This window comes from Mercenaria mercenaria, chromosome 4, assembly GCF_021730395.1.
Source record: "Mercenaria mercenaria strain notata chromosome 4, MADL_Memer_1, whole genome shotgun sequence".
Taxonomy (NCBI): domain Eukaryota; kingdom Metazoa; phylum Mollusca; class Bivalvia; order Venerida; family Veneridae; genus Mercenaria; species Mercenaria mercenaria.
In genome coordinates this window covers 60,565,290-60,685,175 of record NC_069364.1, presented here as the reverse complement: position 1 = coordinate 60,685,175, position 119,886 = coordinate 60,565,290, and the positions used below count along the sequence as shown (strand labels likewise).

At 32.9% G+C, this 119,886-nt stretch overlaps 2 protein-coding genes across 2 annotated transcripts; one reads left to right on the top strand and one right to left on the bottom strand.

Moving 5' to 3' along the window:
- Positions 1-32,998: 32,998 nt before the first annotated feature.
- On the bottom strand, positions 32,999-36,689 carry LOC123551888 (uncharacterized). Its single transcript, XM_045341152.2, has 2 exons — positions 36,078-36,689; positions 32,999-35,810 (listed from the first exon to the last, which is right to left on the bottom strand). The coding sequence occupies exons 1-2, from the start codon at positions 36,145-36,147 to the stop codon at positions 34,822-34,824; spliced, it is 1,059 nt and encodes a 352-aa protein (XP_045197087.2). The 5' UTR covers positions 36,148-36,689; the 3' UTR covers positions 32,999-34,821.
- Positions 36,690-45,173: 8,484 nt separating this feature from the next.
- Positions 45,174-119,627, top strand: LOC123552908 (calponin homology domain-containing protein DDB_G0272472-like). Its single transcript, XM_053542227.1, has 22 exons — positions 45,174-45,263; positions 46,172-46,336; positions 46,815-46,922; positions 56,129-56,203; positions 60,042-60,149; positions 62,756-62,864; positions 63,584-63,796; positions 64,918-65,022; positions 65,825-66,109; positions 69,960-69,974; positions 76,379-76,471; positions 77,114-77,263; positions 79,118-79,243; positions 91,557-91,612; positions 98,003-98,198; positions 99,923-100,246; positions 101,880-101,930; positions 103,361-103,431; positions 106,779-106,883; positions 114,497-114,591; positions 115,283-115,352; positions 115,730-119,627. Exons 1-22 carry the CDS (start codon positions 45,174-45,176, stop codon positions 115,958-115,960), a joined length of 2,841 nt encoding a protein of 946 aa, XP_053398202.1. The 3' UTR covers positions 115,961-119,627.
- Positions 119,628-119,886: the final 259 nt, after the last annotated feature.

Here is a 119,886-nt window from a genome sequence, read left to right as displayed (position 1 = left end):
ATAGACATGTGAAGTAAAGGAAACTATTATACATGTGATAGGTCTAGATTTAACAAAAACCAGGTCTTCCAGCTATAAACTGTAAGTAGAAGTTTATTTTTTGAAATATTTTTTGATAAAGTTCTTATACAGAATTTTTTTTATATCCTGTATGCATGTTATATCCATATGACTTGAACGTATGTTAAATACTTATATCTAATGCTGGCGGATGGCACTTGTGTTGAGTATTGAATTCTGTAAATAAAATAACTCAGTTTCTTGTTAATTCTAACATATTTTTGTCGGTAAAATACAGACAAAAATTATTTCATACATTTTACGCAAGTTTATGTCCAGAGGTTATATGTGCATTTTTTAGTTATTGTTATCAATTTGACGTTGATGGTTTAATCAACATTATGATTTTTTGTTTTTTACAGGATGCTGTTCAAGGGAGTAATAATGGGGTGCCTAGCACTGTGGTGCACAGGAAAAAATAAAAATAAAAAAGCTGCAACTTCAGTGAGAAAAGAAAACAAACAAACAGCACTTGGATATATAATGAGTAAATATACAGACAGTAATTCACTTCAGTAGGATTTAATTAGTGACTGAAATAAGAAAAATATTTAGATTTATAAAAGGCTGGAATCAATATTTTACATGTTGTAGTGATGAAATATTCTGTTATATTTCTTTATGAAAATTGCAAATAAACTTTAAATAAATATTAGATTTCTTTTTGTTAAATGTTAACAAAATCACAACTATTTGAAAATAAAACATGTATTAAACAATGCTAGTTTTAGCCTTCTTTCAATTTCGTTATCGTTGGGATAGCGTTGGCATCCATCTTTGGTCAACAAAGAAACATAGTTGGCCTAACGTTGGACCAACCGTAATAGACGAAAAAATGCTGTTGGCCCAATGGAGGGCCAACGATGAGTGTAGGATATCAGTTGATAGACCAATGGAGGGCCAACGATGAGTTTAGGATACCTGTCGTTGGGCCAACAGTGTACCAACCGTTGGGCCAACGTGGCGCCAATTAGCAAAATGGCGTTGGGCCAACGATGATAGACGAAATAATGCTGTTGGCCCAATGGAGGGCCAACGATGAGTGTAGGATATCAGTTGTTGGCCCAATGGAGGGCCAACGGTGAGTGTAGGATACCAGTCGTTGGGCCAACGGTGTACCAACCGTTGGGCCAACGTTGCGCCAATTAGCAAAATGGCGTTGGGCCAACGTCGTGAATCTTCGTTGGGCCAACGAAGAGTCTGTCGTTGGCCCAACGTTGGGCCAACGCATGTCTGCTATCTGGGTAGGTAGACAACGTAAAATATCAATATGTAAAATCGGTCTACCCGAGGTCTCATTATTTAGACTAACCTCTGTATGGTCTTTGAATCTGTTGAAGGAAGTGAGCACATATCTTGCATAGCTTGAAATTTTTACATGTCATATTAAAACATTAAATATTATGAGACTCACCGGTTTCCATTATAGTGTTATCCTTTAAACACTGATCCTTCAGTCAGTTGATACAAACTTCACTTATGCAGATAAGCAGACAGATGACAGACTCGGATGTCTGTCCACAGTTTAGACCCTTTTCTGCCAAACGTGGACTTGGTTTGAAGGGACACATTCAAGCATCACATGCCCATTTAGCATAAAATCTCTGACTGTCATTGTATCTATATAGTAAAAATCTGCAAAAACCGAGTAGAAATCTGAATTCAGCATAAACCAGGAAGTAAACTTAGATAAGCTCTTTGTCAAGGGAAGGTAATAAAAATAGGAAAAATGCCCTACATCATAAACTTTGGTCCAAAACTACAAGAATGTGTCTGAATGACTCACTACGTTTTATGTTTCTTTTCGAGATATCATCTTCCCTTTATACAAACAAATATACTTTTCTGCTGAGACCTGTGCACTTTTCAAGATGTAGAGCACAATATAAACATATGTTTTGCTCCAGAAATATATTTTTTCTTGCAGAAAAAATTCTAGATCATACAAGAATCAAATAAATATTTGGAAATATTAGTTTGGCATGAAACCTTGTTTATTTGCCTTTAGAATTTGCAAGTACGAAAATAAAGGACACTTTCTAGTACTTTGCAGATAACAAAATAGGATTGCACCCCTACTTTTTTGAAAATTAAACAAGTTGGGGATTTGCATCCTCGTTTTCATGGTAACCGGGACATAAATCGAAAAAAAAAATAATGAAAAACAGGATTTTCTTAAGTTTGCACCCTCTTCAAGAAAAAGTCGGTTTAAAGGAAATCTGTGACTATGAGTTTCCATCTCTTTTTGGTTCTAACAGGGAACTGGTCTTAAAAATGCACCGGAATCCTAAAGTCATCACATATGAAAAACCATACATTTAGTCGTCGTTTCATGTTTTTTATGCAAGAATATCGACAATGCATGTTTGTTTTGTGAATTAACTTCTGCAGAAGCCCTTGTGATATGCTTGTGACCTCGACCTTTGGTTTCGGTCACAAACAATCCTGCGGGCTTCGACACACGTTAATACACGAAAAAACGTGTATTATCCCTACGTTATAATTTCCTGATACATCCGATTACAGGAATAAATCTAAATACTAAATTAATCACAGTCATGCAATATCGTCTTTATTCATTTTTAGCAGGTACTTTATTTAGATACTGTTTGAGCATAAAATCGGCGTGATTGGCTGAAACCACACCCGGTGGTAATTGCGCATGCTCAGCAAATAAATGGAATTAATAAATCTGAGATTCGATTTGAAATTGTGACTTATTTCCAAACTCTCCAATGCACCATGAAAAATATAATTTTTTGACGTGCTGTTACCAATGGAAAACAAAAACAAAATAATATAAATATTCAACATATGTATAGGTTACATCATAAATATACTTTAACTTTGGAATTATTGTATGATCGCAACAGACACACTGACAGACGGAATGAATGACAGACAGACAGACAGACAGACAGATAAAGGGCAAACCAAAAGTCACCTCAGATGAAACACTGACAGAGAACACTACATGTACATGTAATTAAAGAATTATATGATGAAAAGGGCAAAGAAATTGAGCTCAAATTCGTCATTTATGTAAAATTATATTCATGGAAATTCCGTTACCATGGTAACGAGTCGTTTAATTTATTATAAATTGGATTATTCAAGTGGTAATGGAAAATAAAAGAAATATAAAACGGTTCAAACCACTCTACATGTCTTAATTTCGAAAAAAATATCAAAGAAAACTATGTTTTCCGTTACAGATAGATGACTTAAGTAAAGAAGAGTCATCTCCCTTAAAGACACTGATTCTGGTATGCCTGGTATGTGGCCTATGGAGACGATAAGGTCTGCGTATTGGCGATAAGGGCCAATACACAAGTCAGGACCATTGGTAGACTTGCTTCTGTTTATCATAATAAGCTACTGTATAGCTACTGTGCAGTAAATAAATTGCAGGTGATATTTCTCACCTTTATAGCAAATCAGTTCTCACCTTTATAACGAGTTTAGAAAGCTTGATTGAATTAGGGCTAAATAAACAAAGTGATAAGGTACAACAGTGTTTTATCATATTTTTAATAAAGTAAGTTTTTTAACAATTACATCCCATTATTGCTGTTTTTTATTATCAAAAATATAAAAAATGCATTCAGGCACATATCTTTTAGAAGTAATAAATTATTGTGTATTTTGAACAATGATATATCTTTATTACTGGATTTTATTATACATAAAAGAAAGTTAACATTATTTAGACAACACAAGAGGAATTAAGCATTTTTAATATATAACATCCTTCTGTCTATGTACCTTCTTTATCTATTAAAAATACAACTGAACGCTTCTTTAATTTCTAATAAAATCCAGCAATTATCTTTTTTTTTTTTTTTTTTTTTTTTTTTACTTTTGATAAAAAGGTCATAATCATTGAATAAACAAACTTGTAATTTCTCTTATTAAGTTTTGAATAATTATTTTATAGTGAGAAATGCTTTGCTATAAGAGTTATAATTTAATTGGCCAGGACATTACTCAACGCGACTGAGCAATCAAAATTAGTATCTTATCAATTAAAATAATTTTGTGTACATGCTGAAAAAAGACTAAAAAAACAACAGCATTTCAATTAATAAAATGCAAAACACAGGAAATAACCAATTTACCTGTAGGCAATAAAATTTATGATTCTCTGACAATAATTAGGCTACATGTCAAGTCTACAGGGGTTTTATGGACCCTTATCAGACTGGACCAGACAGGATCTTGTATATTGGGGATTAAAAAGTCTGGTATTTGGGGGGGGGGGGGGGGGGGGGGGGGGGGGTCACTTATATAGGAGATTTTCTTTGCCTTTAATTCTTGCACTTTTTCAAATATTATACGGCAGTTTTCTAATTTTATAAAGAATTGTACAATTAGTAATAATTATTTTATATCGTGAAAATTTTTAATTTAGGTTAGTAAAATCTCCAGTCATTTATTTTCTTTACGTATACCCCCTAATCAAGCAAATATTTACAAACACACAAACACGTACAGATAAATTATTATTTTAAGAATTTAATGGGGTTTTTGAGAAATTGGCAACTAAAATGATAAAGCACATACATTTGCCAAGTTAATGATACACATTTAAATAAAATTGGAATGGGGGCCCAAAACACCCTTTATCATGCATGATACTTTACGCACTTACAGTGTCTCCCTATTGGAGCAGCATATGACCCTTTGGCACTCGCAAACTTCTATTGCAATAACTGTAATTAATTAAGACGGGACGATTCTACTCCGTCTTGTCTCCAAAGGTAGTTTTATTTTCAATGAAATAGACTAGGCTACATGAAGCAAATAATTGAGCTGCACCATGAGAAAAACAACATAGTGCATTTGCGCATTCGCGCAGTCTGGTCAAGAATCCATGCTGTTCGCTTTCAAAGCCTATTGCAATTAAAGAAAACGTTGGCGAACAGCATTGATCCTGACCAGACTGCGCGGATGTGCAGGCAGGTCTGGATCAATGCTGGTCGCGAATGCACTATGTTGGGTTTTCCGTGGTGCGGCTCAATAAAACATTCGGTTACATGAATGTATCATTATCAACAAAAATAACAGAGAGAAGCAATTATTTGTTTTGCTCCGTAATGAATTATATGAAATAACTTTCCAGATTTGCCTTTAGAAAAGATAAAAGACATGTTTATTTTTCTTTTGCGTTTGCCATCTTCTCGATAAAGAGCAATTCATACATCGCACATTCATATTCCCATGTTTTCCTTTTACACCCAAAGCAATCATTTGTTTCTAAAATTAAGACCACGGGCGAATTCAAAGCGGGGTGCAATAATTGCGAACGCACCTCTTCTTCGGCAAAGTTTGCTTGTTTCCATTAACATACTGTTTAAATCACTTTTATATGTTCTTTTTTGTCTTTTTTCCGGCTCGTTTTGCTTGCAAACTTGCATACACGCAAAAACTATTTCTTTACAAAAGTCATCTATAGAAGTTTTCAATTTTGCGCATATAAGTGCACAATTGGCTAGAATATAGTTTGAATAGCCGAATTTTAGATATCACTCATTATATTCCAAATTTTCTGCTCGTTGCTCGCAAAAATTTATATCAATAGTAATTATAATTGCAATGATTATTGCTGAAGTGGTTGGGGGAGACATAGACCAAAAAGAAACCCCCTCCTGCACCAACCCCGAGTTAACTTCTTTCACGGCACGTATTCACGCACTTTCCAGAAAATGCTTGCTACGCCTATGAAAACTATCACAGTGATTTCAAAAGAGTGTATATAGTCTGTGTCAAATTGTAATCCTGCGATTTTTTCCCTATATTTTGAAAAGTTATGTTTTATGTGATACCTTTTAAGAATTCCATTGGTAACATTTTTTCAGCCATCAGTGTGGCGGCCATTTTGAATTTCAAAATGGCTGCTATATTTCAGTTAGTATGCCCTTATATATTCAATCTAGCCTTTAAATAAACCTGTTTTTCTTATTAAGAAATGGAAATTTATATTTCGAAATAGTTTGTATTAATTAAGATTGTATTAATTTTATAAGGTTTCTTTAAAGTTTTAATCAAGTATTGATTTTATATACATGAAAAACATAATTTTCAAATGAAATTATAGGTAGAAAATCGTCTTTTTTATACATCTAATTTTTAAATGGTAAAATGTGGTCATTCTGTAAAAGAAATAGTATATTTATCCAAATACATTCTAACTAACTATTATAGTCCCACACACCTACAAAATGTATATGAATTAGAAATTCATTGTTCTGCTATGGAAGGTATCAGTCAAACTGAATAAATACATGCAATAAAGGTAACTTAGTATTGCAATCACCCAATGAATTGAGTCCTTAAAAAGGCCTTATTATAACATTTTTTTTGAAGAAAAAATGCACTTTTGAGCGCTACCACTTACAATTTAATACATGTAAACATTTGTTCAACAAAGCAAGCTTAATGGCTTGCCAACTGTAGATAAGGCAATAACAGTGTTGGACCTTAGTAAGCTTGTAGAGGAATTAATCTTCAAATCTACTTCCTTTTTATATTGTATTTACCAGTTCGGTTTAACTATTACTTGAAATGTCGTCTATCTATTGAGATTAGAAAGAAAATACCGCAGACCAAAACTGAAGTGCATTTACTTCCTTGACCTCATGTGGTATTAAAAAATGGTAAGCAACCACATCTAAAAGATGTCTTTAGTATAGTATGAAATTCCTGAGATGGGGAAATGTTTTACTACACATGCTGATACGTATAATTATTTTCATTTCTAGTTAAGATTGACTCTGGCTGAGCATCACCGAGTTTTACATTGGTACTTTACTTTATTCTTCCAAATTCAACGCCTTTGGTCCTCTTTTGTAACTATATATCATTCATCTTGGTCCAGTTAATGTCGAACGTTTTCTACATTTAAAAGGATGTTATTGACATACAAATTGAATACCCAGTTATATGTAAATCATTTACTACATGTATTAAAAACCGGAAACCATTAATGCAAGAAAAGAAGGGAAATATCTTTCTACTTATGTAGAACCTTATTTTTTTTAAAGATAATCATAATTAACACATTGAATAACACAGTGCATTTTACAAAAATGTAAATAATGTTTTATTTTTAACAATCTAACTGGTCGTCTAGTACAGTTAGCAAGGTACCTCTATAGCCAAGTGGTGAAAGATGTCTATATCAAATCACTAGACCATAGTCTCTGAGGGTTCGAGCCCTGCTTTGGCCATCATATGAGTCATCCAGCCTGCTTGCTTACGGGCAGCGGTTCACCCAGGTGCCCACGTATGCCCGATATAATGCCAAGAAGGGCACTTAAGTCTTTATCAACAATTACAGATAATTGCAATTTATCCTGCACTGTGTCAATGTGATTTAAAACTAAACATACATAATGCTGTACAATATAAGAGTTGTCTGTTCAAGAAATGGGCCATGAAGTTTTGTTTATTTTTAGGGTTTATGTCCAACCAAAACAATTTAGGAATATGGCAATTTTTCAGCTCTGAATGGTAAAGGAAGGTCCAGGCGCCTGCCATTATAGGCATGGGCAGATACCTGGGTAGAACCAATAATCTTCGGTAAATAGCTGCATTGTTAACTTAACTGAAAGAATTTTACGTCACTTGAAGAATTTCAACCCAACATAAGTGGTGGCAAAGTGATTTGAAAGTCAATGTCCAGCTTTGAATGGTAAAGGAAGGTCATTTAAGCATTTAGTCATGTATTGCTCTGAGACAGCCGCCATTTAATAAAAGTATAACACCACAAAATTAACATTTGATAATAATAACAACAATTTATCTTAAAATTACTTCCCGGTATTTCCTATCTATTTTATTCAAGTTAAAAGTTTTATAATAAAACATTGTATATCATAACTGAAGTCCCAAAATGGAGAAAAATTGGTACAGTGTGAATGTTCTTTCTAAAATATCTGGATGTTATTTCTCACATTTTGTAATCATCTCCCTTTTAATTAAACCAAAATGATAAATACTGATAACAACACAAAACGTTTACCTTGACGACTTATTAAATGTAATCAATACAATCGCCTTGCTGATAATTGAATAATTTCAATAATATAGGATGCCAAGAAGAAAATAGACATTACTTTTTGTTTTTTTACCTCCCTTTACTTTGTCTTTATCATGTTATCACTATAATTCCACCAAATTGTGAAATGATATGAACAATTATTGGTAATTTTATGTTTGTAATAATAAGAGATAAAAAATCGGTTAAAAACCTTCAAGATGTGCTTTTGATAGTGTTGTTTATTTCCGGGGCCTGGATACGGATATTTAAAACATGTTTACTGTTTCCAAGAACAACAGGAATGGTAAATAAAAAATGTACCGGAATCGTCAAGTCATCACATATGAAAACAATTCGGTCTCGGTCACAAACAATCCCGCGGGCTTCTGCAGACGTTAATACACAAAAAACGTGTATTATCCCTACAATCGAACTGATGGTGTATGACCAGTGTCATAAATACGTGTCCAGTAATATCCCGGCATGACCGATAATACCCCCCTTTGAGCACCTCAATTTGATTGTATACGTAACAAGTCACATGACGTAATACCGACCAATCTATTTTTGAGAAATGGAAAGTACACATGCAGCTGTAAAATGAAAGTGTATTTATGAGTCTTGTTTATGGTAAGTCTTTTGAAACTTTATTTTTTACGAATTATGTCCGATAATACACCGATCGACGTTAAGTGACTTGCATCAATAAGTATTTAGATCTATACTCTTACCAAAATAGTGTAGATTGATGTTATAAAATAAATTAGTATGCTTTTCTTCGTCCAGTTTTCAGTGAAATAAATCGATTTTTGTATAGCGGACACAACTTGACCCCGATGGTTGACCTTTGCATTATAATACATAATGAGGCACAACCTATTATTGAAAAGGAGTGTACGTACGAGAAAAAGGAAATATAAATTTTTGTAAGTATAAATTAGTGTATTGAAAAGTTTTAAGGCCTATGCTATTTTGACAATGCAAACTGATATTGTCGTAACAACGCGAGAAATTACGGGGTCAAAGAGAAACTAATAATAATAAAAAAAATGTCTCTCCGAGTAAATTATAAAGTATAAAGCATGTCCCAACATTGCAAAAGAGGAAAATGCATAGGAATGTTCAGGGTAGGTATTTGGTACCTAAGTCTCTTATATCAATACAATATATATATTCATCAATCAAGGATAGATCTATGTCAGTGTAAATAAGCTGAGCTTTAATAGTTTTCTAAGAAAACGTCGTTAAACTGGGTTACACAAATCACACGTGCACAAAAGTATGTCCACCATGTTTTCTTCAGTGAACGAAGAAAAAAGAGTATTTTATCTTTGAATTCCTTATTTTATAGTGCGATTCACTTTCTAATCCAAATAAAGCATCACTTTTTTTATAACATCCCGCTGTCCGACCTTTACGATCACTCACAATTACAAAATGAAACCCGTGTGTCATCAAAATTATCACTTTACACGTCTTCTTGGACATGACGGTCTACTAACATTAAATTTGTAAACATACGCCAACCAAACAAATGATGAAAGATCGGGACCTTTTCAAAGATATGCTTTATTTCCAATAATTTTCTGATATTCTAACGTTTAAGCAACCGAATTGTATGCACAGAAATAATGATAGTTATGAAATATAGCTTTTACTTTAAGGTTTAGCAGTATATCACAAAATAACATTTTTTTTAGTAACTGAACAGCACCTTGACGCACAACTTATCTGTCCAATAGATCTTTACTGTTCTGTCCCACAGTGTTGGATACTTAAAATATTCTTAATGAGTTGCCCCCCTTTGAATAAGATTGTCATTTGTAAAGAAATAAATGTAAACAATTGTCAAAAACGATGTTTTACATAGTTATGTAAAGTTTAAACACTCGCACGATGTTGCAAATGCATCAAAACGAAGACATGTAACAGCTTTTTCAAAATGTTGAGTTTTTAAAGGTGCTGAACTGTCCAGAAGTGTGGCCCCTTCATGCAGTACCTTTCCGGAATTCAGTACATACATAAATAAATTGACAATGGTTTTGTACAATAATATAAATGTTTTATATGCTGTTAAATTTTCATGTAAAACAATGCTTTCTTTCTATGATTTGATGACGTTCAAACTTTTTCTACGAAACATGGACCTATACCTTAAATTCTGGACCTACCTTTTTCCAGCCCAACAACAGACATGTATGTGTCACAAATCCGGCTTGTCCTCGAAATCAGTGTCAAAGGTTACTATAACATAAATACAATAAATCAACAATCGCTTACTATGTTCCTGTATGTCCCATAAGATGAAATGGATCGTATATATACGTTCATATATATTCTGTATCGGGAACATCGACAATCACAGTTCGATCTTTTCCACGAACATGTAAAAATTACTTTTATTCCTTTATTTACATTTCAAGCATGAATTTTATATATATACGTTCAAGAATAATTTCGTGCTTTCCAACCCTCATGGTGTGTAAACTTTTGTAATTAAAAGTATGGTGTATTCGACAAACCATTTGTAATTTCTGGCAGTAAATATCATTGACAGTATCATTGATGTTATCGAATTTTTTTTTTAATATATAAGTTTAATACTTGCAAAAGAAAAACGTAGACATAATTGTTCACTTCACAGGAATGACAATCAGCGTGAGAATTTCATAATGGTAAATATTTCAAACGTTACTTCTATAGATGCCACCGACGTGGGATTGAAACTTCACTTTATGTGGAAAATTCTTCATGTCTGACTTTTTGAAGGTCTTTGTCTCTATCTAGGTACACTCAACTGAGCCCGTATAAAATGTATGGATGGGGCACCTGGAGGTTTTCCCCACCAACAAAACCTGGAAAAAGTTAATTATGTCGTTTCGATGTTACTCTAAACCCAACAAAATAAAATAGATAAACATTATTCCCGTTGTTGTTTGTTTGTTTGTTTGCTTGCTTGTTTTTATTTTTATAGAAATGAATATGCAATAGGGTATTTGTTTGTTTCAGGATAACGTCAAAATATAATGTTACAATTATACATTAACAGTGAACGCCACATGCATAATATTTTCATGAGGGGTTAATGCTTTGATGTTACATGAGTAGTATAAGAAAGGATGGTTCTGGAACAGTTTCACCTAATTTAACATTCAGTCCTCGGCCCGAACCAACTAATGCCGGACAATTTAAAATCCACAGGTTTTAAACCCAGTAAAACCTCTGATTTAACTAAAGATGATTTAATTAAAGATGATTTAAAATGAAGAAAACATATGTCTTTATTTAAAAATAGTTTCCACTTAAAAACTTTTAAATAATCTTTAAACACTACACCGGGAGACAAAATGTAGAATAAGTTTGGCCTAATATAACATACAGGAAGTAAAATATAATGTGGTTGAATTTAGACCACATTTATTTTTTGTTTAAATCATCTTTTACTTCCTTGTTTTGAAATTTCCTTCTACATAGATAAAACAATTGTTAAAGACATTAGAAATGACACAAAATGTACACATACCAAATAATACATTAATTTTTACCCATGAAACAAGAAAATTTCAAACTAAACATAAACACAGACCGGGAAAACCAATGCTAAATATAACAAATATAACAAGGTCAGGTTATTTACAAATCTATCCCCCTTTAATAATTGAAATCAAAAAAACAAGAAATTTATCTCCCTTTGATAACTGAAATTCATACAAATTTTTTTAATTAATATTGGAAGAATAAAATTATTTTAGGAGTTGTTATTATTTAAAAACAAAAAGTAATTGAATAAATTATAACACAAGAAAAATAAAAATTTGATAATTTAAAAAACCATAACACTATTATAATAAAGAATATACACTATATAAAACCGGTTTAAAACTTTTATATCATTGAGCCGTGTTGTGTTACGCTTAGTTCCTAATAATAGGCGTTTACATTGTAAACGTTACTAAAAAATAAATGTTACTAAATAGGCGTTTACATTGTAAACGTTACTAAAAATAGACGTTTACATTGTAAACGTTACTAAAAATAGACGTTTACATTGTAAAACGTTACTAAAAAATAAATTTTCCCTTTAAAAATAGGCGTTTACATTGTAACGTTACTAAAAATAGGCGTTTACTTTCAAAACGTTACTAAAATAGCGTTTACATTGTAAACTTTACTAAAAATAAATGTTACTTAAAATAGGCGTTTACATTGTAAACGTTACTAAAAATAGACGTTTACATTGTAAACGTTACTAAAAATAGACGTTTACATTGTAAACGTTACTAAAAATAGTTTTTACTTTATTTTCACGTAATTAATTAAAGTTTTAATTTAAAAGTTTTTAACTCAAAATTTTGTTTCTATCATAAAATGCATATTCACCCGATATGTAGAATCTAATGTAACTATCCGCCAAAAGCGAAAATATTACTTTTGTAGATGTTGAATCTTTTATAAGGATGAATGTCAAACACTGTCCCTTGTGTTAAATAAATTTTAATTTTTTTCTTATACATAGATATTAACTGATCAGTGTCAAAGTCCTCAGCTGTTTATATTACATTTTCAAATACCACCAAATAATCTAAAAAATGGATTATTAACCGCTCCAAATCATTCCGCCATCTAAATATAAAATGTGATATTGGACTTTTAATCGGCTGATGCGGTTCACCTATAGGCCTGGTCCCCGTTAATAAAATATTAATATCTATTATATAAATTCCATTTTTTTTCGACTAAAAACACACCCTTCAAAAGCACATCTGGTACAGTAGTTTATTATTCTTGGTCTATGTGTATAAAATCTTTAAAAATCTACAATAATTCCAGGTTTAATTCAAATGCATTTAAATAGTTAAAACCCGGTCATATCTTCATATGTTGAATATATCCAGGCACCCTGACGGTCAAAATACTTTGTCATTTTTACGTACTTTTATTAAAGTATTTTAAGAGAAACACTTCATGTTTTACTTTTTCTTTTTTTTTTTCCAATTCTTCTTTTATTTTTTTATCATTCTTTTTAAGTTAAGAATTATTTCAGCTAAATCTTTCAAGTCGTTTGTTGTAGCAACTTCAGAAGCAGATAAATTGTCAACAACGCCTTTTGTTTAGCTAATTGTGTTTCTTGTTTAGAAAAGCATTTTTTACTTTTGTAATTTCTTGGGTATTAGTGGTAATTTCTTCAACATTAGTGGTTATTGCTTTAGTATTAGCAGTAATTATTTGGGTATTAGCAGTGATTGATTCTCCTTGTTTAGCTGATATTTCAGCTACAGAGTCCAGATCATTTATTATTTTTTTAATTTTATCATTAAATTTATCTTTAAATTCATTAATATCTTTTTGTAAAAAACCCCTGTAAGTGTACTTAATTCCGCGTACTTTAAATTGTGGCGTGTGTCAACAGTACTAATCAAGTTCCGAAGTTTTTTTCTTAAATTTTTCTAGTGATCATTAATTGTGTTGATTGCTTTAGCATTAGCAGTGATGGATTCTCCTTGTTTAACTGATTTTTTAACTAAAAAGTCCAGTTCATTTTTATGTTTTCAACTTTAACATTAAATTCATTAATATCTTCTTGTAATTTTTTGAATATTATTTAAAGTCTGCATACTTTAATTATGACGGTTGTAAAACAGTACTAACCCAAAAACTGGAATTTTTTTTTTAAAAAACTCATCTATTTTAGAATTAATTTCTTTTTTAAGGTTATCTAATGTTTGTGTCATGATCATCCCCCCTTTGTGAAGCTGCCTTTTCCAATTCAGATTTATATTCTGCAAGTTTATTTGAAATTAATTCAAATTTAAATCTTTATGCTTTTTTTCAGTTTCAGTATTTAGTTTTTTTTATTTCTGTTCTGATTTCTAAACGATACATATTTTGTAAATTTTTTCTCAGTTTCAATAATCTTGTCTTTTAGTTCTTCATGTTTAATCTTTACTATCTTTTAATTCTTGAACTTGATTGTATAACTTTTCAAAATTGGTTCTTAATACTTTCTTTATGTTGTCATCTGTCAAATCAGATTTCTCTTCAAGTTCTTTAATAGAATAAACCCATAGCTTTCATTTCTTTTTCAATTTTATTTTGTAATTCAACTTTTAAATTTAATGAATTGTTTTTTAAGTCTTTTGTTAATTCTTCAGTATTCTTTACTTCTGTTTTCTAGTTTTTTGTTTTATAGATTTGATGTCTTCAGGATTATAGTTATCTATTACACTTTGAACTTTTTTAAAGATAAATCGTCTTGAAACTGCATCGTTGGGGTTTATCTGGATCTCTAGGTTTATAAGGTTATTACCTCCCATATCTAATGCTCTTTTCATTGTGTTATCAAGTTCTTTTTTTGTGAAGATACGATTCCGTTCCTTTTTAAGTTTTTTGAATTGTTTTTTAGTAGCATAATCACTTAAATCAATATCAAATTTAACTTTACTTATACTGCCAGGTTAAATTATTTGTTCTATATTATTAAAAACTCCCATTATATAATTATTATATATTCCCAGTAAATTTTTTTTTAAAAACTTCCTTGGTTTGTCAATATATAAGAAATCATATTTTTGATTTGTTGCATTTAGCAAAAGATTTAGGGTTAATATTTTGTTCATTACAAATCATTTCATTTTCTCGTTTACCTGGACTTTAAAATAAATATAATGTGAACAGTTAATTCGGATTATCTTTTGGTGTTTTTAGTAAGACTGACTTAAATAAAAAAACACAACAGTTTTTGTGACGTCCTTGAATAAAGTATTTTGTTATTTCATTTTGAACCTTTTATCTTCACATACAAAACCATCAAATATTACTACTTTTTTTTTGTTCTGATTCAAGGCTATCGCATGGTTCAATTTGGTTGGGATCAGCTGAAATTCAAGTATTTCATTTGGATTTATTTTATTTTTTTCTGCAATTCCATTAAAAGTTTAATTAAATCCTGATATTTTAGATTGTTCTGGTTTCTAGCATATAAGTAAATTTATCATAATATATAAGAGGTTTTCGAATATATGCATTAATGTATTTGTTTTTCCAGATCCAGAAGATCCACATATTAACATTCTAAAACATGAATCTGGCATAAAAGGATAAAATTGTGTAAAGTTATTGGATTTATCACTTTTTGTATCATAATTTGGAATTTCCATTTATATATAATAATAATACATTATCTTACATTTCTTGCATTATTTTACATTATCTTACGTTATTATATAAAATGCAATCAAAACTTAATGAAAAAAAGAATAAGAAAAAAAATTGTCGGACAAAAAGATGAGAGCTCTTAGAGAAGAAATAATGAGAGAAAAATTAAAAAGCTACAAATCGGGATATGTATACTGAATTTATAACCCAAAATTACTGAAGGAATGAAAGTCAAAAAGAACAATTATCAAGTCAGTTAAAAGCATTACCGGGATTAAAGAACAACTGGCATTAATTCCAGAACAGTTTGCTGATAAGATACAAGAAGCAGAAAATCAAAAAAGGGTTGGAAGAGCTATTCCAAGAACCAATACGATTATTACCGCCGAAAGATCATATGGGTTTGGATGATAAAGATGTTTGAGTTTGAAGACACTAGAGAATTTCCTGAAGAATCAGAAGAATTAGAAAGAAGAATTGGGAGCAAGCCCAAAAAGGGAATTTACAGTTAATTTTAATAAAGATATTGATTTAGATCTTTTAGATGAAAAACAATATTATACGCCGCAAAAAAGTGTTTGATTTTTTTCACAGCAAATCTAAAGATCCAGATGAAAAATGACTAGAGAAGAAGTAGAAAATATCATAGAAAAGGCATCAAGGATATAAAAAAAATTGGGTAATGAATCTGGTCAATAACTAGAAAAAAACAAAACAGATCTTGATCTAAAGCAAAAGGAAGCAATTATAGCTAAGTCGGAAAATTATAAAAAATTTAGAGACGTAATCATTGATATTTTAAAAAAAGGGAAAAAAAGTATATGGAAAAGGGAATTAAATTCATAACCTATATAAAGTTTCACCAAATGGACAATATGGTAATTTAATTATTAACTTAAATAAACCTTAGGGTAAACAACAAATTAATTGCAAAGGGATCAAAGAACCGGAAAAGAAGAAATTTAAATACTGAAGTAGATAATGATTTGATTGATTTGATTATAAAAGATATAACAATAAAAAAAAAACATTCAATTCATTCTAGAAAAATATTCAAAAATAACAGAAAAGTCAGGATTTCCTATCAAAAAAAGATCTATAAAATTTTAAAAAGTAATTAGGGGAAACAAGGTTATGACGTTTGTCCATGTAATCCAAAAGAATTGGTTAATGAGTTGGAGTTAATTTGTGGTTCAATTGATGCTGGAAAATAATAATGAAGAACTAAAAATGAAGGTATTAGAATAATTGATGAACTATTAAAAATGAATTCACTCTTACCAGAACAACATGAAATGTTATATAAAAATATTTTTCTTGAATTTTAAAATTTTTTAGTTATATATAAATGGAAAAAAAATTAGTATTAAGTTTGAAACAGTTAAAGAAAATTTAAAAATACTTCGAGTGATTTTACAATCAGATTTGTCGTTCTTTAATTTTAGATAAAATAAAAACTTATGTTGTTGGTTTGGATAGTATTAACACTATGACCTACTCTTGGCATAAAATTAGTGTTTGAATATGATAAAAAAAGAATTCGTTAAAATAATGGTAAGGATTGGAAAGATATCATATTTACAAATGGTTCTTACAGTTACACAGATATTATAATTATATTAGGGAAACTTTTAATAAGTAATGGTGATTTTGAATTTGATAATCAACAGTGCCCAAAAAGTTTGGAATTTGTTTTAAGTAGTTTTAAGATTTTGATTTCAATTAAAGATAATTTATGTTGGATTTAGGAATGTCAAATTTTCATACATTGCTTGGTTTTGAGAAAAAAATTAAACAATACTGAATGGGGAACTACAACACCAAATATAACTAACTCTGTGGATACAATTTACATTCATTGTGATCTTATTGATAATTCACTTGTTGATGGTAATTTCAGTGATATTATCTATGCTTTAAGTACTGCAGATTTAACAAGAGCTTATCCATTTACAAAAGAACCACAAAGAGTTGGATATTCTGAAATTAATAAATATATTATAAATTCAATTAGAATATATATTACAGATGTATTTGGTAGAATAATTAATTTTAATGAGGTTGAAACAAGTTTTACACTAATAATTAAAAGAAATATGAAATTATAAATTTTAGTTTTATATAATGTACAAAAAAGTTTATGACAAAAATAAAGGAATATTTATTTATGTTGATGCTCAGACTGAAGAAGAAATCATACAGGGAAAACAGGTATCTTTGACATTTTAAAACGAAATTGCTTTCAAGTGGAGTTGCATCTTCAATTAGCACAGCTGGAAAAAAAGCATTAGAAACAGCAGGAAAAGCGTATTAACAGATTAATTTATAAAAACTAAAGTTTTAACTTTAATAAAAAAAAAGTTTTAACTTTAATAAAAAATAAAATAATATAATATATACATGTTTAGAACAAAACAATATTGTGAAAGATATGAATTAACTCCTATTCAATTAGATACAGCTTTAATATCTGTCTTGGGAAATAATGTTAAGCAACAAAAAAACGGATATCACTTTACAATTAATGATAGAAGTTCATATTTTGATTGGTTTAATGGTTATTTTTGAAGTAAGTTTTAAAGTAAATAAGCTGCTAATGGTAATAATTATGCTGATTGGAGCCCAAATTGCTCTAATTAATAATGCAGCTTCATTAATTGATCAGTTAGTGGTTAAACAAAAGGGAAAAAAAATTTGTTTGATTGTAATAATTTATACAAAGTAATAAATGTAAAAAATTTAGTTGAATTACTAATGATTATGCAGAATCAACTGGAACAAATGAATTTATCTCTTTAGATACTACTGCTGTTGCTGAAAGTAGGATGACCAAGCTGAATATAAAAAAGGTTTTGCTACTAGGAAGTTATTAACCCAAGGTGGTAATGAGGTAAATGCTAAAATTCCATTAAATAATTATTCATTTTTCAGGGTTTAGAAACTAATATTATCCCTCCAAGTCAAATTAAAATAACACTACAGCTGAAAAGATGATGAGAATTAATTTTAGAGCTATGTGCTGATGCTGGTAGAGTAATTGTAACAAAATTAATTCTATGGGTTCCGCGTTTAATTTTCAATGAATTTGGATTAATTTAATTTCTAAAAGATTTACAAAAACAAGATGGTCATACCTTAGGGAAATGGTTGACGCAATCAACTGATACACAACAAAATAATATACCTTTAGAATAAGGGCGGTGAAACAAAACCACAACATGTATTTGTTTATTTACACGCCCTGACAAAAGTAATTAACAACAACATAACCCACACCTGTTGGATACATTTAAGGTAAATGCTAATAATTATAATTGTACATTGGATTTTTGTCGTCTTGAAGTTGGTAATGGTGTTTTTTTATCCAGAAACAGAATACACAAGTATATCAAGAATATATGATGATGTAATTAATTATTATTATAAACAAAATAATAAGACTACTGGAAGCCTGCTAATAGATCAAATTTTTCTAGATTATTTGGATTTATTATTTTAACTTGGAATATAAAAAGGGGAAATAATAACAGAAAGATCCTAAGCATATTACATTAACAGCTAAATTAAATATTCCACCAAACAGCTAATATTCGTGTTTACCCAATTGTATTATATGAGGAAACAGTTTGAAATAAATACTATTGGAAATGAACTTGTTTTGTTTAAATAAAATAAATATTAAATTTATATAATGTCATCAAATTAATTGAATATAAAGTTAACCTTACAGATGGACAAAAGAAAAATTAGCACAAGCTTATAATAATTTAAAAATTTCCCCATACTTTTAGATTAAAAAAATGAACAATTACATGGAAACTTCCCTTTATTATTAACAAAAACACAAATTAATCAAAAATTTAAAAAAACTGTTGCAAATAAAGGGATTAGAAAATTAAAATTTCCAAAAAAACAAATGACAGTCAAAGGGCAAAATGGTGGATTTTTATGAGCTTTGCTGGTTTGTTAGGAAAAACAATTCTTCCAATGGCAGCAAAAAAAGCTCCAAAAATATTAGCCCCTCTAGGGATTGGCGCTTGTCTGGGCTGGTCAGTACTGGTGTTAGTAAAATACTTGGGAATGGTATGATTTCAGTTGCTAATGATAAAAAGAAAAATGATATCACCATATCTTACACCTAATCAAAGAAAGCAACTAGTAGGATCTGGAGTGATTAAATTAACAAAAAAACAAAAAAAAAATGGCGGCTTTTTAGGTATGTTGGCTGCTAGTCTAGGATACCTTTGATTACATCTTTGTTAAGTGGTAAGGACATGGTCAGGGTGGAATTATAAATTCCCCAGGAACCAAAGGTTTTGGTCTACAGATTGATTCTCAGAAAAGACCTTATAGACGAATTCCTATAGTAAAAAGGAAAATAAAATTTATAAACAAACCAATTTCTAACTTTGAAATTGAACAATGGGTAAAACAATTAAAAATTAAAAACTTTAGGGGTGTATTTTGTAGAAATAATTTACTAAAAATTTAAAAATAAAGGACGAGTGTGGAATAATCAATTTAGATGACTCTGCTGGACCTGGAACACATTGGGTTTGTTACTTAAATAATGACTTCGATAAAACCAGAGGTTTTTGAGAAATGCTTTGTATTTCGATCCATTTGGCATTCCTCCGCCGAAGAAGTAATTAAGTATATACAAATGTAAAATACAACAATGTTCAATATCAAGACAAAACAAGTACACTCTGTGGTTATTATTGTTTATTTTCATAAAAAAAGTTACAAGATGGTATAAACATTTATGATTTATTGTATAAAATACTAAAAATTAATAATATAAAACAAAATGAACAAGCATTATAAATTATTTTAACCAATAAGGACATGTAAATTTTTCTTCCGGGTTTTAATTAAAACTTTTTAAAACTGTGTTTTTATTTAACTGGAATTTAAATTAAATATAATGGGAAAATTTAATAATATAAATGAAAAAGTAAATAAAATAGAAAAACAATTTAAAAAGAAAACCTCCATTGTTTTTAACATGTTATACCAAGATACCGATAGGGATTATTTCAATGGAAAACTGTAAATGCTAGTCCTGGTTTAGTTCAAAATGGTAATAATGTAAGAATTAATTTTTAAAATTTCATCTTAATTATTCTTGTTGAAAGCAATTAAATTAGATAAAGGAGAAGCTAAATTACAACTAAAAAATAAAGAAAATGTAATTCTTCAAAGTTACGATGTAAAAAATAAAGAAAAATGAATCTATTTCTATTAATTATGCTAATAAATTTAAAATAAATGATGTTATTTATATTAATTCTTTAAAACGTTAAAAATATTCAGTTAACAATTTATGGTTCTATAATTTAAGAGCTAATTTAAGATTAATTTAAGAATAAGCTAATGTATCAAATACCATTATCAAGAATATATTTTTATCGTCATAACATGATAAAGATGTTTTATTTATAAAATAACTGGAAAGATTGTGTTTATCAGAACGAATAACTTTAAAAGGGGTGATTAGTTTGGGTTGAATTAAACAAAGTATCTTTGTAATTTTTATTTGAACTATTGTTTTTTTTAACAAGTTTTTAATTCCTTTACATTTTTTAATATTAACTTCGTTTTCTAATAAATATGAATACATTTTACTTCTTAAACCGACAAATTCAACAACGGGATGCCGGCAGCTTCATCTTTAAATTTTCCAATTACTTTTTTATTATTGTCGAAATAAAATTTTGAGTTGTTATCGTAATCCTATTATCAAATAAATCTTTGTCCTTATAAAAATCCTCATATGCATCTTTGGTTTTTTTTTCATAACATTAATGAATCAGTGTCAGTGAATAGTAATTTACATTACCCTCGTACTTTTCCTTATGTAATTATAATGAAAAAACATACATTAAATATTTTGATAAATCTAAAATGCACATTCCAACATAACCAAGGTCTGTTTAATAACAAACTTTCTTTTTTTATGAATTCCAAACAAATTCTTGTTAAACATCGTTGAAACTAACAAATGAAGGTTTGGGTATATATTTTAATAAAAGGTTTACATCATGAGTTAATTTAATATTAAACCCCCCTGCGTAAATTCTCCAACGTCTTACCGAATACAGAATTGTTCATTAACTTGAAAAAAGTCTTTTTCAAATGAATTTTTTGCTTTAGATCTTTTTTGTGTATTAAAATCAATATACTTTTTTAACCAAGGACTTTCGTCAAAAGTTAATATTTTGTGTATTTTTGTTACTTTTAACCCTAATTGTGTATATAGTACAAGATTTTTTATAATGAACTACATAATTTTGTTTTTTCATTAAAGTTGGAACTTTTTTTTTACATTACTTTTTCCTATTTCAAATTTTGTTTTAATATTTTTACTATAATTGGAAAGCCATTCGTTGGGATTTTAATTTTTCTGCAGCTAAAGGATAACGTTGTGGGTTTTATGTAATTCTTTTGGTATTCAAGATCACATTCAACTATAAAAATTAGTTTTACCTTCTGCAATTAATTTCTTGATTGTTTTTCGGATATAAATTTAAAGTTTCCGAGGGGGAAAGGTTGACACATGGCCCAACCGTAAAGGTTATTGGCGTCGAGGGGACATAATGTATTTGCTGTCAAGTTTTGGATCATAATCTTTCATATATTTATTGTTTGCTTTACTGTATCTGTTTGAATATAACTTATTCCTCCCCTCAGTCCTTTTCAATAATAAGATACATATCAATTTTCAGTTATTAAATCTAACTTAATTCCAGTCATTTTAACATTGCATCCCAAGCTAAACCAGGGCTACTAAAAATAATGACAAGGATCTAATTTGTAGTACTCCAAACATAATTTTCTAAAATTTTTCGAATACATCAGCTAAAAGTAATACGTCAGTTTTAATATAGATCGTGTATTCTCCCATTGTTTTAATTTTATTTTTTTTCCAGATATTTTTAGATGCTCATATTCGTTGTCAGATATGTGTGTTTCATTTAAAATTGAATAAAATCTTCTTTAGAAGGTAATTTTGTTTCTTTGAATTTTTTAATGAATCCATGTAACATATGGATTAAACCCTTTTGTTTTTAATAATTTCTATGTAAACAAATTCTTGAGATAAGTATTTAAATTCTGGAATATTTTTTACTAAGTTATCCAATGGAGGATGGAGTTATGTTTCTTGCTGTACAGGGTCAACTTAGGATGGTGAACAAGTGTTGCAAGTTATAAAGCAAGCTTCGATAGTTTAGGATAAAAGCTGACCTAAACATAAAACTTAACCAAGAAAATGATTTTCTAAGTCCAAAAGGGGCAATAAATCTTGAAAAAAGCAAGATGGAGTTATGTTTCTTGCTATACAGGGTCAGCTTATGATGGTGAACAAGTATTCCAAGTTTCAAAGCAATAGCTTTGATAGTTTAGGAGAAAAGGTGACCTAAACATAAAACTTAACCAGGCAACGCCGACGCAGACGCCGACGCCGACGCCGACGCCGACGCCGACAACCGCTCAAGTGATGACAATAACTCATCATTTCTTTTCAAAAAATGAGATGAGCTAATAAAATGACCGTCATAACCTCTTAAATTATGAAAAATAACAGGAATTTTGCGTGTTAGTCTAAAATTAATATTACATTCTGAGTGAGCACTTCCTCTGAATTTTCCTGTTATATGACAATGATCCCGGACAAGATTTTCATTTTCCCTTTTATTCTTTTTCAAAAGATATGACAACATTTTTGTTTTTTAAATTCACTTTCATCTTTTTTGACATTCTCAAATCTTTATTAAAATGTTCTTTAAAAATTTCTTTTCAATATTCCTCTTCCTCAAGCATTTTTTCAATAAATTTATAAACTGCGTTAGGACCTCTATAAAATTGGGTTGGTTTAGTATAATGTTATAATAACAACAAACAACTTTATAGCCGTAACCACAATCTATATGATTTTGGGTATGGTTCAGTAAATGAAGATTTTAATTTTATGAAAGCAGTTAAAACTTTTTTAGTTATTGATTCAAATCAGCATAAATTACAAAAGGTACTGCTAAAACCCTTTTTGATAATTTTTAAATTGTACTTTACTTCCCTCTTTTGCATTTTTACACCTTGGGTACCATTAAAAAGCTAAACCCAAATTTGGTATGTGTTCATTTAATATTCTTTCTTGAGAAAAATGTTGCAGACAGCTTTTACAGAAGTGTTTTTTATTTGCATGTTTTGTTTTGTTAAACATTAATCTATTAAAGTCTTTTATCCAAACACAATGTTGGACTGGGGTCTCTGGTGATTTACAGTCATCATCAGTTATTTTATCATTTATTTTATCATTAGTAATTAGCAACATGTCACACCTTTCGGAATATTGATATTTTGACATGTACAATGGATAAATTCCCGTAAGTTCTTCATATCCAAATATATTAAAAGATATATCATTAAAACTTCAATTTTTTGGTATTTGATTTTAATGTAACAGGAAATTTAATTCCAGTTATAATCAAGATTGTTTATATGTTTTTTTTTAATTTGAAACTCTTTGAGGATTTTTTCAACAGGAAATTTGTAAGCTAATGACACCATCTAAAACATTATTATCATCATTCTTTATATTTATTAATCCTTTCTTCGGATTTTGTAATGGTTTTGGTTAATTCTAAATAACTTGAAGCAGCCAACGGGCTATACTTATATCTTTTATATAATGAGCATCAACTGATTCTATTCTCCAGCCGCTTCCTTCAGAAATCCAATTACCAATTCTATTTATTATTTCATCAAAAGCTTGATGTAAAGTTTTTTTTATTTCATTTGTGTTAATAATTTCTAAAGCCTTTGATTGAAATAAGCTTTATTTATATTTGTATCAGTTTTATCCATTTTTGCAAAAGTTATTTTAAAACAACGTTTATTTTTATACCTTTTAAAGTTTTAAGTTCAGATTTAAATATTTCAAAGAGTCGTTTATAGTTAAATTAATTGATTCTTTGGATCTTGTCTATATGTAATTTTAATTTCAAATTCTTATAATAATGTTTTGTAGATCTCTCGATTTCCATCTATATATTTATATTTAGAAATAAAATTCGTTAAGCAAAAAAGGATTAAAAAAATAATTAAAAAAATAATTAAAAAAATAATAAAATAAATAAAGTTTTAAATTATCTTTAAAGAAAAATTAAAATATTTAAACTTATATCTTTTTCCATTTTGTTTTTGATATTCCACATTTTTCTCGGGTTTTCTCCTTTGCAGCCCCATTGTTATTAACCCAGAATTAATACCAAGGTCTTTAGACGCTGCATAATTGCTTTTATATGTTTTTTCTTCATTAGTATCAAGTCGGTTACAAAACTTTTTTAGGATTTTTTTCGAATATTATTTGGTCTGGGACAATCACATAATCTTTCAGCATTTTCTTCTTTAGTTAATAGACAACCACAGTTCCCTTCAAATAAATTATTTTTTTAAAAGATAAGGATCTATAACATTTTGTAATTTATCAATGACATGGTTTTTATATTCATCGCTAACTATTTGATTAAGTTTTGATTTATAAAAATTTCTTCTTTTAAGAACTTTTTTTTTTTGAATTTTTGTCTGGATTCATTATTTCTTCTAAAGTGCTAGATAATTTTGGCATAATCATTCTATTTACCTTCTATTAACCATCTATATATAATATCTTTTAGAAAAAAATCTTTAAAAACGCACCTAATTTAAATTATATTGATTTGAGAAATATGTTTATATTATCTATATCTTTTGAATAAGATTTAAAAAAGTCATTTTTTCTAAATTGTTATCAACTGTTAAAATTTTAATACCTTCTTGAAACATTCTGCTTAACCCTTCTTAGTGTAATTTGTGTAGTTTTTCTAAATAATCTAAACCAACTTTGTTTTCTTCCGTTCTGTTTCTTTTTTTGGGGTCTTTTAAAACATATTTCTGGGTCGGTTTTACATAAATAAATCCATCAATTTGGGTTTTTTCCGTATGGTTTTATAATTTTGATCAGTTAAGAAAAGATTGTATACTGCCCACTCGGGGGCATTTATAACACCGTTGTCGTGATGTTGTTTTGTAAAAACGTTTTCTGTTAGTTAAATAACAACGTTCAAGAATAGAAACACCATCAAACTGTTTAGCAGAAGTAACATTTTTATATTTACTGTTTAAGTTTTTTAGCTGAAAAGGAAATAAATATTTGGAAAGGGTTCTTGAGCAGCAAGTTCAAAAAGATTATATGAATTATAACTTGCGAAGCTGGAACCCTTTGGTTGCACGTGGATCCATAACATTTGCATTCGTGAATTGGTTCTGGAATTATATTAAAATTAGGATTATATTCTTTAATAGTATCTTAAAAACTACTTTTTCCTGATGCCCAAAATTACCTTCAACTGAAAATAATTTTCTCATTTATATAAAATACTTATAGAAAAAATCTTTAATAATCTTTAATAACCTTTAATACAACTCTTCTTCTTTTTGCTTTTATATCCGTTAAGTTTAAATTCCCTTTATATGCATTTCAAGAGGTGTTGAATAATTTTTTTCTTTCTGCATTTCTAAAAGTATTGTAAAAATATTCTGAATAACTTTTTTGGATCTTCTTTTTTTTACTTTTCCAATTCGTGCTTTTGTTATAAGTTGTTTTATTTTGTGATGATGTTTTTTAAAATAAATTTCTTTTCGTCAAGTTTTAGTCTGTTAGTAATATGGTAATTACTGATGGAACAGCACCGCAACTGATACAAATACAGGAATAGCTGGAACAAGTGCTATGCAGCTGAGCAATCAAAAAATACCTGCTGTAATATATAAACCAGTACTTACTCTTCCGCAAAACTTATAACTTTTTTTGTAAGCAGCATCTAGTTTAGTTAAGTGAATAATTATAATTGATCTATGTTTCTATTCCATTTTTAGAAATTAGATTTTTATTACTCATTTATTTTCTTTTAATTGGTTTGTGTAATTCTTCTGCTAATTCATCGCTCCAGCGGTAGCTTGGTACAGTTATTCCGGGGGTATACTCTACCCCCTTTTCCCGTTTTTTTGACTTATGTCCTAGCCCAAGTTTGTATTTCGTTTTAATTATAGGTTTTACAACTAAATGTTTTGCAATCTTTTCTCCAAATGTTTTTGATTTAGTTTTATTTAAGTTGAAAAGCATTTGTTTGTCGCATGTACGCTTTTTTACACCACTGTCATAGCAAAAGTCATGGTCCATACATACTGCATCCAGTTCGTTGACAGGAGGTCCGTTATCTAAAGGATTTCCTGGTCCACAATAATTATATCCTGGGAGTGTTACACCTTTCTTAGGTAATAATAGTAACATTGCTTTATGAATATCTAAATTACCTGCTGTGATAGTACTTTTAACAAACTTTGATTTCATTTTCCCACAAGATGCGCAGGTAGCCATTATCATTTTTCTCCCGTTTTTTGCCGTAACATAGTGAGGATTTATATTATCAGTAAATTTTCTTTCTTTCAAACAATATATTTTATTTTGTAAACTCATTATATTATATGTGTTTAAATTTAACTTTAAAACTTTTTAGTCGGTTTTTACTGGGTTTAAAACCTGTGGCTTTTAAATTGTCCGGCATTAGTTGGTTCGGGCCGAGGGCTGAATGTTAAATTAGGTGAAACTGTTCCAGAACCATCCTTTCTTATACTACTTACATGTAAAACAAACATATCCCTACTGTATAAAGATAAAGATCTCTTTTATTATAGGGTCACCCTTATTGAAAGGGTCAGCCAAATTGGCTTATGAGACACCTTTGTTGTGCTTGCCAACTACCTCCCACTCCTACCACCATGCCAGGCGCCATGCGGAAAGAAGTCTGTAACCATTCATTTAACTAGCTCGCGGCTGACGAACCGGCCTTTTCGGAACGAGTACCATGACCCAATTGCAAAATTATCCATACTAAATATAACGTAGGATATGTTTGCTTTCTCACTCTCTAACACTTCCAAAACGATCTATTTGATTTTTATCATAAAGTTTATTTTTCACCTTTTATTAAAGCAAAAACTTGAACTTTGAAGTTTTGTAGGTTGTAGCATTCTGTAGGTCCAGCGTATTTTTAGTACCGTGATATTCCTTCTGTAGTCAGTCATTATCTACAAAAAATGTATTGTAATAATGCTTTTTAACCAAAGTGGAAAATATCAGGTACTTGAAAATGCAGCTTTCTAAAAGGCTAGTTAGGGGCCTCCGTGTCCGAGTGGTTAAGGTCGCTGACTTCAAATCACTTGCCCCTCATCGATGTGAATCACAGCTAATTGTTTAAAAAATGAGTTGGGATCTTTATGATACACACTCACCAATGATAAGCATAAAAAATCAGAAACTTGATTCATAATTCAATAAATTCTTTCTTTCTTTGATTTCTATGAAAAACCTTGGATCAAGACCAGTTAATAAAACATGTGTGTGCGTGTTTTAGTAACATGTATGCTTTTTTAAGTTTGTTAAATTGCTCGGGGCTTTCTTTCCCATTGCCTGTCAAATACAGTATTGCTTAGTTTATTACTTTATTTTATCATGTTTTAAAGAGTAAACTTCTAGACATGAAAGTTAAACAAAAGTACCGTTATGTGGACAAGAACAATCAGTCAAAATGGGAATACAAGTATCTTCACACAATTTTCGTTTTTCTCGAGGAAAACTATTGTGTATACATGCGTTTGTGGGAAAGCTCTTTTATGAAATAATTTTCGGATTTCAATGTTTGGCGGAATTCAAAGTTTCAAAAGAAAAGAAATTTATTTAAATGTTTTCATTTTCTGTTACATGTCAACACGAATTTCGCAATGTCATAAGCTAACATAATGTTTTTTTTTTTACAGAAATGTTTTATATCTTTACATGAATAATACTTCTATATAAATCTATAAAACAACATGATTTATATCAAAAACTGGCTACAGGTTTTGTTGCTTTCTATGAAGTAACACGCGAGCTTAATTTCCGTGTATTACCTAAAGCAAAATATTAGATAAAATTCATGACAAAGAATTATTGACTTAGGTCATGAATGACACGACTTTAGCTAATGTAAGGGAGGCAATCCAGTTTGAAGGAAATTGCTTTAACACAGTCAATAATTAAGGGAGAGAATTCTTGCAAATTCTCGTTAAAAGCTGACCATGAGTTCAGCACTGCATGGTTTTAATGTACTGTCGCGTTGGAATAAAATTTGTTTTACAATAACTTCGAAATTCCTCAGAAATAATATCACGAACTCCACCCACCGAATTCATAATTTCAAAATAACATAGGCCTTAACTGATCAAATGTAAGTATATATACTTTGATACTGCACTGTATACAGAATAATTGCATATAAATATACACTGCTACCCTAAGCACCCTTGATTTCTATAATGAAATAATCGATATGAATAATCAGCCTAAGGTCAACCATCGCGTCAAGTTGCGACTACTATTATACTATAGAATGTAATTTGGTAAACATTTGAAGAAAATGGCGTAACTGCATAAAGGGGAAATAACGTTAATGTAACTAAATGTAAGTGTTATGATACATCATAAACGATGTGTGCGTAGTATGTATTTATTTTGATTAAAATTCATTTCAGAACAATCTGGGACTGGTTTATAAGCATTTATACACTTCTACGTCCGTAAAAAAAGGGCACCAAAAAAATTTGACATGATTTTTTAATGGGGCGACGCAAGCCAAAAACAAAAAAAAAACATGTGTTTCTGAAAATATACGAGCGGAAAATCCGATGAACAACTTTTTAATTGGGTGAGGCCTAGGGTAAAATATTCTTAAATGCATACACCTGTATGTTCTTTTTGGAATATAGGTGTTCGATTTTGAAAAATGTTCGAATGATGCCATTTTTTTATTTCTTCAATGACGTCAAATCACGCGTGCAATCTCGTGGAATGTGCCAGTCTTGATATCATTGCATCATTGTTGTTTACAAACTTCGTAAGATCTTGGGTCACGGTAATTTTCCAAATGTATTTGGAAAGATTATCAAACGTTTTATTAAAAAAGGTTACGACCCAACTGTTTTGAGACATACCGCATGTTTAGTGTTCAACCCGTTTACAGTTGGACACTACGCTTCCCTCTTTGATTGCGTCTGACGGAAGAGGGGGAGGACTCTATGATAAGCAGTTTTTAAATCCTACCAGGACTGAACTGTTTTGATATTTGTCTTCTGGCCTGTTTCGTCGGGCCCTTAAGGGTGTTTCTCTTGTTGCTCTGTCTTCTGAAAAGGCATTGAGTACATACGTTTTTGGTTCTTAAGGTTTGTTTTTTATATATTTATACACGAGCATTTTTGTGTTTTACATGCCATGCCTTTTTGTTTCCATTACGTGTGTAAGAGATTCACCTGGAGGGGATTACTTTTATTTACACTGTCCCATGTCTTTGGAACATGGTACGGGTAAGAGTGAGGTTAGGTGCACCATAAACCGGTTTAAGCTCCCCAGTGGTGTTTTTGCCACTGACCGTTCCAAGGCGGTGCCCCACTGTGTTCCTTTGTTTGTTCGTTTCGTCTTATGCGTTGGCTTTGTGTGCGTGTGTGTTGTTCGTTTTGTCCTTATGTGTTGGCTTTTGGGGTGTGTGTGTGTGTGTGTGTGTGTGTGTGTGTGGTGCACGCGTCTGCGTGCTGGGGGTTTCGTTTTGAGGAGGCTACGTTTTTGGTGCGTGACATTCCCTGTTTGATATTTTTCTTTGTTTTTTAGGAAATGTAAATATCCATTGGCCAAGTATAGCTTCGCTCCCGCCTGATATGGATTTCCTCGGTAGTGTATATCCCGTATCCTGTCACAAACCAGCAGTGTAACTAATAGTATGTGGTGAAAAAATGACATTTTATATTCGAACTTTATTTGCAGTTCAGTAATATAAATATTTCATATTTAATATAATTATGTAGCTCACATACTGACCATCGAATGAAATTAAGACTTGCACGAAGGTCAATAAGTGGTCTATAACCTATTCATAGTTTAAGAAGAGAAACAGTAGGTAACCTTTATCAACCCAATATTATTTGCCAACTACATGATCTACAGAATATATAACCTAGCATAACAATCGAATGTGAATCAAAAATTTGAAAATGTCTGGTTCCTTATTGGATGTTTAGACTAGTTAAACTTAAAGTCTCGTTTATATTTAAATGTGCTAAATGATCCGATTCTAATATGCCCTTAATCTAAAACAATAGATAAAATATAGTAGCGCTCTTTCTTGGTCGCAATAAAAACATTGACGTCACCGCACGTTATCGTGACGTCATTTTACAGCCAATCTCAATAAAATGCCCCCAATTCAGAATACATTCTGTCTCATTATCATAGCTATTCATTGAAACGACTATATGTGTATCAAGATCATTTTTCCTATACATTTAATAGTACTGTTACATATTATCATAGCTAAAGTTCCTATATTTTCTATTGTGAATAAACAAAATTGATTAACTAATTTCATTTATGCTTAAAAACGATATTTACGTGATGTCTCAAAGCCAAAAGATGTATTAGAACTTGACGTTAAAGACAGGTAAATAGGTAATTGCTTTCTGATTTAATATATCTTTAATTAGAAACAATCAGAGAGATAACATATTTCCATAATAGCGAATCAAAAAGGTGTCTCATAATTTCAATCTGCCAACATTTAGAATGAATCATAAAGGTACACAATAAATTTTGAATAAATTAAACGATAAAAACAAACTGTCTCAACTTTATACAAAAGATTACAGACACCAATTTGTAATGTAATTAAAATTTTTAGTGAAACACTATTATCTTCGAAGTAAATATTGTACTTTTTTTTCCTTTCTGCAAGAGACATTTTCCTGCATTATTTACGTGACTTAGTATAGTTAGACTACCACAACTAGACTTTATATAAACTTTATATCAGCTAAAAGCTTGATGGATTCTTGCATCATATATCATAGATAAAACTCACTGTTTGATCAATGAAGAATTTTTATGTAAGTAAACATGTTGAAAAATATTTACGTTACCGATATTTACGATACATGATTTATTTAAAAAGTAGATATTGGAGCTTAACGCGCGCACAGAGTTGTCCCTCATATAGCTATGAACATCATTTGTATAGTAAGGCATACTGCAATACCGGGCAGCCGTTTTTTTTAAAGTTTGTGGCGGGAAAAAGTTAAGAAAACTCGGTCATTTAAATTTTTCAGTGGCATTAAAGGGAAGGCGAATAAAGACAGAGGGAAGCACTGATATTGATATTTTTATTTCTTACTGTTGTAAATGAAGCAGTAAGAATAAAAATGATTTCTTTTTACAAAGTGGATAAGCTTATTCCATTGATAAATATTTATGTTGTAAGATATTTACGTTACTATTGGTAACGTAAATAACTCCGTTAGCTTACAAGGAGTTATTATACAGATCTGAAGATAAAATTGAAAATCTGACGTATTTCATAGACATATAATGTTTTAAATTGTAAGTCTATAATGTTTTTTTTATAAAATCGAAATAAATTGTGCGCATTTCTTACTCAAATCCATATAATCATAAATATTATTAATTTTAGAAATGCATGAATTATAATACTCAAGTATGAAAACAGGTTTTAAAGACTATAAATCTGAAATAATGCATGCCACGAGCAACGATATTTTTTGTCAAACGCACTGCAAGTCTGGACGATGTGATTTCTGTTTAAAGCAATATGTCTTAGTGAAAAGTTGATGAAGATAAAATAGGGTTATTATAACAGTAGCTTGATCTGGGATGCAGTATTCGGCTCGAGTGGATTTTGCCAGATCGGATCTCACGAGGCGCGCAAGCGCCGAGTGTGATCCGACATTGCAAAATCCACGAGAGCCGAATACAAAGTCCCAGATCTAGCTACTGTTATAATGACCCTTTTATTATATACATTTACCATTTTGATTCTTGTTTTGTTCTTGAACGAAATCTTCAATGTTTATCGGTATTAAATGGAGCTTAGCGAAGTTTTTATGTGCGCTATTTACAGAAATGTGTCGGATCATGCATATTAATGAAAATAGTCCGGCAGCATACAATACGGAAGGTACAATACGGAATTTAAAAGGTACAATACGGAATTTTTGTCTGTCTGTTCATATCTGATTGTGAAATACAAGTCGATTTTTTACAGAATTTATATAGGTATATTATAAATGAAATAATGTTTATCACAGAGGTCAGATAGGTTAATAGCCACATCAGACTATCTGTATGATAAAATTATAAAGAACAACGTTAATATTCATTTCAATACATTAAAAGGCTTAGATTACCTTTATGTTAGTTGATTGTTTTGTTTTCAATCTTTTTCACATGGGAGAGTGGAAAGGCGGGCCGGGTGAAAAGAATGTGGTGTGGGGAGAGAGGAGATCAAAGCCAACCTGTTTAATGTTTACCTGCCTTTGAGTTCTGTGTCATGCAAAATAAGCAATTAGAAATATCATTTTAATGATAATTTTCTGAAACAGTAAAGATTTTTTTTTCTTCAACTGCAGGATATTTTTGAATATATTTTCACTTGTTCAACTATCAAGATCCTAATTAAATTCCTTGTATCCAAAACACATATTACAGATAATTTATTCTGTTGAAAATATGGTTTATATTGATACAGAATCCAGGAACACTGGTAAGGTTAACTGTATGCCGTTACATAACTGGACTACTATTGAAAAGCATATAATACAAAAAATAAGTAATGTATTCTCAAGTTTTTATTGTGTTTATTGAAGACATAATGTTTACAGATACTTGTAAAAAATACTCATGTACAAATCTAGTCATAGGTGACGAAAAATATGTTTTGGTATAGGTTTAGGGAGTTGTTTTTAGTTGTTGTTTCTTTGAATATTTGATATTTACGTTACAGATCTGTTAAGCTGAAATTCAGCATTTCTTTTTATACTGTCTGTATGGCTGATGCAAAATGTTTAGTAGATATTCTTAAATTTTGTTATTGGTTCCTTTGGATATGTTTTTTCAATGACTATAAAAATCACAGGGTCAATATCTTTTATTCCTAAAGTCATTTAATTTCGATATGAAATTACACTATTTTTAAAATGGACATGAACAGATATCCATATGCAGATAAGTAATCTAACTAATGTTTTTTAAAATGTCTGCTGGCCGAAAATAGATGACTTTTAAACTTTATAGAAGATGTATTGTACTTAATGCAATAGTTTTCAAACCATTTAATTTGAATATTTTGGTTGATATTTACGTTACACCTGAGTGTTCAAGACAATCCGGGTAGCGTTCCTCTGTAATGTAAATAATGTCTATGATAAATAGATATTTTTGAAAGTAATGTTTATTAGTTATGATAGTGAAGTTTGAGGTTTTGAAACAAAATCATATTCACCTTATTATAATTATTTATGTTTAACGTCTTTGCGTTATGCATTTTAAGAGACGAATTTGGAAATCTGTAGTTCAATAAAAACAATGATAATGTCATATTTGGTTTTCACTCTAGTTTTGTACCATCCTTCCTAAAAGCGCATAACTCACAAAATGTGGTTTTACCAAACTTTTGTAGCTTCATAAGCAATTTTCATGTTGTACTAACTGAAATATAAAAAATGCAGCAGTGGAAAGTCACATTTGCACTCATGTTCTTTTCACGACCACTGAACTGCAATTTGAATTTTAACTAATGGCACATTGTCCATTCCTCACCAAGAAAACCTGTTACTAACAAAAATGTTATGTATGACATTTAGTGAACATTTTTATTTTTAGTCATTTGTTCTATTCTATTTGGGTCATTTTATTGAGATTGGCTGTTTAGCGTAAGAGTGTTTTAACATAGACAAGCATTTTAGAATTATGGATAAGATAAAGAAATATATTTTAGTCAGTGTCGCTAGTCATCTGATTAAAGAGATTATGCACTAGATTTGTGTATTTGTGTGTGGGAAAGAGAATGTAATGCGGTTGATCATAATACCACGATTAGTTCGATTTTTCGATTTTTGTTGCCTAGCGTTTGTGCTTTTCCTGGCTCTTGCTAAATGCTTTTTTTTTCAGAACAATCATGCAGCGAAATCAACAATTTTTGCATTACAATGTATTAAAGTGAAACTCCCTGTATCAAATATATCCTAACAATTATAGTTTAACAAGTTTAACAGTTATAATCAAAAAGAGAAAAGAAAATACATTACGTAACAACAACCGAAACACACGGTCAGGCACTGAACTATATCTTACTTTAATAAAACAAACAAAGCAAACAGATATCAATTATAACATTTAAAATATGAAACTTGTATAAATACTAACTTTTTCAAACTGACAGACTTGGTCTGGGACTACTTGAACAATAATATTAACGTTTCTGACAGCCTAGCGAAACTGGCAAAGTGCATGTATATGATATAACGATTCAGTGATGAGGTTAATATATATAAAATGCCTTAGCACCACGTCCACACACTGAAATGGATATTATCAAACAGCAAATCAACACAATTGGGTGGAACAGTAATAATATATATGATACATTCTACATATGCTGTAAACCTTCCGTGGGTGGAGGTGCAACCGAATAAGGCGGTGGCAAGTCATCTTGCACATCAGTCTCGTTTGTATTTTCGGATGAATATAATGGCGGTGGAATATTTGGAATACTAATTCCAGTTTCAAACTGAGGGTGTGCATTTTCGCCTTGTCCGTGCTGATTTGGATGCAAGTCACAGTAACTCGGGGGTGGGTCTCGAAAACGAGTATAATGTAACGAAACATTATCTGTCTCACGTATGAACTGCGCTGTTGCAGTAGTTCTTTCAGTTGTTCCATCGCCACAGTTTTCACATGGCGGCAGACGACACTGCAGCTTCTGTGTTATCCGTCTGCAGCAAGGACGCTTACGACATAGAACAATATATAACAGGAATGAAGTGAGCACTGTCAAACAAGTGAGACCTAGTACTATTCCTGGTATGGAGGGTGGACCTCTTCGTTGATAACGTTTATAGTTGGAAATGTCTGACTTATTTTTGCAATTTTGGAAATCGTTGTCACAGAAATCATATACATTAGTGCAAGCTAGTTCCGGATGGACACATCTTGTAGAATTTATACAGTGAATTTCTTCAGAGAAGCAAAAGGTATCGCCGTGCTTAAAAACCAATACCCTAAATAAACTGGTGTTGGAATTAATCATGCATTTGTCAAGTTTTATTTCTAGATTTACATATCCGTATGTGTTTATGTTTATTTCAAATTCTGGCAATGTGTTATAATGTATTTGTTCCATATCTTTGCCAGTAATAGATAGTTCAAATGAGCACTGCGACGCGTTGCTATAGGCAACATCAAGGTTAGTCGATAGAAACTTCATTCCAATGTAGGGCGTGTTCGTTGTTTCCACGTACAAACTGCACACGCGACTATAAGGTTCTAAAGATAGTGTAGATACCCGGAAGTCAATAATACTCGCATGATGCGTTGTGCCAAGTAGTATTGTCTCGTTGCACATGTTCGCTCTAGAAACTGAAAAAAAAAACACGGAAGATATATTATGTAAGCCTAGTCATTGTATTCAAGAAACAAACAAACAAAAACATACATATTAGCTGCAGTGTACATGTATATTTTAATTATGTAGATAGAACAAGGGATTATACTTATTTTGTCAGTATTTCATATCGGCTTTTATATTTACTACATACATATATTAGCTGTAACGTTTTACGTACTAAATGTTGACCTTTACATTTTCCCCAATATAATTATTGTAGTTTAAACACATTTACTTACATGTGCCGATCTGTTCGGCATGAATACCTCCAATGAATAGAAAATAAACAAATATCCAGGAATCAACCATGTCCTATTTCATTCCAAATCATGAAGTTCATTTCTTTAGATGATACATGTACCGTTTACATGTATACACTTATATAATCACATATCATTTAAATCAATATGAAATAGGTGCTATATCCACAAATCATATTATCAGTATCTGCGACACAATCAATACTAGTATCACTATACAAATGAGGTTCAATAAACCTTAAAATACATGATATCCGCATAGAGTTGTTTACAATACTGTTTACATTACACAGGTATTTTGTATTATTATACCTTACTTTTGTCTACAATGGTAAAATCCCATTACCCGAAAAAGTGATATTTTGACTATCAAAAACATTTCCAATCTTTTTGACACGTGACCAAGCGAAAATGACTGTCAGGTCATGTGACCGCGCTGATATTTTGAATGTCATATAAGGGCAAATAACTGCTTCAAATTTTTAACCAAAAGATTTCCTCCCTTGTACACAATGTCATATTGTAATGACGTCACTATTCAATGTGTACACAGATGATTGCCGCGCTAAAGATGCAACTGTTGAATTAAATTAATTAAAAACATTGTAAAAACTTTTTTATGTGCTTATTTTTAAGTGCTTAATTTTGTTCGGTATAATAAGATAAATATCATATGACAGCGAGTCTGACATTGATATTGTCAACCCTCGAAACAGAATGTCACCACTCGGCATTCGCCTCGAGTGACATTCTGCCCTCGGGTTGACAATATCAATGTCACACACGCTGCCATATGATATTTATATAATATACCGGCTTTGGTTGAACAAATGTAAAGCATACACAATGCGGTGTAGCATTACGGGTTATAGGAAAACTGTTTATATTGCCTTGATGGGAGTGTTTCTGCACATGCGTGGTCGCATGTACAATAGTTGCTTCGGGTAAGCCAATACGCCGATCTTTTTTTTCTGTATTTCATTCACTTTTCCTTTATAGACCTAAATTTCACAATATTTTGAAGAAAATTATTCATTTCGATGGTATGACCATTTTATATGTGTTTTTTTTTTTAAAGCGGCAATAACTCTTCTCATCTTAAAATAAAATTATTCATTCTAATCTAATGGCCAAATGGGTATTATTCTCTGTCGATTGAGTTATTCCGAAAAATCTCCAACAGAATAGTTAACATCATTGCGATATCAAGTGTGTCTAACTCAATTCCACCAATCTGCACAAAATGAAGCAAAAACATTTGGGCACACGCTGTAGACATTGTTCAAATATAAGTGATATTGATATACGCTATGATAAAGTCACACTAGTAATCCGACATTAGAAGTCGGTCCGTCCCTGGTTGTCAAATTAATGCTAAATTAAACTAAACAAGCCAACAAAAGTTGGTTTTTTTCCGCCACCAGAAATGTATATTTAGATCAGTCATAATGAATGTCGTTTTTTATTGTGATCAATGTTTTGTGACCTAATGATCTCAAAAACAATTGGGGTCATCTACAGGTCATGACAATCTCCTAAAGAATCTAATATCTATACTTTTTGCAAACTAACCACACTTTCCTAACCAGAATCCTAACAGAAGTAACGTTAACACATTTCCATTTACTCAACAAACTTTACAGATCTCTATCAAGATTATCATATTTGTTTACATCAACCTGTTTTTACAATTTAATACATGTATTAAGAAAAAGCATAATTCCACAAGTCCCCAATAATCGTGGTAATCCTACATCACCACCAAACTATAAAATTCTTATATCGTCAAATGTATTATATAAAAGGCGAAAAATGGATCGTGTGGATTATGTTGTGGTCATCCGAAAGCGAAAAATGAAGATGGCCGTAACTTACGGTGTGTTTCGGAGATGGTCGAAACGTGTCACGTGACCCAATTTTTTCTTATATTTAAAAAAAAAAAAAAAAAAAAAAAAAAAAACAATCATTTAAATAAAGTATTAGTGTATCACACATCTACGAATACAATAAAATCTGTACGGGATCGGAAATAAGATATATTAATTTCTTGGTTTACAATCATGAATTCTTCAAACACAAATAACCAAGTGAAAAAAATGGAACAATTCCGACATTAAATTACAACAAAATACAATTTATTGGGACAATTGGAACAGAAATGGAATAAAATATATTGATTAAATATTTGATTTCCGATCAAAAACGTTATACAAGTTAGAAGAAGCAGAACGAGTACTTAACTTGGATAAAAGTGATTATTTCAAATACTACCAACTAGTTACAAAGATACCGAAAGTATTAATAGAAAACAACTCTAAAAACTTTCTGTACGGAAGTAAAACAAATATTCATATAGAAAAACTAAAAGTATGTAAAACACCTAACCAAAATCTTAAAAATTACAAGCAAGCAATGTACTATTAAAAATTAAAACTCCAAAGTGCCATTACTTTTTTCTTTTCTTTCCCCTTCTCTTTCCTTTCTTCTTGCCTTCCCAAATCTTTGCATAATATTCATATTGAAACTGATGTGATTTTGATTAGAGACATGTTTGGTTTATTTTTGATAATGTATAATGTATATAATTGACAATGTGTATGAAATATGAAATTGTATGTATATGTAAGTTATGCAAAGGACAAAAACGGGGTTACCCAGCTGGGGCCTCAAAAAGGATCAAAAACCTGTCACATGACTTGCTCCATGTCCCACATGCGAAAACAAAATAGCATACCAATAAACCCGGCGGCGGGTAATGACGGATTTTTGCTTACACTAAATAGAAAAAAGTGCTTGACAAATTATAATTTTCAGATACAAATTCACATAAAAGTATGAGAGTTAAGATTCAAACTATTTAGATAGAAGAGAATGAGAGAGGGAGAAAAAAAACGAAAAGAGCAACAACATTCGCTATCAAAAGCAAAATGATTCAATGCAACTCCATCTCACCTGCTGCCACATCCCTACACCCAGTCCAATCCAGAGTTCTCAGATCAGATATATAGTCAGACGGTCAGGAGGCAATGCTAGAAAATTATTTTTTATATATGTTTTTACTTCTAAAGACAAAGTTGTGTTCTCCTCATCAGTTAGTGAGTCAATACCATGAAGTAATTTTTGAGTATTAAGTGGATGGATCTCGGGTATTGATAAATAACAAACGACGGGCATTGGCATAATGGCTGCATTTAAAAAAGAAACGTTCCGCATCTTCAATACAATGTAGTGAATGTACACAAGAGCATTCAATCAAAATATTTTTAATCTTCACCAGTGAATTAGTAATAGGTATATACATGTACCTGTTCTTTGTGAGTGTGTGGTCGAATTAAGAACATCCGAAAATTTTTAACAAAAGCAGCCACTGAAATCTTAGTTTTGTCCCTAGTTATTTCACATATGGATTACTGCGATATTATACTGTATGGTGTAGCTAACGGTGAGGTGTGTAAGATGCAACGTATTCAACACATGTGCACAAAACTTGTCCTTAACAGGAGGAAATTTGACTCTTTTAAACAAGCATTGTATGACCTACATGGGTTGCCGGTAAAAGCAAGGATTGAGTCCAAGATACTTTCTTTTATGTACAGCTGTCACATTGGCAGAGCACCAATGTATTTAACAGATTTGCTTATACTCCTAGAAGACAAGGTTTGAGATCGTCAGAAAATTTTGAATGTCGTTATGTTGTTCAATACAACAAGTGCAAAACAATCAGTGATGGAAGTTTCTGTACTTACGGTCCAAAACTGTGGAATGAAATGCCGCTAGAACTACGCAACAGTAAATCACTTGACACATTAAAAAAAATATTAAGACACTGTATATCAGAGACTTCGTGTCATTGTTTTAAAAAAAAAGTGATAACTGTTTTATATGCGATAGCAGCAGGTGATAGTTTTTATTTTTTTGTAAAAAGGTTTTACATTTGTATTTAAAAGGTGTGTTTAATTACAAGTAATTGTTGGTACATGCTCTATGGGTAGGATAGTGTGTAGAATTTCCTCTTTTTTGCAAATAGTCGGGGGGAGGGGGTGAACCTCTATATGCAGCCCGTCTGGGCGAACCATGTAAGGTATTAAGCACTGGTATTCGCAATAGGGGTATAACATCCGGAAGAGTGCTGCGGTCATGTCTTTTTTTCTGAACAAGCTAGGCTGTTTTATTATTGTTGTCATTAATATTGTCGTTTTTATTACTGTAATTATTATTATGTACAACGCCATTGAAAATGTATATGTATAGAACTAAGATTTTAATCAAATTATTCAGTTTCAGTGTGGTCATTTTGTTGTTGTTTTTGTTGTTTTTTTTTTGTTCCTTTTTTGTATTTTATTGAACACAACTGATAAATTATTTCGACTGGGATATCATCGCGCGTGATCGATTCATCAATAGTCACAATAAACGCCACATTAAGAACAATTAAACTTCTTTATATATTGTACAAATGTAAAGATTGAGATGCATTAGTGCTCGTGTGTTATAAGTATCGCCATTCATTAAGTTACAAATCAAGGTAAGATAACAAACTGCGCTTAAAGTTGTCCAAACAAATATAAAATATAAAGTTATTATTTGGATGTAAACAAAGTGTATACAAAATAACGCTGTATAATCTTGGTGTAGTGTTATTTTCACAATGTGGAATTTAAAGCTTAAATCAACGTACAGGAACTTTATCTTTTAATATTTCTTTAAACAATATTCTTTCGGAAAAAAAAAACAACAAACAAACAATATACTGGCTTTCTTGCTAACAAATCGAAAAACAAATATATTTGGCTTCAACTGGACTGCACTTACGGATTATAACGCATTGCAAATACTTACATGTATATGTGGATCATTCCTAGAACAAAGACGTTTGATGCATCGTCTGTTATTGTCCATACGTTTCACGGACAGAAGTATTTTGAACCTTTATACAATCATTTTGGATTGAAATTCTAATGGCATCTGCATTTTTCTTTGATAATATAAAAACGCTTTATTATGTGTGCATTCATGACCGCTTTATGTTGTTTTGTTTTGTTTCGTTTTGTTTTTGTAAATTCAAGTAATATTTAAAATGAGTCCGCGTAGTGTTAATGAAATGTTTATAATTATTACCGGTTGTTGACATCATGTGATAGAATTACGCTGGTGTCTTTGATTTAATTAATACTTGTGTTTTGCCGAAACTTACGATGGAATGTTATCGATTTTACAGCACTAAAACACATTCCTCTTAGTCAAAGAATCAACTGATGATTTTAACTTCTGTAATTCTGCAAGAGAAACTCGACTTACAGTGTTGTTCGTATGTTGTGTTGAAAGAAGGCATCTTCTTCATTGTAGAATGGTAAGGTACATTCTGCTGTCTTGTGATTATTGAATTCTGTGTCGCTTCCTGTATCACGTTATTTTGATATTCCGACTTTTGCCTGGCTGTTTGAAGAAGACAAACTCGAGCAAAATGATCAATTTTGTTACATTTGTTACATCTTGCTTTTTGTGCACAACACTTCTCCTTTTCGTTACCGTAATGAAGTCCATATGTTCCACATGACATAGAAATTCTGAATAGTAATCTACTTCTGATCATTGTTGTTTTCTTTTGGGGGAATTTGAATATCTCGGTTGGTAAACTGAGAGGTTGGAAAAGACCACTGTTCACCGCCACGTATAATGCCGTAAATAAGGATGGATGATACAGATATTAAGGCACTACTTATTATGTCCAAATGATAAAACAAAGTTTCAGATTATCTTCTTTATTTTTTTTCAGTGGAAAATGAGAAAACGGATCCCTCTCTGTTCGCACACAGGACACTCTTTGTGGTAAACAATGACATCCAACGCCGGTACTTTACTTGGGGGTCGAAAAATGAACTTTTGGTCCCGAACACAGGTTTGTGCATAAAAGTATATAAACCACGGAAAGACGTAGCGATCTACGATTGCTTTTTTATCATTACAGTTGTTTTATCAGTTGTCAGAAGTCCAAACGAAGATGGAATATAGACCGAGGGTACTTGCTCGGATGAACATCGTGCCGTATTCAAGTTAAATACGACTTTCGTTGAATAAAGCAAATATCTAGTACCTTAGATGTGAAGCCATTGATCTTATGTGTTAATACACTTTATGTGGTTACTTTCATCATGTTTCCTTAAGGTATTGGACCCCTAATAGTAATGTTTAAAACAAATGGTATTTGCTTGGTATATTCTTAAAGTTGACCATATTTCGCAATCTGTTGCAAATTTTAAACAACTTTAACCATGCCGTTTTTTGTAAATTTGGTATAGGCTATGCTATTTCCTCAAGCTCAAGTAGAGACAAATTTCAATGTGATGGCCACTATCTAAAACGTTTGTAGAGAATTCATTACGGCATTAATTTTGATAAAAGAAATATCAAACTATTGATAAACAATTATAAAACACAAAATAAAACTGTAAATATCATTTTTTTCTAGGGTGCCTCAAGTAAACAGATTTAATGAGACAGAATTCTAACTCCAACACTGAAACATTAAGGTCGAATCCTGTGGGTCTGTTTTGAATTTTGCTCACTTCATTCAAAAATAACCTTGCGGCAGAAGTAAAACCTACCTACATTTCTTCCACAATATGTAATCTAAAGAATGTAGGCAAAACAGAGAACTTTTACCGAATGTAACTCAGTATTTTTAAAGATGTCTAACCCTACCCCCCCCCCCCCTCCCCACCCCTGAATCAGAGGTAAATTCACTTTGAACAGCAAGAAATCGCTTTTAAAATGAAAATGTTCCACTTTTGTACGATACATCCATAATAAGTCTCGAAAGAAGTAAAAACCTGCTAGAAAAAAGGCAAATATGGGGGAAAAAAGTTTGCTCCCAGTGGGACTTGAACCTACGCCCCCTGAAAATTACCGTCAAAGTAGGTTTATGGTAGGAATTGAATGCTCTTCAAAAATCAGGTACTCCTTTACGGGTCCAATACCTTAAAAACGACCTACTTCCGATTTCGTTAATGCACGGGATCCCTCTCGGTCTGCGCAATTTTTGCCTCACAGGATCCCTCTTGACTCTCTGCAGCCGGCACGGGAACCCTCTCGGACACATTTTCTATCGGCACCGGCGCCCTCTCAATTTAACGTAACTTCAATGTAAGAATGATATGAGATTGTTATACTGTATACATTGTAATCAGTAATACCATTATAATATTGAGTATAAAAACAATGAAATAATCAGTCCATTTTAATATTTAAAGGTGATCACCGTAATTGCACTTATTGGAGTGAATACGAACGGAACAAACAATATGCCTTGTCTAGGTAACAAAGGCCATCGTTAAATCCGATGTAATGATCATATTTCTGTTTTAAACTTGTTTCCCAGTCAGTACACAAAGTTTAAAGAAATTCTGCCTGTAGGAATTTTTTTGCCCTATATACATATAGGCAACTGTGGCATTTCCCCTTAATGTGTAATGGCCGTCTGAAGCATAAACTTAATTTCTTCATTTTGTAAATGAAATATTTTAATGTGTTATGTATATAGCCACACCAGAAAATATAAGAGACGGTGTTCATATGTAACAGACATTTTGATCTTAAAAGTAAAACAAACTAATTAATTTTTATTTAATATTCTCTAAGCAAATTTCACTCATTTTATAATTTCCTATGAGAGAAAAATATATATTTTTCACAGGGAAGATACCAGTTACGTAAAAATACTCTATATTCCAATAACTCACAGAAAAAAAAATATAAGAAATTGAGATACAGTGGCAATGAGCTCCAACAACGTTTTTAATGGTTTCCGATATAAATTGAATAGTATTATAAGTTTGATCGATACATTGTATCAAGGATGTAGATAGTATAGGTCTGTTCTGTCTAATTTTCATGGATTTTGGTCAGAATGTTTGTTTTTATGGACTCTGGTCATTTCGAAACTGGGTCACCTGGACATTAAAACTAGGTCATAGAAAAAGATAAGTGACACTAGAGAAATCACATTTTGACTGGATTTTGACAAAACTTTTCTTCTTCTTGTACTAGAACACTGTTTACACCAAGTCGGATATATTCAAATTATACTTTGCACAAACATTTACCATACAAGAAACAGACAACCCCTTCTTGAAAGGACAAAACATCCAGTTTTGATGTAAATGACAATTTACCTCAGCTGAGACTGAAAATATTTTGTGAACATGAGGCTGGATCAATTAACATGATATGTTTTGGTGAGGGGTAACAAAACAAACAAAGATATGAAATAAAGTTACAGTGGTAAAATTATGATTGACACTGTTTTGAAGATTTTGTCAATTAAGTTGTGTATGAGAGTGGTCTACTATTGACCTTGACCTTGTCACAAAAGGCAATGGTACTCGGGCAAGCAACTAGCGTTAGGCAGTTGTTCAATATGCTTAGTACCCATTTACTAAACTGCATTTTAGGTGAGAAATGCATGAATGAAATTGGTTGGTATATCTTTTTGTTCATGACTATACACAGGGATTAGGACTGTAACAATTGTACAATGGCATTTTCTTTCTGATCTGGTGTGTGTTAATGTATTGCAAAACTAAATTACTCCAAGAAAAATCCTAAAAATTTTGGATCATCCCTAGTTTTTAGTATATAACAGGGTGGAGCTAACATGACAAATTTTTAGATGATGTCTAGGGAATTGATAGCATTGAAATGTAAATACTGTTTTCTGTCTTTATCAATATTTACTTTGACAAGAGTATGAGACCAAATCAATGTTGAATATGTTCTTTAAAAGTTTAACATAAATCTGTTTTGTGTAATTGTTGAATTGATTATTTACTTAGGATATTTACCAGTCTAACTATTAAACTGCTTGAAATCAGATGGCTAATGAAATCTAATAGCTCAAAAGTTTTTTTTACCTTTTAAAAGATTTTGACAATGGCTTTACGAAAGAATTTAGGCATGTTTTATGTAGCATAAAAGTGTTTTCAATATGTGTTTAAGTGGTCTAAACCCAAGATTTCTGTTCTTTGAAGCAACTGTAGCTGAAATACAGCTACCTAGAACTCTTGGCAAAATAGGCCCATGTCAGGAACTCGGTTTGATCTTCTTAAACAGAAGGAAGATAGGCATTACCATTTCACTATAGGGATCAAGGGAGGTGAAAGTGTGGGGGTAGCGGTTCACACCCGGTGCACCTGCTAAAACCTGTCAGGCATACATTTTTTTCTGTGCAATTAAAAGCTAAAGTCATGAAAAAAATTCTGCTCACTTTGTTTGCAGATCATTTATAGTTATTACCAGTTCCATGAGGGGCGATACTCCTATGCAAATTGGAAATTTTTTGCTCAATTACAGTGGAGATATTCCTGTGGAATTGAAAGCTTAAAAAGGCATAAAAACTTTTGGGCTTGCACCGCTCGCAAATTATTAAGAATTATTTATACCTGAGGGAGTGGTCCTGTTTAACATCTCCATATGTATAATGCAAAAGCATGTAAAGTTCATGCCCTCTCTAGCCCCAGCTCCTGGATCAACCCTTTTATCTAAGCTAGTGAAAATTCAAATTTAAGTACGAGTTGAAAAAAAAATCAGCTATGACATTGACTTTGTAATGAAGTTTTTGTTAAACTATGAAATAGCTTGAATTTATCACCTGAAATCTGAATTTAGAAAAAAAAAGTTTTCATGGCTTTGTTTTCAAAATAGCTTAATTCAGTGAAAAAGATCATTGGTCTGACAGGGCCTTGGCCATATTGCCAAATGGATGGTCCAGGTAAAGCCACTTATTGACATACAAAATCAAGGAGAATCAACTAAAGAACAATTATTATTCCACCAAAATTCTTTTTTTTTTTTTTTTTTTTTTTCATTTTTATAAAACATTAAAAGTTACACCCATTGTTTTGTTTACACTTTCAAGTCAAAATGCACGTTCGTCTCAAAGATGTTGATTTGATATGAAGATTAGTTCATCATCTTTGATCTAAAGATGGAAGGATGGGTATCAGGGTATTCCCTACATGTTAGGTTACCGGTATTTGTTTATTGTTAATTCAAATATATTTGACATATTCTTGCAGGGATATCCAGCACCACCCGGAAGTCACATTGGTCAGCAGGGTAGATCTGTTACCTGGCATGCCTTCAGTAAAGATACTGGCTCCGAGCTGAGCAGGCAAGCAGTGAAATCTGAACCAACAAGAATAAGACCAACATATCCATTTCCTAGTCTGCATTTGATACAGGTTTCAAATAAATATTTCATTGTTGTATAAATAATTTATGTGTTTTGTCTTGAAGAATGAATTTCCTGAGAATTTCTGCTTTTCCTTAAAACAAATGAGTGGAATTTTAGATGTCAAAGCTTGTCTTCTTGAAAAAAGTTAAGACTGACATGGAGGGTTGATCTAGTGATTAAGGTGTATGCCGCTCAATCTGGATTGCACAAGTCTGAGGCCCACTGGGGTCACAACCACAGTCATGTTCTCATATGACACCAGTACTGCTCTTTTTCAGGAAGCAGACTCATGTGATTCAAATAAGCTTATAGCTTTCATTACAACCAAGCTAAAATAAATATGTATACACTAAACTAACCAAAGTTTTCCTGAACGTTTTTGCTGAGACTAAGGAACTACTTTAACAGTGTTCATTTGTTTTCTGCCAAGATGAAATGCTCATATTTTTTAAGGCAAATTGCTACCTGTATTATATATGTTACAGGGAGGTGAAAGTGCGGATGAATTAGATGAAGAATATGCATATGCTGACAGAACAAAAGAGAAACTTGTTTGGGTTGATGCACTGAATAAATGGGTTCCACAGAGACAGGTAATATATTGTACATCAGGTACACATTTATCATCTGTTTTAATTTTGTCAAATATAACACAGTTTTTCGATACATCTTGTTTGTCAATATGAAAATTTGACATCCAGATGACGGTGATTATGTGTATATTCATTGTAATATTTTGAAACTATAAATGATCTTTGCATCATGTAAATGGGGCAGCCCGATTTCAGTATGGGTTATGAAAGGAATATTTTATGAATAATTGTTATACTCTCACCAGTAATTTTAGTCTATCTAATATAAATTTAGTCTAATATAAAAAAAGGCATTTTTCACTGGTAAAGTGTATTTTTTTATGAAACAGTTCTAAAACAAGCGAAACAAAACTTTTCTTGAAAGTTTTGACATTTCTTCTGTGGTTTCATGTTATAATGGCTACTCCACGTTGTGCATCAAGGGAAACTATTCTTCTGGGTGTAAAATGTCAATTGTCAATAGGAGAATAAGAGTTAGGTATCTTGTGTAGATTCAGTAGTTGACATTGTGGAAACTGTCAAGTCATCTAATTACAAAGGTGTGAGCATTGACTGGCAAAGAATAATTAATTTCAAGTAGGAAATACACATTGAAACATTTTAAGATCAAAGTGAATTAGGAGATTATACTTTTATGTTGGGTCATTACTTACTCTTGACCAAAGATTGTGACCTTATCAATAATACGCTTACTGTATTAATATGTATAGTCAAAATGAAATGATGAGGCCAAGAATTTGTTTTGTTTCTCAGGTCTTTTGAAAATAGCTAGTTGATAGGACATTTTCTGTTGAAAAAAATAGGACATTTTCTGTTGGAAAAAAAAAGAATATATTCAAAAAAAAAAAAACAACAAACAAACAAAAAACAGAAAGTAAAAATTGATTGTTTCCAAGTTCTCTGAGTTTATTATCTTTTTGATTACTTAAAGCATATACACCTTAATGTTATTATGCTTAAACATGTTTGGTTGACTGGTTTAAAAAACAAGTACATTTTGTATTAATTAATACAGGAAACTTAATTTTTAGCCTATTTTGGTATCAATTTAAGGCCAAAAGAAATATATTTTTGAATCTTCAGACTTACTATTAAACTGATTAAAGTTATTTTATCTTATTTAACAATACAAAATGTTGCTATACAGTTTACTTTGCTGCATTCTAAATACACAACAAACTAACTACAAAATGTTATTGTTACCTGATAATTTTGTTACAATAAAATGCCATACTGTTGGCAGAAAGTAAATTATTTCTTTCACAAGTATTTCCAATTTCCTTAATATTGTTAAGTTATTGTTGAAAATGTTGACTGTTCAAACATCTAGTAAACATTTTTGTTGTAACGAGGGCTTTTATGTAAACACTTAAAGGTGATTTAAAGAAATGAGCAAGGAAATTGAATAATAAATAGTTACTTCTTTCTTCTTTGTGGTAGCTGATACTGTGTTTCTAACGTGAATGCTAGGAAACTTATTTGAGACAAACAAACTTACTTGGTAACTAGAGTGCATTGAGAAAAAAAAGTTATGTTTTAAGTTAGAAAACTGTTTAACAATGAAATATTAATGTAGGGAAATGGTAAAGCAGAGTTAATAGAAAACAAACAAATATGAGCCGTGTCATGGGAAAACCAACATAGTGGGTTTGCGACCAGCATGGATCCAGACCAGCCTGCGCATCCGTGCAGTCTGGCCAGGATCCATGCTGTTCGCTTTCAAAGCCAGTTGGAACTGGAGAAACTCTTAGCGAACAGCATCGATCCTGATCAGACTGCCCAGATGCGCAGGCTGGTCTGGATCCATGCTGGTCACAAACCCACTATGTTGGTTTTCTCTTGGCACGGCTCAATTATAAGATTTAGATATAGAAAGTCAGTTTCATCTATGTTGCTCTGTCTGCAGAACAAATTGTAATGCTCTCTCTTTCATATTTGTGCGTTCCAGTGAGTAATTGGGGTTCAGGGTAGGGGAGGTTATATTCAGGATATATTCAATGGCAGTCAGTCTGCTCAGTACCTATATTTAGCCCTTTCCATCCCTCCCTTGCAAAACACCCCTTCTGCATTTCATGTTATTATGTACTCATACCAAGTGCCTCATAGAACAAAACCTCATGTATGAGACACCCTAAACAATTATTTATTTTTTCAAGGAAAGTTCCTGCAGTTTATTTGTTTTACATACTCGAATGAAAACTTTCAATTTCAGCCAAGGTCGTCTAAAATGGCTTAGGTTATTTTATTTTCCATTAAAGAGAAATGATAAAAGGATAGAGTACTTTAATTATGTGTCTTTTAACATAAGTACCTAGTCATTGTTGGGAAGATTTCCTGTCAAAAAGTTCTGTTTGATTTGAGAGTTATGTATGTAAACAGTTACTGTCTTAGTTACTTATAATTTCGTGACTTTTGGCAAAATTTTCAAACATTTTAAATTAGAGAATCTTTTTAAACATTTTCTTTATCTAATTTAGTCTTATTTTGAACGAAACTACCACCTCGGTTTGATATAAGTCTTGGTAAATAGTGCACTGGTTAAATGAATGAAAGTAATTTCAAAAAGAGAATGTGATTATACAACAATAGCTTTAAAGGGGGGAGAAATAATTGTTTGCACTAATATACTCTATTTACAAAAAATTTAAACACTTTCTTTTGTATTTTTTATTTTTTCGATTGTGTTTATTTGCTGAAGGAAGTCTATTGAAGGGTTTTGGCCATGTATCGTTACCCAGGCGGCTTCCCTAACTTTAAAGAAGTGGTTTCGTGAGGATGAAACGCATGCCTGACACATGAAGAAAGACTTTGACAAGAGAAATTTGTTTGAATTGAATTTTTGTGATTATTTTAGTCTATAATCAGCTGATAAAACATGTGAAAATAGAAGTGTGGCATGTACAAATTTATGATTAAGCAGTTAAATGTTAATCATAGTAATAAAGTGGAAAAAATACTCGCTTTTGGATTTTTTCAAAATCTGTCAATGGAAAATAAATGTATAATTGAATTTGATAAATAATTGGAGAAAATTATAACAATAATGGAACAAAATAAAAAAGCTGTTCATTTAATGTGAAAGTGCAATATGACAATAAAAACACATAGGTTTTCAGAAGAAAAGAAAAAATGATCTATGGTTTTAGAATTGTATCATCTAGTGTTAAAGTCAGTCAAATGCAGAAAAATAGGTTAGAGTATTGAATGACAGATGAAAAATTGAAAAAAATAAATCTACGTAATTTGGGAGAAAATTCTATTTGCAGTGATCTTCAGAGACAAGAAGCAAATTGACAATTATTGAAAAGTGATCTCTAGTAATCACTGCCAGTGTTTGATTTTTAATTGCAACTTATTTGTTCATGTAAATGTTCATTTATCTAGGGACAGATTATAAAGTGAAAGTAAAGAGTAATGATGTACACCACCAAAAGGAAGCCAAGGGCTTTAAGTTCTGCTGAAAACTGTACAAATATGATTTGGATAGAGTAGAAAGAGGAGTACTGTACACTAGGGAAAATTTGAAAGTGAATATTTTATGACATTTGTAAAGTTAAATATAGTAAATCGAAACAAACACATAATTATATCATTACTTCCATGCACATTTCTGAATTAAAACATACCAAATTAGGACTTGTTCCAAATATTCTGTGGAAATTAATGTTCTTGAAGAAACTGCTGAAAACTTGTAACTTGAAAAATACCACCAGTTTACATTAATTTTGACTGAATTTTTTGTTCCAGATATGAAGGCAAAAATTTAAATACCCTTCTTAACGGACAAATGTCTTCACCAGCAATTAACAGTGCTTGCATTTTTTGTTGTTAATGCGTGTCAAGGATTTCATATCATAATCATAATGCCAAATCATAGAATTCTGACTTGCAGGCACTTCATGATAAATTGAGATGTGTCATGATAATCGATTGTGATAAAATCGTATGATTGGATTACCAAAGGAAAATTTTTTTGCAAAATTTATATCTTTTCTGCACTGAATATAAGAGAAGATAAGGGGAAAAAAAGGAACCTGTGGATTGGGCGTCACAAAAAAGCCAGGTCAGAAAGGTATTGACATGGCTCATGATAAATCCATTGAAATTAAAGAGAGGATTTGTATTTTCATCTTATGATAAGTGGAATATTAATAAACATTGATTGATGGAAGATAGAATTGTAGAGCGACTAACAAAGATGACGGTATCTTAACGACCGTTACAACTCTTCAACGTGAGCCTGTGGTGTAATGCTTAAAGCGGCCTGTCTTCATAATGTCCTTAAAAGCCAAATAAAGTTAAGTGGTTGGTATTTTTTCTGATGTCTCAATTATTGGAAGGTGATTTAAGATCCATGTTTCCTTTGAAGTACTTTTAGAGAGAAATTATAGAAGATTATGCAGAGTGTACTTTGAGTTTGGGAACATTGTTATTTAATATTCAAGGAAGCATTAAAGGACAGGTTTGATTAAAGCAAATTTTCAAAATGAGCCATAGAAAGTTATGTGCAGAGAACAGAACTCGTTGACTGGAAGTGCAGGACAACATTTTCTTGAAACACCGGTGCTTAGCATCAAATTCTTGGATATTGTTCTGACAAGATTATAAAAATTTTTATATAAATGCTCTAAGGTTTAAAGTGAAAGTATTTATAAAAAAAGGAAGTATACTAAAATGGCACAAAAGGAGAAGGAAAACATGTTGCCTCACATTACAGACATTAGCTGGGGTACCAAATCTAAAAGGAAGAAAAGAGCCCCACTTATGTCAACTTCATCAGTGAATGGATCATTATCTGTGTCCGTCCCACAGCGTGGAGAGATCAACGACCCTGTGTTCCAGCTGAAGGGTCAGAAGATGAACACCGAGAGAGTGATTGATGAACAACTGGCAAACGTCATCGCTATGGTATTGTTGTCCGAGTCAACTTTTGAGATTTCGTGCAGTCCTAATGATAAAAAAGTTCAGTTCAAAGAATTGTCGACCAAAACCACACAAAACTATATTAAGGATAAGTTAGAACTTTCGAAATTTGAAAACCGCTGTAGTTTAGATATTTCAGGGGGAAAGATTAGGAATAAAATTCCAGAATTACGAAGAAGTTTAACATGTGATGGAGCAGGGCTTTCACCATGCCAGCATGATTTCAGGGTACTTAATTTGTTTTGTCTTTATTACAGAGAAGCATTAGTATGTGGAATGTCTTTGTATTCATTGTCATCTTTTATCATTTTCAGGATGAGCTAGGAACTGGAATCTAGAAAACAACTTCTAGTTATTTTCCTAGTCAGATGATTACGAAAATAAAACATAAGTGTTTGCTGTTTGAATTATTATTAGAAGTTAATATTCGGCTTGGTTGTGCATAATTGCCCAAGAGCTTTAGCTTTACATTTTAAACCTTCTCTCCATTTATCTTGATAATTCCATTTTTCATAGTTATGGCCCCTTGGATTTCAGTTTCTTCAACTCATCCAAGACTCAGCTGGATTTTTTTCTGATATTGTTTTAACATTAAATTTTGTCAAAACCATTTACCTATATATAACGCAATATATAGAAAATAATTTTCAAAATACCGAAAAATGTTTCATTTCTTGCTATAAAATTAATAAAAAAAATATAGTTGTAAAGATATTTCAAAGGCTTAATTTATCAACAGACCAATCTCTCACAGATACTCGGTCTTTGAAATCAAGATCAAAGAACATTCTAGAAAAAAGTGACACAACAGTTCTTCCATACTAAATGTACATTAAAATTCAAATATATAACTATTTTTAATATGTTAACCATATCAGTTTTACTATATTTTAAGAGATCCGGATAATGTCTTTTAAAAAGTGTTACATAAAATGAAAGTTTATCAGCAAGCATACACAAAAGGAGGATTTAAAATTGTAAACGATTTCAGATATCTCTTTTATCATAATTGAGCCGTGCCATAAGAAAACCAACATAGTGGCTTTGCGACCAGCATGGATCCAGACCAGCCTGCGCATCTGCGCAGTCTGGTCAGGATCCATGCTGTTCGCTTTCAAAGCCTATTGGAATTAGAGAAACTGTTAGCGAACAGCATGGATCCTGACCAGACTGTGCGGATGCGCAGGCTGGTCTGGATCCATGCTGGTCGCAAAACCACTATGTTGGTTTCTCATGGCACGGCTCATATTAAAATTGTGATGATTAAGACTGCACAATGACATTTGACAAATTAAGGGTACATCATCTTTGAGCTCACATAGTTTTATCTCTGAGATAAAGTCTATTGTTATAACTGATAAATAGCTATAGATTGATCCCAGAGAAATTTGTCATTTAAGCTACCCGCTGATTGAAATATTAACATTCTTTGGAAACCTGGTAATTATGTTTTTGATGCATATGACAGCGAAAATAGCTGTAAGAGAGATGAGTTTGGATTTACGCAAGAAGAAGGGAGACAACTGTATTATTTTATGTTTTCGGTGTTTATCGAAATATAACGTGAATTATATCTGATAAACTCCTGGCCACTCAGTGAAAGTATCAAATCTGATACCGGATTAACGTCAAAAAAGGCATACTGAAAGCCGGAAACAATATGACAATGACGTCGTTAAATGACGTCATCTGCAATGCTTCCTGATAAAATTCCAGCAAATTTCGACATTTTATTGAATAAACACAACAAAAGTGAGTTTTAGACATAAAATTAACAGAAAATTGTTGTATCGATGTTTCACAGTAATTTCACTCATGATTAACACCAAAAGTTTTATTTCACTCGTGGCTGGCACTGTGAAAATATCACTTTTGGTGCCCACTCGGTGAAATTATAACGTGATATTACACCGAAACCAACAATTATCCTCTATATCTTCATCTGTATTTGCAGCTGATGTTCAGACCCCCACTCTCCACTAAAGAACAAAATGCTAAATCTACATGTGTTCACTGAATAGTACCAGCCCAACCAGTTTGATTAGTAGAGAGCTCAAATTCAGTGGTTGGCCGTTAGTTCCCTTGACAATACAAAATATTCCTTTGTCAGTGTGCAAGTGATTAGTTTCTTCACCACTGAGTTCTGGTAGGGCCTCCATTTTGATTCATACTGGAAACTTGTTAGTGACTTGTGGAAACCAAGTTAGTACTGGTAAGACCTCCACCTCTGTTTCATTTATGGGGAAGTTGTATGAGACTTGTGGAGTTGAAGTTAATACTGGTAGGGACTCCATCTCTGGTTCTTATGGGGAAGTTGTTATTGACTTGTAGATTTAGTACTGGTATGACCTCCATGTCTGTTTCATAAAGGAACATGGTTAGTGACTTGAGGAAAGGAAGTTAGTAATGGTAGGGCCTCCACCTCTGATTCAAATAGGGAAGTTGTTAGTGACTTGTCACAAGGTGGAGATGGAGTTAGTACTGGTATGACCTCCATGTCTGTTTCATATGGGAAGTTATTGGTGTTTTGAGGAGAGGAATTTAGTACTGGTAGGGCCTCCACCTCTGATTCATATGGGGAAGTTGTTTGTGACTTGTGGAGTTGAAGTCACTACTGGTATGAACTCTATCTCTGACTAATATGGGGAAGTTGTTAGTGATTTGTGGAGTTAGTACTGATAGGTTCTCTATGGGGAAATTGTTAGTGACTTGTGAAGTTAATACTTGTAGGTCCTCTATCTCTGACTAATATGGGGAAGTTGTTAGTGGAGATGAGGTTAGTACTGGTATGGCCTCCACCTCTGATTTATATAGGGAATTTGTTAGTGACTTGTGGAAATGAAGTTAGTACTGTGATGGAATTCAAGAACACTAGGTATATCAACACCTGCCTTGCTGTTAAAAATGGTGTTAAACCCATATTAAATGAAAACAAATAAAGTTTGTTTAATAGCAGAAATAAGTTAGGGAATACAGCTTTATATGCAAGTAGCTAAGGAAGAAATTGGAATTTTGGTGTTAGCTTGACTTTTAAGAAGCAGTTTAGTTTAAATTTATATTTCATGTGTCACAGAATAGTTCAAAGTGACTATAAATTAGATATATGATGAACCTTTTGATAACACCACAAATGACTGTAGTATTTTAAATTTAGGGAAAACTGGAATATGCTTTAGACAGGCTTTTTCTTTCCTTCAATAGCAGATCCACCTGGCACAAGGACAATAAAGGATGTTTTTTATTGTTACACAATCTTGTTTAAATATTTTATGATGTTATTTTTTACAAGTATTTTAATTAAGTTGTTGAGTAAACCAAACAATTGTTGCCAAGCGAAAAGGGGAAAAAAAGAGACTTGACGTAATACAGTAACTGAGTTCCTGAAATAGTTAAATTGCCATAGTAGAGTTTAATATAGTGACTAAATTTTTTTTTTCTTTGATACGATGAGATTATCATCCTTGAGAGGGGGATTATGCCATGATCATTTATAAGGATATATGGACAATTATTTACAAAGATACACAATAGAAAATGCAGATATAGAAAACGAAAAGCTTGCCTTGCATTCAAAGATATTCAATCAGATCTTAGCATAGGGACAGGGCTGATTTAATGATAAAATAAACAAAAGAGGACCCATTCCTTTTGCTAGGCAAACTATTTTTTCTCCAGTTTTGGAAAAATAAAAAAATGTTAATAAATGTCAATGTGCCCGGATCAGCTGTCAGGGAAAGTTGTTTAGTGCAAACAGTAATTGAAAAAATAAAGATGATCAAACTTAAAATACGTCTTTATTGTAAATGTCCGGACCCAGGAGTAGTAATTTTGATGATACAATCAAGATAATAAAGTCACATTCTCCGTGTTGGTGGCGCATGGAAGACCGTTATCATTTTCTTTATTGTATTCACTTTAGTGGATTTTTATGGTAATCTGAATGAAAGATGTTATTGCATGAGGACAGAATAATTAAAGTCAACAAATGCTTGTTAATTGCATAACGGATTAAAATGAAATGGAATTATTAGCTGTTTAAAATGGCTACCACTAAGTTGTTTAAGAAGAAATATGAAACTAAAAATGAGGTAAATAGTTTTGATTTTAAGAAATGTATAAAAATTCTAAGGAGTAGAAAAGTGACCCTTGATGCACAAGACATTTTAACTGTACATGTATTTTCTAGAATTAAAAAACGGAATGTATATCTTTTTAAGTTTTAGGCAATAATTTGTGAAATATATGTATAAAATATGACAATATTTACATTGGAATATTTTCAGCTTCATCCGAGACCTTACATGAGCTTTGTAGGCAATGCTCCAGTCTTAGAGAAACATAGCAGGTTACCAAAGGAGGTAATTTTTACAGGCTTTTTAAGGATGCAGTGTCAAATAGTACTGTATATATAAAGATTGTCCAGTTTTCTATGGGATAGATCTATAGATATGCAGTCACAAATAGAAAGGTCAAGGTCTAAGGGTAATTGCAGTCACTCTTTAGGATAATACATTTTCTTACAGCTTTTTGTCTAATATCATAGTGTTAAAAATCATTATTTCCTATCTTTGCCTTATAGTAATCGTCTTGATTGATACCATAAAAGCATTTTGCATTGGCTTTAGCTTTTAATATCTCTGGGTGCTATATTGTGTCACGTACATCTGTTGGTCGGTCTGTCTATCAGTATCTGTTGTTCCTATCAAACGAATATCTCCAAAACCTTTAAATGTATTTTCCAAAAATTATTGTCAAAATTAAATGTTCCTCATCGTAATACATGACCAAGATTGTTGGGTACAATGTCAGTGTATAATTTGGAGGTCAAAGGTCATATAGTCATTTTTTGTTGTCTGTTTCATATTTTTTAAACTGCTGGATTTTCAAAAAGCTAGCATCAAATGTTTACCTTATCAAAAGAATGTGCAAGCGCACTTTCAAGGTAACTTGGAATACTATCAAGGTCACACTGAGGTCAGAGGTCAGATAGCTTTATTATGCTTCATATCTTCTAAAGTTCATATAGCTAGCATCAACTGCTGACCACGTCAAGATGATGTGCAGGATGCTAACATTTTTTCTGTATTTTAAAGACGAAAATTACAGTGATGTAATACTTACTAAAACAGTTACGGTACACAATTTTATTTAAAAGCTTGAGTATGGAAGAGTGCCCCACTATGGAATGGGGATGATCATTTGTATATGCCTGTGGTATGGCAGAAAGACCTCTCCATACAGTCCACTAGTGTAAGCTGCACAAATTTTCACACACAAAAAATTAGTGTTCGTTTTGGGTACATACTGATCATTGTTGCGGGTTTTCTTTAAGTTTGGCAATGCTAAGAAGTGGTGTGGAAAGCATTTTATTTTAAGGTCTGTATATCAAAACGATGCCTTGCATTTTTGTTTTTGTTCTGGTAGCTGGAATAACATAAAAAGGGTTAACTTTCGTAAATACCAAATATGACACGTATATAACATACTATTATAGGACAAAATATCATGTAATGAAGCGAACGATTACAATATATATTTAAAAGGAATAAAGGAGACGGTCATGTAGCACTTGATTTAAAAGTGAAAAAAAGGTAAAGAATAAATTGTCTTATCTAAGAAAATGAAAAAAAATAATCTTGATATAAGTATTGAATCTATAAATTTATGTTCACAGTATGTGGTAGATTGTGGTGATAGTTTATTGCAATATGTTCACTTTTAGTGCTATAGTGAACTCAGGTAGAGGATATAAACTTGAAACTTCAAATAAAAATGAAATATTCCAAGTACTTATCTATTGTAGTTTTAAATACTGCTTGTTGAAAATTGTAAAATAATGGCTTTTAAGATTGTTTAATTTATATGGGTAGTACATGTGTACCTGGCAAATGTCATTAATCTAGGTGTATGGGATGCTGTCTTTGTATTTATTTACTATTTTGTAGTTACGGATATCATAAATTTATTTTGTGAAATTATTAATTCATTTATGGATATCACATTTTATTATATCATTGAATATTTTGGGGTATCATTAAATGCATTTACAGACATCACAGAATGATTTGAGCCGTGCCATGAGAAAAGCAACATAGTGGCTTTGTGACCAGCATCGATCCAGACCAGCCTGCGCATCCGCACAGTCTGGTCAGGATCCATGCTGTTCACTAACGGTTTCTCTAATTGCAGTAGGCTTTAAAAGTGAACAGCATGGATCCTGACCAGACTGCATGGATGCGCAGGCTGGTCTGGATCCATGCTGGTGGCAAACCCACTATGTTGGTTTTCTCATGGCGCGGCTCATTTATAGATATCAGTAATATTTGAAATCTTAAGCTCAGTTTTACTTTATGAATTCCTTAATTCTGTATAATGATATCTTATTCAGTAAGTGATTTTGATATCACAAAATTATTTAAGATATCATTAAATTGAATTTAGAATGTCACAAAGTAGAACATTTTTTGTGATATCACAAACAGCATTCTTTTGTGATATCCTTAAATCATTTTAGAAGATCTTAAATCATAATAAATGAGTTCATTAAAATACTATTATTGATATCCTGCAATGAATTAGGGATATCATAAAATAATTTAAGGGTATCACACAAACCAGTTAAAGATATCACAGAATAGTGACACCGGTACTAGACGAAATTCTACTATGAGATTGTGTCCAATTGTATTTTAGTCTCAAATTTTCTTTCTTATAAAGAAGGCTCTGTATTGAAAATTTTACATTTGTCTTTAATCAAGTTTAATAAATGTTATAGATAGGAACTTGTGACATTTTAATAATCCTTTTCAGCAGAGACTTTCAGTAAGTTAAATGTTAAGGAAAAAAAGATACTTTTTCTTTAAAAAATTCCGAGATAAACTTGCCTCCATATAAACTTTCCTTCAACTAAATATTGAAATCTGTGGAAGAGCGTTAGTGCCAGGTGTATGTTATTTATTAACCTGAAATTTCGAGTTTCGTAACTCGAAATTTTGAGTTAATAACAAGAAATTTTGACTTCGTATCTTGCCCTTTTATCCACAATATATTTGAATGTCTGTCTGTCTGTCAAAGACCAAAAATGTAATGGACGACTTTTAACTCTTCAAAGTGGAATCATCTATCTACACATCCATATATTGCACCCAGCATATAGCGATTTGAACATATACTGCCATACATCAATGTATGATCTACCCAACCCAATAGCCTCTAGAGCTACTCCAGATTTCAAACTGTATCCAGGATATATACCTTCATTTACATGTATAGTATGTTCAGGTTGTAGGGGCTCAAACTAGGTTGAAAACCTTCCAGATATGGTCAAAATAGTGAAATATTCTAAGTTTGAATACTTCCCGATCACCTTTTATGACCTCTCCTCAAAATCTAGATCTATCCAGGTACCCAATCTTGGTCAGACTCATTACTACACGTTCATTAAGGGTATGTCTGTATTTCCTTGCCATATGAACTCAAACTTGGTTGAAAACCTTCCAGTTAAATATTGATATTTTTTATGAGCAAATGCTGCCAGTTCATCTTAATCATATGACCCTGTAGGGCTACCTGATGGATACACCAGGTACCTAGTCTTGGTCAGGACCTATACATCAACATTAACTATTGTAGTTAGTAAATCGAAATTTCGAGATACGAGTTACTAAGTAAAAATTTTGAGTTATGTATCTCAAAATTTTGACTTAGTAACTCGGAATTTCGAGATACGTAACTCAATATTTTGAGTTAATAAATAACATACACCTGCACTAATGCTGTTCCGTAACTAAATATTGAAATCCATCCCCTTCTTACATTTTAATACAAACTTGTCAAAATAATTGCTTATAACTTTTCAAAGTCAGGGCTTACTCTTGCTTGAATCTAGCTAGGAGATAAAAGCAATATCTAACGATTTTCACCCTCATTTATAGAAGGAAATCATACAATAGCTGAAATGAAATAAAGTTTTTCTTTTCCATTATTGGTTGCACAAATCTTCTTTTACTAATCTGAAATAATTAATGATCATATTTTTATCTTTTTGCCTGGTTTAAGCCCTGACTGTGAGTTCCCTAGGTAGTTGATAGTTTATCATGCATTTAAAAGCATTGCCAATTGTTTCTCCTTTTGTTAACATGTCATGAAGTGCAAGTTGTTTACTAACGTGATTTTTGTTTCCAACACTGACAATAGATTGATGGTGGCGGACAGCACGATGGTGTACAGACTTGTGAGCGGTTTGAGATGCACATGGGGCAACGCACCAGTGTATCACAGCCGCAAGACAAGTCCAAACAACGGGTAGGACTGGTATAGCTGAATAGTGTTATATGTTAACAGTCAACCACTGCAGTTTTGAAGACAAAATAACATGATTTCTTAAAGTTATTTAGAGGATGTTGCCATGAAATTGAAATGTCAATAGCATACATAGATAACATGATGTTGTTTGTAGTCAGTAGATGACCTCTGTTGTTTTTTAAGGCACAGTGGTCAAAGGTCAAGGTCACAGCATACAAGTTGTCTCTGACAAGTCATGGGGCCTACATGTTTTACACACAGTTCATGTTTTAATATTAAGCTGTAACTTTATTACCCCTGTGGGACTCAAGTTTTTCATGCTTCCTGAACCTGTTTTATTTCAATAAGAAGCTAAATAAAAATGTTTTTAAAGATTTTTTTTTGAAAATAAGATATATAGTTCAGTTACATTACATGTATTGTTATTATTACCCTTAAATCAGTTGATTCAAACTCTTTCTGTTTAATGTAGGAATAGTTATGATCAGTCATATATAAAGACATGGGTGGACTCTAGTCAGAAATCTTGGAACTTGATTGTAATGGCCACAATCAGTTCTATCCATATATGCGCTCCATGCATTCTGAAAATATTTAAAGAGAACTAGAAATACATAAAAAAAGAAACATAAACTAGTATGCAGATGTAAGTGGTTGATTGGTAACTTCTTTTTAACATTTTATCACTGTTTTATTTTGTATTTATGTTGGTGCTTAGTTCACTTCTTTAGGTTTGTCAGTCTGTCATTTTGTATTGTTAAGTAGATTGTGTTTTCAAGTGCTGTTTTTTTGTATTTAGTGGGATTCATTCTGATAACATCATTGGAACCATTTTAGATAAAAATTAAGAAATTTATCATGCAAAACAGTTTTTGAAAAGTTTAGAGAAAGATTAAATTTTCAGACAAGAGACTCTTATGACATAACTATATGAGTAAAACAAAGTGAAATGTGGGGCCTCAGTGGCCTAGAAGTTAAGATAGCCGATTTTGAATCACTTGCCCCTCAGTGTTGTGGGCTTGGGTGTCAGTTGGGGCTTTGAATTCTTCATGCGAGGAAGTGAAAATTCAAGCGTGAAAACATAATCTGTGTTAACATGATTGAATATGTTGTACTACTAATTCACTGTACTGCAAAATGGGGCACAATGTTTCTCACTACATTGTCTGCAATTTTCATCTTTTAATGAGTAAAAGAAAACACAGTCATGCTTGTTTAAGCTAACACCATACTGCAAACCCTGAAGGTTTGTTTTACAATAAAATGTTAAGAAATGCATTTTTTTTTTAAATTTTACAACTGAATGACAAATTTCAACTTATTCACAGTTTAATTATGACACAAATTTCAAACAGAAATTGTCTTGTATATATGTTTCTTAATTGAGAAATACTTTCTTAAAAATGTACCTATAGTACCTTTATTTTTCAAGGATGTTAGTAGAAACAAGCAATATTTTCTTTGGCCGAATGAAAGGTGCAAATGCTAGATAAAGATATAGTGAAACACCACTTGCACAAGCATCAATGACTCTAGTACCACTGCAGATTTTGGTCCCAGTCTGTTTTCCTTAGGGGGCCTCCATGGCCGAGAAATTGAGGTCGCTGACTTCAAATCACTTGCCCCTCACCAATGTGGGTTCGAGCCTCATTCAGAGCGTTGAATTCTTCATGTGAGGAAACCATCCAGCTGGCTTATGGAAGGTCAGTGGTTCGACCCAGGTACCCGCTCATGGTGAAATAGTGCAGGAAGGGGCATCTGGGGTCTTCCTCCACCATCAAAGCTGGAAGGTTGCCATATGACCTATAATTGTGTCGGCGCGACATTAAACCCGACAAAATAAATAAAATAAATGCTGAAAACCCAGGATGACTGGAGCAGTGCAATTGGTGTTTTGCTGTACATGTTTAGTAGCCTTTGATCAGAGGAAAAGGTTTTATTATTTAAGTCCTTGACAAAATGTTTTTTACTTGTTACAAGTACAGAAAAGAAGTAGAATTACTTAAAAAAATGTTTGAATCTTAGAGGATTATAATAAAAAATTTCGACTGTTGGCACTTGCTCTTTATGTATATATATTTACAATAGTTTCACACTCAGCCCTCGATATGACAGATTACCTTCCCATTTTGCTGTATATAATGATTAATTTATTACCATTTTAAATTTTAGACTGTTTTTGATGTAGCATGGTGAAAGCTCTCATATATTGTTTGATTTTATCTATTTAAATCAATGCATATTTGATTTGAAAACACTTTGGTGAAGGATGCACAGATACATCTAAATACATTAAATATGTCAAATATTCCAAAATTTCGGCAGTAATTCTATTATAGTAATTGTAAAAATAATTCATATTACATGTATAGCTTTTTATGTTATACGGCTTGGACAATTATTTTTCTGTTATAATATATTTAAATTGCTTAATGTTTTAATTGCATTTATGTCTCTGCAACTGATGCTTTGAAAAGATCAGAATATATGTTTTCTTGTAAGAAAAACTTGGAAAGAAAATGCATATTGAGGACAAAATAAAAAGTTGTTTACCAGTTAAAATATTAATGATAATTGTGTCTGAATACAGGTGTTTTTTATTTTAGAACAATGAAAAGCGTGAAGCGATTAGGAAGCGGGCTCAGGAACTGGCGGAACAGAAAAAACAGAGGAAAGCATACTCTACCCCACTATATACATCTATAACTGAAAGAAGTATAAATGTTTAAATAAATTTGATCTTGCTGGTCATTTTAATTTTAAATGATAATAATATGCTAAATATTCACTTCACTGTTTATTTGAATGTGTATTTTGGTTTAATTTGTAATTGATATGTCAATGCAAATATATACTGAATAAAATGGTTTTGGGTCAGAATTATAAAATGTATAAGGTTCTGCTTCTGTCATAGCGTTTTCTGGTATGAACTCTGGTTATGGGCATGACTGTGCCTCTGCCTATTGATTGTTAGCTCGTTTTAGCAAGGTGCTGTGGTTGAGCTTATCAGGATCTTGCATGCTCACCCCCCCCCACCCCCCAGCAGTTAAAGACATCACTTCTTGTAAAGTTTTCATGAGTTTTACATAGAATATATTTCAAACAAGTTACACAATGTGCAAGATTGCTTTTAATAACACCAGAATTATGGTCCTTGAGTTACAGGTTTTCAAATTTGGAATAAACTGGAAATTTCAGTAATTGGCATTTTGACATTTGATTAAGTCAAAACTTTACAGTACAAAGTCATAACCTCAAGTAATTAACTTGTACAAGTACTCGGGTGAGCACATCCTGGCCACCATGCTCCTCTTGTTCAAGGAGATTGGACTAATGAGTGATTTAATTTGGCTTCAAAGTCTGACTTCAACTCATAAGTTAAAGGCTAGTTAGAAACATTCATTTTCTTACCATCTTTTGAATTTACTTTTTAGAGCAAAATCTGAAACCAAGAGAACAGAGCAGTCGGACCCATTCTTCACTACCAGTGTCCCCTGTACATCACAAGGAGAAAGTTCCCTCTCCTAAACAAGTATGGCAAGCTGAGGAAAGCCCTAAACTACAGAGGGTACAGGAGAAAAAACCACAGCAAGTGTCCCCTATGAAGAAAGAGATTTCTATTACACTAGTGTCACCTCAACCTGAAGGTTTGATGAATTTTATGTTTAAATCTTTTCTTCTGGCATTGCAAACAGTATCAATGCTGTGAATAGCTGAACCCCTCTAAGCTGTAACCCCTGAAAAACAGAAACCCTCAAACCAGAACAGCTGTCTTGGTATAGAATAATTGTTTTCTTTATTTGAAGTAACCCTTCTAAATCAGAGTCCCCTAAAATTGTCTGATTCCTGCCATTTTGTTGTTGCATGTTGATGCATTTGAAGAGCACCAACATGCCAAAATAGCAAACTAGTATGCCAATACATTAAAAACCATATTTGTCATCTCTTCTCAGAAACATCTAGCCTAATTTTAAAAAAATTCATAGATATTTTCTTTTGTTATCTTCTACAAATTTTATTCAAATCATTCTGTTGTGTTAAAAAACAATGCTGCTATGGGCAGGACTACTTTTTCCTATAATTACGGCTTTGATGAAACTGTTGCCCCAGTGTCAAAAAAGTTCAGTGCTATTTTACATAAGTGACCCTACTAATCTGTCAACATTTCTCTTACATTAAAAAACATGACTGCCAGGGGCTGGGCTAGTTTTCCCTATATGGAAAAATTTCAAAATCTCCTCTTCTGAAATTGCTTGCTTGCTTTTGATGTAATTTCCTTAAATGTTCCTCGAGTGACCTAATCTACCAAATTTCTTCAATCAATCTATTTCCTTGAAAACATGGCCACCAGTGTGTTGGGCTATTTTTCTCTGTATGGCTATGAGGAAAACTTTGAAAATTTTATTCTGTGATGTGACTGACCGATTTTGAAATGACCTCACCTCTCTCCCTTGCCAACAAAGTTCAACAGTATTTTTATCATGTCATGCTTGTTAGTTCATAAACAAGTTTACCTAGATTTTGACCAGTAAATACCTGTACTTTGGTGGTAACTGACTCTTTAAGATAGACCAGAGGCAAATGATGAATGAATACGCTGACTGTGTTTGGACTGATTACACAGAGAACATTTATGTTTGCTTGTGCAAGTTGTCATACTGGCTTCTTCTTTATAGGATATTCAGTTCTCCACTTACAAACTTACACAGCCTAAAAATTAGAGAAGGTAGCAAGTTCATTGATAAAAGCTGTCATAACTGTATTGCAGATGAGGTGAAAGATGAAGATGAAGACAGGGATAAGGTGTCGGAGAAGAAAGTCACTTTTATAGATGAGGGTAAAACTACTGCAAAATCTAGTAAGAAAAAGAAAGGTAATAGAGATACTCTTCAACTGAATTCTTGTTACTATACTGTTGAATGTTCATTTACAGTAAAAACATGTTCCACAGTGCAAAGGGACATAGAATGAAATGTGAAGTTAAACTGTTAAAGATACAAAGTAGAAACCAGTTTCTTTATTTTTCCTCAATTTTATACTGTGGAAAGAAAGGGAGAGAAGTCAATCTAAAAGTGGAGCATAGTTCTGACTGGTTCTGTCAAACATGTTACTGCAGCTTTCTTAGAAACTTTTGAAGTCTTTAAAATCACACCATTTTAAAATGTCATCTTTATTGTATTCACTTATTGAATGGCTTGCCAATCAGTAGCCTGAGGTCTGAATAACCGAGGGTCAGTGGTTTTGACTTGACTGGCAAGTCATTCAATAGGCATATTATTACATGACATCAGAAATTAGTTTCCACAATTGTGTTTTTAAATTTTTGACTTACTAGCCCAGTAAACATGTTTTAAATATAGACCTGTCACACGGTAGCAATTTATATAGGGAGTCATGTAATAAAAATGCATATTATATTTTCTGAGTGAAGCTCCTTGGTAGAAGCTGCAGGACACAGTTTTGACAGTAAATGTTAGCAGTTGACAGTTTTAACTTTATGAAAAAATGAGTTTCTTTAAGTTAGTTCGAGTTTTTAAAATTAGACTGTTGGTTTTAATGTTCGAGTTTTCTTAAATAATTTATTTTTATATAGCTGCATCTGTTATGCTGTTGTCCAAATGCAAGGACAAACAACTTGTGTGAATTAAATGTTTAAATTGGTGTTTGTCTACAAGACGAGGAAGATTCAGAGAGCAGTAAGAGTGCGGAGGAGGAGATGAAACTGGAGGAACAACGTCTCATAGAATCTCTAGAGAAACAGAGACAAATACAGATACAAGAACAACAAAAACTGCTGGCTGAACAACAGCAGAAGGAGAAGGAACGAAAGGAGAAAGAACGTTTAGCAGAGGAGGAGAGGTTAAGAAAAATGAAAGAGTCTAACAATATGCAGAAACAGCCGCTGTCGACACAAAACCAAAACCATGACAACTATTATGAAAATACTATGAATGCCGCAGGTACACATTGTATCTCTGTAGATGTGTGGTACACTTTTATTTTTGAAGCTTTTCTAGATAGATGTTTCTGACTTAGACCTATCATAAAATTGTAGACGTTGTCCCTTTTAAGTCTTGTCCATTTAAAATAACTGTTCCTGTTCTATTACTCCAGTTTCTGTCTGTGTTACTTCCCTTCTTCTACACAAATTTATATGTAGTAATTTTAGATTTACAAATATATTCAATTTTGATTTCACTGTTTAGGGCAAATGACTTGTATAACTTTCACTGAAAAATGAACTTACTCTATTAAATTTATAAAGAGTCTGAATATCTGTATTTTAAAGTGCAGTACGTAGGGGATAGACATAGTGTTTGCTGATAGAGTATCAAACATGTATGTTGAAAAGATGTTATTAATTGAAAAAATGTAGAAATATTTTCAGGAGAAGTTTTTTTTTTTTTTCATGATAATTTTATTAGAACTGCATAATGTTGATGAAAAAGGTGAAATTGGTATATACATGTATAATTTGTTTCTATCTTTTGCACCTTTCAAGCAGATCTGATATTTTCACAGAAGCCACTAGCTGAAGTTGATCAAATCAAATCTGATGATAAAGAGAAAACTGAAGATAAATCGAAATCTGAAGATATTTCTGTAAAAACAAATTCGAAAAATGAATCTAAAAAGGTTGGAAAGATTGCAAAGCATTTGACAGACAATAGAAACAATCTGAAAAATTCAAAAACCAAAGAAAATGCCTTAGATAATGCTAATATACCTCCAAAAACACCAAAAACGGCTGAGAAATCAAAAACGAGAAGTAATTTGTCAAAGTCAAGCGATACAAGAAAGACTCAGCCAGTTGTAGATCATGGTAAAAATTCTGTGAAAATACCAGATGGTTTGGAGAGGATAGAGGAGGGGTTGGAACGTGAAGGCACAGATGTTAGTGTGAAAGTCACACAGGGTGAGTAGGGCCGCATGTCCATTGGTAACACTACCTTATACATGGAGAAAAACCGAACCTTGTCCATCCTGTAGAATAGCATACTGCATGAGTCGATCTAGGACTGGAATATTTTTATTTAGTCAATAAGATATAAAGAATGGATATTTGAAAGATTTGTTTTACAGAGTTTCTGGTTTATACTTGGAAAGCATGATGCATTACACAATATCTTATCATAAAATACTTTATTAGGTTTTTGGCTGCATGATGGTCAAGACTGCATGATGATTTAGACAGAGGTCATTTGTAGGATACCTTTTGTGTATCTTTTATAGCAGAAGTGTAAACTAGATATTTAGTTAAAGACTAAAAATAGCTTCTCCTGTGAGAATTGTAAAGAGAATTAATAATATGTCAATCTGTTATCTCTCAAAACTCACCATTTGACAATAAAATTATCTGCTTCAACAGTTTAGCAACCATATCCATAAGTCTGTCTTGCCAGTTTTGTGCTTTTAACCATTAGCCTGCTGGCGGCAAGTGATTCTGCCTTGGCGACCCGCGCAGACCAATATCAGCCTGCACATCTGATCATCTGGTCTGCACTGTTTGCTCTTCAGTCAGTAAATTTTCAGTGAACACATCTTTGATAAACAAATGGCACTGCCCAAATTGAAGGATGGACCAGTCCATTTTAGAAATTTAGCAGGGTAAAGGTTTGTGTTGAAATGTTAAATCTGAGGGCCAATTCATTTCTGACACAACATTTAGAATGCTTGATAGTAGATCAGTAGTTTCCTTATACTAGTAAGTGTTACCATAGAACAGAAAATCTGTGTGTTGTGAAGTGAATGCTGCTCAGATAACCTACACTGCTTCCACAGGATTTTGAGTGAATAATCCAAATTTAGAACAGATATGTTTCTAAGTAATTTAATATGAAGAATGCTCATACTATCTGCTAATTTGTAACTCAAATGTGTAATGTTTTTAGCTCACTTGAACTTTGTTCATGGTAAGCTATTAGTATACGTGGAGGGTCCAATGCCCATTGTCCATCATACGTTGACCATTGTCCTGCATAGCCTATATTACTAAATCATTTTCTCTTAAACTACTGGTTAAAATTAGACCAACTTGGGCTATAGAATCTGGCATAATTCTCCTTCAGTTTTGTTCAAATGGTTTAAGGTAAAACTAGAACTTTTTTTTTTAAAACAGCTTCTTCTTATGAACCACACATGATGAGTCTTCACCAAACTTGGTCTGTAACATCCTGGCATAACTAGTCCCCTGGCAATTTTGCTCAAAGGTACTCCTTTGTCTCTGACAGGGACCATCAAAACTAAAATAGAACCTTCTAATGACTTCTCATGAATCTTTTGTCTGGTCTTCACAAAACTTGGTCTATAGCATTTTTATATTGTCCTCTTTCATTCAAATGGTTCTACATGGGCCTTTTTAGGGGCAGCCAGAGCTAAACTTTTACAGAAATTCCCTCATGAACGACTTAATGGGATCATTTCCAAACTGGGTCTGTTGCATCCTTACATGGTCCATTCTCAGTTTTGTTCAGAAGATTTTACATTTCCCTTTTTAGGAGCTACCTGCCCAAAACATTGAAAGACCAATAAACAATTCATGGACTGCTTGATCGATTGTCACCAAACTTAGCCTGTAGCATCCTTACACAGGCCTCACTCAGCCTAGGTTAAATGTTCCTTGTTTGGTGCCTTTAAGGGGCCGCCAGAGCTAAAAATAGAAAAACCTTTAAATGACTTCTTCTCAGAAACACCTTGAAAGAACTTTACTAAATGTTGTCTATAGCATCTATCAATGTTATTAAAATGTTACTACTTTTATTAAAATGTTACTGCACATAAGGGCCGCTACAGCTAAACATAAAAAACATCTTATCATAAATAACTTAATGGATCTTCACAAAACTTGATCTGTAGCACCCTGGGCTGGACCTCTCTCAGGTTTGTTCAAATGGTTATGCATTGTTATTGGCTGTTGCAGCGAAAAATAATAAAAAAAAACTTTTGAAATAAGGTAATGGACGTTCAACAGACTTGGTCAGAGGCAAGGTCAAATGATATGGTCCTCATCAGGTGAGCAACTTAAACCTATCTGGGGTCTCTTGTTCTGTTATTTTACACATTACTCACAGGAGGTAAATAACTATAATACATGCTTCAAAGAAACACATGTACAGGGTCACATTGACAAATCACTGGTTGATACTTTACACCAAACAAATATAGTCTTGTACTGATTTTAGTCTATAAGTGTGCTGTTGTAAAGTTTATCAAAATTGATGGAACTACTCTTACTTTTGTTACAGGTAGTTTGCAATACCATTTTGATGTTTGGAATAAGTCATACATAATTGTCAAAAACTAGAAAGATAATTTTTATTTTTCAACTTTAATGGAACCTGTGTGCATTGAATTTAGTTCCAGAAAGATTCTTAAATTGTCTTTACATTATATGGAAACTTTCAGAAAAAAGGATAAAATTCAAAAATTAAATACAAGACAATATTTTGTTTCTTTTGTGTAATTTCTTGTGAAAGAAAATACAGGTATGTATTTATGAAAGTAGACAGCTCAGTATAATTGGATGATCCTCCAACATAAATGTTATAAAAAACAAAAATTGTTATTTGTATATTTGTCAGATTTTATCATATATTGTCAGTTATCAATAGATACTGTATTAAGAAATTTTAGGAAAATAACTAAATTACATTAATACAGTAATTAGGAAAAAAGGGTTTAATTGAGCTCTTCGTGCATTTCCAGATACAATGAAAAAAATCAAGGTTATATAATATTCTTGCCATATTGACATTTCAGTTTATTCTATTTTATAAGATTAAATATAATTTATTTTTCTTCTGTTTACAGGTAAAAGAAGAAAAGGTGTGTATTCAGTTTTGTATTTTATAAAATAAGCGGAATAATTAGACCTGAAAATGTGCCCCCATCCCAGCTTTAGTGCAGGATGGAGGGCATTATTTGAGTAAAGCCGGAGGCTGAGCATGTATATATAGCATTCCATTCTGGACGTTTAAACCTTATCGCAAATTAAAAGATTTCAAATTTACCGCCTGATGACGTCGTAACCTGCGCATGCGCTGCACATCACCCACAATACACCAAATCCCACGAGATTCACAATTTAAAGAATATTTTTGTTGCTTAAAAACATAATACAAAAAGGGAGGGCATATAACAACACCAATTCTAAAAAGCTTCCAACACAATGTGACTCAAACTCACTTCACTAAGGGCAGGGTATATACATGCTCAGCCTCCGGCTTTACTCAAATAATGCCCTCCATCCTGCACTAAAGCTGGGATGGGGGCACATTATTTTTCGTAAAGCCTTTCGGCTTTTCGCATGTATATATAGCATCTTTAAAGGCAACAAAAATACACTTTCCAATGCCTTAATTTATTATTCATCAAATAATCAATCATGACCAAATACAGCATCATTGTAAGAGACATCACTCTCAGAATGTCTACAATAAAAATTTTTAAAATTCTTGTCCGACTTCCAGTTACCCTGCGAAATAATATTACTAATACTACAGCCTTTACTATAAGCTGCTGAGGCTGACGCCCCCCTATATGAATGCCCCTTGTAAATAGAAGTATCTATTCCAGAAAGTTCAAGCACAATTTTGAGCCATCTTGATAACGTACTAGTTGTTACCGCATCAAATGTTACAAAAGAAACAAAAACTCTGTCACTTTTCCTCATAGGAGCCGTCTTTTGAACATAATACAACAAAGTATGCATTGCACAAATTCTCTCATCTGTATAGTGTTCTACCTTCAGAGAATAGCACTGTCCTGCTTTGGACGTTTTCAGTATTTCAGAAAAGGTAAAAACAACTGCTTGTTGTTGAACAATCATATTATTTAAATCTAAAGCACATAATGTCTGAGCTCTAGGCGCTGTTGCTAATGCAATCAAAGCTAATGTTTTCAATGTCAACAGTTTTAACGACAACTTGGATAAAGGCATCAAGCTTTGCAAATACCTTAACACAATAGACACATTCCATGTCATAACATATCTAGGCTTTGAGGGTTTATGTATAAACACACTCTTCATAAAACGAGAAATCAAAGCAGTTTCTTTACACCAAGAATTTCCAAAAATTTGTAAAGTCTGAAGTAGCATTGCTTTGTGTATATTTATAATAGAGTATGACTTACCACTTCTAAATAGATAGTACAAATAACTTAATACTACCGTTTCAGACGAATAAAATGGACTGGAAAACCTAATACTATTCCACATACACCATTTTTTCCAAGCACTGCCGTACTGCTTGCTTGTTCCTCCAGACCATGACTCTGTGATAAAGTTAGCAATTTCCTTTGGAATTCCTCTACTCTGCAAGCTCTTCCGGATAGAACCACGCCAATCATCTTCAGCTTTTTTCCCAAGGGATGAAACTTGTTGTTGTGGGGTAATGCCAGCAAATCTTGATGTCTTGGTAATCTGATAGGAAAATCAGACATATTTTCTAAGAGAACAGGAAACCAGCTCTGTGTAAACCAGTATGGAACAACCATAAGAGCTTTGTCTACCTTATCTGATACTACTTTATTTATTACCTTCCCAATTAAATTAAAGGGAGGAAATAAATATGGAACAAACTGGTTCCAAGACAAGGAAAATGCATTTACAGCCATAGCACCAGGTTCAGGGAACCATGAAACAAATTTTGGCAAACGTTTGTTCAACCTTGATGCAAATACATCTACATCAGGTAAAAAAGTATGCCTACAAAGCCTATTAAATATATCTTGCTTTAACATCCACTCGGTTGAATCAGAGAAATTCCTGGAATAAAAATCTGCTGTATTCAACCTGCCAGGAACATGCACAGCTGAAATATAAATCTGCCTAGGCAAGCACCATTCCCATATTAGTTTAGCCAACTTATCCATTTCTATAGACTCCATACCACCAAACTTATTGATATAAGATATGGCAGAAGTGTTATCGGACTGCACCTCTATATGTATGTCTCTACAATCTTTATAAAGAGCCTGTAAACAATAGAAAATTGCAAGGAGTTCAAGGTAGTTTATGCTAGCATTAAGAACTTCTTCATTATTCCATCTACCATTGGTATGAATGTCTGTTTCCAAGTCTATTCCTCCGAAACCTAGAAATGATGCATCAGTTCTACATCGTTTAGATACATTGACAGGTCTTATTCTTTTCCCATTTGTATCATTAATCTTTGTTATCCACCATGTAATCTCCTGTCTACTAAATAAAGACAATCTTATCTCATTATCAAAATCCATACTGTTACCAAGGCCAAGAAGTTTGTCCCTTTCAAGAGCCCTATAATGCAAAGGAGCTTCCAATATAGCGTTAAAAGCGTTAATAATAAGCCCAATAAATGAAGCAAGGTCTCTTACTACAACTAAATCTGCTTTCAACAAAACATGAGCTTTAGACAAAATCTTTTGAACTTTATCATCTGGTAGGAATACTTTAAATTGCACAGTATCAAGAATGTAACCAAAGAATACTAATCTTTGACATGGTATCAAAACAGATTTTTTGCGATTTAAAGTGAATCCTAAGCTTTCTAAAGTTTCTACAATAGTGACGCAATTATTTTGACAAACAGCCTTTTCTTGATTTAAATTAATTGAATCGTCTATATAATATGACGAACGAATATTTTGTTGTCTGAACCAAGCAAAAATTGGACGTAATATTTTTGTAAACAAATATGGCGCAATCATGAGCCCAAATGGTAGGCAAACAAACGAATAAAGCTTATTGTTCCAAGAGAATTTCAGATACTTCCAATGTGAAGGATGTATTGGGATTGAAAAATATGCATCTGACAAATCTATTTTTGTCATATAATCATTCTGTTGGACCAAATCAAGTACAATATTAAATGTTTCTTGCTTGAAATGGTTATATTGTACAAAAGCATTGAGATGTTTCAAATTAATGACTGGCCTAAATTTTCCGCCAGGTTTACTCACAATAAAAATGGTAGAAATATACTGATCTTTTTCCATTTCAGACTCTACAATCGCACCCTTATTCAAAAGTTCCATAACTTCATTGTTTACAATTACTTTTTGATCCATATCAAATGGAATCTCTCTAGGAATTTTATCTTGAATAGGCTGTTCAACAAAATCAATCTTGTACCCTGAAACTGCACCTAAAATCCAAGGATCAGATGTAAATCTTGTCCATGTATCTAAACAAAACTGTGTTCGTCCAACAGGACTTACCCTTTCTGTTACTCCTCCTCGTTTGGGTCACGACTGAGTGACGCAGATGTAACAGTAGCTGCAGGACGTCTCCTAGGAGCCCTTGTTCGTCCACCAGACTGTCCGGTACCTCGTACCGGAAAACCCCTTGTAGGGTATGGCTGTTGGCGATATCCTTGTCCTTGATAACCACCATACTGAGGACCACTGAAGCCCTGCGGTACGAAACCCAAGTTACCATATCCACGACAACCACGAAATCTACCTCTGCTACGAATAGCCCCTCTGAAATTACTCTGATAGTAAGGATCCTTTCCTAAGAAAGAAATATTGTCACACGACTTCACTTCCTTTGAAATATCATCACCGAACAATTTAGTTGTGATAGGCATTGTCATATTGCAAAGAGGTGAATATTTCTTTTTCAAATAAGGTCTAATATGGTATCTCCTTCTCAAGCTGATACTGTACTGAACCTGACCTAAGCCAGTAATGACATCCGAGAATAAACCCTTTACTTCTTTAGTCATAGTTTTACTCTTTTTATGAAAGTCAACCAACTTAATGAGAGGCACTAAACTAGTACTCAACAAGTTCTGAATATCTACCAATGCCTTGTCACCTAAGTGACCTTTCTTATCCATAAACCGCCAAACTTCCTGATTCACTAAGGGCAGAATAGCTTTGTCACAATTAGCCGGAACTGGATATTTTGAGAACAAAGGGTCAATGTCACACTGTTGTGTACACGCAGTGTTAATTAGCTTGGCTAGAGAATCACTTATTGGCTGCCCACGCTCTGGAGTTTTCATTTTTGGTAAGTCCCATGTGTAATCATCACAATCACCACTAGCGGTGCTGTTAGTATCCCCAAACGCAGAATTTGTATCAAATCTGGATGCTAACTTTGGTATCTTAAACCTCTTATCAGATAAATTTTCATTTTCATCCGAAGAAATATCGTTAGAATCTACTGTCACCCTAAGGTTACTACCTGGAAAATTCTGATCATAAGAATCAAAATACGAGTCATCATAATCATCCATGTCATAATAAAGATTGTCATTTTGATCAACAATTCCTAGCGCTGACCGAAGTCCTGTTATATCTTCAGGAGACAACTTGGAAATGTCAAACAAATTACTATTTTGACTCCTAGACTGATCAGGTGGGTCCGAAGTACCCGACCTTGTATTTGAACCCGAAGGTTTTGATTTTTTAGAGCCCGAAGGTTTAACACTTGTTTTAACAGCAGCCTTTCCCTTTACAGGACCCTTACCTTTTTTCTTTGGATCAATCACTACCGACTTCAATTTAGTAGAAGCCTGCGTTTTCTTAGTCTCGTTGTTGTTTAAGTCAGTGGGTGGGGGGAGGTCATCGGCTGAAAACCCCTCAAATTCTTCTTCGGAGGGGTGTAAACTCGTACGGTCATCATCAGACATACTTACATATACGTAAGTTACCAGAAAAATACTTAAAGACCGAAAGATACGGTCATAAAAAAAAGAAATTTTTGAAACTCTATACAACACGTCTATTTAAACACGCCGCAAAATGGAAAGTGAATCTCGTGGGATTTGGTGTATTGTGGGTGATGTGCAGCGCATGCGCAGGTTACGACGTCATCAGGCGGTAAATTTGAAATCTTTTAATTTGCGATAAGGTTTAAACGTCCAGAATGGAATGCTATATATACATGCGAAAAGCCGAAAGGCTTTACGAAAAATAATGGCATTAGAACAGTTTCCACTCAATAAGTGAAAAATACTTTAGCCTACTGTTGTCAAACTTTATAGGATAATTGGCTGTAGTCAGTAGACAAACCCTGTCGTTTTTTGTGGGGGGTGTGTTAAGTAAGTCAAAGGTAAAGGTCAGAATGACCTTGAGATTGAAAATGATTTCAGATCAAAATGCTTTGGGCCTGTGACCTTAAAACTTCATTGGATGATTGGCCTGTAGTTGGTAAATAGCCCCAGCTGCTGTTGAAGTATAAGGTCAAAGGGCAGAGTCACAGCATTCAAAATTACATACCTCCAACAAGCCATCATTGAGACATTATGTTTCACAAACAGCTCTTTTATTTTAACCATAAAAGGCATTATTTCCCTGTAAAAATGTAAAATTCCAAACAAAAATAAATCAATTTTCTTTTGTTAGTTTAGCTCAGAAAAAAGCCATTTAATTTACACTGTTTATGACATCTTTAAAACAGTTCCTACTACCTTCCTTTTAAAAAACCTTTTGAATGATGCATGACTGTATCTGGATGCAAAAAAAAGCAGAAATTCATGAATAGCTTTGTTGCCAAAAAGATGGATGTATCAGGAGACCTGAATAATTCTCTGGTTATTACTTTCAAGCAGTCTATATAGAATATAAATATATATTGCCTGATCCGGTCTTTGATCTATGCCCAAGAAATTGCTATGAATGTCTTAATTCTCTCTCACATATATTCATATACCGTAATAATATATAAATATCATATGGCAGTATGTGTGACATTGATATTGTCATTCTGTTTCGAGGGTTGACAATATCAATGTCACACATGTTGTCATATGATATTTATTTTATTATACCGAACAAAATTAAGCACTTAAAAAAGTTTTTAAAATGTTTTTAATTCATTTAATTCAACTGTTTCATCTTTAGCGCGGTAATCACCTGTGTACACATTGAAAAGTGACGTCTTTACAATATGACATTGTATACAAGGGAGGCAATCATTTGGCTAAAAAATTGAAGCAGTTATTTACCCTTATATGACATTCAAAATCTCAGCGTGGTCACATGACCTGACAGTCACTTTCGCTTGGTCACGTGTCAAAAAGGTTGAAAATTTTTCTGATAGTCAAAATATCTCTTTTTCGGGTAATGAGATATTACCATTGTAGACAAAAGTGAGATATAATAATACAATTTCTTGTATAAGATGGACATGATAGACTTTCTAGTAAAAGAATTAGGTAGGAAATTTAAAGTTATGACATATACAACATTACTTACACTTCTGTTTCACCAACTTAATTATTTGAATTTTTGAAAAGGTAAAGGCAAAGTTCAGCCCAAGCCAACAAAGGTAGACAAATCTCCACCAAAGAAACCAGTTATAAAGAAAATAGAGGAGGAAAAGCCATCAGGTAATAACAGATTGCATTATTTGTTCTTGTGTTCCATTTTGTTTGTTGTATGAACTTCTTATATTTTACTGTTTATTGAACTTTTGGGGGCAATGTAATGACATCCTTGTTCTTTGTTTCATATTGACAGAGAAACAATTCCTTTTTGCCTCTTATAGCTTGTTCTTCAGCTGTTGATATGCTTTTGTCTTTTTGTCAAATACAAAAGTAAATAGTAAAGTGACAGGCCTGTTATCAACATTTTCTTCTATTTCTTTTCTACTAGAAATGATGTTTTCACTCTACAGTCACAATTCTCTTGTATGAAAGTATTGGTCTAATTTGAATACAAAATTAATATTCCTTAATATCTTCCTTGCAGTTGTAGTTTTAGAATAAATAAAACTTTGAAAAGATTCAGTATAGAAATACCTCTCTTCCATAGGTATAAGTTAGCATGTTCATTCATGTAATATATGTACCTTCAAGAAATTTCAATTATCCATTTTTATTGAGAATTGAGACAAGTCAGTGTTAGTCTAATGTTAATTCTATCTTTAAGGGTTTTTTAAAGTATCTAAAACTGAAAAAAAAAATCAAAATTGGCTTACAATTGAGAAAGTTATGAACATTTCCATATTGTATTATATACTTTTTATTTAGAAAATGTGGTCAATAGTGTGAAATATGTAAAACCAACAAAACCAGTAGTTACTGCAGAAACAGAAAGCAAACCAAAACCAAAGGTTACAGATAACAAATCCAAGGCTAGGGATAACCTTGTTAAAAAACTAAGAACTGAAAATTTGCAAGGTAAATCACAAAGTTCACCAGCTATTATGAGTAATATTCACACTGTCACGTGTATTATAAAATTAACTTCACAAATCATACATTCTTGTGAATATCATTTTTATGTAGTATCTATATATACATTTGTACTTGAGTATTGAGCACTTCGAAAGCAAGGCACCATATAAAATGATGTCCTACCATGATAACATTTATCATCTATTCACCAATAGTATCCTGGATACAATACTCTGTTATTGCAGTTGACTGCTAATTAAATGCCCATTCTTGAAAAACAGACGTATTATGTGATTGGGCATGAGTCTTTCTGTCTGTCCGTTATACTTGTGTCTGGAGCATAAATTGATAATCATTCACGGTACGTATTGAGTTTGAACTTGGCATATAGGTAGGTTGTGATGAGATGAGATGAAGAGTTTATGAACTGGGTCAGTAGGTCGAAGGTAAAGATCACTAATGGGTCTAAAGGGTCAAATTTGACACTCTTTATTTTTTGTTCAGAGCATAGCTTAGTAACCATTCAAGGTATTGTCTTCAGACTTGGCATATAGGTAGGTGACAATGAGACAAAGTGTAAATTGCATGAACCATGTTAGTAAGTCAAAGGTCGAGATCACAGCAAGGTCAGATCTTTATCATACTTCATCCAGAGCATAACTTAATAAACATTCAAGCTTGACAAGTAGGTATGTGGTGATGAGATGATGTGCAGAGCACAACAACAGGACTGGTAGGTCAAAGGTCAAGGTTACAGATTGAGCTTAAATATCAGATCTGCCCTCCACATTTCATGTCCAGAGAACAACTTGAAAACTATTCAAGATATTGACCTGAAACTTGGAATATAGGTGAAGATGAGACGATGTGTAACAATCCAAATTACACCTACCCCCACCCCACCCCTTTAAAAAAAATCACTTAATTTTTTGTGCCTTAGTATCCTGTCACTGCAGCCGTACAAACCCACAAACATCCACACCCAAGAAAAGTGTCTCGAGCCTCCTCCTCTGATCTAAAATATCGAGCATATATTGCCACCATATGTGGTGCTCTTGTAGGGATACTTTAAAGCAACAATGAAATGTTGATTAGGATGTTCTTGACTCATGCAACAATATTTAAGAGATTTTCATATTTTCAATTAGCTGTTTTGTGAAAAATACCCTTGAGACATCCAATTTAGTATAAATATAGGAAACCTTTTGAAATGAGTTTGGAAGTATGAAATGAATTTCTCACATAAAAGTAGAGAATGAAGAATTCTTGCAGATTTTCACAGGTTCAACATAGACTCGGTTATTGTGCACAGTTTAAAGTTTCATTTGATATACTGCATATCTTTTCAATTTACATATTGGTAAAGTGGAGTTTTACAGAAAAATCTCAAAATTTTATTAATCAACAGTATCGTAACCTTTCAAGCTCTCCTCAGGGGAACATGTAGGCCAATTACATCTTATATAATTACCAGAAGTCAACTGTTACACAAAAAAATCTTAATTTTTGGCTGTAAATTTTGCCAATTGCAGTCTTAAAATTTGACATAATTGAAAGCCTGTATTGTGAATGTTTATAAAAATCTGAAATGTTTTTGTCATCATGTTTTGGGTAGGAGGCTTTAATATGTTTTATAGAGTCAGTTAAGATTTTAATGAACTAAAAGGTTGAACAAAAAAAGGTTAATTAATACCTTAAATAGAAAACTTTGTTTATTTTAGATTTGTTTTTAATTTAGTCAGTATTTGACCATGAATAATATTTTAATCGGTTAAAATTTTTTGTCATTAAATCTTTTGTCACGAGTTTTTTTTTTATTGACAATTAATCTAATATTATAAATTTGAAATGTAACAGAGCATATTCCAAAAGTTGTACCAAAGCCTAAACCAGACCCGCCAAGCAAACCCATGTTGGCAGGCATTGGAGCCCAGCAGAAACCTGTGACTGCTGTGCCACAGGGTACGAAACCAGAGAAGAAAGGTAACAAGGTTGAGGTGTTACAGTCACTATAATGGTGCTTTGGTCACTGTGGTGTTGTGTTCACTGTGGTGCTGTGGTCACTGTGTTTAGTATGGTGCTTGGTATAAAGATATGAAATGCACTTGGGGATGTAACAGTATTGTAAACTTCTGCCAGTAGCATGATCTGCACGTGGTACTTTGTTGTATGTATGTTGTTATACTAAATGCATCTAATCTTGCTTTGTGTTGAGATAGCAACATTAACAGATTTTTGTGTGCCTTTTGGTTTTACTTAATATATACTGTATTATAATGGTTTTCAATCAACGTGTTTCTTCACAAAGGTCCAAAAACAAGGATATAACCATAACCTTTGCAGAAAGGTCAAGCAGAATTAGAATTTCTGTGCCGCCCCAAAAATTTTGTGATTGCACTTAGATTTGCCCTTGTCAGTTTGTCCGAATTTGTGTTGTGCATATCTCAAAAAGTATTTGACTTGAGTCATCAAACCTCACAGGATTGTTATTCAGCATATGAAGTTGCGCACCTGGTGTTTTAATTGGGTTAGCCAGACCAGAGTTGCAGCCCTTGACATAGTCAAAAATATGCATAAAGTGACAGGAGAGGGGCACCAGTGTCCTGTGGACACACATCAAGTTTGTTCTGTAAAGAAAACATTTAGTAATATGCTTTCAAAATATCCAGTTGCTGATTGTTATAATTAATGATTTTTAGAGAAAAAAAATACAAGCTTTTCCTCAAACAGGAAAGTTTTGACTTGATTGTACTAATATAGACTTAATTTACTTATATAGTATGACATTTCTATACTGTTTGTAATACATTTACCGAAAGAAAACATGAAAATTGATGTAAAAGTTTATTTATTTTAGATTATAGTCAGTTATTTCTGTGATTTTATTGTATTTACCTAAGATAATGAAATCAATTATTTATTGATCTGATTAACATTCATATCAAAAGTAAGACCGTCTCATCCTGGTCTCATCCTAGTTTTAACACTTAACTAAGCATTTGTCACATTTCTTTCCTGAAGACTCAGGTTTACATTTCATTTCTTTCTGTGGTTACCAACCTGAACATAAAAATCTGATTCAGACAAAGTTCTGTTAACTGCACATCATTAGGTAAACTGAAATACAGTTGAAAAAAAGAGAGCTAAACCTAAAACAAACAAACAAACAAACATAATAAGACCTTTGGTCAGTGAAATTAATTCTTTTTGGTTAGCACAGGGTTAAGCATACCTACAAAGTCTAGCAGTATGTCATGTTTAAGTGATGCTTGAATTTGTATCCTTTCCTGAACAGAATAGAGAATGAACCTTAGCCGGCAAGTGACTTTGCTTTTGCGACAAGTGCAGACCAGGATCAGCCTACAACTCTGTGCAGGCTGATCCTGCTCTACACTGTTCGCTATTCTGTCAGTAAATTTTCAGTGAACACCTTTTCGATTAATAAATGGTATAGCCCAAATTGAATGATGGACCAGTCCATTTTAGAAATTTAGCAGGGTAAAGGTTAAATGTTGCTGTAATATACTAGTTTTCTTCTTTGAATATGAAGACCGCCTGCTTAGCTCAATAGGGACAGCTCAGATCTACAGATCTTAGGGTCATGATTTCGATCCCAATGCAAAATGTATGTTCTTCGTGACAATTTGATAAAAGATATCGTGTTCGAAGTAATTTCTTCCCCTATCTTTGATTCACATCGAGATGTTTGCATTTAGTTGCGGAGAACAAGTTAGTAATGGTTAGGTTCACTGCCCATTGTTAAATAACTGAAATAAAGTTAAAAAATTAATGGTGCTGAACCCAAAACAAAACAAACAAATAAATCTTCTGTGATGTAAACATGGACAAGTTCAATTATAAATGGATCAAGGAAAAAAAATGGTGAAAAGAAAGGTGTTGTCAAAAATTAGTAATAGTGTTGACTGTTCTCTATGCTATTTTAAGAACTGTTTGCTCTTTTGGCAGAAAGAATTAATAGTTCAATATTTCATTTTCTAAATTGATAATCTGATCCAAGTGCATTGAATATTCTTTTCATTTTCAGTTGAAATAAACGACACTTGAGACTTTCATTCCTTCTGTTAGAAACGTTATTATAAAAATGCACGATATATGAACAATAATTTTTTTTTATCTAAATGGTATATATTTGAAACCATTCATTTGAATGCAATAATAATATTGAAATGGTGGGGTAGAACATGAGACATTAGATTTAGCTTTATCAATAGTGAAGGTATAACAATGATACCGGAAAGTTGATCCGTCATTGGATTTCACTTAGCCGATAATCTGGAAGATATTGCTTACAAGTTACAAATATCAAAAGCCGCAGTATTGGTATCTGCAATTTTAGTTTTATTTGGTAATCGCTGGAATAAAGAGGCAGAGGTTGGTGTTTTAAATGTTTGTATTTTATCGTTATTTTCAAGCATAAAGAAAATTGTTGTATAAAACTTTAATTTAAATGATAAAGAATTTATAAGTAATGATTCTGTAATGAAATGTTCAAATAATGCATGTGCCTTGTAGGAGTTTATTTGCCCCAGTCAGTTAACTTCTGGTATAAATCTGGTATAGCAATAACTATAATAATAATAATAATAATAATAATAATAATGAAAATGATAACTTCATGAAAGAGGATACAGAATAATTCAGTCAGTTAAAATGGACATTGTAGGCCATTATAAATTTAATGCTATATTATCATCCAAATTTTTCCTAGAAAGAGGGATTGTGTTCACTACTGGATGCACATGCCATTAAAAGGATCATGAAATTGGCCTTGATTTTTAACGTTTTTAACAGAGTTTTAACAGGTCACCATTAAAATTCACCCATGATTACTTTTTACTATTTAATGGGATTTTCATGACCATAGTTTTAATGCCATATATTAAAAAGCCATGAAATAAGTATATTAAAACCCTGGTAAAATATACCTTGTTAAAATGACTTTGATGGCCATGAAAATCTGCTTAAAATAAACCATTAAAATAAATTAATTGGCTCCTTAAAACTCCATGAAAATTTTTAATTGGCATGAAATTAATGTGCCATTAAAAAAGTACCCCTTAATTCCACATTAATTAGTAAATACTAATGGGGCCATTAATTTTTTTTATACTCTGTTAATGGCTGTTAATTATTAAAAAATGATTAATGGTCTCATTAAATATGTCAGATTCAATTTTTGTGTTTGTATTATTTTAATGGCACATCAAATTAAGGGCCATGAAAATTTGCCATTAGAATTAGACATCTTAAGATAATCAACTTCATATTGGTATTTCCTGTATTGATTTAAACTACGTATTACTACACACATAATAGTATCTATACATATGTACTGTTTTGTAAAATGCTAGAAGAATATTTGATTCTTCTTATTTCTCTCATTATTTTGTAATGTAATCACATGTAACAGACTCGTACAAACATTTGTCATATTGTATCCTCATTCTCATTCTGTCATATGTTCATATGAAATGAGAAAATAAATGGATATTGTATTGTATTGTGTTGTACTGAGAAGGGTTTACAGGTACCGGTTTAATAGATCAAGTGACCACGTGGGTAGTTTTAACTATTCAACATTTTTATATTGAAAAACATTCTGACCAAGTTTTTATTGGTACAGACATTAGGCGTCAGGTGTATTCAAAAAGCAACTGTTGATGACAATGTCAGCGCACAATGGGTGATCACAATTTCTCTCTCCTTCAGTACTTTGTGATCAGGTGCATGCACTTAAACAGCTAAGAGCAAATGTTTGAGGGATTGTATCAATAGTAGCTCCCCCAATCAAGCGTACCACACTCTTTGATTCATAGAAACGAAGAAGCCATTGATCTGCCCATGCCCAAAATGAATTTAAATCAGACAGTAAATCTTCACAATCATGTGTACTGTTCACTTCTCTATAAACCAAGGATTGGAAAATTTGAAAATCTAAACTGGTCTGAACACATTTTATAATGTAAATTCCTTACCCCACTCACTTTCTTATACAAATGCTGATTATTTGGACAGGAAAAACAAAAAACAGAAAAAGTGGCATGCATCAATACATAAATACCCTTACCAAAATAATGTAGATTGATGTTATCAAATAAATTAATATGTTTTCATCCGACTCATTGAAATAAATCCGATTTTTTGTAGGAACACAATTTGGCAAACATTTGAAGAAAATGACGTAACTGCATCAAGGGGAAATAACTTTAATGCAACTAAATATAACATCATGATATATTATAGACAATGTGTGCGTAGTATGTATTTATTGTGATTAAAGTCCATTTTAGAACAATATGGGACTGGAATTATAAGCATTCAATGAGACGAGTGCAAGCCAAAAACAAAAAAAAATATTTTTTGTGCTTCTGAAAATATACGAATAACATTTCACAGAATGTAGGATTTAATGGGCATCAAATTGCTGTTAAGGGCCATAAAGTTTACTCTTAAATGAAATCATACAGCACCTGAGCATTTAATGGGTATTAAATCAAATTTAAGGGCCATGAATAATCCTGTTAAATTCAAAATATACAGAATTTCACTATTTCTTTAAAGCCATTAACTTTTTTAGCTATCAAACTAAATTTTTAACGACACGATTCATGGTCAAAAATTGGTGTTTTGATGGTAATTTAACATGTAACCCATTAATATTGTGAAACCTGTTAAATAAAGTGATGCAAGAACTAATGGGGTTAATTAACGGTTTTTTCTATTTTAATGGATATTTTACAGGGTTTTAAACCATGTTTAATGGTATGTGCATCCAGTAGTGGTTGTAGGATTTTTTTAAATTTCTTATAGTTGATAGTATTCTGTATGAAAATGCAAAATAAAAAGGGTTGGGGTGGCATGACAAATAAGGGGCAGGTAGAAATGAAAATTTGGCAGTTAATTTATCATGGCCAAAGCATCAGACAATTGTTTGTAGGTACTTAATTAACCCAAATCAAAATGTATACCTGCAGCAAGCTTGCAGTGCTTCAGATATAGGCTTGCTGCGAGCTTGCAAGCACTTTTGAAATATATTGAAAGCTTGCGAAAATGTCTTGAAAATAACTCGTGAAAGGCATGACAGATTTAAATAAATTTTGGAACACAGGTGTAACATCATAAAAAATAGGTCACGTATGACTTTGCCTGCAAACCACCATTTTTGTGCCCCCCCATGATTGGTGGGGGCATATAGATTTGGTCTTGTCCGTGCATCCATCCGTGCGTCCGTCCATCCGTCTGAAGTTCGTGACGCGCCTAGCTCAAGAAGTATTTGATATAAATTCATGAAACCTTGCATGAGTCTTTATCATGATGTGAACTTGCGCACCTCCTATTTTTTGTCTGGCTCCGCCCCCTATTTTTAGAGTTATAGCCCCTGAAATAGTCAAAAATGCACATTTTCACCTTGTGACACGCCTAGCTCAAAAACTATTTGATATAGATTCATGAAACCTTGCATGTGTATTAATCATGATAAGAATTTGCACACATCCTATTTTTCATTTTGGTCAGCCCCCTATTTTCAGAGTTATGGCCCCTGAAATAGTCAAAAATGCACATTTTCACCTTGTGACACGCCTAGCTCAAAATGTATTTCATATAAATTGATGAAACCTTGCATGAGTCTTTATAATGATATGAACTTGCACACCTCCTGTTTCTCATCTGGCTCTGCCCCCTAATTTTAGAGTTATGGCCCCTGAAATAGTCAAAAATGCACATTTTCACCTTGTGATGTGCCTAGCTAAAAAAGTATTTCATATAAATTGATGAAATCTTGCATGAGTCTATATCAAGATATGAACGTGCGCACCTCCTATTTTTCGTCTGGCTATGCCCCCTATTTTTAGAGTTATGGCCCCTAATTAGTCAAAAATGCACATTTTCACCTATTGACACCCCTAGCTCAAAAAGTATTTGATATAGATTCATGAAACCTTGCATGAGTCTTTATCATGATTTGAACTTGCGCACCTCCTATTTTTCATTTGGGTCTGACCCCTATTTTCAGAGTTATGGCCCCTGAAATATTCAAAAATGCACATTTTCACCTTGTGACGCACCTAGATCAAAAAGTATGATATATCATATATAAATGGTTGAAAAGTTGCATAAGTCTTTATCATGATATAAACTTGCACACCTCTTTTTTTTGGCTTGTTCCACAATCTGTTTTTAAAGTTATGGCCCCTGAACTAGTAAAAAAATGCACATTTTCACCTAAGTATGTGCCAAGCTCAAAAAGTATTTGATGTAAATTCATGAAACCTCGCTTGAGTCTTTATCATTATGTGACCTTGCACATTTGGCATTCTTCTTGAGAATCTTAGTGCTTAGTAATATTACAGAGTTATAGCCCTTGATTAAGACAAAATAGTGGATTTTTTGTTTGTGGTGCTCATAGCTCAAAAAGTATATGGCCTATAATAATGAATCCTTTTCATAAAATGTTTGTTGAGGCTTTACCCCATTAAGACAGCAAACATTTGAATTATTGCCCCGTATTTGTGACAGATGTACTAGTGGGGGGCACACCCTGTGTCCTACAGACACATTCTAGTTGGACGTAGTATGGCCCCTTTCCAACTTTAAGTTTGCCAAACTCATGGTTTTCGGACAATAACTCATGAAAGGCTTGACAGATTTAAATAAATTTTGGTACACATGTGTAACATCATAAAATACAGGTCAAGTTCGACTTTGCCTACTAACCACAATTTTTGGATGTATTTATGGCCCCTTTCCAACTTTAAATTTGTCAAACTCATGGTTTCTGGACAATAACTCCTGAAAGGCTCGACAGATTTAAATAATTTTGGTACTCTTGTGGCCATTTCTTTGCTTATGGTTGTCATACTTCTGTAACAAGGCCGTATTGTGGGGGTTTTATTCGTCACTCCTGTGACAGTTCTAGTTAATAAAGGAATCAGAAAAAAGACACTTATATTTAGTTAGTGGTGGGTGTGCTATATTGAAATCATTTTGTCCTGCCTGTCTGTCCTTCTATTAATCTGTAGTAAAACATTTAAGGAAGTACATGTAACTTTGTCAAAAATTGTCAGAATTCAGTAAAATTGAAGAACAATTTTATGACTGTTTTTGGTTAAGCACTTCATATGCTTTGAATTACTTTTATTTCATTTTGACAATTTAAAGGTCCATTACTAAGGGAAAGTGAGTTGGCAGTTTTTTTCATAGCCAGTGCATAGACTTCTGCAAGACACTAAATAATGAAGATTGGCAGGTCAAAATTTACAGAAGGTCTTTGGAACTCAAAGAAATGTATGTGTATTATGTTGAAATTTCACTGAATCGACAGAATGACCCCCCCAGGTCTTTTTAACTTTCTTCATACTTCATAGAAAAATAATTGTACATATACTGTGATTTATTTCGAATTTTTACATACCAACTTTCATTTTCCAATAAAATGAAATAGTTTCTGTGCTTTTTAAAAGAAATTAAAATGTTTACTTTCCTTAGTATTGGACCTTTAACATCAGCCCCTGCCTTAATGATCTACTGATATGGATATATTCAATGCATAAAAAATAAATGGAACTGTTTTCTTTACTGAAATGTGCCATTAAGAGTTGAATCAGTTTTAAAGCAGCACTTTTATCAACAAATTAAAAGCTTTTAATCTTTGCAAAATATTCTTTACCATTATTGGGAACATTTTTAACAACTGTATTTAATATTTGACATCTCTGAAATGATAATTATAGTCTTTTTGTACTTTCCTTTACTCTATTGTACAAGTTTTTTACAACTTGGGGTCCCCTCAGAGCTTGTTAGATCGTTTTTTCATGACAGCTAGCAATTCTATTTGAACAGAACATTTTATTGGATGAATACAATTACTTTTAATGATTTGTCTGAATTCTATCGGAAAATTGATAGAAACATAATTATGCGCAGCTAATTGTTATGTTGTAGCGGAGTGGTACTTCAGCTCTCCTGGTTTCTGTATGGTATCTTAACTGGTGCTGCACATAATCAGATTTATTTGCTCCCCCACCCCCCACTGAAGGAGGCGATGGCATATAGTGATCAGACTGGCATTCTGTCCATCCGTCCCCTTAGTTTCTGGTTGATAACTGAAGAACACTTCAGCACAGGAACCTCAAACTTGGAAGGCAGGTTGTTCATGACAGATGAATCCTATTGATTTTGAGATGGGTCGCTCAGACATTAAGGTCACATTGACCTTGAACTTAAAATCTGTTTTCCGATTAATAACTGAAGAATGCTTTAGCCTACAGTCATTAAACCTTGTAGAATCAGAGTCTTTGGTAAGTAGATGAGCATTATAGTTTTTGGGGTCAGTAGGTTATAGGTCAAGGTCACAGTGGTCTTGCTTCCAGTTACCTACAAACATCAAACAAATCATAGAATGATAGCCTGTGGTAAGTAGATGACCCTAAATGTTTTTAGTCAATAGGTCAAAGGTCAAGGTCACAGTTGAGACTGAAAATGGTTTCTGCTCAAGAACTGAAGACTGTTTTGACCTAAATTCGTCAAACTTCATAGGATGATTGCTTGTGGCCAGTAAATGTCCCCTTTGATTATGTGGAGTCAAAGGTCAAGATGACAATTACCTGTTTTGACTTATTAACTAAAAATGCTTTGTCCTACAGTCTTCAGATTTCATTGTTATCGAGTTAAGTTGGTAAATGTTACTCAAAACAGTGGTTGCTCAATAGCTAAAGAATGCTTTGACCTTCAGTCTTCAAACTTCATAGGATGATTGCTTATGGTTAGCAGATCAAAGGTCAAGGACCCTCTGATTTTTGGAATGAAAATTGTTTTTCGCTCAATAATTTAAGAAAGCCTTGGTCTTTAGTTGTCAGTCTTCATAGTGTCAGTGGTCAGTAGATGATCCCTATTGTTTTGGGGTCAGTAAGTCAAAGGTCAAGGCCACAATGATATAGAGACTGAAAATGGTTTCTCAAAAACTAAAGACACTTCAGCCTACATATATCAAACTTCATAGGACGATGCTTATGTATCCTATGTGGGATAGTTACAATGTACATCCCTATTGTTTTGGGTAAATCGTGATATGCCATAAGATCTTCTTGGTGATCACAACTGGGGTTGACCATATTGATGGAGCTGAAACTTGTTTTTGTTGATTGTTTTGAAATGTAAAACAAAGGCTTTCATTAATGAGTGATTGCTTCAAATTAAGTGATTCCGTGTCTTTTGTATCATATGCATTAAGATATCTTTTTGAACATACTGATTCATCATTTTCCATATCTGAAATAAATTGTTGTCTGTTTTAAAATATTAAATTTTTAATGTTGATTAGACGGCATGCTCCTTTAAATGCAATTTTGAAACAAGTCAAAAAAGTGAACATATAATATTGACATCAGAGATATTGAGAAATATATATGGATAACTAACTACCTGACTTTGTTTATAATTACTAATAAATGAAAATATGCTGTTAATTTTTTTTAACATACCAAGTAAATCTACCTCATGTTTTTATTTCGATGTAAATGAGATGTGAAACCAAAATTTGTAGTCTTGTTTGGCGCCATATTACCTATACTGTGTTGGTGCGCCGTAAAACCCAAATAAATAAATAAATAAATAACCAAGTAAATCTAGGAATTTGCTTCTTTAGATAAATGGGAGATAGTAAAGTAGTTGTTATTTTGTTCAATGTACCAGGTGAAATATTACAGTGCTAACTTGTAGATTACCCGGCTGTACATATTCCAGAGTGACTGTGGAAAAACTGCGGACAAATGCAAAACTTCCATGGAAAGTAGGTACTTTCCTTGGAATAGTATGGAAAAGTCACCTGTTATATAACATACCTGGAGTGATTGCAAATATTTTCCACGGACATGTCTCTGGAAATTACTCTGGACATCTTTAAAAATGTTCATGGAATGTTCACGGACACTGCGGAAATATAGCTTTTTAAGAAGAATTCTGGTCATTTAACTCTGGAAAATAACTCTGTCATTTTCTAAGGGATTTTAAACACATCAGAAAACAATTAGCATCAGACTGGGAATACCATGTGATAAAGTTCAGCCAATTAGATCAACTGATCTTACAGAGGAATTTTCAAAATGTGTAACTGGAAGTCTGGTGTTAACAAGTTGTGTAGAAATTAGTGAAACTTTATTATGTGAAGTAATTCAGTTCAAAGTTAATATTGAGGATTCTATAAATTGCTCAAGTAAGTTTGTTTACATAATTGACCAATGAAACAATACATACATTTGTAATTATGCTAATTAACACATGCATGTATCTTTGTATATCAGTCATTACATAAAACAATGAATGCTAAAGTATCCGAAGGCTTCACAAAGATTTTATAAATAACATGCATATTGAAAACAGATGATTTTAGGTACTTTCTTTGAATGATTTCATCATTATTTAAGTGTAACTAATCTTTGTTCACACGTATATGCTTAAAAAATATTCTATTCAGTCACATTTAACTGGCAAAGATTCATTTTCCTTGTTCATATATATCATATAGTGTTTGAAACTGCAAAAGTGATCACATGCAATAAAATCATATTGCTTGTACTGAACTGTTATTGCTCACTATACATGTACTGCAAAAAAGTCTAATAAATCACATTTATTGCTATTGAATAATACTGTCAGCAGAACTTCCTGGACGATTGTGAAACTCCGGAAAATTGTCCATGAAAGTACTCTGGAAATCCCTGGACATTTTTCCACAGTTTTCCGCAGTATTCCATATCCAGCTCTGGAAAGTTTGTCCGAATACTCTGGAGTCCGGACTTCCATGGAAAATCACAGACATTCCATGGAAACATCTGGAATTTTCTCACCCGGGAAGAGCAAAACATTTCTTAAGGAAAGATCTTGTATTGTTTAAAAGCTTATCATATTTGATTTTATCTTTACAATGGCATTGAAAGTGAGAGCAAAAGTAGATTAGCCATATTATGATGTTTATTGATTGAAATGGTATCTTGATATATTGTGCTTTTAGAAATAATTGAAATAACTGCTTTTACATTGATCATTTTGTAATTTGAGTTAAAGATTATTCATTTGTCTAGAAGAATATAATAATGCTTACTATAATGGTAAATAAGTTTTGAAACATGTGGTAATGTGAATTTAAATTTTTCAAAGTAATCAAAGCATATTTTACAGTCTTATGTTCCCATGCAGTCAAGCATATTTCCTACGCAGTCAAAGCATATATAATTGTTTCTATGCAGTCAAAAGCATATTTCCTATGCAGTGTAAGAATGTTTTACTTAAAGCATATTTTGCACTTCTATGTTCATATGCAGTCAAAGCATATTTTAAGCTTATGTCTACTTTTATGTCTTAGGTAGTCGATGAAAACATATTTTACATATTAGTTCATGTTTCTAATGTTCCTTTGCAGTGAAAATATATTTTACATTTTTATGTTCCTATGCAGTCTTAGCATATTTTACACTCGTATGTTCCCATAGATGCAGTCAGAGTATATTGTACAGTAACATTTCACCTAAATGCAATTTATTGTAGATCTGTATGTGTCATGGTATAGGACTAGATATTAAAATGGGGAGAAAATGTGTAGGCAGCCTGGTAGCTCAGTTGGTAGAGCATTGGAATGGTATTCCGGGGCCCCAGGTTTGAGCCCTGGTCTGGCTGCACATTTTTCTCATCATGTGACATTTAGCACCCAGTGTGGGGGCGTGACAGCATTACACTGGTTAGTCTGTGACGCCTGTAATTGCTTATATAAGTACCTTCTGAAATTCGAGGACAAATTTAAAAATAGTGGGGAAATATGTCACGGTAGAACTAGATATTAAAACAGGGAGAAAATGTGTAGGCAGCCGGGTAGCTCAGTCGGTAGAGCATCGGAACGGTATTCTGAAGCCCAGGGTTCGAGTCCTGGTCTGGCTGCACATTTTTCTCACCCAGTGACATATGCAATTTTCTGTTGTTCAGTGTATGCCATGCATGCTTATATTGGACTGTTGTCCTCATGACCTTCAAGTAACTCGCCTAATGGATACTCAATCAACTTAAATGAACCATCTCTATATAACAAGATTGTCAAAAATTCATCGATAATTCATTATAATGTATTCTATTTTCAGGACAACATTTTTTGTAATTTTAAACAGATTTTAATATATAAAATTTTCCAGTCAAAAAAACAAAAAAAAAAAACAATGAATTTTTAGAGAAATGAAAATTCTATCGCAGTATATTGGAAATGTTTACCATTTCTTTTTTATTATTTCAGAAGAAAAGTTACCAGTCACGAAACCTATAAAAGAGGAAGAGATCATCAAACCCAGGGTATGGTATTACTATAGAACTTAGGTACTACCAATCGGAATAGTGTCATAATGCCTTTGTTTGTAATGTGGATGCCACCTTTTTTTTATGGACATAAAATATACAAATTTCTTATCAAATCTTCTTCTTTTTTTTTTCTCATATATTTATATTTTTTTTGAATATTTATTAATATAGTAGATAGTATTATTGAATCCAATATTTTAATTACCTCCCTTTATGGCTTCATAAGTCTGCTTTTCTAACCATTTAGTTGTGCATAACTGTTACATCAAATTGGACAGCTGTTTTATCTGTTTTTGAATAAAAAATTAAAAGTCTTGTGGAATGCTAACACCTGTTTATAAATATGATATTTTGATCCAACCAATAATTTCCTGTTTGCATGGTTAAATAAGGAGTTTATCAGCATTTTAGATGTTTTATTTTTTTTGGTATACAAGCACACAGAGACATTGCATCAGAGACACCAAAGAAATCCATAATCAGAAGAATAACTCTCTCCTTAGTTGTCTAGTTGTGACAATTAATTAATGACAAAATCACTTTTCATTTATTTTCTCAATTAAAATCTCCCTTCAATTTAACCTTTACTTTAACATATGCATTATTACAAAGTATATGGTGGCTATATTGAATTCACCTATGTCTGTTTGTTGGTCCATCTGTCATGTTCACTCCACAATCTTCCTAATCCTGTTTACTGCATAAAGCAACTTGCACACCCCAGGTCACTAAGTCGGAGGTCAAGGTCACACTTCAAAAGGTCAGAAGTCTTGATTACAACATTTTACTTTCCCGTTATCAAAAGGGTGTCTGAGGGTATTAATTAATCGCCTTAAATGATAGCTTTATTTGATACTTAACAGGTGCAATATGAATACTGACCTGAGACTCAGACAAGATTTGAGTTTGTTTTTTGTGAACACAGATATAACAGTTATTTAAGAAAATCATATATCAGTAATAAAAAAATACTAGTTTTGTTTGGAAATATATAAAATAGAATTTATGGACTAAAACTCATGTTTTTATTTCGATGTAAATGAGATGTGGAACCAAAATTTGTAGTCCTGTTTGGCGCCATATAACCTATACTCACAGTGTTGGTGCGCGGTTAAACCCAAATAAATAAATAAATAACTAAAATAATGAGTATCTGCAACAAAGCCATTGTTAATCTCTTTGTCAAACAGATGGCAAATTGACAAATTAATTTGTACCTCGTATTTTACTGTCAGTCACTTTATTTAAGTACATAACAGTTGTAAACACTTTCTATGTACATAGCAAATTATTGTAAATTAGATAAATTTGTTTTATTGATTATGGCAATCCATATCATTTTATTTTTGCTTTCCAACTTACTGTTCTTTATGTTTAATGACAAAAGATGATTTGCTTTTGGAATTCTATTAAATGTGTCACAACTACAGATTTTGTTTCATAAAACAGCACATATTTTTCAGTTTGGCCATAATTACAATGTCAGCTAGTAAATAGTATGCTGCTCCTTTAAATGTAGGGCTGGACAGGATGGTCTTCACACTTCCTTACCCTCTGCAACGCGAAACACTTCCCATGAAGAAAGTTACTGATTTTAGATGCAAGATATAGAAGACACTCCAATTCTAGAAGCTTACCTGGGTTGTTACCTCTCCAGGTGTAATGTACCTATAAAGAGGTACCCCGAACAACGAAGTTGTAAGGGGGGGGTGGGAGGTGTATACTGGTTTCAGGTTGTCTGTCTGTCCGTCTGTCTGTAGACACAGTCTTGTGCACACAAACTCTCCTCATCCCCTTCACATAATGAAACTTCACACAAGTGATAAGTAACAACAGTAGTTGTGCATGGTGCCAGAAAAACAATTGCAGAGTTACAGGACTTTGTTTTTTGTTTCTATACTATACATGTAGAGTCTGCATATGCAATCTTGTGCGTGCTTAATCTCCTGAACCCTTGCACACAATTAAATGAAACTTCACACAAATGATAAGTAGTAACCCTAGTTGAGCATGGTGCATGTTAGGATCTTTCAGAAAAAAAAGTTGCAGAGTTATGGGACTTTGTTTTTTGTTACTATACTGTATACATAAAGTCTGCATATGCAATCTTGTGTGCGCCTAATCTCCCGAACCATTATACACAATTCAATGAAACTTTACACAAGTGATAAGTACAACCTTACTTGTGCATGGTGCATGTTGGGTTCTTTCAGAAAAAATATTCTGCAGAGTTATGGGACTTTTTTTGTTACTGTACTATACACATTGAGTCTATATACTTACAGTCCACATAATTATGCAATCTTGTGTGTGTCAAATTGCAATGTACAATGTACTGTGAGCTGGGGGTACTTTCATCACCTTCAGTGACAGCTCTAGGTTATTGTAGATTTAGGTTTTGAATTTGAACTTGTAACCCCTGGTTTCATAATCCAGTGTATTACCACTGGGCCACACCATGTGATCTCTCTTGTTGTTCCTAATGGATAGATTTTGGTTTCATTGAGAGTTAACAGCAGTATTTTAAGAGGTCAATAACTCTGATCGATTCCTTGTCTGTCAAAATACAAACAGATTTAATTGTGTTTTCATTACAAATGTAAGGTTCCAAAATATTTTTATTACTTGTAAAATTAGTTAATACAGAGCAGGTGAAAAGGTAAATTGTCATATATAATTGGTCATTTTGGTAAAATGTCTGGTCAATGATCTGGTTTAAATGTCATAGTTGGGAAAGACATTTAAACTTACAAAGTACAAGGTAGGTTTAATAAATAACTGTTTACCTTGTTTTCTTTTTGATCAGGATATCTAAATATAAGGGGCTTATTTTTGGAAGTTGAAGCAAAAATATTTGTTTGTTAGTTTATCCGATGACTTTTCAAGATAAAATTAAGAAAGATTATTACAGCACTGATAATCTTAAACAGTTGGACAAGTCAGTTTGCTATTTTGGTAATATGAAGTTTCAGTTTTTACCACTAAACTTATTACAGTTGAGACTTCCTTAGCCACTCCCTGAATTAAGTGACTCCCTGTAATATGTAACCTTATTTTATGCTCCTGACAGAATTTCCTGTATATGGACTGAATTAAGTACGCCCTGTCTTATGCGGCTGCACCATGAGAAAACCAACATAGTGCATTTGCGACCAGCATAGATTCAGACCAGCCTGCGCATCCGCGCAATAGGCTTTGAAGGCAAACATTATGGATCCTGACCAGACTGCGCGGATGCGCAGGCTGGTCTGGGTCCATGCTGGTCGCAAATGCACTATGTTGGTTTTTTGGTCAATTATTATATTTTACTATGCCAGTTTCACTTTTATTCTCGTGCAGAATCAAGATTTTACAATTTAATGTTACAAAATGCAATATATAAATTTCTGTTATCAGTAACATATGAATTGTAAAAGATATTCTTAATGTTTTAATTTGCTAAGATGTATAATAAAGAAATTATATTTCAAACAGAATAAGTCTTTTTCTTTAAAAGAGGGCCATATAGTGCGTTAGAACTAATCAAGCAGATCTGTATAAAACCCAAAAAAAGGTCAGTTGGTTGAGGGAGACTCCCTGTCATATTTTGCTGTTTCCCAAGGAAGGTCTCTTGATACAGTCTCAACTGTATTTAATTTTCTCAGAGCAGAAACAGTGGTCCAGTGGTAACACTGTTTGAGCCTCCAATTCTCCAACCTAAAATTTCTAATATTGGGATAAGAGTCCCGTGTATGGGTGCTTTACACCTGGTATGCTAAGGAACCAAGGAAGCTTCTGGAATTGGAGCATTGGAATTGGAGCATCTTCTGTATCTAGCACTATCCTTCTACTAACATTAGTAACAGTCTTCTGGAGGAGTCGCCCATATAGGTTACTGGTGGCATCTGTGAATAAACTTATATACACAAATAAATTATCTCTACATTTAAGATTTTTATGTATAGGTGATCACTCACCCTTTGCGGTATGGCCATCCACATTTTGTGGCCCTACACCCAACCCTAAAAAAAAATTGGGTTGAAGGGTGGTGTATTTTGCCCTTTTTCTGTACCTTTTTGTGTCTAGATGTCCATTCAAAAATTATATCTTGCATATCTCAGAAAGTGTTTAAACCTAGAGTCAAACACTTTTATATAATTATGTTTTATTGTCACAGTGCTAATACTCACAGGACTCCCACTTTTTTATTAGCTCAACTGTCACAAAGTGACAAGGTGAGCTTTTGTGATCGCGCGGTGTCCGTCGTCCGTCCGTGCGTGCGTGCGTGCGTCCGTAAACTTTTGCTTGTGACCACTCTAGAGGTCACATTTTTCATGGGATCTTTATGAAAATTGGTCAGAATGTTTACCTTGATGATATCTAGGTCAAGTTCGAAACTGGATCACGTGCCTTCAAAAACTAGGTCAGTAGGTCTAAAAATAGAAAAAGCTTGTGACCTCTCTAGAGGCCATATATTTCAAAAGATCTTCATGAAAATTGGTCAGAATGTTCACCTTGATGATATCTAGGTCAAGTTTGAAACTGGGTCACGTGCCTTCAAAAACTAGGTCAGTAGGTCTAAAAATAGAAAAACCTTGTGACCTCTCTAGAGGCCATATATTTCACAAGATCTTCATGAAAATTGGTCAGAATGTTCACCTTGATGAAATCTAGGTCAAGTTCGAAAATGGGTCACGTGCCATGAAAAAGTAGGTCAGTAGGTCAAATAATAGAAAAACCTTGTGACCTCTCTGAAGGCCATATTTTTCATGGGATCTGCATGAAAGTTGGTCTGAATGTTCATCTTGATGATATCTAGGTCAAGTTCGAAACTGGGTTACGTGCGGTCAAAAACTAGGTCAGTAGGTCTAAAAATAGAAAAACCTTGTGACCTCTCTAGAGGCCATATATTTCATGAGATCTTCATGAAAATTGGTCAGAATGTTTTTCTTGATGACATCTAAATCAAGTTCAAAAATGGGTCACGTGCCATCAAAAACTAGGTCAGTAGGTCAAATAATAGAAAAACCTTGTGACCTCTCTAGAGGCCATATTTTTAATGGAATCTGTATGAAAGTTGGTCTGAATGTTCATCTTGATGATATCTAGGTCAAGTTTGAAAGTGGGTCACGTGCCTTCAAAAACTAGGTCAGTAGGTCAAATAATAGAAAAACCTTGTGACCTCTCTAAAGGCCATATTTTTCATGGGATCTGTATGAAAATTGGTCTGAATGTTCATCTTGATGATATCTAGATCAAGTTCAAAAATGGGTTCGAAACAGGGTCATGTGTGGTCAAAAACTAGGTCAATAGGTCTAAAAATAGAAAAACCTTGTGACCTCTCTAGAGGCCATACTTGTGAATGGATCTCCATAAAAATTGGTCAGAATGTTCACCTTGATGATATCTAGGTCAAGTTTGAAACTGGGTCACGTGCCTTAAAAAACTAGGTCAGTAGGTCAAATAATAAAAAAAACCTTGTGACCTCTCTAGAGGCCATACTTTTCATGGGATCTGTATGAAAGTTGGTCTGAATGTTCATCTTGATGATATCTAGGTCAGATTTGAAACTGGGTCAACTGCGGTCAAAAACTAGGTCAGTAGGTCTAAAATTATTAAAATCTTTTGACCTCTCTAGAGGCCATATTTTTCAATGGATCTTCATGAAAATTGATCTGAATTTTCACCTTATGATATCTAGGTAAAGTTCAAAACTGGGTCACGTACCTTCGAAAACTAGGTCAATAAGTCAAATAATAGAAAAACCTTGTGACCTCTCTTAGAGACCATATTTTTCAATGGATCTTCATGAAAATTGGTCAGAATTTTTATCTTGATGATATCTAGGTCAAGTTCAAAACTGGGTCACATGAGCTCTAAAACTAGGTCACTATGTCAAATAATAGAAAAAACGACGTCATACTCAATACTGGGTCATGTGGGAAGAGGTGAGCGATTCAGGACCATCATGGTCCTCTTGTACTAAACTACTTAGCGGGGGTATCTTTGTTCTATTGACGCATTTCTTGTCTTTCAGACAATCCAACCTTACATTTTTAGCTCGACTATTCATAGAATAGTAGAGCTATTGGACTTGCCTGGGCATCCGCGTCCGCGTCCATGTTGGCATCCCGATTTGGTTAAGATTTTATATGTAAGCTGGTATCTCAGTAACCACTTGTGGGAATGGATTGATACTTCACACACTTGTCCACTGTCATGAGCTGATAAACACTGTGCAGGTTCCATAACCCTGTTTTGCATTTTTACAAAATTATGCCCCTTTTTCGACTTTTGTATTCATTCAGTTGACAAGGCTGTTGAATAGTCGAATGTTGCTGTCCTCCGACAGCTCTTGTTTTAAAAATATGTAAAAAATACACTCTTTTTTTTTCAATTTTATAGTCTCCAGCAAGTGAAAGAAGGAAGAGTATTATAGAACAAAGAGAGATTGTGAAGAAAGAGAGACGGGATGGTAGAAAGTGTTCGAAGCTGGTAGAGGAACCCAAACAGCTTGATGAATTAGAAGTTGATGTTAAGAAAGTTGAGTCCTGGATATATGAGAAGGTAGATTTCTTGGAGAAGAAAGAGCTGGAGAAAGGTATGGAGCTTTTTTCTATTGTTTTAAGAATTATATCTGCTTGGCTGAAAAGGGAGTGCAAAGGAAGTTCCCCATTTCTATATTTCGCGATTGAAATTGAATTTGTTAATTTTTCATATCAATATAAATTCTGCATCATCTCTTATCAAAACAGGCAAATGACTGGACAGTCGTCTGGTAATTTCACTAAAATTTGGTAGACTTCTATGATTTTGTCTATTTTTGTGGGGGCCTAATTTTCAGCTCACAAAAGCACACAGCATGGTCAAGGTGAACTGTTGTTATCACCGGACTTGTGTTGTCCTTTATATGAAAGATTACTCAGTTACTCTTGCATTGTCTACAAGTAACATTATTACAAGTTCACGTCCTGTGGAAAACCATCTAATTTCAGACAACATCTCCTCTGAAACCACCAAGTGGAAGTTGAAACTTGTCATGGATGTCCTTGGATTGTCCTCTTCCAAAGTTATTCAAATGGTTCAGGTTCTGCTTGTTGTCAATAAGGGCCTACCTAGCTAAAAATAGAAAAATCTTGAAACATCTTCTCCTGAACTGCTGGTCCAATTTTAAAATAATTCCACACAAATGATCCTTGTCTGGTTGTATACAAAGAATGTTCAGATTACATGGATTCGTCAAAAAAGATGGATGCCAGAGGGTGTGGTCACCTTTCCTTATATGAATATAGTGGAAACTTTAAAAGTGTTTTTGTCACAAGCTGCTAGCCTGATTTTAAAATAATCTCATTAAAATGCCTTTTGGATCACCAGAGCACAAAGTGCTTGGGTTAAGCTGTGTCGTCTGTTCATGCAACTGAAATGGTTTCTGCTCAATAACTGAAGAATTTTTTGGTCTGTTGTAAAACCTTTGGTCAGTAGTAGACCCATTTTGTTTAAGTGTCACTAGGTTAAAGACCAAGATTGAATGGACCTGGAGACTGAAAAGATTTTCCATTCACTAGCTAAAGAATATGATGTATACTTACCAAACTGCATAGAATGATTGCCTGTGGTCAGTAGATTACCAGAGCTGTTTTGGTCAAGGTCAAGGTCACAGGCTTTGGCCTATGTTTGTCAGACTTCATAGGATGAGTGCATGTGGAGAGTAGATAACCTGTATGTTCTTTGGGAGTCAGTAGCCAAAGATCAAGGACACAGCGACTTCAAGACTAAAAATGGTTTCCGCTCAATAGCTAGAAAACACTTCCACCTTCAGTCATCAAACTTCATAGGACAATTGCCTGTGGTCAGTATAAGACCATAATTGTTTTGGGGGTAAGCAGTCAAAGGTCAAGGTCAAAGAAATGACCTTTTGGTGCCTGGCAATGCCTGAAATGATCCTCCATGATTAAAAAGCTGGAAATTACAAAATGTTAGAAATTCTCCATATTTAGGAATCACCTGATTGACACCTACATGTAGGATCCTCCTCCACCATTAACCCTTACCCTGTTAAATTTCTGAAATGGACTGGTCCATCATTCAATTTGGGCAATACCATTTAATATTCGAATGCTGATCTTGGTCTGCCCTGGCTGCAAAGGCAGAATCACTTGCCGACAGCAGGCTAAGGGTTAAAGAGCTGGAAAGAATCATATAAGACCTGAATTGTATTGGTCTTTAATAAAATAGTATTTCAGTACAACAGTGCCATAAATTAACTATACTTCTTATTGGCAAAATTTTGTAGTCTTATAGATGTTTTTTTTTTCAATTTTTCAGAAGAAGTGCATATAGAGACAGAACCATTGCCATCTTTGTTTGCTGATTTAAATCCTGAATTAATTGAAAAAGAAAAAGAAAAATTTGAACGAAAGGAAAAAAGGAGAAAATTTGTATTAGCAAACTTACTTAGTAATGATAAAGCAGTGAGAAAGTGGAGAAAGCCAGGGAAAGTAGATAGTTCGTATGCTGATGAATTACGGAGACTAGAACTGGCAGAGGAGAGGCGGAAAAGACAAATGGAGATGTTTGAGCGGTTAAAAAATCGTAGACTATCTCCTGTTAATGCTGCCTTTGATGATGGTACGCCTAGATTTGAGGATTGTAAGTACACAGCTATTTAATTACAACATCTTGTTAAGGATGTACGATCGAATTTTTTCTAACCTTAAGAATTTTTTCATACTCTGTGAGCTTGCAGAACATTAGTTTTCAAGACAAACAAGAGAAGAAAAAACATGGGTCACCGAACTCGTTTTAATTTTATAGGGCATTTTCTACACCCACTGTTTAAGAATTTCTGAAATTTTGTAAAATTGAAAAAATGGTTGTACTTTATAAAACATATAATATCCCATTTAATGTTATAGGGATTTCATGTCTTACAGGTTAATATGACTACAAGGTGATGTCAGTATTGTATAAGCATAAATGTCACAAACAAATCTCTTTCATTTTTACACGTTGACATAGTTACCCCACCCACTTTATTTTCAATGGAAAAAATATATTTAGATCTACAAAAAAATTTCTGACGGTAAGATTTTAAAAATACTTTGCAGCTTTAATGACGCACAAAAATGCTTTAAAATGGAAAGAAAAAAGTAGGGGTCACCGTGCATCTAAGAGATTTATTAAGAAAAAACTGTCAAACACTGGTGAATTTTGATATTTTGTGTTCTTTTTTATTTAATTTACATTTTCCAGAAAAAATAAAGTGCTATCTTGAAAACTTTTATTTCAGTTATAGCTTATCATTATATGTATCAGTCAGGAAAATATCAAAACGAAACCTGATCTACTTTCGTAGATATTTGAAATTACCTACCCCTACCCCATTGTAGAACTTACGTCAATTTTAGACAAATGCCAGCCAAAAATAAGGGTGAAAATATTTTTTTTCGCAAAAAGCAGAATCTATTTGCTTAAATGGTACTTTATTAGCCATATTTTAATGATTTAGCATTAATTTTCGGCAAAACATTTGTTAGAAGGCAATATTTGAACAAACATTTTTCAAAATGGCAGATATCCTGAAAAAAACGCTCGTACATCCTTAAGGTGAAAATAGCAGAAATCTATTATGTGCTGTTTTTTGTCTTACCTGATGGGCAGTAATGGAGGTTTTAGCAAAGGAAGATATATTGAGGGGAAATATTTTGGAAGTCATATCGAGTTTACTTATATAGTGAAGGATGGATTTTATAAAGGAAAGCTTTACATGTAAGTACTAATTCTAGTGATGCCAGTTGCATTTATATGTATTGTCATGGTAAAAGAAATCTAAAGATTACTGTTGTTTAAGAAGAAATAGTCTGTTACTCTTGTTATAATAACCCTTGCAAACTTTTAGCAACAAAAAGCATCAGACGTTGGGGCAATTAAAATACTTGATTTTGTTTTTTAGGGTCAGCTGTGTGAACTTTTGAAGATCATATTGCGATAAATGTTAAAGTATACTTTTTGAGTGACATTATTTTGATACATCAAGTATTTCATGAGTATAATTTTGGAGTGGCATTATTTTAATACATCAAAAAATCTCTTTATAATTTTTGAGTGGCATTAGTATTTCATGAGTGTAATTTTGGAGTGGCATTATATTAATGCATTAAGTTTTTGGAGTGGCATTAGTATTTCATCAGTGCAATTTTGGAGTGGCATGACTTTGATACATCAAGTATAACATTATAATTTTGGAGTGGCATCATTTTAATACTTTAAGTATTTCATTAAGGTGAAATAAGATCTAGACCAGAATCTGGTGGGTTTAGTTTGGATTTTGATGGTAAGTAATGTGTATGCATGGACAGATTTTTATGAAAATTCAACAGTTGAATTGCAATTTCTATTTCTTCATTTACTTTCATTCAACTAATTCACACATACTCTCATAGAATTGGCTTTTCTGTTTTATCTGAATGGATGACTGTGTGTCATAGAGCTAGGAAGGATGTCAGGATTGAGAGTTGGTACTAACAGATGTTTTATAGAGGCTTATAATTATCACGCTTAGAAAAAAATTGTGGATTTTTGTTTCAGGCCCATACATTGTGTGACTTTATAGATGTTAAAATGACTTCACAATTACTGAAAAAAATGCACATCTGTGAAATGTTTGGTGCTGAAGTTTTTCTGTTTGACTGCAGATTTTCTGAATTCTTGTTCTCAAAACTTCTGTCAATATCACAAAAATGACGAAATCCACTGTTATTGTGTTTTTTTTTTATCAGTATTACATTCTTGAATGAAGAAAATTTATTCACAAATAAATTGACCATTATAGCATAATGTTGTACCTGAAGATAATATTAATTTCTCCTGATTTTTATGCTCTACACATTTTTTGTGAATTTCACTTAGATTTGCCCTTGTCCATCCCTCTTTCTGTCCCAATTTATGTTTTGCATGTCTCAAAAATATTTGACCTAGTCATCAAACCTCACAGAATTGTTATTCAGCATGTGATGTTGTGCACCTGGTGTTTTATTTGGGATTTCACACAGCTAGACTAGAGTTATGGCCCTTGGCAGTTAGTCAAAAATATGCGTACAGGTGACAGGATTGGGGGCACGAGTGTCCTGTTGACACACATCAATTTTTGTAAAAGGAATTTTATGATATAATGTTGAATATTTCACTTTAAGTGGTATATTGTCATCATTTAGTTTGACTAAGATTCTTCTATAGGTACATGTATATTTTTTCCACTGAGGACTATCTTCACGTTTTGTTTGTTTGCTGCTTCTGCATGACCTGGAATTCCATCAGAATTTTTTTTTTTACCCAAAAAAGTATGATTTTTCTATGTTCATAAAGATAGATATTTGTCCCCTTAGCTATCTGTCTGTTGAATTTGCTGTCTGGATCCTGCTTTTAAATTTCTGAGTGTCCTTAATTGCTGAAAGTATAATGTGAATTTTGTTTTATTGATTAAATATTTGATAGAGTCATGTCCACTGCATTATTTGCAGCGTCTTGCACTTGTAAAAAAGGTCAATAAAGTTCATGGAGACCCACAGATTCCTCCCTTTTCCAGCCTTTGAGTTAATCGAATAGAATTTAATTGCCGACCTACTCATTCGTTGAATTGCTTTGTCGGAAGCAGTAAACAAACATATTTCTAAAGGTGGCCTAATTTTAATTTTTATTATTCAAAGATGTTAAAATTATTCATTCTAGCTTTGAAAATACCATTGCCTTTCTATTCAATTTCAGATGGTTTCTTGGCAAAGTACTGTATATTTACTAAAGGCAATATTGAGATGTACAGACATGCATTTGATGCAGTAAGTACAATTAAGTTTATAAATTGGCTGCATATTTTAGCAGAAATGAGTTAAAAAGGTTGTCAGTAATAGTTGAATTTGACAATACAGAAAACATATTCACCTACCCCATGATTCTGAGATTTCTAGCCCGCCTACTTAGCCCGCTAGGGAGGGTGAAGATGTACAGATCGCAGGGTTGTGAGGTCGATCCCCAATGGGGCGTGAGTTCTCTCTGATGATTTTATAAAAGACATTTTGTCTAGAATCATTCATCCACGACCTCTGATTCATATTGGAAAGTTGGCAGTTATATGCTAAGAACAGGTTTGTACTGGTTAAGCATCCAGGAACACTGGCTAGGTTACTAAAACTCACAGTCCACAGATTCATAAATGAAATACTGTAGAAAAATGTGTTAATCCCAAAAGAAACAAACAAACTGAGGTTTCTAAGTCAAAATCCTAGTCGCTGTCATGGTGAGTGGTCAGCTCTACATATTATGTGATAGTGCTGAGGTGCATCCATCTTTCTTCTAAAATGGTTTGATCCTCCAGTTTGATAGGCATATTGCTTCAGTGTGTTTTACTCTGCACAGGGGTACTCAGGTTATCCCCCGCCGAAGATGGAAGGATGTAGTTTTGGCATTGTTTTTTGTCTTTCTGTCTGTTTGTCCATCCATAGTCCATCTGTCCGTTTGTCAGAAGCCATATCTAAGACATGGTTTAGATTTATTTAAATAATTATGTAGAAGTGTTAATTGTTGTAGGGAAATGCCATCATGCAAGTTTCACTTAGATTGCCAGAGTAGGACGAAATATATGGCCCATTGTACATGTATATATTACATGTTTTGTGTTTTTATTCCATTTTCTGTCCTCCCAGAGTGATATCTTGGACAAAGTTTAAAGGATTTCAGTAAGACTTAGCAGAGATGTTAACAGCTATAGGGGAATACCACCCTGCAAGTTTTAGTCAGATTGCTTGAAGAAGACAGATTTTATGGCCCTTTGCACTTATATATAATATCATATTTTGCTTAGGCCAAAGCCATGTTTACACAGATATAAAATGTGTTTTACTCAATGAATTCTGTTAGAATGAGGTATTTATAACAAAACTATGTGCACTTGAGAAGGAATGAGAAATCGGGACCAAACTAGGCAGAGAATGCTTCTTTTTAGGAGAGGAACCTTTGTCCACTTCAGCAAGGGATACCATCAAGCCAGAATTGACAACTGACAATTCTAACATACATGTAGTTTATTCAACGCTGCCCTGAAGGCGGTGTCGAGTATATGGGATACACTTTTATTTCGGACCCTGTAAAGATGGTAATGAATAGTTTCGGAGTGATAAACTGAACACAGTGAATAGTTTGTAAAAGGATCAACGATATTGCACAATACATTTTAGTGAATAAACAAAAAATGGCAAAAAGAAAACATAAAAAATGTATGTAAAGCAACTTATTATGTGATTTAAAACAATGCTATCTGTCTTTCCTCTCCTTATTTGTAGAGCAGAACATTTTTTTTTTATTTACAATTTCGTCAAAAATGTTGATCCAATTTATTGATAAGGGAGGTTACTCTGTAAGTCAAGTTTTCTATTTCTATTCTTAGCATGACCTACTTACCTATCTCATTTTCTATAAATAGAACACACCGCAGATATACCATACTGCAGGCCTGCATACTGTAACGCGTGAATCGCCTGGACAAGGGAGCGTTCGTGTATTTTACAAAGAATATTAAAAAAGAAAATTATGGAAAATTACAATTTGCCTGCATAAAAATTCCTTGGAAAAAAAAACGTATTTACAAAGTAAATAAAGGAATCAATAAGCATAGATATGTTGAATTGAACGAAGGAAGTGCCGCTGTTAACTTATTTTTAACCTTTTTGTCTTATTTTCTTTGTTGATAGGTACAGTGATGTAATTTCAGAATGCGCACACTTTTGCAAATTCCTATTTCTATTTTTTTTTCTTTTTTCTTTCTTTTTTGTGCTTATGTGTCATATAGATCTACTCATTGTTTACAGATATACACTGTCAGCTAAGGTGTGCAATAGGCTAAAGAGCATTTGGCTGAATTTGTCAGTGACAAGTTAATACTTCTTTAAATGTGGTTAGATCGAAATATCAAAAGCCATGGGACCATAACTTACCAAAGCATCAGTGACTTTAAAATAGAATTCCTTGTTGAATTTATATTAATTTTCATTGATCTTATATGACTAGTCAGTTGCTCTGGTTTTATTATATCTTGTTACTTGCTTCTTTTTTTTTCTTTTTTGTTTTTAATTTAATAGATAGTTTTTGTATTTGTCCATTCCTGACAAAAAAAAATAAAATAAAATAAAATAATAATAAAAAAAAACCATTTTCATTGAAATATTTTCTACACTTGGGCAGTGGGTTATTATGCTTTCTAAATTTCTTGTAATATTAGATTTGAACTAGACACTGACATACTCCTAGTAACCTTACAGTTCAACGAGGACTTCAAGTTTATCGTTCGTCCGAAAAAAAAAAAGAATTCTATGATATTCAAAAGTATATAAGAAAGATTCATGCTTTGTGAATAGGGGCAATATAGAGATTATTTATGTTATATCATTCTTTTCTTGGACAAAATGTTTGGTTGTTTTTGGCAACGGAAACAGTAAATTGCTGTGTATAATCTGCATTCTGAAATCTATAATGTAGGTGACTAAGGTCCATAAAACTTCATCAGTAAATAGAAAACACTCATTACATTACATGATAATAAAAATAATGGTTTCCGTGAACCACAGCTTTGAAATAATTTCAACATTTCCTCATTTCCCAACAAACTGCATTTCTGTGAAACTTCATACACACGCTCCTGCATATAAGAACTTTTCACAGGAGGTGACCTTAGTTAGTGAAATAATTACTTTAATTTTTTATGTAAAGGGACCACCTACTCGCAATGTTAATGTCATTGCAGGTAGAGGATTTGTATTGCATGGTAAAACTTTTCTATCATGTTTTTTCTTCATGTTTTAAACAGTTTATAACATATATTGTTTTATGTGCTAATGTTGATAACTTGTAGCCAGTCAGACTAATAAAGTAATGATTAGGTGATTTCTCATATTGCAATAAATGTACTTCAGACACAACACTTGGTGGCGTCTTTGATGCTTTGATTCATCAATGAATTTCCTTGTACTTATTTGTTGTGTGAGGTTTATAGCAAAATTGCGAGACTAGGCGCCTGAGAGTTACAAGTACAAAAGTGCAATAGCCCTCAGTCAAATAGTCAAGCAAAAAATGAACGTTTTTAAGTAAATGAAATTGCATTATGCAATTAAAATGACTGTGTTTGATGCTGTAGGTAGATGAAGCAAAGACTGGCTGGTTGGAGGGTGAGGATGTGATGATTGCCCTCAGAGGTGTCAATAACAAACTTACAGAGGCTGAGGAGGAATATTTGTACAGGGTAGGTAAAAAAACTCTTGTCAAAAACAGCCTTGTTATATCAACTTAAGATTTATTATAGTCCCCCACTGGTTGAAAACCAGTTTCAGGGACTATAGGAATGTGCTTTTCCATCAATCCCTAATACCGTCCGTCCATCCTTCAGTCCGCAGTTTTGTGTCTGGTCTATAACTCTGTCATTCATTAAGGGATTTTAATATTACTTGGCACAAATATTCCCCATGATGAGACAACATGTCATGCCCAAAACCCGGACCCCTGGCTCAAAGGTCAAGGTCACAATTGGAGGTCAAAGGTCAACAGGGCTGTTTTCATGTCTGGTCTCTAACTCAGCCATCCATGAAGGGATTTTAATATCACTAGGCACAAATGTACCTGGGGCACATAATAGGACAATATGCCATGCACAACTTTCAGACCCCTAGCTCAAAGGTCAAGGTCACACTTGGCAGTCAAATGTTAACATGGCATGAACAGGGTCTGTTTCGTGTCCTGTCCAGAACTCTGTTATCCATCAAGGGATTACAATATTACTTGGCATAAATGTTCTCCATGATGAGATGACATGTCATGCACAACACCCAGAACCCTAGCATAAAGGTCAAGGTCACACTTGGAGGTCAAATGTCAATAGTTTTTTTTTCCTGTCTGGTCTATAACTTTGTCATGCAAAACAGGATTTAAATATCAGTTGGCACAAATATTCCCCTGGATGAGACAACATGTCATGCGCAAAACCCGGGTCCTTAGCTGAAAGGTCAAGGTCACAATTGGAAGTCAAAGGGCAAAAGGGCTTTTTTTCCTATCCAGTCTGTAATTCAACAATCCTTAAAGGGAATTTAATATTACTTAGCACAAATGTTCACCACCATGAGACGGATTGTCATGCGCAAGAACCAGGTCCCTAGGTCTAAATAAAATCTGGAAAATAGATCCCTCGGAAGCTCCGAGAACAAGGCAAATAGTGAAAATTGCAGACGTCAAGGTCACACTTAGAGGTCAAAGGTCAAATTCAAGAATGACTTTGTCCGGAGCATTTCTTCATGCATGGAGGGATTTTGATGTAACTTGGCACAAAATTTAATGTTCACCACCATGAGGCACCCTTGTTTTTATGCCCCCGAAGGGAGGCATATAGTTTTTGAACCGTCTGTCAGTCTGTCGGTCTGTCAGTCTGTCCGCAATTTTCGTGTCCGGTCCATATCTTTGTCATCGATGGATGGATTTTCAAATAACTTGGCATGAATGTGTACCACAGTAAGACGACGTGTCGCGCGAAAGACCCAGGTCCGTAGCTCAAAGGTCAAGGTCACACTTAGACGTTAAAGGTCATTTTTCATGATAGTTGGGCGTGTCCGGTCCATATCTTTGTCATCCATGGATGGATTTTCAAATAACTTGGCATGAATGTGTACCACAGTAAGACGACGTGTCGCGTGCAAGACCCAGGTCCGTAGCTCAAAGGTCAAGGTCACACTTAGACGTTAAAGGTCATTTTTCATGATAGTGCATTCGTGTCCGGTCCATATCTTTGTCATCCATGGATGGATTTTCAAATAACTTGGCATAAATGTGTACCACAGTAAGACGACGTGTCGTGCGCAAGACCCATGTCCGTAGCTCAAAGGTCAAGGTCACACTTAGACGTTAAAGGTCATATTTCAACATAGTGCATTGATGGGCGTGTCCGGTCCATATCTTTGTCATTCATGCTTGGATTTTAAAAATATTGAGTATGGATGTGTACCACAGTAAGACGATGTGTCGCGCGCAAGACCCAGGTCCGTAGGTCAAAGGTCCTAAACTCTAACATTGGCCATAACTATTCATTCAAAGTGCCATCGGGGGCATGTGTCATCCTATGGAGACAGCTCTTGTTTAGAATTACAGCCCTTTGTTGTTACTATAAATATAGCTTATGTTATAACTTTTTTTATAATTGATCAAAAAATCCATATGAAAATACAGTAGCTAGTGTAAAGAAATTGCTATGACGGCATGTATTGTGACATTCTTGTTTATATTTATAAATGTTATGAAACAATCCACAACTGTAGGTTTTTGTGTATGCAAATATTAATCCAAGTGTTTTGTTATAACATATTGTATATATAGTACAATATTGTTTATACGAGTCAAAATATATTTTTGCAACAAAATGGAGAAGTTAGAAATTAAAATTTTGAATAACTTTCGGCGATTAATCATCCCATTGAACAGCTGGATCGATGCCTCTTCTAGATGGAACAAGCTAAAGTGACCGAGAATTTGTAACATATGGCTTAAAAAATTATTTCAAAAGTGAACAAGGCAATTTGTATTTCCTTTATGTAACGAATTAAAATACAATTTTTTTTGTTAAAGAATCAAATATTTCTAAATTCTTTGTCACTTGCCACTCTCAGAAGGATACATTCTAACAAAATTAAAAACTTTCATTTGAATTCAGCGTTTATGGACCTTTAGGCGAATGTATATGGAAAGGGCATAAATAATATTCATTAAATGAAATTTATCTTTCTTCCAGGGTAAAAGGTATGGTCAGGATTATAGTGACTTTTATTTTGTCCAATAGTATGGACATTTGTTAACAAATTTCTCATACAATAGCAGTTATATATTGTTATATACGCATGTAATTTAAGAAAAAGCGATGTGTTATATCAGGGAATGTTCGTTACACGAAAGAACAGTTTTTGTTATGGGAAGGAAAACAATAACATTAAATTGGCTTAAAAGTTTAATAAACTTAGAACTATTAACTAAAAGATCAACAACATTGTCGTATAATATGTAATAAAAACATTGCTGATCGTGTTTAACATGATAGTGTCAACAGTTTCATTTTTTGAAAATCTTTAAAATAATGTACGTTACATGAAAGAACAGTTTTGTTACAGGAAGGAAAATAATTACACTTAACTGGCTTAAAATTTTAATCAACTTAGAACTATTAACGAAAAGAAAACCAACATTATCGTTTATTGCGTAATTCAAAATTGCTAATCGTGTTTAACATAATAGTGCAACAGTTTCATTTTAAAAAACACTTAACGAATTTTTGTTACATGAAAGAAAAATTTTTGTTACAGGAAGGAAAATAGTTACACATAACTGGCTTAAAAGTTTAATAAACTGAGAAGAATTTACTAAAAGAACACCAACTTTGTCGTTTAATGCGTAATTCAAAATTGCTGATAGTGTTTAACATGATATATGTCAACAGTTTCATTTTTTAATCCTTTTTGCTACATCAAGGAAAATTTTGTTATTGCAAAGAAACATTCTGAAAGATCGAAAGAAACCAATGAAAATCAACAGTCAAAGTCAGTGTTTGTGAGACTTGACATGAACAAACAAATGTTAACTTAACATTATTTTGAGTCACTGACTGTGTAGAATTGTTACATAAAGGATGTTTATGTATAGGATAAATAAACATTCCAGGATTTATCATCTAGCATATACTTATCTGTAGCCCCTGACATTTTGTGAAGATTGACAGTCGTAATGATATTGCTAACATGATACCAATTCTGGTCTTTTATCTTTTTGTGCCAACTGAAAGAATTGTTATTTCTTTTGCCTGTTGTGTGCATACAGTCAGCTAGCAAGTTTGGTGACATTACTTCCCTCACAATACCAACATATGGTTTCCCATTAAAATCAACGATAACATTATCTCCGACAAGATACAATCTCTTTTTGTCATCATACTTCTATCCTTTACTATCTGCAGAAGACTGTGAGTCAACATCATTCACATTGTCATATACCGCACTACCCTGTTCAACATTGTCATCATCACTCACATTGTCCATCACCGAACTACCCTGTTCAACATTGTCATCATCACTCACATTGTCCTTCACCGCACTACCCTGTTCAACATTGTCATCAAGATTCACGTTGTCCTTCACCGCACTACCCTGTTCAACATTGTCATCATCATTCACGTTGTCCTTTACCCCACTACCCTGTTCAACATTGTCATCATCACTTACGTTGTTATTCACCGCACTACCCTGTTCAACATTGTCATCATCAATCACGTTGTTCTTCAACACACTAACCTGTTCAACATTGTCACCATAATTCATCTTGTCCTTCACCACACTACCCTGTTCAACATTGTCACCATCATTCACCTTGTCCTTCATCGCACTGACCTGTTCAACATTGTCACCATCATTCATATTGTCCTTCAAAGCACTACCCTGTTCAACATCGTCACCATCATTCACATTGTCATTCACCCCACTACCCCGTTCAACATTGTCATCATCATTCACATTGTCCTTCACCGCACTAACCTGTTCAACATTGTTATCATCATTCACATTGTCCTTCAAAGCACTACCCTGTTCAACATCGTCACCATCATTCACATTGTCATTCACCGCACTACCTTATTCAACATTGTCATCATCATTCACATTGTCCATCAAAGCACTACCCTGTTCTAGATCGTCAACATTATTCACACTGTCCTTCATCGCACTACCCTGTTCAACACTGTCATCATCATTCACATTGTCCATCAAAGCACTATCCTGTTCAACATTGTCATCATCACTTACGTTGTCATTCACCGCACTACCCTGTTCAACATTGTCATCATCATTCACCTTGTCCTTCATCACACTGACCTGTTCAACATTGTCACTATCATTCACATTGTCCTTCAAAGCACTACCCTGTTCTAGATCGTCAACATTATTCACACTGTCCTTCATCGCACTACCCTGTTCAACACTGTCATCATCATTCACATTGTCCATCAAAGCACTATCCTGTTCAACATTGTCATCATCACTTACGTTGTCATTCACCGCACTACCCTGTTCAACATTGTCATCATCATTCACCTTGTCCTTCATCACACTGACCTGTTCAATATCGTCACCATCATTCACATTGTCATTCACCCCACTACCCCGTTCAACATTGTCATCATCGTTCACATTGTCCATCAAAGCACTACCCTGTTCAACATCGTCAACATCATTCACACTGTCAGTCATCGCACTACCCTGTTCAACATTGTCATCACCATTCACATTGTCCATCAAAGCACTACCTTGTTCAACATCGTCAACATCATTCACACTGTCAGTCATCGCACTACCCTGTTCGACACTGTCATCATCATTCACATTGTCCTTCACAGCACTACCACGTTCAACATTGTCACCATCATTAACATTGTCCTTCACAGCAATATCCTGATCAACATTGTCACCATCAATATATATATGAATTGTAACATTATCGCTATCATTCCTTTCGTCATTTCCATTGTTTCGTTCTTTGGCAAGGATATTGTCAACATTGACATTGTTTTGAACTCCTAAATCAGGTTTAAGATATTTTAGTAATGGTACAAAGTGGTTTGGTACCCAATGCTCCCTGGTCATGCCTGTTCTATTAGAACACCATAGAATATACACGGGCTCTCTATTTGCTACAACTGCTTTGATTAATCTGTGCAGCGTAAGTCTAACATTTGGATTCATGAGCTGTGGGTAAGTGGAAAATATTGGTGTTCATAGCAGTTTAATTGACGTCGGTAACGTCATTTGGTGACGTCACTTTATTGTAATAATGGACGTTTCTCTATTGGGATCTGTCAAGGAACGTCACCATGTCTTTTTGATGCGTTAATTTGAATTCAGTTCTGGACAGAAAGTTTGAATTTAAATTATTCTTTTCTTCTTCTTTTAAATGTGTCTGTTTCTCGTATTTCATAAATTGACATTACCATGATTTTTTATGCAAATCAATAAAGACATGGTAACGTCCCTTGACAGCTCCGTAAAAACACAAATAACTGCAAGTATTTGCATTTCTCAATAAAAACAGAACTATTTTATATAAATTACTTGATGTAACAACATGCATTCTTTGGTGTAACAATACATTAAATCGAGATCTCTACTTTACACAAGTATCAAAAATAACCATTTTAGTTGCAAAGAATAGATATATAGTGATATGTAATAAAAAAGTGGAAACAAATTAAGGTTTTATTAAATGCAGTAGCTAGCATATTAACATTTTATGTGATAATTTCCATCATGTAACAAATTCTCTTCTTTGATGTAACAATTTCTATTTCCAAAGCTTGTTACACATTCACACGTATCTATGCTCTACTATTTTATGCAAATAAATGTGAAGCTATGACACACACAAAGGCTGTGATTTGTTTTGTACAGCTGTATTTACTAGAAGAACATTTAATGCCAAGAATGCCATATTTCTTCCTTTACGTAACAGTATGTATTCCTTGATGTAACAAACTTTTGTAATAGTGTAGATTTCCTGCGCATTAGAAAACACAAGGAGCGGTTTTTGCCATAAACATTTGCAATATATAACATGTACTTCTTGACAAATAGACAGTATCAAAAACATCCACCTTTAAAGAAACTCCGAAGCGTTTTCTGGAACCATTTCTTTGACGTAGCGAATTCCATCCTTGCTGTAACGATTTTCACAGTAACATCACTGACTGTTACATCAAGGATATATTTAACTATATAACGCCGCTTTCTACATCCATAAACATTGCATGTGTTTTGTTTTCTTCTCAAACATTTACATTTTGCTCAGCACATTTAATATTAAAACCATGCACGCTTTCATACAAATGTAACCAGTTTTCAGACCGTTACGTCACTGATAGGATTTAATTGTACTCACTTACCTATCAACATAAAAATTGCCGTACAAAAATATTTCAACGATAGTGTGCTACGACTCCCGCCATTATGGTTTCCAATAGTGCTCTTCTAAAAGGTGGTACAATGGCGTTACAATCACAAAGGGAAGCAACCTTGTACTTATTGAAAAGTGCAACATGTTACAGCACTGAACTAGTTTTAGGGGACAGGATTTTCGGTGGAAAATATACATAAAATATGTAGGAATTTAACATCTATATGTTTTATTTTCAGAAAAATATGCATAAAGTAAGTAACTTAATGTACAGGAACAGTATTTTACCCCTATAAATTGGTGCAATTGCATCTGATTAACAAAATACCACTTTGGAGACATTGGATAAATACATTTTATGACAAATTGATCAAATGTTTTGACATTTTCCTCTCCCATCTGACACTATTTTTTCATTGAACCAGACAGAACTATATAGACTCTAACCTGCAAGCCTATAATGTTTCTCTATATCTATTGCAGTCATGCTAATATTGCCTGGGACACGATTTTGTTGCAAAAATATATTTTGACTCATACATCATTGACAGATATCAGTTCATTACAGTATGTTATACTGCAGTAGAGAAAATTAGGTGCCTTCCAGTCAGAGGACTTTGTATTGCATGGCAATACTTCATTCACTTGTTTACCAGTGGAAAGATAGTTAAATACTAGCATAGATTCATTTTTGGAAGGCAACCTGAAAAGTTGACAGACTGTTAAAACAGAACTGAAATTATGTTAAAGAATACTGTGAAAAATACAAAATGGTGAATAAATGTATAAAATTGTTGAGAACTAGAAAAATCAAAATACCTATGAAGTGAATGAGATTGTTACAGTATGAAATACTATAGTGTATGACTAGAATCATATACTGCTTGTTTATAGGTGCTGGAGTTGACAGGTTACAAACTCACTCATGGTGCTGACTTCAAGATATTTTCTGTCCTTGCTGCTCTGTCACAGAGAATATCTGCTCTAGAGTAAGTATACTGCACTACATTCATTAACCTTGAGCCTGTTGGCAGCGAGTTATTCTGCCTTTGCGACCAGTGCAGACCAAGATTAGCCTGCACATCTGTGCAGGCTAATCATGGTCTGAAGTGTTTGCTATTCAGTCAGTAAATTTTCAGTGAACACCCCTTTGAATAATAAATGGTATTGCCCAAATTGAATGATGGACCAGTTCATTTTAGAAATTTAGCAGGGTGAAGGTTAATATTCATAAACCCATTAATGAATAGTTCCTTGTTTCAGATGAGTCTTTCAGTAAGTAGTGGGAGGTATATAATGTAAGGCTGTTATAACAGAAACTTGATTTGAGATGTGTTCAGCTTGCAAATATTTTACAAGGCATTGTGCATCATGTGATCCAGACTTGGAAAAAATCCACTCGAGTTCAATACAACAAAGCACAGCAAACTACTGTTAAGATAATATCAGACTTTATTACAAAATTTGAGTATGTAATAGATTTGAAGCTTGAAATGAAATAAAACTTGGTGTAATGATAGATGTTAAGATATATTTAAATTTAAACCAAGACTTTAAAATCAGTATTTGTTGTCAACTTTACATCCCCTTTATTTGATATTTGGTTACTCATTTAATTTTTTGTGTAGACAAATACTGACATACCTCCTTGTGCTGAATGTTTATAATCTTGTTTTCCAGTAAATGGATGAAGAATTTGATTGGACAGATGGATTTTAAAGCTCTTGAAATGAAAATGTTTAAGTGCAAAGTAAGTATAAAAGACATACATCTCTAACATGTCATTTTTATAAAGCTGGGTATCTCCAGACAGTCCCTGGGTTAGCTCTAGTCAGAGATAAGTAGGAACAGGGTCATTAATAAATTCGCGTTGTATTTACTAAAAAGAACTGTTCTTTTCTTGTTTCATATCTACAGCTATTTTTCAACATTTTATATATATACTGATATTTGAGTTATTTAATGATGTAATGGTTGCATGTTTATGTAACTAGAGTCAGTGTTTCTGGAATTTGTTCCACTATACTGACTTTTTTACTTGTGTAAAACAACTGCTCTTAATTATTTGTACTTCACTGGAATCTTGTATATTTTAATGATCATTTTGTTTACCACATTTATTTTCAGACATTATGGGAGTGCAATGTTGATAAAGAAACTAACAGTATATCAATAGATCAGTTATGTGTGGACTTAAGGGCGGGTGGGGTAAGTTGGGAACATGAAATGGAGGTGCGAGAGAAACTAGCTCACTTACATGCGCTAGATTTACTGGACTTCTTGACTTATATACCATTGTTCATTATGATACACGAAGCTGTTGTGAAAAATCCTCTTGATAATACAAGGAATAAGTGAGTTCATTCCACTGTTATGAATAAGTGAGCAAATAGTGAATAAGTGAGAAAATAGTGAATAAGTGAGAGAAAAAGAGCAGGAAAATGAATAAGCAAACTACTTGGTAATAGCAAATAAAGGAATTAGTACACAATGTCATGAGGAAATCATGATAAGATTTATAGCAGAAGTACATCAACCGAGAGAAAGATGCCAACAGAAGCATATGACTTGAAAAAGTGTGAAAAATGTGAAAGCAGAAAAGGAATTAGTGAAAAAAAATGAATACAAGAGATTAAGTTAAATAGAACAAATACAGAGAAAAATGAAGACAGATGACTTGACATGCACAGTGAAAGGATTTGTTCTGATATAAGATAATTATATATTGTTTATATTTCATACAAGTGACATTAGTTCATAAGTTGCATGTTTTAGCTTATCTATTAATTCACAGAGCATTTGTGAGAAAAATATACTTTCTAGAACTTCTGTATTTGTTTAATTGATCTCACTTAGATTCATAAATTTTACAAGAAAAACTTCATTAATAATGATGCTGTTTGAACAATAACTTCTGCTACTTTTATATCTCGGGATAAGGTTGGGATGGTGGGATCTTTGGCAACATAATTATATTTATGATGCAAAAGTAGAGCTATTGTACTCACCCCTTTGTCAGCTTTAGTGTTGACATCTCAATTTGGTTAAGTTTTCATGTATGTAAGCTGGTAATTTTCTCAATATCCATTCATGGGAATTGATTGACAATTCACACACTGTTCAGTGCTACATTCTAAAATGCAGTGCACAAGTTCCATAACTCTTATTTTGTGTTTAAAAAATTAGAACCCTTTCCAACTTTGCAATTTTTCATGAAATCTGTTTTATCTTGCAAAGCAACATAAGACGCTGAAAATTGTTGCAACTTTCGTATTTATTTATTTCCATGTTTTCATTATTTATTAAACCTGCTTAACCTTTAGCCTGCTGGCGGCAAGTGATTCTGCCTTTGCAATCAGTGCAGACCATGATCAGCCTGCACGGATGTTCGCTATTCAGTCAGTAAATTCTCAGTGAATACCCCTTCGAATAATAAATGGTATTGTTCAAATTGAATGACAGACCAGTCCATTACAGAAATTTAGCATTATAGTAAAGGTTAAGAATAGACGAGTGTTGCTGTCCTCTGCTAGCTCATGTTTTAATTGTCAGCACACAGAATGGTATAAAGCTGTTAGTCAAATTCAATATTTAAAATATGCTTACTCTGATATTTTGCTGTTTAAAAATGTTTTTGGGACTTCTTGTGTTTCATCAGGAAGGTCTAATACATATTAGTCGTTCCAGGTTTTGTATAGTTAGGGTTTTCATTTATGATCTATATTTCTTTTTTACTACATTTAAAAAAGAATAAATATTTGTTGTTTATATCAAGTAAGGATTTATAAAGTCCAGTCAGAACAAACAAAAAAGGGAGAGATAGGTAGGTGTGCAATACTTATGTATACTGTATGTGATATTTTACTGTGATAAATTACTTGAGAGTCTGCTTTATACCCCCAAATAAATACCGCCAGGACTTTGATTTTTACAATTGAGGGATGGTGTTTATTTAGGGACCCAGTTTCAAAAAAAAAAAAATGAAATAAATATATATAGCTATGAATCAGTCTTCAACTAAATGAATTTTAACAATATTTTCCAAAGTCACGCTGAACAGAACTTATCATTATTTCTGTGAGGTAAATAGGGTAGGGGAAACATTTATATGGGGATATACAGTATGTGAAATGTTTGTAACGTATCATGAGAGTATAACTGTTGAAAATTTCTGTATGTAATGTTTTTACAAGTCAAATGGTTTATCGCGGCCAGAAATTTGTACAAACCGGACAGAAGTTGCGAAATTGTCATTTGTGCAGGAAAGAAGCGTTTATCTTAATGTCCAGTACTGGACAGGTATAGTGACCATGCACGGACACAGCCAATTTTCTCAGAGGGGGTCCGATCCCCTGCCCCCCCCCCCCCCCCCCCCCCCCCCTGGAAATTTTGAAATTTAGCACTTCATTTTTTGCATTCTGGGACAGTTTTATGGACTAACCTGTTAAATTTGGGAAAATGATAAGATCAAGCTTTCTTGAAGTAAAATTCTTAGTTTCTTTTAGATAAATAATATGAATTATGTTGGGGTCGTATGTAGCAGCAGCCGCATATACTTTACATGCAGTCCTAATGTTGCCTTTTTTGAAAAACATTTTCTTTCCTTCTTGTCTTCTTTCCTTTTTTTAAAGATTTTCCAGAGGGGGTCCGGACCCCCGGTCCCCCTCTGGATCCGCGCATGGTGACATATCATGCTTTCTTTTATGCAGGTAAACTTGTGTTTGGTTTAATTTCAACAGAGCACAATTGTCTGAACAGTGTACAAACTCATTACTGTTTTTTCAGGCAAGGGTGGAAAAAAAAGGTAGACAATGAAAGCAGTAACATTTTTATTAAAAAAAAAATAAACAATGAGACAAACATTTCCAACATCTTTGGACGGTTCAAAAATCCCATGTTAAACATACGATAAAGCCAGAAACACGTGAAAATGTTCCGAATGTAAATCGGGTGAAGTAGGTGCTCTATGTATAGAGTTAGATTATGCATCTAGATACTGTACCAGAGGGGTCAGTCAATTGTGGGTTATTGATTAAACTGGGCGAGTCTACTTACTTATTACTTGAGGATGAAAAAAAACGTGTTTTTTAAATGTTGCTCTTAAACAAGGGTGGCGGTTGAACTACTAAAAGTACAACAACAGTTAATTCACAACAAATCGTACGGTATGTTTTATAATCAGTAGAAGCTAGTCGTATTTACGCTTATGAGACCTGTTTCACCCATAAGAAAAGAATTCACAGGTCCATCATGAAATATTTTCCCCAGCGCGCATATACTTCACCTATTCAATATGATCGCGGCCTCCCCGGCCGCGATCAAACACAGGATTATGTTAAATGTTTGTGGAGGTTATCTTACCAAAACTAGATTTTGAATGAGTAGTTGTTCACTTTATAAATAGGTAGATTAGTGGTATTTGCCTATCAAAGAGATGAGAAAATATTGTTCTTGACTGTTGATCAGATTGGCTCATTTTGTGGCTACACATTTAATCATAAATTCATTAATTATTAATTAGAATTAATAATAAGCAAATGTTTAATAATATTGATCTGAAGAAAATATTAAACCTACATCAAATATGTGCTAAAGTGTCAACTTGAAAAGGTCTAGAGGAAAATAATGTCTGAAAACATATACATGTATATTGGCATAAATTTTTCATCTAAATTTCCATAAATCAAAGTGTGTACATTTGGTTTGTGCAAATTAAAGAATTGTACTTTGGTGGTACACAATATCAGAAATGCCATTATAAGTTAAAATTCACCAATATTCAGTCTACAGCTAAGATAGTATTGTATTAAATATAACAATGCTAAAAGAATATTTTACAGTATTTGGGGTAAGCACACAGTTGTTAATGAATATATTTATTACACATACTAGTAAACAAGATGTTAAATGATACAATGCAGTCACTTTGGCTTCATTTCTCTATTATGTTTTGTAAATATGTATTTAATGTAGTAACAATGTTGGGTCTGCTTTTGTAGACTAAAATAAAGATAATAAAATAGTCCGACAGTGTTGATGTTATCTTGATCTGTCCAAAGATAGGGACAAACTGCCCAATGGCGCATATACAATGGTTAATCTAAACACTGTTTTGCATCAGTAAGTAATTCATTTTCATCTAATCTTCAGGTTGTGGGCATGCTACCCATATACTGTCAGTGTGTTGAAGTGTGGCATTGTGGGCATGCTCCACTGTACCCGTATACTGTCAGTGTGTTGAAGTGTGGTATTGTGGGGATGCCCCACTGTACCGGTATACTGTC

Excerpts from the sequence above, each read along its gene's own strand:
- LOC123551888 (XM_045341152.2), bottom strand. The coding sequence starts at position 36,147 with ATGGTTGATTCCTGGATATTTGTTTATTTTCTATTCATTGGAGGTATT. Across the intron at positions 35,811-36,077 it reads TGCCGAACAGATCGGCACAT|TTTCTAGAGCGAACATGTGC; the intron begins GTAAGTAAATGT and ends TTTTTTTTTCAG.
- LOC123552908 (XM_053542227.1), top strand. The coding sequence starts at position 45,174 with ATGTCAGGAACTCGGTTTGATCTTCTTAAACAGAAGGAAGATAGGCAT. Across the intron at positions 46,923-56,128 it reads AATGGGTTCCACAGAGACAG|CTTCATCCGAGACCTTACAT; the intron begins GTAATATATTGT and ends GAATATTTTCAG. Across the intron at positions 114,592-115,282 it reads CAGAGAATATCTGCTCTAGA|TAAATGGATGAAGAATTTGA; the intron begins GTAAGTATACTG and ends CTTGTTTTCCAG.